This window comes from Mustela nigripes, chromosome 6 (genome assembly GCF_022355385.1).
Source record: "Mustela nigripes isolate SB6536 chromosome 6, MUSNIG.SB6536, whole genome shotgun sequence".
Lineage (NCBI taxonomy): Eukaryota > Metazoa > Chordata > Mammalia > Carnivora > Mustelidae > Mustela > Mustela nigripes.
The window spans coordinates 141,917,108-142,061,286 of NC_081562.1; the positions used below are offsets into that span (position 1 = coordinate 141,917,108).

The 144,179-nt window shown below is 38.6% G+C and overlaps 2 protein-coding genes and 1 long non-coding RNA gene across 19 annotated transcripts in view; 1 reads left to right on the top strand and 2 right to left on the bottom strand.

Annotated features, from left to right (window-relative positions):
* Positions 1–13,409: 13,409 nt before the first annotated feature.
* LOC132020920 (uncharacterized) lies at positions 13,410–35,230 on the bottom strand. The gene is made up of 3 exons (XR_009405149.1): positions 35,116–35,230; positions 14,885–14,925; positions 13,410–13,782 (listed from the first exon to the last, which is right to left on the bottom strand). It is a non-coding gene; the product is annotated as an uncharacterized LOC132020920 (long non-coding RNA).
* Positions 35,231–35,413: 183 nt separating this feature from the next.
* On the top strand, positions 35,414–106,518 carry CREM (cAMP responsive element modulator). 17 transcript variants are annotated; one of them, XM_059404397.1, is made up of 10 exons: positions 35,414–35,738; positions 45,037–45,133; positions 53,222–53,345; positions 72,883–73,029; positions 76,132–76,229; positions 76,389–76,531; positions 84,980–85,168; positions 96,372–96,407; positions 100,307–100,463; positions 105,681–106,518. In XM_059404397.1, exons 2-10 carry the CDS (start codon positions 45,090–45,092, stop codon positions 105,823–105,825), a joined length of 1,083 nt encoding a protein of 360 aa, XP_059260380.1. In that variant the 5' UTR covers positions 35,414–35,738; positions 45,037–45,089; the 3' UTR covers positions 105,826–106,518. The 17 variants fall into 17 exon arrangements, with proteins under 17 accessions (XP_059260380.1, XP_059260383.1, XP_059260379.1 ...); XM_059404396.1 differs by having other exon boundaries at positions 35,425–35,738; positions 105,260–105,770; XM_059404400.1 differs by lacking the exon at positions 96,372–96,407 and having other exon boundaries at positions 35,416–35,738.
* A 3,000-nt stretch (positions 106,519–109,518) lies between these two features.
* Positions 109,519–144,179, bottom strand: part of LOC132020207 (sterile alpha motif domain-containing protein 1-like) — a 112,820-nt gene continuing 78,159 nt past the window's right edge. Inside the window, exon 3 of the mRNA XM_059404415.1 lies at positions 109,519–110,178. The gene's annotated coding sequence lies outside the window, so the exon portion shown is untranslated. The remainder of the gene's footprint in view (positions 110,179–144,179) is intronic.

Sequence of the window (144,179 nt, forward strand, 5' to 3'; positions counted from 1 at the left end):
CATTTTTGGATGACTAATTAATTGGGCATGTACTGTGACCTTTCTTTTTTCCCAGTAAAGATGAGAGGTATGGTGTGCCTGGGTGGCTCAGTGGGTTAAGTCTCTGCCTTCGGCTCAGGTCATGATCTCAAGGTCCTGGGATAGATAGAGCTCCGCATCGGACTCTGTGAGCAGGGAGCCTGCTTCTTCCTTTCTCTGCCTGCCTCTCTGCCTACTTGTGATCTCTGTCCGTCAAATAAAAATAAAATCTTAAAAAAAAAAAAAAAAGATCAGAGGTATCAAGCCATCAACAGATATTCCTTCATCTCATCTCTCTTGGCAATGGTGGCTTAAAATTGTGGGAAAGACAGCCCAGTGCTCTAGAACCAGTTGCTCACAGCATGGAGCTAACTGGTGTAAACAAAGATCAAATTTTGACCTCCTTAGTACCATGTCTAGCCATACGTGAGAAATTGGTGTGGTTTTTTTGTTTTTTTTTTTAAGATTTTATTTATTTATTTGACAGACAGAGATCACAGGCAGAGAGAGAAGAAGGGAAGCAGGCTCCCTGCCAAGCAGAGAGCTTGACGTGGGGCTTGATCCTAGGACCCTGGGATCATGACCTGAGCTGAAGGCAGAGGCTTTAACCCACTGAGCCACCCAGGTGCCCCAAGAAATTGTTTTAAATATTATTAGATTAACTCAGTCAAAGTCACTGATTTGATTTTTAGGGCCGGTAATGATTGCTGCTATTCTGCAGGTTAGAATGAAGAGTTAAGTGATGGAAACATCAACAATAGATTCGTGCCAACTAATTCCCAGTGTAGAAACTCTGAGACCAAGATTTCAGCCCCTCAGGTAAAAGCATGCAGGATCTTCTTACAGCCCAGTCATCACTACTCTCAGAAACACTCCTGTTTCCTCTGAATCAACTCCTACTTACCCTATAATACCTCGACTCCAAACCAATCTTTTGCGTAACTCAGTTCTACTCTGGTGACAGAAGCATGATTGGAAGATGTTGTAAGTCCAGACATAGAGCAGCTGCTTTTGACATTGGTAGTAGCATGGCTTGTGCTCAGCTCACTGCGCTAATTCTGGCACAGCAGAGGGGAATGGTGTCTAATTAGAGGGAGTAGTAATAACAGACCACGAGAAACAGGAGATCTATGTTGTAGCTCTGACATCACACAAGTCATTTAAAGGTCTGTGCCTTGGTAATAAGAAACTTGAACTAGTATTTTCAGTGTTAGTTCCAACCCAAACTGTTGAAATTCTATAAAATCTAAGTTTAATAACACTATCTATTATGGGGAAAATATAGCTATAAAATCAGTATGAAAAGCTCTCTAATATATTTTTTTTCATTTGGTGTCTAAGCTGCTGGCTCTTTGTACATAACCTAAGCCAGAAACCAAGATTTCCAGGTATTCAACCCCAACTCTACTTGCCCCAAAATATATGTATCAGTGCATGGTTTTCTCCAGCCTGTTTATACTAATATTCTCATATTCTGCCCCTTATTCACCATTCCCTGACTGTGTTTAAAGTTTCACAATGAAATGAAATTCCACCAAATCCAGGACTTGAAAATTCCTCTTTAAGAAAAAGAATACAAAATCACAGATAATAACATTAGGGCAAGAAGGAGGGTCTTAGAAGGAAATTTAGGCTTCATTAGCTTCATAGTAAACCACTTCTGTCCCTAACATTTAGAAGAGCTTAAGTACAGTCCATTAGCTGTGAGAAAACAATGTTTCTATGAGACCCACACACTCCCATGGATATACAAATCCAGAAGATGGCGCCAGATATTTCTTTACTTTTTTTTTTTTTTTTTTTTTTTTTTTTTTTTTTTTTGGGTAAACTATTCGGAGTGTAGGACACAAACTCAAAATCTTAAGATTAAGAATCATATACTCTACCGAATGAGCCAGCCGGCAACCCCCACCCCTACTCTGATTTCTTTACTTTTCCCACCAAGTTTTACCACTTGATTTTCTGGTCTCCTTCTCTTTTCTCTCCTCCCTCTTCACCAAATCAGGCTTTTCTTCTCTTTATTGTGCTTCCTAGAAACTAGATGTGGTGGGAGGGAAGAGATTGCTGGCTCTCTTTTCTGGTTCTTGTGTTAAAGATAGGTGAAATTTTAGGAAAGGCAAACACTAGGCACTCAATAAATCAACGTCAAATTAATTCAATTTATAGGTCAACACAGAATCAAGATTCTTAAAGATATACTCAGGCTCCAGAAATGGGTTGAAACAAACAGTATGACATTTAGGAAAGATTAAAAGTAATTAAAAGATTAAAGATTAAAAAGTTCAAAAAAATTAAATAATTGCACACAACAGAGAGAATACAATTAATGTTAGTCACAAGCTTTATTTTTATTTATTTATTTATTTATTTATTTGACAGAGAGAGCGAGAACAAGTTGGCATAGAGGCAGGCAGAGAGAGAGAGGGGTAGGCTCCCTGCTGAGCAGAGAGACTGATGTGGGGCTCAATGCCAGGACCCTGAGACCATGACCTGAGCTGAAGGCAGAGCCTTAACCCACTGAGCCACCAAGGCGCCCCAAGCTTTTTTTTTTTTTTTTAATATTTTATTTATTATACATGGAGAGAGGGAGGGAGGGATCACAAGCAGACAGGGCTGCAGGCAGAGGGGAGAACCAGACTCCCTACTGAGCAGAGAGCCTGGTGCCGGATTCAATCATGGCCCAAGCCAAAAGGAGATGCCCAGCCAACTGAGCCACCCAGCCATCCCTAGTCACAAGCTTTTTTTTTGCCCCCCCCCTTTTTTAAAGATTATTTATTTATTTATTTGACAGAGAGAGAGATTACAAGTAGGCAGAGAGGAGGCAGAGAGAGAAAGGGAAGCAGGCTCCTTGCTGAGCAGAGAGCTCGAGGGTCTTGATCTCAGGACCCTGAGACCATGACCTAAGCCAAAGGCAGAGGCTTCACCCACTGAGCCACCCAGGCATCCCCCTAGCCACAAGCTTTAATAAAAACCACAAACCTCCATCCAGAAAGAGGCAGCCTCCTTAAAAAAAAAAAAAATCTGCGAAAAGGTCAACAAATGTCAATAAACACTGTAAGAAAAAAACTTCACCTACAAAAAATGAGCTATTGGCACAGGACAATGTATTGTGCATGTAGATAGCTATGAAAGATGACACTTCCTGAAACAAAGGATTAATGGGTTAGAGAGTTGGAGGCTAAATCAAAATGTGTAGATCTTGTGTTATCATTAAAACTCCTTTGGCAGCAACAACAACAAAAAAGATAAATTGTGTCTGCATCGACCTTATCTGGTTTTGAAAGCAGAATGGTTAAAAGGGGATTATAGGCAGTATGTCTGAAAGCAGGGTGGAGGCCAAGATTTTAGAGACAAGGGTAGATTTAACTTTAAGCACTTCCCATAATTGCCAATAAACCAGTATGTATAGAGTCTATTTAGAAAAGCTGCCTAAGTGCTGCCTTTGGAGAGACCTAGGCACACAGAAATAGGAGAGAGTTATATCTTCACTGTGTACTCTTTCGTGGGATCTGAATTTTGTCCCAAAGTTATGTGTTATCTAGTAAAAAAAAATTTTTTTTAAAGATTTTTATTTATTTATTTGATAGAGAGAGACACAGCAAGAGAGGGAACATAAGCAAGGAGGAGTGGGAGAGGGAGAAGCAAAGTTCCTGATGAGAAGGGAGCCCTGTGTGGGGCTCGATCCTATGACCCTGGGATCAAGACCTGAGCCGAAGGCAGACGCTTAATGATTGAGCCCCCCAGGTGCCCCATCTACTAAAAACTGTTCATAAAACAGGTAGAAGAATTTGTTCCTACTCTTAATAAGTTTGTTGCTCCTTTTCTGTTGACTTATAGTCTCTGAGATTATCTCTACCTTAGAATTTTTCATAGTTCATTGTAATTTATTTAGAGGAAATGAGGAATTCTTGAGATTTATGTGTTTGGCAAAGAACATGTTAGCCTCAGAGTGGAGAACAGATTAAAGGGAAGCCAAAATGGATGCAGGCTGACCAGGTAAGAGATTATTGCATTTGCCTAATGAAGAACTGACAGCAGGTTTGGAATGGGAGAGTGGTGGGAAAGACAGGGAGAAATGGAAGATTTGGGAGGTACTGAGATGGCTTCAATATTGGAATTGAGGGAGAAGAAAGCTGTCAAGGATGAATCCTAGTTTCCAGATCTGTGAGCATATTAGTTAGCTATTGCTGGGCAACAAATTATCCCCAAGCCCAAATTATCCCCATTTATTTTCTACAGATTCTGTGGGTTGGGAATTTCAGAATGGCTTAGCTAAATTGTTCTTCATCAGGGTTTCTCACCAGGTTTCAGTCAAGATATTGGCCTGCAGGAGTTATCTAACGGACTAACCGTAGCTGAAGGATGTGCTTCCAAGCTCACTTGCATTGGTGCTGGCAGAGCACAACAATTTCTCAGAGACTGTTGGGAGGAGGCCTCAGTTCCATGTGGTCCATGCAGTACTCTCCAAAGGACTGCCTGAGTCTTCTCATAACATGTCTGCTGTCATACAGGTATTCAGTGTTTACTGAACTAACATTAAAAAATAACCAAACATTTCAAGCAGGTAAAATTATAAATCTATGTACCCATTTTTTTCATTCATTGGTTCACTGAATCATTATAGTATGTCTATTATGTGCCATGCAATGTTCTAGGTGTTGAGCACAGCATTCACAGGGTCCTGGCCTCAATTACTGTACATTCTAATGGGAAGAGACATAAAAACTCGGTAAACAGATGAAAAAGATAATTCAATCTAGTAATTCATACTCTAAAGAAAATATTAAACATAGTAATAGAATATGGTGAGAAAGAGGTGATAGCTTAGCTAAGGCAATTAGTAAAGGCCACTTTGAGGTGGTGACATTTGAACTTCAATGGCAAGAAGTGGCCACACAATGATGTGCAGAACATGACTGCAGAGGGAGCAGCAAGTGAAAAAAGCCGGAAGAATAGATAAGTTTGGTACATTTGTGGAATAGAAAGATGCCCAGTATGACCAGAACATAGCAAAGAGGAGAGTATTGCAGCATGAAACTGAAAAGTGAGACAAATATCAGATCTTCTAGGAATTTATAAACCATAGTAAAAGGTTAAATTTCATTTTAACCACTTGGGAAGTCACTGGAAGTTTTTAAGTATGGGCAATCAGGTGATCTGGTTTACCATATTTAAAAAATTCCCTAGAGCTAAGGGGCATGTCTTCTAGGGCTGCCACAACAAAAATACAATAGGTTGAGTTGGCTTAAATAAGAGAAACTTATTTCCCCCCAGTTCTGGAGACTGGAATTCAGGATGGATGTGCTAGCAGGATTGGTTTCCTCTGAGGGCCATAAGAGAAGAATCTTTCCCAGGCTTCTCTCCTTGGCTTGCAGATAGCTTGCTGTCTCTTCAAATGATCTTTCCTCTATGCACACACCCCTGGTATCTCTCCCTCTACTTATAAGAACATAAGTTTATTGGATTAGGGCCTCACCTTAATAGCCTCACTTTAATTCAAAGCCCCTATCTCCAAATATGATTACAGACTGGGGGTTGGGACTTCAACCTATGAATTTGAGAGGAACACAATTCTGTCCGTAATGGGGAGCAAGAATGGAAACAGACTGGTTGTGATACTATTGCGATGTTTTAGTTAAAGATGCTAGTGGCTTGGATTAGGGTTTTTAGCATAGGAAATAGTGAGGAGGTGTTGGATTGGGAAATTATTTTAGAAGTAGCATAAATGAGTTTGCTACCTCTAAGTAAGAGAAAGAAATTATCCAAAATTATTACCAGGTTTTTGGCCTAAGGAGCCAGGTTGCCATTTGCTGAGATAAAGAAGACTGAGGAAGGAACAAATCTGCTGGGAAAACAAGAATCAAGAATTCTATTTCGAACATGTTACATGGCAATCTCTATTAGGCATTTGAATAGAGATGTTAAATAGAAAGCTATACAGGTGTGCCTGAAGCCCAGGAACTAAAGCTATATATTGATTCATTTGGGAATCATCAGTGTTTCAGATACTATACTGTTCCCCCCAATTTTTTTAAATTTTCAGATTCACTTTCAGCAGAGTACAAACTTCATCTCCTATCTAGAAGTTGAACTTACAGTAAGAGGGGATCCATTCACTCAAATGCATAAGGATGTCTGTGTGAAGAGGAATCCAAAGGCATACTTCATCCTACAAATTCTCAACTGAATCCTACTTTCAGATCCCATCTTCTGAAGTACCTGGTACCTAGTTATTCTGAGACTCTTTGAAATTCCTCAAATTGTTTCTTATTAGTATTCCTCCCTGCAGCCTCTAGCTACTTTTAGCCATCATTGTTCCATACTTTCTTTTTAAGGTTTTATTTAAATTGTAGTTAGTTAACAGATAATGTAGTATTGGTTTCAGGAGTAGAATTTAGTGATTCATCACTTATATATAACACCCAGTGCTCATCACAAGTGCCCTCCATAACACTCTCCATAACATCACCCATTTAGCCCATCCCCTGCCCACCTCTCTCCGTCAACACTCTATTTGCTCTCCATGGTTAAGAGTCTCTTATGGTTTGCCTCCTTCTATTTTTTTCCTTTCCCCTGTGTTCATCTGTTTTGTTTCTTCAATTCCACATATGAGTAAAATCATATGGTATTTGTCTTTCTCTGGCTGATTTATTTTGCTTAGCATAATACATTTTAGTTCCATCCACACTGTTGCAAATGGCAAGATTTCATTCTTTTTGGTGGCTATCCATTGTAGATATAGAGAAAATCTTAAAGAGACTCCATGCCCAGCACATAGCCCAAAATGGTGCTCAATCTCACAACCCTGAGATCATGACCTGAGCCAAAATCAAGAGTTGGACACTTAACTGACTGAGCCACCCAGGCACCCCTATCCCACATCTTTTTTACCCATTCATCAGTCAATGGACATTTGGACTCTCTCCACAGCTTGCTGGGCTACTGTTGATAGTGCTGCTATAAACATCAGTGTGCATGTATCCCTTCGAATCTGTATTTTTGTATCCTTTGGAAAATACCTAGTAGTATAACTGCTGGGTCCTAGGGTAGTTCTATTTTTAACTTTTTCAGGAACCTCCATGCTGTTTTCCAGAATGGCCGCACCAGTCTGCACTTCCACCAACAGTGTAAAAGTGTTCCCCTTTCTCCTCATCATCACCATCTGTTGTTTCTTTTGTTGTTACTTTTAGCCATTCTGATAGGTGTGAGGTGGTATCTCATCATAGTTTTGATTTGTATTTCCCTAATGATGAGTGATGTTAAGGATCTTTTCACTTGTCTGTTAGCCATTTGGATGTCTTCTTTAGAAAAATGTCTTCATATCTTCTGCCCATTTCTTAACTGGATTATTTAGTTTCGGGGTGTTGAGAACGTATCAAAATAAGTTCTTTATAGATTTTGGGTACTAACCCTTTATCAGATATGTCATTTGTAAATATCTGCTCCCATCCCATACGTTGCCTTTTAGTTTTGTTGATCGTTTCCTTTGTTGTGCGGAAGCTTTTTATCTTGATGAGGTCCCAATAGTTCTTTCTGCTTTTGTTTCCCTCACCTCCAGAGACATATCTAGTAAGAAGTGTCTGTGGCCAAGGTCAAAAAGGTTGCTGCCTGTGTTCTCCCCTAGGATTTTGATGGATTCCTGTCTCACACTGAGGTCTTTCATCCATTTTGAATTTATTTTTGAGTGTGGTATAAGAAAGTGGTCCAGTTTCACTCTTCTGCATGTTGCTGTCCAGTTTTCCCAACACCATTTGTTGAAGAGACTATTTTCCATTGGATATTCTCTCCAGTGGATAGCTTTGTCGAAGATTAGTTGACCATAGAGTTGAGTGTACATTTCTGAGTTCTCTATTCTGTTCCAGTGATTTATGTATTTGTTTTTGTGCCAATACCATACTGTCTTAATGACTAAGGTTTTGTAATATAGCTTGAAGTCTGGAATTGTGATGCCTTCAGCTTTGCTTTTCTTTTTCAGTGCTACTTTGGTTATTCAGGGTCTTGTGGTTCTACACAAATTTTAGAATTGTTGTTTTAGCTCTGTGAAAATGCTAGTGACATTTTGATAGGGATTGCATTATATGTATAGATTGTTTTGGATAGTATAGACATTTTAACAATATTTGATCTTCCAATCCATGAACATGGAATATTTTCCCATTTGTTTTTGTACTCTTAAATTTGTTTCATAATTGTTCTATAATTCTCAGAGTATAAATCTTTTACCACCTTGGTTAGGTTTATTCCTAGGAATATCTTATGGTTTTTGAGCAATCATAAATGGGACTGATTCCTTGATTTCTCTTTCTGCTACTTTATTATTGGTGTATAGAAATACAACAGATTTCTCTACATTGACTTCATATCCTGCAACTTTGCTGAATTGATGTATCAGTTCCAGCAATTTTTTTGGTGGAGTCTTTTGGGTTTTCTACATAGATTATCATGTCATCTGCGAGTAGTGAAAATTTGACCCCTTCCTTACCATTTTAGATGCTTTTTATTTGTTCATGTTGTCTGATTGTTGTGTCTAAGACTTTCAGTACTATATTAAGTAACAATGGTGAGAGTGGACATCTCTGTCTTGTTCCTGACCTTACAGGAACAATTCCCAATTTTTTTCCATTGATGATGGTATGAGTTGTGGGTCGCTCATGTCTGGCCTTTACCATGCAGAGGTATGTTCTCTCTATCCTTAACTTGTTGCGGGTTTTTATCAAGGATGGATATTGTACTTTGTCGAATGCTTTTGTCAAATGCTTTTTCTGCACCTATTGAAAGGATCATATGGTTCTTACCCTTTCTTTTATTAACGTGGTATATCACATTGGTTGATTTGTGAATATTGAACCACCCCTGTGGCCCAGGAATAAATCCAACTTGATTGTGGTGAATAATTCTTTTAATAAGGATACTGTTGTATCCTTTTAATTTTTTATTGAGGTTTTTGTCTGGTTTTGGAATCAAGGTAATGCTGGCTTCACAAAATGAGTTTGGAAGTTTTCTTTCCATTTCTATTTTTTGGAACAGTTTGGGAACAATAGGTACTAACTCTTCTTTAAATGTTTGGTAGATTTCTGCTGGGAAGCCATCTGGCCCTGGGCTTTTGTTTGTTGAGAGATTTTTTTTTTTTTTAAAGATTTTATTTATTTATTTGACAGAGAAATCACAAGTAGATGGAGAGGCAGGCAGAGAGAGAGAGAGAGGGAAGCAGGCTCTCCGCTCAGCAGAGAGCCCGATGCGGGACTCGATCCCAGGACTCTGAGATCATGACCTGAGCCGAAGGCAGCGGCTTAACCCACTGAGCCACCCAGGCGCCCCTGTTGAGAGATTTTTGATTACTGATTCAGTTTCTTTGCTGGTTAGTTATGGGTCTATTAAAATTTCCTGTATCTTCCTCTTTCAGTTTGGTAGTTTTTATGTTTCTAAGAATTTATTCGTTTCTTCTAGATTTCCCGATTTGCTGGCATACAGTTTTTTATAATATTCTCTTATAATTCTTTGTATTTCTCTGGTGTTGGTTGTGACCTCTCCTCTTTCATTAATGAATTAACTTTCCTTAATTGCATCCTTTCTCTTTCTTTTTGATAAGTGTACCTAGGGGTTTATCAATTCTATTAATTCTTTCAAAGAACCAGCTCCTAGTTTCATTGATCTGTCCTACTGGTTTTTCATTATTGTTGTTTCTACATAATTCCTTTTTTTCTTTTCTTTTCTTTTTTTTTTTTAAAGATTTCATTTATTAATTTGAGATAGAGAGAGTGAAAGAGAGAGAGTGAGCACAAGTGGGGGGCAGTAACAGAGGGAGAGGGAGAAGTAGGCTCTCCATTGAGCAGGAAACCAGATGTGGGGCTTGATCCCAGCACCCTGGGATCATAACATGAGCTAAAATCAAGAGTTGGACTTGACTGAGCCGCCCAGTCATCCCTCTCTTGGGAGGTTACTGAAGAGATAGAAATTGTTTATTCACTTTAATTTTAGCATATCTTTTCTATAAAATAAATCTAATATCTGATTTTTCCATTTCTTATGTTTTGTAGGAAGTGCAGAGAAAGCCTGGTAAAGCCAGTATTCAAAGTGTGACTTTAATTATTAACCACTCAGGGATAAATTTAAGGGGTGGGGAGCATATTCTTGCTTTGCAAGCCATTTGCTTCAGTGGAAGATGGCTTTTTCTGCCAGGCCATGTATCTGAAGCGCCGTGCAAGCTCTGCGAGCACACTTGGCTGTGTGTAGAGCTCTCTTCTGCAGTAGGAGGGTTACTTGGTAATTCATGTTATGAAGCTGTTGGCAGCCCCTGGGCGTTTGGAAGTGAAGTACATGAAGAGAGGAGGTGAGGAGGAGCTGTGATAGCATTGTTAAGGTGGGACAAGTCAGGGGGCACCCAGATACAAGACAACATGGCATGCACTGCAACAGCCCAGCAAGGCCCTGAGTGGTAAAGAATAGGCCTCTGTAGTGGATTGGTTGCTTTTATATTGGGTGATGTCTGGGCACCTCTGCATCCCTGAGAACGATTTGGGGTGGATAGCAAGCATGGCAGTGACTTTCAGAGTTGATGGAGATGTTCTGCTGGGAGAGGTCCTGTGGAATTCTGACATGAAACCAGGAGACTGGCTATCCAGACAATATTTTCTTCTCTCATTTAAGTAGTGAGTATTCTGGGACGCCTGGGTGGCTCAGTCGGTGAAACTGTTGCCTTCGGCTTAGGTCATGATCCCAGGATCCTAGAATCCAGTCCCTCATCGGGCTCCTTGCTCGGCAGGGAGCCTGCTTCTCTCTCCGCCTCTGCCTGCCACTCTGCCTGCTTGTGCCTGCACTCGCTCGCTCTCTCTCTCTCTCTGACAAACAAATAAATAAATAAATAAATAAAATCTTTAAGTAGTAAATATTCTGAGGACCATTTGTGGGGTTTTTTGACAATAAAATTTATTCTTGTGCCTGGATATTTCTAAGACAACACTGTGACAGGACTAGAAGGAAGGAATGAAGGGGATTGTGGGAAGGAGTGTTGGGCCGAAGTGAAAGTTTGAGAGCAAAGGGCTCATGTGGGTGAGTGTGGACATTAGTCTGCTAGATGGCAGCCAGCTACCTCCTCTTAGGCATGGCTTAGTGCAGCCTTGTCCTTGCTGCCCTAGTCTTCTGTGTCCTCAGACTAGATCTGTGCATTCACTTTGGACATGGGAGGTTGAAGTTCAAGGCATCAAATGAGTGTTTTCCCCTTGCTCTCTGTATCTGACTTTAACACGGTTTGAAATGTGATATCAAACCACAATACTGAAGTCCTGTCAAGAAGAATAGTCTGTAAATTGCCTGTATAGTTTTTAGTTTTTTATTCCTCAAAGTAGCATTCATAAATGGGTTTTTGTCTTGTTTAGCCACATTCACGTGTGAAAGTATATTCACTTGAGCCTAACTTCTTAGCATAAAATTCTGGAACCTTTTCAGTAAAGCAGAGTTCTGAAGCTGTGCCAGGGTTTCACAACCTTGGCATTATTGATACTTTGGGTGGGATAATTCTTTGTTGATGGTGGGGGCTGCACTGTCCAAGCAGGATGATTAGCAGTGTCCCTGACTCTGCCCAGTAGGTGCAGGTAGCGTCTTCCCACCCCCAGTCATGACACCACAAATGTAATTGCCAAGTATAATTTCCCCAAGGGGGCAACTCTCCTCCTACTCCTCTTCAGAACCACTGAGTGCAGGTTCCAGGATTCAGGGTGAAAAAGAAACAGTAGAGCAACTTCCTAATGGTCCTACTCTCTCTGTCACTTTGACACATTCAAGGCCTGGGTGTGGAACTTCATAGACTCTAGGCTGCACAGCTCCAGGGGCTGCCATTAACTTCAGACTTGATGTCAATGTCCTGCCCCTCCTCCACCAGTTTTGGTGCATTTTTATTTGAACTCATTAAAACTAGCATCATGTTCTAAGAAGTGCCTAATGGTATTTTTGATGGAAAAGACATTGCTTGCCATTCTGGCAACGGGTGGTAGGATAGCTCTCCGTGTGTACCAGGAAGGTGTGTAATTTCTTTACTTAAATTCAAAAATCACTTGATTTTCTTTCCTTAGAGCTACTCCTTTTCTGTTTTCGTTCTTCCTTCCTTTTTGGATGTAATATACTGAAAGTTGTGGTAAGTTTTTCTTCTTTTAGCCAAGCATTTTAATTTTATTTTTTACTCAGTTTTAAAAATCAGCTAGTCCTGGAGCGCCTGGGTGGCCCAGTGGGTTAAAGCCTCTGCCTTCGGCTCAGGTCATGATCCCAGGGTCCTGGGATGGAGCCCCACATCGGGCTCTCTGCTCAGTAGGGAGCCTGCTTCCTCCTCTCTCTGACTGTCTCTCTGCCTACTTGTAATCTCTGTCAAATAAATAAATAAAATCTTTAAAAAAAATCAGCTAGTCCTGTGTGTGGGTTTTTCATATTTTATAGTACTGACAGTGGACGCTCCTTTTGAGAGTCCATTTTGATGAGGAATATGAAAATGGAATGCCTATTAGAATCTGTAAATCTCTGATCTGTGTTTCCTGCAGTAGCTTTGGCTTGGTTTGACAAGTGTTCAGTGCAATTTAGTATTTTTGTGCATTTTTTTTTTAAAAAGATTTTTTTTATTTATTTATTTATTTGACAGGGAGAGAGAGAGCGTGAGCCCACAAGCAGGGGGAGTGGCAGAGGGAGAGAGAGAAGCAGACTCCACACTGAGTAGGGAGCCCAATGTGTGGCTGGATCCCAGGACTCTGGGATCATGACCTGAGCCCACGGCAAATGCTTAACCAACTGAGCCACTCAGGTGCCCCTTTTGTGGACCTTTTGAAATCTCATCAGCCACAGCTTGACAACCTGGCGTCCTGAAGCAGGCAGTGAACAGAATGGGTGTTTGATTCAGCCATCTGATACTCAAGAACATCTTAGTAGAAACCTTCAGGGAAAAAAAGTCTCTCAGTTGCATCTGTGTTGCACTGTTATATTCTTCAGGAAAAAACATTTAAGGAGGTACTTATTTAAATTATTTGATTGCAAGAGTCAGTTTCTTTACCTGAGAACACTTCTGCTGGAATAAGGAAATGGTGGTGTTGGTTTCTTGAAATAGAGGTTAGAAATTCAAGTCTTGAATTGTAGCTTGTCTAGGTGAAGAATGCTCCAAAAAATGTGGTGATGTTGTATTCCTGACAAACATTTCCTCTAAAAATATTTGAACCAAAAATGTCAGTCCCTTAGTGTAAAGATACAAGTAGAAGTGATTCTTTATTTTTTAAATTTTTAAGAAAGATTTTATTTATTCATTTGAGAGAGAGACTACAGAAGCTTGACGGGGGAGGGGAGAGAAGGAAGCAGACTCCCCAGCACAAGGCTCTATCCCAGGACCCTGGGATCAGGACCTGAGGTGAAGGCAAACGTTTAACCAACAGAGCCACCCAAACACCCTAGAAGTGATTCTTGAAGTTGAAGGTATTTTCCCAAAGCCTGAGGTTTGAAAATGTAGAGTCAACCCCTTCTATGCCATGTAGCACGTATTATTTGCAGGAAACATTATTATAAAAGTATAGCTATTCATTAGAGAGGTAGTTTTCAGCACCCTTTTTACAAGACACAGAGAAAAACGGAGTTGTTGGAGCCATTACTCAGAGTTGAAAAGGCTCCTGGTAGAGAGATGGGAAGACCAAGTCAGTGGTGCTGTGACTATTCCTGGGGCTGTCAGTGTCTGCAGAACCATGTCGTAGCATTATTTGGAGTCATAAGAAGGAGTCACTCCTTTTTCTTGTGGCCCATCTGGAAGGGACATGGAAGTTAAACTCATCAGAGCAAGTCAAGTCATGCAGAAACAGCTAGACCTTGGTTTTTTTCTCCCTCTTCTTTTTGTATTCTCCAAAGTTAAATTAAGTATTGTTTTGTTTGTTTGTTTAAAGATTTTATTTGTGGGCGCCTGGGTGGCTCAGTGGGTTAAGCTGCTGCCTTCGGCTCAGGTCATGATCTCAGGGTCCTGGGATCGAGGCCCGCATCGGGCTCTCTGCTCAGCGGGGAGCCTGCTTCCTCCTCTCTCTCTGCCTGCCTCTCTGCCTACTTGTGATCTCTCTCTGTCAAATAAATAAATAAAAAAATCTTTAAAAAAAAAAAAAAAAATGTTCTTTAAAAAAAAAAAAAAAAAAAAAAAAAAAGATTTTATTTGTTTGAGAGAGAAAGTGAGCACAGAAGGACAGTGAGAGGGGGATGTGGACTCTCTGCTGAGAAGAGAGCCTATTGTGGGGCTTGATCCCAGGACCCGGACATCATGACCTGTCATGACCTGAGTCGAAGGGAGACACTTAACCAACTGAGCCATCCAGGTGCCCCCATTAAGTACTGTTTTAAGGGTGAATCTAAGGTTTGTTTGTCTGTTTAAGATTTTATTTATTGGGGCGCCTGGGTGGCTCAGTGGATTAAGCCCCTGCCTTCGGCTCAGGTCATGATCTCAGTGTCCTGGGATCAAGCCCCGCATCGGGCTCTCTGCTCAGCAGGGAGCCTGCTTCCCCCTCTGCCTCTGCCTGCCTCTCTGCCTACTTGTGATCTCTCCCTCTGTCAAATAAAATAAATAAAAATCTTTATTAAAAAAAAAGATTTTATTTATTAATTTGACAGAGAGAAGGAGAGAGCACAAGTAGGGGGAACAGTAAAGAGAGAGGGAAAAGCAGACTCCCTGACAAACAGGAAGCCAAAGGTAAATCTAAAGTTCAGCCAACCCCAGTATATGCCTGTTTCCTTAAAATAAGGTCTCTCAGGGAAGGACTAGCCTTACCAACTCAAAGAACTTTGAGTTGTTTTTCAAATACGAATGATATAAAAATTCTGTTTGCTCAAAATAAAAATATGACAAAAGATATTTTGTACTACTTACATAACAGTTCTTAGTGGTTTGTGGCGACCAGGGACATAATTCTGAAACAGAAAATTATGATCATAGAATATTTAAGATATTTTCATTTTAAGCATACAAAAGCATTGAAACAAGATGAACAAAAGTGCTTCTTATGAGGTGTCCTTACAGGACCTCTTTTGGGGAGCAGGTAACTAGCTCATTATTAGGGTATTGTATACAAAGGGCTATTTATAATGAATGGAAATCATATGCTCTTAATAAAGACCAATGTTGCTTCTGAGGGTCATTAGCCTAACAGTCTGTGGAGCCATTTCTCGTTGAACAGCTTGGTGGTTCAGTTCAGCCAGCCTGTGATGGGAGTGATCACCGGGATCGAAGTTAGCTGTGTTGTTAGTTTCTGATGGTGTAGATAATTCATCTGATTTTCCGGTGTTATGCTTGGTGTATGTTTTGGCCTTCATTTCACTTTTTTAATTCCACTGAGATTTATCTAAAATAAACGTGTCTTCTTATTGTTTTTTATTTGAAAATAACCGTTAAAGCTGATGGTGGGATCAGTGTGGAAGGTGGCTGAAAACGGATCACAAAATTATTTTTTTTTCCCAGAGTTCAAAAGTAGTGACAGGTTTCCAGTTTGGAATTCTCACTATAGATGAAGAGACTATATTAAGCAGAATGCTAATACTGTAAGGAATTAGACAAGCAAGGAAGTTTTGGAGTGCCTTTCTTTTAAACTAACATTTTAGCAAGCGGTAAATCCCCCACATGGATGTGATTCTTGAATGTGTTCTCTTCAACTGCAGAGAAAAAGTTGGAGAGAAAATGGAATTCAATAGGCAAATTTTGGCTGAGAGATGCTTATTCTCCAACACTTTGGGGGGAATTTGGTACCTGCACTGACGAGGCTCAGGTCATGAATACTGTAGTCTGTCCATAGATATGCTGGCCCTAAGGAAGGGACATTTTTCTCTTTTTTAAAAAAAAAGATTGTATTTAGTTATTTGAGAGAGAGAGAGAGTATGAGCAGAGAGAGAGGGAGAAGCAGACTCCCCACAGAGCAGGGAGCCCAATGCAGGTCTCGATCCTGGGACTCCAGGATCATGACCTGAGCCAAGGCAGAAGCTTAACCAACTAAGCCACCCAGGCTTTCCCATAATTTTATCTTGTATGTCACTTATTCATTCCTCTGCTTCTTCCATCCTTGTGGTCAGTTTTGGCTTTTTTTTCATCCAGTCAGTTTTGCATCTCTGTTATAGCATTTTTCCCCCCCTAAATGTTAGGTCTTTTATCTCTGTGGGAAGTGACTCCCTGGTGTCTTGTATAATTTTCTCAAACCCTGTGAATATCCTTACGATTGTTGTTTTAAATTCTGGTTCAGAATAATAAATAAATATTATTTATTACATGTATTATTGATTAGATCCCTGGCCGTGACCTCTTCATGTTCTTTCCTTTCGGGTGAATTGCTCCATCTTGGCATTTTGTCTAGGTCTCTGTCTTTTGTGTGTTAAAAAAGCCTGTTATGTTTCCAGATCCCAAGAGTAATGGCTATATTAAGAAGAGGTTATATACTGTCCAGGGCCTGGCACTTCAGGAAGTGTTTCTGGTCTGTGCTGTGTATACTGTGCTGCTTTGGCTCTCTTTCCCTCAGATCAGTCCTCTGCAAAGTTTCTCCTTGCCTGCAAGTGAGATGGTGAGTGTTTGGACCTTGTTCAGTGTGTGGTGAGGTTTTTTTGTTTGTTTTCTAAGATTTTATTTATTTAGGGGGGGGGGGGGGCAAGTGAGCACACCCTTGAGCAGGAAGAGTGGCAGAGTGACAAGCTGACTCCTGCTGAGCAGGGCACTCTGTAGAGTTCCCAATCCCAGGACCCTGAGATCATGACCTTAGCTGAAGTCAGGCACTTAACTGACTGAGCCACCCAGGTACCTCCTGCGTGGTGAGTTTTAACTAGGTGTGTTTTGGTTAGTTTGTTAAAAGAAGGTAGAGCCTATTTCCCCTAGAGCTTAAGCTCTGTAGCACCCAGTGGTCAGTAGGCTGGGTGTGTGTTGGGGGGCCGTGGATGTTGTGCAGTTCTTCCAGGGGAGGAGCCCACTGCTGCTCTGACTCTCAGACACACTTGTCCTACCTAGTTCAGAAGCATCAGCAAAATACAGGATGGGGGCGCCTGGTGTATACTGCTCAAGTCTCGACTGCGGGGCACTGTGCTGCTCACTGACTGATCTGTCCTGATCAATGTGGGAGGGTGGCAGGAAATGTGTCAGCCAGCTATCTTGTCCTTGGAGAGGGGAGTTCACTCTGCTGCTACGCAGGAAGACCTCACAGAAGAGCAAACAATCTTACCTCATTTGTCCCACGTATCCCTCAGATTCCTGTGTTCACCCTGTCTGTATCCCAGTCCTCTGCCCACTGGCAGCCCAATGCTACTGTGTTTTATCTCAGGTGCAATGGCTAGGTTTCAAAACTCCAGTTTTAGTGATCTGTCATGGCACAGACCCACACTGATCCTTTAGAGGAGGGTCTTGCCATGCTGGGACTGGTATTGGTTTGTTCCAGAGGAGCAATCACACAAACATGCAGGTCTTGGGAGTTTATGGTAAAGCACAGTGAAAAGCCTTTGCAGGCAGTTCTGTTGGTATGTTAACGAATGGCAGCCGTTGTCTATTTTGTCCCCAGAAGGGCAGTGCTGCCTCTCCCAAATGTACTCCAAGAAGGGAAACTGTCTCTTCCAGTGTGACCCAGGGGATCCTCAGACCATGCTGTCCACTCCCAGGCCTCTGCTCTCTTTCTCTACAGGAGCACATCTACATCTGCCAGACTACACCCAGTAATGGCTCAGACTTCTAGAACTTTAGTCTTTGAGCTCCACTGCTTGTAAACATGCAATAATCAGCCCCTCTTGTTTCCCCCATCAGTGGTTTTGGAGAAGTGTTTTTCTTGTGCAATGTACTGCACTCTGTTTTTTCTCTTTCTTTCTCTCCTCTCTGCCTCATCAGAGCTCCCTCCCCTCCATAGCACTGGTTATTTTTTCTCTCCCCTAAATCACATCTCTGTATCTCCTATCTCCTCGATGTGGCCTCTTTTCTTCCTCTAGTTGTGCAGTTTGTTCTCTCAGTCCTCATATTGATTTCCCTGAGTGTTCAGAATAATGTGATACTGATCGAGCTGTGTTTGAGGCAAGCATAGGATCCTTCTATTACTCCATCATCTTAACTCCAACCCATATTTTCAATATTACAAAAATTTGCAGAAAACTCCTGTTTTTAGCCAAGATGGAAAGACTAGAATTGTATTTATCCTTCTGTCTAAAACAAGAAAACCAGGCAAAATACATAAAACAACAGTTTTCAGACACTAGATAACAGGGAGTGCAAGACTGTAATCCCTGAGGGAAGGGAAAACACAAGGTGAACCCTAAATTGAACTAGTTCATCAATTCACCAGCTTCCAGGCTGCAGCACAGGGGAACGTAGACAGAGTCTAGATCTTTGACTGAACTGAAGAGATAGATAGGGAGGCCAAAGCCCTAGAATTTGCAGGACAGAGTAGTACAGAAGATAGAACTCTCTAGAGATAGGTTGAGACCTGGAGGAGTCTTTGGCTGAGTTTTGGGTTGTGCATGCAGTAAGAGAGTATAACTGGGTCCAAGAAATGACCTATAGAGTGTAATAGACAAAGTAATTCCTAGACCTTACACAGGATAGGGAATAAATAATTTACAATCCCATAAGCCATAGTGGGAAGATCTTATATTATACAGGGCAATCAGATAGCATTCTCAGAAAATTACTGCCTAATTATGGGATTAAAATCATCCAAAACTAAAGGCTGTTCATCTATCTTAGTAATCTTAAAATCTCAAAAGGATCTAATTTCAAGTACTTACCTATACAGTATTTAAAGAAATTCAACAAAATCCGGTCACCAACAATGTAAAATTCACAATATCTGTCATGTGATTAAAAATTATGAACTAGGGGTGCCTGGATGGCTCAGTGGGTTAAAGCCTCTGCCTTCGGCTCGGGTCATGGTCGCAGGGTTCTGGGATCGAGCCCCACATCGGGCTCTCTGTTCGGCGGGGAGCCTGCTTCCTCCTCTCTCTCTCTCTCTCTCTCTGCCTGCCTCTCTGCCTACTTGTGATCTCTGTCTGTCAAATAAATAAATAAAATATTTTAAAAAATTATGAACTATGCTGGGTGTGCCTGGGTGGCTCGGTCATTAAGCCTTTGGCTTAGGTCATGGTCTCAGGGTCCTGGGATCAAGCCCTGCCTCAGGTTCCCTGATCAGGGGTAAGTCTGCTTCTCTCTCCCACTCCCCCTTCTAGTGCTTCCTCTCTCACTGTGTCTCTCTTTGTCAAATAAATAAATAAAATCTTTAAAAAATTATGAAATATGCAAAGAAACAAGAGAATATGATCCATAATCAGGAGAAAAATAGAGAAATCAATCAATAGAAACAAATCTAGAAATAATAGGTTGAATCTGGGAAGAATAGTATTTAAAACAGACCTTTATCACAAAGATAAAGGAAAACATGGATATGATGAAAAGAGAAAGGAAAACTACATTAAAGGCCCAAATAGAACTTCTTAAAATGAAAATACACCTGAAATTTAAAAATGCACTGTGCAGGATTAAAAGCAGACCAGACACTGCAGAAGAAAATATCAGTGAATTTGAAGAACCAGCAATAGAATCTATAATAGAAGAACAAAGAGAAAACAAAATGAATAGAGTATCAGTTACCTGTGGGATAATGTAAAATGGTCTACGTATGTGTAGATGGGATCTAGAAACAGGCAGGCAGCAAAGAAGTTTTAAAGAAATAATAGCCAAAATATTTTCCAAATTTAATGAAAACTTATCAGATCCTAGAAGCTCAAAGAACCACAAGCAGAATATATACAAAGAAAAACATTACAAGGCACATCATCATCAAATTGCTAAACACCAATGATAGAACATCTTAAAAGCAGCCAGAGAAGGTGCCTGGGTGATGCAATCAGTTAAGTGCCAGATTCTTGGTTTCAGCTTGGGTCATGATCTCAGGGTTGTGGGGTTGAGCCTTGCATCAGGCTCTGTGCTCAGCACAGAGTGTGCTTAAGTTTCTCTCTCTGTTTGCCCCTCCCCCCCAAAATAAAAAATAAATAAGTCTTTAAAAAAACAACAGCCAGAGAAAAAGAACATCATTATATGGAAAGAAAGAATTAAAACATATTTCTCATCAGAAACTATGAAAGTGAGAAAAATATGAAGGGTATCTTTAAAGCACTGGGAAAAAATTGTCAATCCAGAACTACTTAGCCAGCAAAAACATCTTTCAAAACTGAAGTCAAAATAAAGACTTTTTCAGAAAAACAAAGGCTAAGAGAATTTATCATCAGCACAAAGAAGACATTTTTTATATAGCCCATGAGGCAAAGAAGAAAACAAAAGGGAAATTAGAAAATATTTTGAAATGAATGAAAATGAAAATGTATACAATGATGTGGATGGAACTAGAGGGTTATGCTAGCTGAAATAAGTCAGTTAGAGAAAGACAACTGTCATATGATCTCGCTCATATGTGGAACTTAAGAAACAAAAGAAATGAACATAGGGGAAGGGAAAGAGAGATAGAGTAAGATAAAAACACAGAGGAAGGCAAACTATAAAAGACTCTTAATTATAGGACACTAACTGAGGGTTGCTGGAGGGGAGGTGAGGGTGAGGTAACTGGGTGATGAGCATTAAGGAGGTCACTTGATATAACGAGCACTGGGTATTATATGCAACTGATGAATCACTAAATTCTATCCCTGAAACTAACATACTCCACGTTAACTAAATTGAATTTAAATTAAAAAAATTTTTTTAAATGAAAGTATAACATGTAATACTTTGTAGATGCTATTGAAGCATTACTTAGGGGGAAATTTATGACATTAATGCTTTCACTACAAAACAATAAACATCTCAGATGAATTATTTAAGCTTCGACCTAAAGAATAGAAAAAGAGGGCAAATTAAACCCAAAGAAAGCAGAAGAAAAAAATAATAGTGGTACCTGGGTGGCTCAGTGGGTTAAGTCTTTGCCTTTGGCTCAGGTCATGGTCTCAGGGTCCAGGGATCAAGCCTGCATCATCCCTGCTAAGCAGGGAGCCTCATCTGGAACTTGAAGAGGTATTTGTGCATTTTTTTTTTTTTTTTTTTTTTTAGATTTTATTTGTCTGTTTGACACACAGAGAAATCACAAGTAGGCAGAGAGGCAGGCAGAGAGAGAGGGGGAAGCAGGCTCCCTGCTGAGCAGAGAGCCTGATCCCAGGACGCTGAGATCATGACCTAAGATGAAGGCAGACGCTTAACCCACTGAGCCACCCAGGCACCCTGCATCACATGTTTATAGCAACATTATTCACAATGGTTAAAATGTGGAAGCAACCCAAGTGGTGATTAATGAATGGATAAATAAAATGTGGTATGAACAAAACAAACAAACAAACAAAAAGTTGTTATTTCCCAAAGCTCTTGCACATTCCTGTTTTCCCTAACCCTGGACAGGATCTCCCTTACATTTTTATTGCCCATATACAATGCCTTCACAAAGTAACACTCAATGTTTATTAAATAATATTCTAACTGAGAAATCCAGAGGACATTTCCAACCACATCCTCCTTCTTGGAGGACTTAAGGGTTCAGTCTCAGCTTCAAAGAGAGTAGTTGTACAGTTCATTTATTTATCTTAAAAAGGAGTTAATAAAACTTCAATGCAGAAGAATTCTAGACTTTATTATTATTATTTTTTTATTTGACAGAGAGAGAGAGATCACAAGTAGGCAGAGGGGCAGGCAGAGAGAGAGAGAGGAGGAAGCAGGCTCCCCACTGAGCAGAAAGCCCTATATGGGGCTCGATCCCAGGACCCTGGGATCACGACCTGAGCCGAAGGCAGAGGCTCTAACCCACTGAGCCACCCAGGTGCCCCAAGAATTCTAAAGTGCCTTCCAACTCTACGTTCTGTGGGTCCACATTTGCACTGTAGATTGCTTGAACTTTTATCATGTTGTAGTCTCTGGCAGATGTCAGTTTAACATTGAGGGGATTCACGGCTCATTTTTAAGATCTCTGTGAAAGTCACTGCAACTAGCCTTCTATACAAATATTTTTGTTATTTACATTAAGGATTTGTTATTTACATTAAGAATTGTATATTTTATTTTTATACAAATATTTTTATATTTACATACAAGTATTTTTGTTATTTACATCTAGATTTGCTAGAATTTTCAGGGAACATTTTTGTTTTGGAACTATTTTCCTTAGACGATACCACTCTCCTCTCCTGAGCCATTCCAAAGTGGTTCTGTTGATTCCTTATATTAACATCTATTTTCTACTATTACTTTTTCAGAACATGGCAAAAAAGACTTTGGCTTCTGATTTCTTATTCAGAGTCTAGCTAACCAGAAATAAAGAAAATAAAGAAATAAAAATGGGGTGCCTGGGTGGCTCAGTGGTTGGGCATCTGCCCTTGGCTTGAGTCATGGACCCAGGGTCCTGGGATTGAGCCTCACATAGGGCTTTCTGCTCAGCGGGAAGCCTGCTTCTTCCTTTCCCACTCCCCCTGCTTGTGTTCCCTCTCTCTCTGTCAAATAAATAAATAAATCTTAAAAAAAAGAAAATGGACAGTAAAATCTGAAATTATCCTTCTTGAAGAAAACATATGAAAAAATCTTTGCTCTTGAGGCAAAGATTTCCTTTTTTTTTTTTTAAAGATTTTATTTATTTATCAGAGAGAGAGGGGAGAGAGCGAGCACAGGCAGACAGAATAGTAGGCAGAGGCAGAGGGAGAAGCAGGCTCCCTGCCAAGCAAGGAGCCCAATGTGGGACTCGATCCCAGGACGCCGGGATCATGACCTGAGCCAAAGGCAGCTGCTCAACCAACTGAGCCACCCAGGCGTCCTGAGGCAAAGATTTCTTATGTATGATACCAAAGGCTTGATTCACAAAATAACAAAGTGATAGACTGGATTTCATCAGAGTTAAAAACTTTTCTTCAAAAGGCATTAGTAGGGATGCCTGGGTGGCTCAGTGGGTTGAGCCTCTGCCTTCAGCTCAGGTCATGATCTCAGGGCCCTGGGATCGAGCCCTGCATCAGGCTCTCTGCTCAGAAGGGAACCTGCTTCTCTCTCTGCCTACTTGTGATCTCCATCAAATAAATAAATAAAATCTTTTTTTAAAAAAGGGCATTAGTAGGGTAATAAAGAAACAAACTCTCTTAATTTTAGGAAACAAACTGAGGATTGCTAGAGGGTAGGGAGTAGGGAGATGGGGTGACTGGGTGATGGACATTGTAGGGGTATGTGTTGTGGTGAGCTCTGGGTGTTGGGTAAGACTGGTGAATCACAGACCTATACCCCTGAAACAAATAATACATAATATATTAATATATAATGTTAATTTAAAAAATTGAAAAAAGAAACAAACTGAGAAAGGGAAAAAATACTTGTAGAAAACATATATGATAAGGACTTTTATCAGAATGTGTAAGTAATTCTCAAAAGTCAATAGTAAGAAAGTAAAAAATAATTTTTTTTAATGGGCAAAGATATTTCACCAAAGAAGATACAAATAGGTAAAATAAGCACATAAAAAGATGCTCAACACAACATCCTTAGACATTTGGGAAATCTATAAATAAAAATAACAATGAGATACCTCTGTACACCCATAGAATGGCTAATTGTTGTATACTTAGAAATATAAATTTGATCTTTGCCCCTGGTTCCTGACACAGAGCTCCTAAAACTCTTGTAATCTGTCGAGTGATAGGGATGCTAGGAACATCTGTTGCTCTAATATTTGGTCTTTGGTCTTGGTTTCTCACATAGGGCTCCTACCTCCCCTATAATATTCTGAGCGACAGGAACACCTTTTGTTTTAATATGGCACCTCTTGGGACACCTGAGTGGCTCTGTCGGTTAAGCATCTGCCTGTGGCTCAGGTTATGATCCCAGAGATCAAGCCCTGGCATCAGGCTCCCTGCTCAGCAGGAAACCCGCTTCTCCCTCTCCCACTCTCCCTACTTGTATTCCCTCTCTCACTATGTCTCTCTCTCTCTCTCTCTCTCTCGTTTTCTGTCAAATAAATAAATATATTCTTTAAGAAAAAAAAAAAAAGGCACCTCTCTGTGGTCTCCTGGATAGCTTCAGGATGGGGGCTGGTCATCAGGAAGACCAGGCCATGATTAAAAGCTTAGAAATTTTAGGGGCACCTGGAAGGCTGCCTTCAGCTCAGGTCGTGATCCCAGGACCTGGGATCAAGCTCAGTATCAAGGTCCCTGCTCAGTGGAGAGTCTGCCCCCCTCAACTTGTGTACTCTCTCTGTCAAATGAATACACTTAAATATTTAGGGGCCTCTGGGTGGTTCAGTTGGTTAAGTGTATGCCTTTGGCTCAGGTCATGATCTCAGGGGCCTGGGATCAATCCCCGCAAGGTGTTCCCTGCTCAGTTGAGAGTCTGCTTCTTCCTCTTCCTCTGCCCCTCCCTCTCTCTCATGCTCTCTCTCTCTCTCTTTTTCTCTCTCTCTCAAATATATAAATAAAATCTTTAAAAATTAAAAAGAAAGGAAGCTTGGAACTATTAGCCCAACTCCTGGTCCTCTGGGGGCTGGAGATTGCCTACATGATGCAGACTATAAAAATCTCTAAACTATGGGATTCAGAGTTTCCAGGTTGGTGAATATATCCCTGTGCTAGGACGGTGGCACACCCCAACCCCAACAGACAGAAGCTCCTGTGCTTGGGATCTTTCTAGACCTATGCATCTTTTCATCTGATTGTTCATTTGTATTCTCTATGATAAACATGAGTTTAAAAAAAAAAAACCCTGACCATCCGTAGAGACTGCATGAACCTCCAAGCTATTAATTATATTCAGAAAGTCTCTTTTTATCATCTAAATGAATGTTTCCAAATTCTGCATGCTAACAACTCAGATTCAGAAATTTCCAGTGAAATACACAGCCAGTCTTAGAAATCAGTACTAAATTATAAGCTGTCATGCCTGTGTGTGGGTGACTGGGTTTACCAATCATAAAAAATAATCTCTATTACCAAAATGTTACGTTTCATTTAGGAAAATGACAACCACATGATGGCACTATAACCTACAAAATAAGAGGTGGTCAATTTATGAAGCCTAAGAACTTGGTAAATTCTAGTTAAAATACTTGTTATTGATGAAGCATGCTTACAAATAAGGCATTTTATACACAGATAATATGGATATCATTTACCTCATGTTTTACAGAGACATACTGGTGAATCCTTCACTTCAGGTACATTTTTCACATGACTCAATAATAGCATCTTAGTTTTCGTCTTACTAGAAAACAGTTATTAAACATTTCTAGCACATAGCACTGAACTAGATAAGTCAAACAAAAGCAAACAAACAGATATTTAGAAGTCTGGTGTGAGCATTCACCTGTTTTGGAAGCTATTTAATGCATTCTCCATAACATCATGTCCTCTTAAAGGTTATTTTAAGGGATAATTGAGAAGAGGGAAACAGTGCCATCACAAAGTTAAATGTTGGTAGGGAGGGGTGCCTGGGTGGCTCAGTGGGTTAAACCTCTGCCTTCAGCCCAGTTCATGATCCCAGGGTCCTGGGATCGAGCCCCGCATCGGGCTCTCTGCTCAGCAGGGAGCCTACTTACCAACAACACCCCCCTGCCTGCTTCTCTGCCTACTTGTGATCTCTGTCGGTCAAATGAATAAATAAAATCTTAAAAAAAATTTTTTGGCAGAGAAATAGGCTTTATACACATTGACGGGGATGCCTGGGTGGCTCAGTGGGTTAAAGCCTTTGCCTTCGGCTCAGGTCTTGATTCCAGGGTTCTAGGATCGAGCCCTGCATCAGGTTCTTCACTCAGGGAGGAGCTACTTCTCCTCTTTCTCTCTGCCTGCCTCTGTGTCTACTTGTGATCTATGCCTGTCAAATAAATAAATAATCTCTTAAAAAAATACATGTTGACATTATTACTTAATTACAATTATGGTAAATACAAAAGAGATGCCTAAATAAAATGAAAACATAAATGGTTAAAGGGTCTTAATCCAGTCTCCAAATAAAAGGAAGCTTCAGTGAAGGGATAGTGAATGAGTCAAGCTCTGAAGGATGGATTGAAATTAAACAGGTGAAAGAAGGGGAAAAGCATTATAATCACAGGGAACAGCATGTGCAAAAGTCCTGAAATAGCATAGTTCCGTAATAGAGAACATTAAAAAATCCATCCCATGTTGATTGATCTATACAAGTCAAGATTTAGTTCAGAATGTTTTATTATCAATTCATAGGTGAACTACATTTTAAATTTGATAAAAAATTAATGTTTAGAAGGAAAAATATTTTCCATGACAAAAATAGTATAAATAATTGTACCATGAAGCCTATATAAGCCATACTGTAATTACAATGGACTGTTCTCCTTGAATGATGCATGTCCTCCGTGAATAATTCTCAGTGCCTTTGCATTATAAATAATTAACAAATAGAAGAAAGATAAAGTAGTAATTTAAGAGTTAATTAAAAAGAAGTAACTTAAAACCTATTTTGTATGCTGCAAATTAAAAAAGAAACTTCAGGTGATCAAATGAGGACTTCTGGAAATTCTAAATAGAACTATGCATATTAAAGAGGTTTTTTAGAGATCAAGAGCATTGGCTCTTTTTTAGCCTAACTTTATTTTAAAACTTGAAACTTTTTTTTCCCTTGGTACAGTTTGTGTTATTTACTCACTCGTTTGCCCAAGAAGCATGATTAGACGTGTGTTATGGCTTCCTATATTAAATAGAATCAGAGAAAGAAAGAAGACGGGTTTATTCGCCCTCCTTTAGCAACTAAGCAGGAGTTCAAAAGAGGAAAGGAGAAACTAAGGGTGAGCACAGGGGTGTGTCACAGGTGTGGCTGTTTAAGAAGGCACAGAATCCCAATTACAGAGAGAGAGCACTGCAGCCTATAGGGGACCTGAGTGTGAAATATGAGCTCTCAAAGGCACAGGAAAGGGAGTGTGGTAGGTATTTGAAAAACCTCTCCGGGGCGCCTGGGTGGCTCAGTGGGTTAAAGCCTCTGCCTTCGGCTCAGGTCATGATCTCAGGGTCCTGGAGTCTCAGGGTCCTGGCTCTCTGTTCAGCAGGGAGCCTGCTTCTCTTCCTCTCTCTCTGCTTCCCTGTCTACTTGTGATCTCTGTCGAATGAATAAACAAAATCTTAAAAAAAAAAAAAAAATCTCTCCAATGAATAAAGTAATAGAAGAAAAGGAAGGTATAACAGAAGCCCTTTCCCCTGGTTATAGGTGGTGAGATCAGTCAGGGATATTTAATAGCATCCTGTGGCTTGACTCAACTTGGGTTTGTAGAGAAGTAATCAGGTGTTTTAAAGGGAAAATGAGGGAATAAGGAGGGGTGTGAATGGAGCTTCACAAAGTCAGAGAAGTGATCAGTTACAAAAAGGGACAAGGCAGCGTGGATCATTTGGATTTGTTAACTGGTGTCCTTCTACAGAGATTAGGAAACAGGGGCCAATGTGGGGCTCGATCCCAGGATCCTGGGATCATGACCTGAGCTGAAGGCAGCCACTTAACTGACTGAGCCACCCAGGCACCCCTACTAGACGATTTCTAAACATTTCTACCACTTCTTCTACTATATTATAAATGTGATATAAATTGACTATATAAATAAGGATAGCTAATAGTTCTGAGCATTGTACTATATTAAGCCTTAAATTATTTATTAATTCTTCACAAACACATTATGGAGCCAAAAAGAAAAGGAGGCTGAGAGGGGTTAAGGACATAGAAGAACAATTGTGACACAGAGGTCTTTTCCAATGTGTTGGTAGTGATAATCTCTTTTTTTAAAAATGCTTGGCCTCTCCCTTGTTCTAGTTCTTAAAGACTTGAATGGTATATAAATATATACATATATGTATGTGTATGTATACACACACACACACACACACACACACACACACACACATATACCCATTCTTCTACCATTTTACTTTTCCTCTCTTATTTTCTCCTTCTCTCCCCTCTAAACTTTTTGCTAATAATCTGATTTAGGATTCCAGAACATCAACTCTAAGTTATACCCCTGACAACTCCTCTCCTGTGTTGGCCTAGTCTCTTTTTCCTTCTTTTTGGTCTGATCTGTTGCCCATTTCAGCATCTGAATCAACTCAACCTAATGCTTTTTATCCAGCTCTTGCTAGCTCTTGATATCTGTTTTTAGTTTGGCTTACCTTGAGTTCTCCTTATTCTGACAACCATCTATCTGAGTCTTGATAGCTGCCATTTCAGTGTAATGGAAATTAGTCTTTAGAATCTTGTCCTGACCAAACAGTTGTTGAAATGAGCTCTCTTGGTCATGGGAGATGTTGTCATATTTCAATCCAGTAACTTTCTAATCTTCTCTTAACATGGTGCTCAATTCTTTTAAAGTGTCTTAAATAATAGTCATTGGATTTAATTCTGGGGCTAGTTTCAAATTTCTTTTTTAATAATTAATAAAGTAATTAGAAAGCAGTTCATATGCTCAATGAATTATCATTCATATATTTGCCATGCTGGTATTCCTCTAGCATCTCATTTACATAGTTAAAAGTACAAAAATAAAAGAAACACTAATTACCATCATTCTTATATCAAAAATATTTGGAGAACAGAATGAAGTTGCTACATGAATTCTAAAAAATCCTGCAATTTCCAAGGCTGAACAGTGGTCAACTTTAGCCAAGCTTCTTAGTTTTCCAGGACTTACGGTTCTGACAATAGCTACAATGTGATTTTATGTGGAAAAAAACAAATCTTGGCAGGCAACTGAATCTGTTGTCAATAAAAACATGTAGGAAACATTGGAAAGTATGTTTTCATTATATTTTTATGATTTAAAAAATTACAATAGTTTAAAGACTGCAAACAATCTCCCAGTTTTAAAGAATTCAGTGGTGTGAGGTTGTATAAATAAATACTTTAGATATTCTGGTGAGTTCAGAGCCATTAGATTTGGATGTTTAAGTTTATAAAGCTCAAAAAACAAAGAACACATACCCATATGAAAGGATATTTTCCATGTTGGAACCTAGGACTGTTAACTTTCTGGTAGAATGAAAGATTTCTTCCCAAAGAGCAAATTGGAGACATCATAAATCAAGTATATATTATGTTGACTTGTTTTACTTTTCTCAGATATTTAAACTAAGCACAATATATTTGTTTGTTTTAAATCCTGAAGCTTGAATAGAAAGGGCCTGTGTAAACTACTTTCAAATGAATCCATTTTCTCTCTCACCTGTGGTAAATTGGTAAATAAAGTAGGTCGGTAGTCATTTAAACAATGCAAAATTCTGAAAACTTGTGGTATAATAGAAGTAGTATAGAATTAAAAGTCACAAAGCCTGGGGGCACCTGGGTGGCTCAGTGGGTTGAACATCTGCCTTAGGCTCAGGTCATGGTCTCAGGGTCCTGGGATCAAGCCCCGCTTTGGGCTTTCTGCTCAGCAGGGAGCCTGCTTCCCAGCCCCCCAATAGCCGTGCCTGCCTCTCTGCCTACCTGTGATCTCTCTCTCTTTGTCAAATAACTAAATAAAATCTTAAAAAAAAAAAAAAAAGTCACAAAGCCTGGATCCTAGTCCTGCTATTACTACTCATTAGCCAAAGTAAACATTATAATTACTCAGCCTCTACTTTCTTTTCTTTTTTCAAAAAAATTTTATCTTTTTGAGAGAGAGCATGTGTAGGGGAGAGAGGGGCAAAGGGAGAGGGGGAGAGAGAATCCTTAAGCAGCCTCCCCGCTAAGCACAGAGCCTGAATGTGGGGCTTCATCCTAAAACCCTGAGATCATGACCTGAGTGGAAATCAAAAGAGTCACACTTGGCCGACTGGGCCACCCAGACATCCCTCCACTTTCTAATTTATAAAATAAAGGAGTCAAATGATATTTTTAAGACTTTCTAGAGCTTAGAGCCCACAAAAGTCAATGAAGGAACTTGTACAAGTCATAAAGTATTAATTATAGCTAACATTTATTCAGTGCTTACTTCGGGCCAAGCACAAAATTCTACACACTTACACATGAATTTTCATAATAACCTATGAGGCAGGTAATAATTTCACCCCCATTTAACAGGTGAAGAAACTGAGGCATAGAGAGGTTTAGAAACTTGCCTAACATTTCCACAGCTAGTAAAGTAACAAAATTGGAATTTTAACTTAGAATTCTGGCTCTAGATCCTGACAACAATCACTAATTGCAGGCAAAGAGGAGATAGATTATTTCTAAAGAGGATGAGTAAAGGAGATAGTATCTTTTTGGGGGGGGGCGCTGTATCTTTAACAGGCAGATAGAGAACTTGTGAGAAAATCGGAGTGAATAAAAGCAAAAAAGATTGGAAAATGTAAGGTAATTATCTGGAACAGTAAGTAGTAAGGTTTGGCTAAAGTGCTGCCTAGTTATAATCTTGCAGCTCACTAGACTGATCTGGGGATCTTAAAAGAGGTAGATTTCCAGGCCCTTTCTTTGGGGATTCTGACTTAGTAAGTGGGCCTACCACCTGGGTACAACCATTTGACAAGCTCTTCACATGACTCTGATGTGCCACAAGGTATGAGGACCAGTGTGGTACAAAACACAAGGGACTAACATGGAATAGTGCTGTAAACTTAAGTTGGACCCACATAATGAAAGGCTTTATGCTAAACTTAGCCAATAAAATCTCACTGAAGTTTTTTGTTTGTTTTAACTAATTTTTTTTTTTGTTTTTAGAATATGTAATGCATACATGTAGTAGAAAATTCAAGAGGTCACCAAAGGGAATTCAATCTCCTTTCCACCTTTGACTCCTTAAGTCCCAGTCCCTCTAATCATTCAAGATTATTTATTTTTATTAATATATTGTATTATTTGCCCCAGGGGTATAGGTCTCTGAATCATCAGGCTTACACATTTCACAGCACTCACCATATCATTTACCCTCCCCAGTGTCCATAACCCAATCACCCTCTCCAATTATTCAAGATTTTTAAAAAGAAAAATCAAATCACAAGAGCGATGTATTGGAAAAATGAAACAGAAATACTTAGGTGAACTATATTGGCGGCAAGCATGACCCCAGTCACTGGTAATAGTGGGAATGAGAAGGAAAGGACGGATACAAATTGAGGTGTTAGCATATAGCCTAGAACATGGCATACACTTCAAATTATCACCTAAATGGATCCTCAATGATAAGAGTACAGAATGACCAAAATGACTCCAAGGTTTAGAGGCAGGATGACTGAGAACTGAAAAGTGTCAGTATCATTGTTGAAACCCCAAAAACCATGATTCAAGAATGGAGAGGAAAGATGATATGGGTAGTTCTGAATATGTTGAGTTTAAAATGATCATAGGCAGGACGCCTGGGTGGCTCAGTGGGTTAAAGCCTCTGCCTTCAGCTCAGGTCATGATCCCAGGGTCCTGGGATCGAGCCCCGCATCAGGTTCTCTGCTCTGTGGGGAGCCTGCTTCCTCCTCTCTCTGCCTGCCTCTCTGCTTACTTGTGGTTTCTCTGTCAAATAAATAAATAAAATCTTTAAAAAAAATAAAATAAAATAAAATGATCATAGGCTATGCAAGTGGAAACTTCTATCAGGGGGTCGGAAATATGATTTGGGGCGAGGAAAGGAAGTTGGGATGTTGGGATATAACTTTAAGAATTTTCTTTTCAATAGAAATGAGAATAATGGGGCTCCTGGGTGGCTCAGTGGGTTGGGCCTCTGCCTTCGGCTCTGGTGATGGTCTCAGGATCCTGGGATCGAGCCCCGCATCGGGCTCTCTGCTCAGCAGGGAGTCTGCTTCCCCATCTTTCTCTGCCTGCCTCTCTCCCTACTTGTGATTTCTCTGTCAAATAAATAAATAAAGCTTAAAAAAAAAAAAAGAAATGAGAATGATGAAATAACTAAGGAGGACAATGTAGAAGATGATTAAGAGCAGAAAATTCAGATCTACATTAGGGAAGCAAAGATGAGTGAAACCAGGGGAATCAAATGTCATGGAAACTCAGGGAGAAGACATTAAGAAGGTAGGATTAATTAGGAAAAAAGGTCAAGGAAGCTGAAGAATGAAAAAAAAAAAACGTTTTGGATTCTGTAATCAGAAATCTGTCTGGCTGGTGGGGTGGTGGGAGGTTAGTGGGTGGAGAGGGCAAAAGTCAGATAGCCAGGAAATAAGAAATGAGTAGGTGGTGAGGAAATGAATATAGCAAGTGCCTTCTTTCTTGAGAAGTTTGATAATGAGAGATGGCAAGAGATGGTACGGTAGGCATATGGGCAAACAATGTAATATGAATGTATACCGTAGAGCTGGCAAGTCTGTAGCCTTTCTAGTGGGAGCAGCAGTATCAACAGTTTTCAAGTAGAGACCAGATGTGAATACATTTGCAGGCAGAGGAGAAGGAGCCAAGAGGAAGAAAGAATAAAGGTACAAGACAGCAGATAATTGAGCTAGATCTGATATGGGAAAGAAATGACATCTATCTTATAAACTGGTTTTAGAAAGGAGAGGAGGAAGGTGTTCCTCCTGATGCATAAAGGGAGGGATGATTTAAGATATTTTGATGTGAAGGGAGAGTATATGGGTGTGACTGACAGCCTGTATTTTCTCAGGAAAGTAGGTGTTCTAGATGTCCCTCCTCAACAGAGAACTATTGCTTAGGTGAGGAACCCAAATATCTGGACACTGGCCAAGTCCAATAGCTAGCTTTACTATCCGTTTCAAGTTTTTATTTAAATTCTAGTTAGTTAACATATATGATAAAATTGGTTGCAGGTGTAGAATTTAGTGATTTAGCACTTACATATAACACCCAGAGCTCATCACTAGTGTTCTCCTTAATGCCCATCACCCATTTTGGCCAGCTTATTTATTAAGCACATATATTATGGTAGATACTTTAATCTCTTTTGCTAAGATTTTATTTATTTATTTGACAGACAGAGATCACAAGTAGGCAGAGAGGCCGGCAGAGAGAGAGGGGGAAGCAGGCTCTCAGCTGAGCAGAGAACCTGATGCAGGGCTCAATCCCAGGACCCTGGAATCATGACCTGAGCCGAAGGCAGAGGCTTAACCCTCTGAGCCACCCAGGCACCCCACTTTATTTAATCTTTATAACAATGCTAAGGAGTAGGTACTATTATTCTTCCCATTTAAAAAATTTATGCCTTCCTAACCCACTCTTCTTTATCCCATTTTAAAATTTTCTATCTTTATTATAGGTAATGAGAAAGTGAAAAATCACTTATTTGCATTTCTAATGAAATGTTTGAATTATTTGCAAGGGATACCCCTGAGAGGTAGGTGATTTGTCCTCAGAGCTCAAGTTTATTTTAGAGTCCTTTACTATGGGGAGGAAGCATGATGCCCACCCGCTCAGGGATATCTATATCCTAATCCCTGTATCCTGTGTACAAATCAGTTCACATGGCAAAGGGAAATAAGGATACAGATAGAATTAAGGTTGCTAATCAGCTGATTTTGATATGGGAAGATTATCCTGGTTACCAGGGTGGGCCCAATGTAATCACAAGGTTTTAATAAGTAAAAGAGGGAAGTGAGAGACAGAATCATGGAGATGGCAGCAGGAGAAAGACTCAACCAGCTGTTGCTGGCTTTGAAGTTGGAGGAAAAGGGCTATCAAGCAAGGAATGTGGGTGGTCTCTAGAAGGAAATGGATGCTTCCCTGGAGCGGACAACCCCTTGATTTTAGCCCACTGAGACGTGTATTGAGCTTTTGGTCTATAGGACTGCCAGATAATAAATATGTGTTGTTTTAAATAACTAAGTTTGTGGTAATTTGTCATAGCAGCAATAGGACCCTGCACGTATCTTTCCTGCGGCTATGTCATGCCCTTTTCTCCTTAGACCCCAGGCACTACTCTTCCCCTACTCTCAAGGAGTTGACATTTATATCTTCGTGAATGTTGATTTATCACTTACATCTTTAACTATCTATGTAAAGAACCCAACAAACAAGTAGGTGGAGAACAACGTTTTGGGGAAGGCGAATGATCACAATTTCCACTCAATTCTTGTAGCTGAAAATCTATTCATCCTGCACTGGTCAACCTTGACCACAGTGAATGGTAAGATTTTGAGGGTTTGATAATCCTGTTTTATTCTCTTTCCTTCTAATGACCCCTTTTTTCCTGAGCTAAAATGAGATGTATTATCTACATATAATTATTCTGTGCCCACCTTGTCTAACCATATACACGAAAAGGACTTGGTCATTTAAAAAATTTATTTCTGTTAATGTGCTAAAGTTCCTCATTAATATTTGCAAGCGGTGGAGATGAGCACCGTCTACTTTATTGCAAGAGGAACTTTTATGTCAAAGGGGGAAGTGAACTTACCAGATTTTTATTCTTTTATCTCTGCTAGTATGCATTACAGCTGGAAGTAGTTCAGGTTGGCCAAAATCAGGGACTGAAGAGAGTTCAGAATTTTCTCCAACACTACAGAGATTCTGTTGTTTCACAAAGCTTCCCTTCTCTATCTGCACTGTTGATGTGTTTCTATTCTTTCTCAGCAGTTTTTCAAGTGGTGTCCTTCACACTGGTCTCCCGCACGACACATTCCTGGCTACTATAAAGTTGGGTGGCAATCATTGTTTGAATTCCTTTTTCCTGATCCTAAAGAGACTTGTCTTTAGGCTACGAAGCCTCCCTCTCGGAGGGCTTACTCAGCCTTACAATTTAGTACGTTCTGAGTATTTATAAATGGGTTCCTAGAGTACAGCGGGTCAGAAACGTTCCTCTTACTGGAAAGCCCTCAGTTTAGGGGATAAAAACGAAACTCTCCTCATTTAGAGGCAGGGATTTCTGCGTGTCACCAAATGCCCTCCTTTCCTCTGTCACATCTCCAAGTGGGAACTCGCTGTTTCTCCACGGCCCTGACGCACAAAGTCACTGGGGAGGCGGCAGCAGGCTGGGGAACAAGGACAGCCAGTTGGACTTCCCTGAAGGCTCGAGTCCAGAGGGATACCCGGGACTTAGAAGCGTTTTTCTAAATGGCAGACGCTGCAGGAGCGCGGGAGTGGGTATGCTCCAGGGGGCCGCTCCACAGACCTGGGGGAGGGATCAGCAGGACGCGCCCTTGGCCGGAAGGACCCACAAAGCTCGGGACCTCAGCTTGGGTTGAGGATGGAGCCGCCCTAAGCGACCTCGAGATACAAACCCCAGCGACCGCCGTTAGCTTTGTTTGCAGCCAACTAGCCCTCGGACGCGCGCGCGGCGAAGCAACTTCCGGTTTCCAGGCCTCCCCACAAGCCCAGCCCCGGACTCGGTCTTCCTCCCCGCGCAGCCCAGTTCCTCCTCCCGGCCCCGCCCACCTCCCTGGTCCGCCTCTTCGCGCTAGGGCCACGCCTTGGCACTCCTCCCCACCACTTAGGCCCCGCCCTCTGGCCTCTCATTTTCCCCCTCCTCCCCTCCCCCCGTTCCATTTAATTGTTGGATTGTCAGCGCTGCACTCCCGCTGGTGGCCGGCAGGGGGCAGAGTTCGAGTTTGGATTTTTTTCCGCCGGGCGTCCCCGGGGAGGCAGTCGCGGAGTGGGGGAGGGGAGGGCGGGGCGCGAGGACGCGGTTCTGTCGGCTGCTGCGCTACTTTTGGTCTCGGCTCGGCGGGCAGGCCGCGGCTGCCGCATCAGAGCTGACGTGGGGGCGACGTGGGGCCGCCGCCGGCGCCGGCGCCGGGTTGCTGGGCGGCGGCGCCGCTCCTGAGCGGCGGTCGGGCTCGCCGTCTCCACCTCCTCCCGTCCGTAATCAGTGACGAGGTCCGCTACGTAAATCCCATCGCGGCGGGTAAGTGGCGCGCCGGCCCGGGACCTAGAGACCTCGGAGCCGGCGACGCGGCGCAGGAGGCGGAGGCAGGAGGCGGAGCGGAGCCGGGTCGACGGGTCGGGGGCCTCGGGGCCCCGGAGCGGGGGCGCTGGGGGCTCCGAGCCCGAGGGGGAGGGCGGGGAGAGCGGGAGCAGTGCGGCCTCCCGGTGGCGGCGGCCGCTCTCTTGTCCCGCTCCGCCCGCGGGGTGCCTTCGGGTTAGTGCAGAGCTCTGCCGAGCGGGAAGCGGGCTGCTCTGCTCTCGCAGCCCTCCCTGACTCCTTTTGAACTTGGTACAAGTTGGGCAAGTCCTTGGGGAAAAGCCTCACTGCTCTGATGAGTGGGGTTCTCCCTCTCTGAGAAGAAAAGGAAACGAGAAGTAAGGACGTTGGTTTTATCTACCACAGCCGACGATTAGTAGCACCTTTGTCTCAATTATGTGGACTTCGTTTAGATAGAAATCAGCGTTAACCCATTTCTTCTCCGAAACATGAGTCGGGGACACCGGTGTGGAGTCACTTAGTCCCCAGACACGACAGAGCTGATGAAATAGTGCGGAGACTTATATAATAGCCGCGAAGAAGGAACAGAACCCTGACAGCTGATAGAAATTGCAGTTTCTCTTGTTCTTTACCTTTGATTTGTGCCTTTTTAGAAGGCACCTAGCAAGGTTCCCAGAGCATGCTGGACAGGGAGTAGACACATTATTCAACATAGTTCTTTATCCTGCTGCACGCATACCAGGTCCCCCTAACTTGAAAATCGCTGAGACCTTCCGTGTACAGCGCTCAGGAAAGCAGCTGTCAGCTTACGATCAAATTTTCAGCAGTTTTGACTTACAGGATCAGCCTGAAGGTCTGACTGAAACTTAGAGAGCCCCTTTTAACAGAACCTCTTAGCTCTGTAACTTCCTAAAATTTCTTCCTTTCAAACCTGATTTGGCGGGCTGATGAGACTGTAGCCACCTTCCCTTTAAATAAATAGAAACCTCGGTGCACGATAGAGGTCCGGTATGAAAACTAATAGATTACATTAATAATTCATGCTCTCTCTCTCTCTCTTTTTTTTTTTTTTCCCCTTTGGGTACCATGTTTTTCTCCTAGTCTTGGTCCTATGTTAGGATAGTAAGCTGCTTTCCCTTTATATTTTTAAAATTTGAACTTTTTTCTTTTCTTTGAACTTTTTCCTCCCAAGGATGTTAAATTGCAAATAATGTTTTGGCTAATAAGAGCTAAGTACTAAAAAAATAATGTATAAACAACTGCTTACTAATCCGGATACAGCTTTTAGAAAGATATTTAAGTGGGTTTGATCCTGAATGAGTAGAACACTTAAAGCATTGTCATATTAAGTGTTGATAATTATAGAAACATTTTTGGTATAAATCTGTAAATAGATCACTGTAAGCAGATGCTTTCCCAGTGACTTGCTGGAGTCATTTTGGTGAGTGTGAAGTTGTAATTACACTGATTTTTTGTGTACATATCTTGTAAGAATATATGAATAAATTTTTATTGAATGTGTAAACACAGAGGAGCTCTTCAGTCTTTGTTTTTGCTTTGTCCTGGAAGGTTAATGAAATTTGCTTCTACAGATGAGTTCAAGAAACTCCAGATTCCATAGACCACTTTAGTTTGCTACTGAGGCAGGTTATTGCAGGATTAAAATGTAAAATCCTTTTTAGAATTCCGTGAATAGTAGGGAAGAGTTTCAGGTTATTAACACACATAAGAAATCCTGATTGAAACTTGACCAGTACGTACATATATTTATGATCTGTTTTCCCTAACTTGATATTCTCTGTAAGTTAATATTGGGCCAGAAAATTGAGCCAGGTTTATTGTTGACGTAGTAGTCCATTGGAAAGCACTCAAATGTCCCGTTCCATTTAGATAGACTTTTAAAAGTAAAACTGAACAATGTAAACACTTCGCAGCTGAACCACTGATATTTTGACATGTGGTCAACATTGGTCATTAGGAAAATAAGCCCGAAATGTCTTTGAATTCTGTTAAGTATTTCAACTTTATTGAACTAGTGGATTCTGTATATAAAAATCAACTTTGAGAAGAGTTATTGTACATTGAATGCAATTTTAATGTTATCAATGCAGATCATAAAAATAAAAATTTCAGGGGAAATGTTTTTTATCCATTACATACAGGTAGAAATAAACATTTTAAATCATTTTGTTCATTTCTTTTCAAAGAATATTTCAGGTTTTTAAAATACCATGTACCATGAGAACTGTATAATTAAGAATACAGTATAAGAGTAAATACTTTCACTCCTGGGTTTTCTTTTTCTGATGCTTTAGGATATCCAGTAGAGAATAGGGGGAATGAAGAGGAAAACTTAAGGATAACACTAGTGGGATTTTATCTTTATACTACTCATGAAGACAACTTGAGTCTTATTGATATAATTCCATTTACAGCAAAGTTTAGAAAGTACAATATCTATCTTGCACTTTTTTTTTTTTTTTTAAATCTTGCACATCTTTTGATTGGCTTTCTCAGGAGTGTTAGAGGAAATTATTGCCAAGGGGTATATAAGACAGTTTTGAGGAAGAACATAGGCTAGAAAGTTATGTGGGAGTTTTGCTTAAAGCCTCTTAGAATAACTCTCTCACTGGTAAGGGAGGATACTTGCCTCATAGAAAACCTTACTAGCAACCCTTTTGTGAGGCTCTTTTGAAGTACCCAGTTGTCCCCAAGTGGGAAGCATCTTTGGTCGTGTTTTCTAAACAGTGATTCAGCCAGACCTGTCAAATGTCAAAGTCATGTGAAATCCTAATGGAGCTGTGTGATTCTGATAATTTGAGAATTTCCCAAAAACAGTTTTTTCGAAGTTATCTTCTTGAATTTTTTTTTAACACAGTGGACTTAAAATTTGACCGTCCTAACTCATGTCATTCAGTTTTGTTCATTTTCATTGATAGAGCAAAAATGATTTTTTTGCTTCAAAATGTTTTAAAGTGGAGTTTATATTCTAGCATTGATATTATAAAAGCCTCTAGCTCAGGTATTAGAGAAACTGAATCATGCATAAAGACCTATGATACTGTATATGGACAATTGGGATGCTTTCACTCCTTTTAAAATTGATGGAGGTGTTAAAATTAACCTTTTTAAGCATGTTTCTGGACTTAGAACTAAGAAGCAGCTTTGTTCATAAACACAAAAGAGGACCAATCTAGGTAAGTATCATAACATTGAAATTCATTTCTCTGAATATTACTTAATTCAAGTGTCTTATCTACTCTTTTCCAGATTACTGGTTAATAGTCACTAGAGTTGTACTTTGTGTAGATAAGTACTTTGAAATGTACTTAAAGTGCAGTAGTGAAATACAATATTGAACAGGAGAACCCAGCAATGACTCTAGTCAAGCAAATAACTCACAGAAGGTTTTAAATTTTGTTTCCTTCCATGAAGTGGTGGTGGTAAAGACGGTGGTATTTGGAGAGGTGGAGATAGGCCATGATTGTTTGAATTTTAGTTTTCATTTCCTCCTTACCAGCCAATTTTGTTGTTCATTGACTGTGAAATAGCCAAAAACAGGTGCCGGGTGGGGAATTAATTGAGAAAGGGATGCTGAAATAGTTAATCCTTTAGTGACTTTATAAAAACTTAAGATTTCTTAAGTAATAGGTATCTGCAGCAATTAAGTTGGAGTGGCCTCGAATCTGTATTAGAAAGCCACCTGATTTTCTCTATGATTCATGTTTAAAATTTTAAAGACATTATTTGCAAGTGTCTCAATTATTTATAAGTATTGCTCCTGGCTACTTCTGTTTTTACACAAAAGTGTAAATAAAGAATGTTATTTGAAAGTTATTCTAACCTTGTTTCACAATGATTACAAAACTTGAAAAGTGGTGTAATTTCCTGTCACTGCTCTCCCACTTTGTTTCTCCTGTATTCATCTCCTTAATCTGAATGCATGTAGTAAGATAGGTTTATCCCTGCCAACTTGAGGTGTTTGGCTCTTTGTAATTACTTCTCTCTTCTACCCAGCCCTGCCTTCTCCCAAGTTTTTAATCCATGTGATTGAAATGAACCAGCTGTATATGCACTTCATGTTCTTCTTCCCTTAGCTTTCAAACCTTACTCGCCATTGCTATTTAAATCATGATTAACCTATGAAGATCTCCTAGTTTCCGAAGGAACTAAAACCTTGCTTCATCCTGGAACCAGAGAAATAATATACTTTTCTTTGGTCTCTCTCTCTCTTCCTGCTTCCATGAGAGGTGTATCCCCTTTTATTCCACATTCTTTCCTTTTTATTTTGACTATTCTAATTGCAACGTGGGATTTTTTTTTTTTTGGTTGTGTTTTTTGGTTTTTGTTTTTTGTTTCTCCCCCTTCCTGCAAAAACTATCTCAATTTCCATTTTTCAGATCTTGAAAGTAGAGCAAGAACTTAGTTGTTTTGCAAGTGTCTTTGTAAAGAACTCTACATATTTGTCATATTTCCCCAATTTTATAGGTCTTTCCAACTGTAATATCTAGCCCCAAAGCCAGAATTTTTTAAAAAGCAGCCTTTTATTGTCTTTCCAAAGCAGTCTACTTAGTTTTCACAGAAGCAGCTCTTTTTTTAGTCTTTTAAATCTATTTAATAATTTAACATGCTATTTAATAGAATTCCAAAATTACAACAGTAAGTATAGCTGGCATAATCAAGTTAGGTGATAAATATGGCTAACTCTTGCTAAGCATCCATCACAGCTGTTAGAAACAGAAGTGCTTGGGTATGCTAGAGAGTGACTCTGGCCTTAGGTGTGCTATAGGTTTTACAGAAGAAATGGTTCATACAGAGAGTTGGTTAGGGAGAAGGAAGTTGGCTAGGTAAGCTTTTATATTCTGGTAATGTTTCCCAAGAAGTTCGATCCTTTTTTTTTTTTTTTAAAGATGTTATTTACTTATTTGTCAGAGAGAGAACAAGCAGGGGAGTGGCAGGGAGAGGGAGAAGCAGGCTCTTTGCTCATCATGACCTGAGCCAAAGGAAGACACTTAACCAACTGAGCCACCCAGGCACCCCTAATCAGTGTATTTTAAATACCTGTTATAGAGAGCTTTATATTAAGGGATACTTGATAGCAATGAAATTAATTGAATCTGTATGCCAGAGGGTAACACAGAGGGCAACACACAGATGAAGAATGAGGTGAATGCCAGATGTGATTTTGGCAATCAAACCTAATATATGATAGAAAATTTTTACCAGTAGGATAATGGCTTTTCTCCATATACAACACAGAAATTCACAACAGGCAAAAGAATTTTGAACTCCTTTTTCTCTCTTAGTATAAGCTCTTATTTGCCTATAATAAACTAAGATATGCCTTTCTACTCTAAAAGGTTTCCTTAGCAGATAGGACGTAAAAATATATTTTTATAGAAAATTAGTAGTATCCAAGACCTTACATCAGTAACCTTTGTGATTTTAGACATAAGGAGGTCAGCTTAAAAATTCTAACCTCAGGCTGTGTTGTGAAATGATGAATTCAAGGGGTATGTTTTAGGCTAATTAGAATATATCATCTCCGTATGAGAACACATTAGGACATTTGAGCTCTTAAGCATTCAGGTGTTTGTGTATGTGGAAGTGGAGGACCCTAAGTCAATCCTTGTCTACCAAAGAGTAGCATGTTCTAGAATAGTAAAATCAGATTTGAGATGAGATCAATAGTATAAAAAGCAGCCAAGTTTTTCAAAGTATGCACAGTTTATACTTTAGTAAAATTGGGTCTCCTGCTTTACAAATCCACACAAGGTAATTTTGAACCTGGAAAATTAATGGAAAGGATTGGTATATCTTAAAATTGAAGGCTTTTACAACAAACTTTATTAAGCCTCTACAAAGTACCTCAAACTATAATGCTCATAACTTTGACTGTTTATTAAAGCAGGGGGTCTACTGGAGGATTTTGAATAAGGAAATAAATTAACGTGTTTGGATTTGCATTTTTGAATAGAGTGTTGTGGTCTAGTGGAGTAGATTAAGAGGGTTTGAGAGGTTTGAGTGAGGTGAAGTTATTACAGGGAGAGACAAATTGCTTTATGGAGAGGTAGTTATTGTTTTAATCATGTCAAATAATCAGTTTCAGAACTAAGGCAGTGTCAGAAATGAGGGAGAGAATGGAGCAGAGTGGAGAGATACGAGATAAAATTATTGAGGCTGAGTTAGGTAGTGGTCCTTGCTTATATTCCAAACACAGTTAGACATTTTATGTTTATTATTACATTTTATCCTCACAAAAAGATCTCCATTTGACAGGAAAGAATGCTTGGAAAATTTTATAATTATCTGAGGTCATATAGCCAATAAACCATAGAACTCAGAGCAGGGTGACACCGAGATCAGCTTCCAGTGCCAGTGTTTTTATACTACACACTATTGCTACCAATAAACCAGTCCGCCTCCTCAGAAATTGAGGACATGGGAAGTAGGTAATGAAAGGAGAGGAGAACTCCCAGATGGGGTGGCTGAGTCAGTGTTGATGTCACTCACTGGGAGAAGAGTACAGCAAGAGGAGAGATGCAGAGTGAGGGCATTGAGATTAGATTGGAACATTTGGGGCTTGAGGGTCTGTGAGCAAACCAGTGGGCAGATGCATGTGGGCGGGAGCTCAGGAGAGAGTAGTCTAGACTGCAGAAGAGATCTGAGACTGAGAGAGGATCAAGTAGTCTAGGGAGCCTGTGTTGGGGGAGACTTTTGTGACAGACAGCCTGGGAATACCAGCCTTTAAAGAGCAGGCAGAGGGGCGCCTGGGTGGCTCAGTGGGTTGGGCTGCTGCCTTCGGCTCAGGTCATGATCTCGGGGTCCTGCGATCGGGTCCCACTTCGGGCTCTCTGCTCAGCGGGGAGCCTGCTTCCCTCTCTCTCTCTCTGCCTGCTTGTCTGTCTACTTGTGATTTCTCTCTGTCAAATAAATAAATAAAATCTTTAAAAAAAAAAAAAATAAAGAGCAGGCAGAGGGGGCACCTGGGTGGCTCAGTGGGTTAAGCCTCTGCCTTCAGCTTAGGTCATGATCTCAGGGTCCTGGGATCGAGCCCCACATTGAGCCCCACATCGGGCCCTCTGCTCGGCGGGGAGCCTGCTTCCTCCTTTCTCTGCCTGCCTCTCTGCCCTCCTTGTGATCTCTGTCAAATAAATTAAAAAAATAAAAAATAAAGATCTTTAAAGAGCAGGCGAAGAAGACTGAAGACAAAGGACTGGGTAATTTGGAAGAGAAGTGAACACGGTGTTCCAAAGAGCAGCAGAAAATTTGGAAATTGGGAAATGCTGTAGGGATATAAGGAAGATTGGACTAGAAAGCATTCTTTTAGATTTGGCAAGCAGGCAATCAGTTATGATGACTTCTTAGAGAGTAGTTGGGATGAAATCATGCTTTGATAAGCCTGAGTCAGAGTCAGTTTTGTCTGATGGTCATCATTCTGGCATGAGACTAGTCATTTTTCCCTTTTGACATCTTGTGGCTGTGGTGGCTGGAAGCTGGTACTTTCTTCAATGCTGATTGCCTCTGGGAAGACCAAGTAGGTAGCTGTTCCTGCACTTCAGTGAATACCTTTTCCTGCTTTTTGAATTCTGCACCATAAGAATGTATTACTCATTCAAAAAATAAACCAAAAAAAGGTATTTCCAAGAGAAATATAGAAATTAGCAGTTAACTTCTCTTTATGTGGTGCCATGATCACTATTATTCAAATAATATAGTCAATGTTCTTTGTTTAAATATCTGTCTCTCTCATTAAATTGCAATCTCCTGCAGAGCGGGGACATTTTGTTATCTGTCTCGTCTATGCTGGTCCCTGCCCTCTAGGCTATGCAATGTTTATGGAAGATAAGATGTCCCAATGTAAAACACCAAAAGAATATAACAGAATAAGGTTTAATCCAAATGAGTGGCACCATCCTTTTTGTTCATATAGTAGGTAGCCTGGTTCAAATGTCCTATCATCTCCTGTTATTCCCATGCTGGAGGATGGGGGGTACAGACAGTAGCTATAATCATTGTCCTAGTGTCCTTAGGCAAACCTGCTGGCTCAGTTTTAAAATGACTAGGATGGTATGACACCGTTTTAGAGGGGCCACTTTGGAGGGAACCCTGAAAGCAGTATGTCTGTGGCTAAGCACCAGCATTGCTGGCAGATACCATAGAAGACACTTAGGGCTGCACACATTTGTCCTTTCCACGTCTACAGTAAATTAAGGGCTTCAGTTTCTTTTTCTTTGCCAGTTTTACTTGATTCAGCTTGTCAAATAAGTACTTTTAAAAGATCTTAGTGAAAAATGGGGTTTAATTACTAGAGTGTCTAAAACAGCTTTTTAAGTGTACTATAGACTGTTGGTGGAGATTTTAAAGAAACTTATTATTTTGTTTGGAGTTAAAATTCTCTGACAAAAGCCAGTTTTGAATTTAAGGTAAATAAAAAATGGTTGATAAATTTTTTGTAGTGGAATGAAGTTTAAGAAAATGGTAAAAGAAATGATAAATTCACTCATTTATTAAGTGATTGTTATTTTTAAAATGGAGCTGATATTGTGAGCTATATGTAGTGTGTATTAAATGATTCAGACAGCACTGCTTTCTCTTCAGTAGGAAATAACCTGATAAATAGCACATGATTTACGTTTTTTTGAATTTTTTTCTTAGATGATAAGAAAATTGAAAAGAAATAATTTTGAAAAAAATAGAGTTTCCAGCTTAATTTTTGTTTAATTTTTTTAATTGTTTTAATTTTTTAAATTTTTTTAATTTAATTGTTTTAATTTTTTTTTAAGATTTTATTTATTTATTTGACAGACAGAGATTACAAGTAGGCAGAGAGGCAGGCAGAGAGAGAGGACGAAACAGGCTCCCCGCTGAGCAGAGAGCCTGATGTGGGGCTCGATCCCAGGACTCCGAGATCATGACCTGAGCCAAAGGCAGAGGCTTTTTCTTTTTTTTTTTAAGATTTTATTTATTTATTTGACAGACAGAGATCACAAGTAGGCAGAGAGAGAGAGAGGGAAGCAGGCTCCCTGCTGAGCAGAGAGCCCGATGTGGGACTCGGTCCCAGGACCCAGAGATCATGACCTGAGCCGAAGGCAGCGGCTTAACCCACTGAGCCACCCAGGCGCCCCTCTAGTCTGTTTTTTCAGTTTTATAGAAATTAGGGTATTCTGGGGGGTATGCTTCTGATGTAGTTTTTATTTTATTTATTTATTTATTTATTTTGAAGTTTTTTTTTTTTTTAATGAAATTTATGATCTCCCAAATCAATTTTTTACTGCAGGATAAAGAAGAAAACAGAGAAGGAACAAAGCATTGATTACAGATGTCTTAATAATGAGCAAATGTGGCAGGAAAAAATATATTAAGACAAATCTAAGGTAGGTGGGTATATCTTCTGTTTTTTTTGAAAGTTCTGCTCAGAGAGTTAAACTCTAAGTGGAGATACATGGATAAGTGAATGATGTATATATATGTAAACATGTATCCATGAATGTATATAAATGTGTGTATGTATATATATATGATACTAAGAAAATACGATATAATGTACCCTGTATGATATAATGTACCACCCAGAGTGGTCAGCCATTCAGCTGAAGTGTTCATTTTCTACCCTGTACTTGTGGGGCAATGGAGGGGAGAAGTGGGCATTTACATTTAGCTTGTGTTGCCTGCTGGTCTTTTCATTTAGAAAGGAGACCATACATAAGGATATGGACAGAGTTTTAGTTCTCTTCCTTCCTTGCCTTTAAGCTATGCTTGTTCCTAATATAAAACAGTACAGTTTTATCAATTTTTTGATAAAATCCAGATAGAACTTTTCAGGTTTTCTTGTGGCTACTTTCAGAGACATTCTGGTTTATCAGTTGGACCTAGCTTTAAAAAGAAAATAAATTTTCTATGACTTTTTTGATAAAACTATTTATAAATAAAGAATAGAAACAACTAATATTTTTTCCTTTTTTAGCTGGATTCTATTTTTAAAGTTTTACAAGGGCAAATACAGTTGCTTTGCAGTGTAGTTTGTCTTTGCAAATAGGATACAACTAAGATTTTAGAAGTTTGTTAGTTAAATGAACATTTTAATTATAATTAGGAAACAGCCTTTGTTTTTTGTTTAGATAGATTTGGTCTGTATTTCCTTTCCTATTTGTTTTCTCTTGCCTTTTAAGAACACTTTCCTAGGTACCAGTAGTAGCAATCCTTTAAAATGTTTTTCTGTTTTCTTCTAATTTTTCTTCTAGTTCTGTATCTTATTTGATCTTGACACACAGGATGCCTAAATAACTCTGGTCATTAGTTGTCTCAGTATTTCTATAATTGTGAATATAATTTTATGAATATACCTTTGTATTTATTTCTTGAAGGTATATAATAGATTGTCTACCTGTTGTGTTGTACTGCATAAACAGTATGGTACTGTTGTACAAGTGTTTGGAGGAGTTATTGCAGTATTATGTAGACATTCTATTAAAGTTCTAGAAAATAGCAGAGTAAGCAAACAAACACAGTTCTACCCTTCTAAAAGTAGTTTAACTTAGTCTTTGAAAATTGTGCTAATGGATGGATCCTGTTATTTTAAAACATAGCTATCTCAACATTTATTAAACTGAATCCTAATATATTTAGAACGTATTGGGATAATATTTATTTTTCTATCAAAGAAGATGGTTTGCTAAATATATATATATATAAAGAAGATTTCAGAAGAAATATTTAACCTTCATAAGAAAAGAATATTGCTACTACTATTAATCATTTATAAGTTTAAATATGCCCATTTTAGCAGTCTATCTGTTTTTCAGAATTGTGGAACCAAGTATTTGCCAGTACTTTGCTTGCTGTTAGTTTATAGTACTTAATGGACTTTTTGTTTTTGTTTTTCTTTTATTGCTTCATCTTGTATGTATTTTTAAATATTTTATAACTTGTGATTACTGACTGGTCTTTCTAATAAGGGTTATTGTTTAAGATTAAAATATTGTTCAATTTATCAATAACTAACTTCAGTACATCTGGTTTAACATTTGATTTAGAAAGTGAGATTTGGGGGGAACATATTCTTGAATACATCTCTTCAATTTTAACTATAAGATATATAGTGAACAATGAAGGATTATAATGGATTTTACTCTTATACTTTATACATGAATTCTGTCTGGTCTAACTGAGGCTGATTTACAGGTGTTAGTGTTATATGTATATCATTTACCCTGAGTTCTGGGTAGTATATGTCCTGTTGAAATACTGTTTGAAAATACCTACTATAGTGATTGACCCATGTTGAACATGTAATTCTTAGTTGAATCTTCTTCTCTGAGTCGTGCCCTAGGGCTGCTTTTTAGTGGATTTAGGAGGTTGTACTAGAGAGCAGTTGGATATTGATCAGTAGAATAAACAGGCTTGAAAATGATAGGGGATATATTTTAAACAGATAGCACTGGCTTTACTTTTCTGTAGATGATTTTTACCTTCAAATGATTTTATTTTATTTGTTATTTTTATTTTTATTTTATTTATTTTTAAAAGATTTTATATATTTTTTTTTTGACAGAGATCACAAGTAGGCAGAGAGGTAGGCAGAGAGAGAGGAGGAATCAGGCTCCCTGCTGAGCAGAGCGCCCGATGCAGGACTCCATCCCAGGACCCTGGGATCATAACCTGAGCCGAAGGCAGAGGCTTTAACCCACTGAGCCACCCAGGCGCCCTTATTTGTTATTTAAAAAAAATGTTCTTCTTCTTTTTTTTTAAGTAATCTTTGCACCCAACATGGGGCTCACACTCAAGAGCTTGAGATCAAGAGCTTGTGTGCTTCACCGCCCCTCAAATAAATTGATTTTAGTATCAAACTTTTACCAAGAGATATGTATTGGTCACTATACTAGGCATGCTAAAAGAATAGAAATTGTATAAAATTAGAATCCCTACATCCTAGTGTGAAAGATAAAGTATATCTGGATGAAGATTGTAACAATAGTTACAGCATACTCAAAAACGCATCTTTATTGTAAAATGCTGTCTAAATTGGAATACTTGGGACACTGGCTGTGGAAGGAACCCTGGAGTTCACAAGACCTCTTATTCACTGTCTGCTATCTATTATGTGCCTTTTAGAAAATCAATCTCTCTAAACCTTATTTTTTATCATTTTTAGTAACATCTGACAGTTGCATAGTCTTCCCGAAAAGTTGATCAGTTGGTTTATTTAACAATTATAGTAGATTCTGTACTAGGCACTGGGAATACATTGAAATATAAGGTGTACTCTCTCTCCTGGAATTGCTTATACTAGTGTTGGTACTTTGTGAATAAATGTATTATATGCTAGACAAGCGTTATAATGGAAGTATTGCATAAAATGCTTTGGGAACTCAGAACAGAATAACTAATTCTGCCCAAGGCTGTTAGAATAGGCTTTTGAAAGATGGTGTCCTTCAGCCAGGCCTTGAAAAACTGGTAGGAATTTGCCTGTTGGACAAAGAAGGGGTGAAGGGCAGTTCAGGAAGAGAGAAGAACAGATATTAAAGATTAGAACTAGGGAAATAGGATGTGTATTTGAAAGAAATGGCTATGAGGAGGCCAGAATGCAGAATGTGGGAAGAATGGAGTGACTGGAAATGAGGCCATAAAAGTAAAATGGGGTCACGTTGTGAAAGAGATTGAATGGCAGTTTGGTTTGGTAATTGAGAATATGGACTTTGGAAAAAGACCTTAGTTCAAAACCTGGCTATGCCACTCTGAACAGATCAGATTGGTGGTAAGATTAAGTTCTTAACCTCTTACGTTTCTTTGTCATTATCTATTTTATTATCCCTAAAAGAAGAACTAACTATCCTGATCTTATAAAAATGTTAAGGATTAAAGCCAGTAGGCTTTTACCACATGGTAAGCACCAACAAATGGTTGTTGTGGTTATTATTATTGTAAGAAGTTTGAATTTTATCCTGTGGTCAATATAGGGCTACTGAAGAGTTTTAAGCAGAGAAATGTTTTAAGCAGATGTGTAAACTTGAGAAAGAGAGCTGTTAGTATGGATTGGAATAGGGAGATTGAGTAGTGGTAAAGAAGGGGACTAACTTGTTCTTTAGTAGGAAGGGTCTTTCCACTTGGTAATGAGGCTGTAGGGAATGAATGGGAGAGGGTGTTAGAGGTAACACCCAGGTTGTCACTTGATGGACGCCAGAGCTGCATTTCCTGAGGTTAAGAAACACATTTGTGGAGGAGGAAGAGATTAGTTTTGGACTCATTGAGTTTGAGGTACCTGTAGGATACCTATTTGGAGATAATATATAGGCATTTGAATATATGGTTTTGGAATTCAAGAGAAACCTCTGGGCTAGAGATCTAGATTTGAGAGTGTAAGCCTGAAGCTGGTGAAATGATGACAGTACACAAAGGGAAATTTGAGAGTGAGGTGAGAAAACTAAACAGATCCCTGAAGACATGCAATATGAAGGTTGACATTGAGTAAGAGAAGGAATTAGCAAAGGAGCTTGTGGAGGAGTTGTCGGAGAATGGGATGAGAGCAGAAACTGCAATATGATGACATCAAAAAGGAAGATGCCAACAGTTTTGAATACTGCTGAGGGATTAAGCCAGATAGGACTTAAAATGAACTTAGATTTAGTGACAGATTGGTTACCTTTACTAGAGAAGTTTAGTGAAGCAGAAGCCAGTTTAGGGTTGTCTAGGAATAGATGGGAGTAAAGAAATGGATATAATGTTGGTAATTCTTTAATGTAGTTTAGCAGTGAAAGGAAGAAGAGAGGTTCAAGACAGTAGCTAGAAAAAGATTTCTGGTTCAACAAGTGTGTGGGGTGTGTGTGTGGGGGTGTGTGTGTGTGTGTGTGTTTGAGATCGAGGAGACTTAAACCTGTTTAAATCTTGATAAGAGGAACCATTGGAAAGGGGTGAAGGTAATTGATAATAGTTCCCTTGAAGAGGGTCCAAAGCACAGATTAAAGAACTTAAGAGTTGGGAGGCAGGAGGCAAGGTAAAATGGTGAGTATAGGTGTGAATAGGTTTGACGATTTTGTGGCAGGAAATTGAGGGAGTTCTCATCTAAGCAGGAGGCAAGTCTTCACACTGTGTGTAGGGTAGTTAGGTAAGCTTGGAGATTTGAGAAGAGGGAGGAAACTTTGAAAGAGTCATAGAGAATGGAAGAGTAAATTCACTAGGGAAGATTGCTGCCCGCTTGAGGAGAGAAACAGGGAGAGAATCTCAAGTAGACTCCCTGCTGAGGGTGGAGCCCAATGCAGGCTCAATCTCACAACCCTGAGATCATGACCTAAGCCAAAATCAAGAGTCATGTGCTTAACTGACTGAGCCACTCAGGTGCTCCAGAGAGGAAATCTTTTAACTCAAGTGCCAAAGTCTTCAGTTTACATCCTGGATGTAAGTGGAAAATGATTGTCATGTGAGTGAATATAGGATGGTACACCTTTCTGCAAAGGCACAGAGGAGGAACAGCTGACAAATACTAGTGGGAATTCTAATTAGGTATGGGAAGACAAGCTGCTGTCTGTTAAGAGGCTGGGGTGAGGGGTGGGAGTTCCAGATAGCACATTGCAAGGGCTTGGAAGGAGAATAGGAGTTAGGAGTAAGCAACTGAATTACGGGGGGAAAGGAAGCACTAGTTATGAGAGGGATAGTGAAGTACAGGAGGAGCTTACATCTTTGACAGTGACTGGGGAGGTAGAAATGTGAGGTGTTAATGGATGTGATTGAGGCATGGGTCAGGGGGCATCACAGTTTGGTCATGGCTTACAGGAAGGCCAAGTGTTTAGAATGGACAGCAGCAATCATGAGGAGTAGCAGCTCGGCAGCTTAGTCCAGTGTTGGGATAGGAGTTTATAGTAGATGATGCCACATGTGACAGGAAGGATGAATAAGGGTGGCCACGGATCTTCCATATCTGCCTTTCTTCCCATTTCCAGGCCTCATCTCATCCTGATTTGGCTGATACTTAGCTCTGTGGGTTTTTGTCATTAATCTGGTACCAACTCACATACACGCTTGTAGCCTGTCACTGCGGTACTTAAGTGGGTAGTGATGCTCTCGAATAGAAGAAGAAATGGAGGGGAAGGGACAGGCATCTGAAAACTAGATTGAGATGCTTCATAGGAGGGGAGTGTAGACAAGTACAGACTTGGGAGCATCTACATATAGGGTTGGAGAAGCTGGCGTATGTAAATTGAAGATGTAGGGCTTGATCTCAGGACCCTGAGATCATGACCAGAGCTAAAACCAAGAGTCAGATGCCCAACCAACTGAACCACCCAGGTGCCCTCTCTCTAGAGTTTTAAAAAGTATTCTCTCTCTGGTTCCATCTGACCTCTCTAGCCCTACTTCTACCAGTCCTATTTTTGCCTCCTCCTCACTGAATTTAGGTTCCCTGGCACCTAGATTATCTACTACAATCTGTTATTCCATTTCCCAACCATACTCTGTACTTTCCTTCCTCTCATAGTTCTCTTTTTCCTCTTCTACCTGGTGAAATTCTTCTCATTGTTCAGTATATGCTTATATGGCCCCATTCTCAGGCAGATATAATCATTGCTTCCTATGCTTCCCAAAGTATTTTGTGCATAACATCCTTTACACAATTTAAAAAGTGACTTATGAGTCTACCTGATAGAATTTACCAATAAGCTAAATTTTTCCTAAATTTTAATATGCATCAGAATCTCTTAGATATAAAAAAATTAGATGCCCCAGGAAGTTTGATTCTGTAGATTTGGGGTTGAGCCTAGGAATCTGCTCCTCTACTTACCCAATAAGTATGTTAGTTACTTCTGATAGAGGTTGTCCAAGGACCAATTAATCAATAAATTCCTTCAGGGCAAGGGGTGCAGTTTACCCATTTTTGTGTTTTCGGAGCCAGTCATGTAGATGGTGCTAAGTAAATGTTTCTAAAATGAATGGTTCAGTGAGGAAGGTCTTCTAGCATATAGTGTTTGAGTTGAGATTCAAGTTCTTTAAAAGGTGTAAGACATAGCATAAGACATTTCTCAAGTTGTTTTCAGAACACTACCTTTAGGACATGCCTTGTGGAAAAGAGTTTTTGGTGGTCAGATGCTTTTGGAAAATGCGGCCTATTGGATCTGCACCTTCCACTTTCTGAAGGCACACTAGCATATTCAGCTTCTGAGAAGTTCTGCGGCAAAGAAAACCTTTAACCCCAGACATATAGAACTTTTTCACTAAGTGTTTCCCCCACCCTCATTTTCAGATAATACCTTTTCATATCCTGTAGAACTAAATGTTCTGAGGTATTCTCTTTGGGAACTATTCACATAAGCAAACATAGAGCCAGAATTGGCAGGTTATGCAGGTGATCTGTACTTGCCTAGGCTGTTCTAGAAAATAAGAGATAAAGGAACTGGGGAATAGTAAGGGAAAGACATTTTTTCATAGTAGTCCGGATTTTTGTCTTTTATAGTTGCTCTAAATTGTCATGTTTAGTTAGAAGTTTTGATGCTTTTCAGGAGTAAGAAGTAACTTAAAAGCAGTAAAGATGGGTTTGAGAATGGAAGGCTTGGATTCAGGTAATGACTATTGAAATGCAAAAGAAGATAGTAAAGTGCAAGATGGATCAAAGAGTGCAGAATCTGGTCACTAAATCTGGAAAAAGGATTTGGATATTTTAATTCAAAGTTCTAAGTAGCTTGCATACTTTTTGGCTATATAATTAGACTACTAAAGAGAGAAACACATTGTATCATTGACAGTTGAAAAGATGTGTAACAGAGAATAGTTCCTGTAAGTTTTCAATATTTGATTTTGTTTATTTTGTTTGTGGTTTGTATTTCTTCTAGTAGGATAAAATTTATCACAGTGGTTTATCGTCTATATGGAAATAAAAATTATTAAATTGATTATCATAGACAAAATTATGTTGAAAGTTTTTCTGGAAAAATTAGATTCTTCTCTTTAATGAAATGGGAAGCTGTAGGACATGTGGTCAGCTCTGCATGATTCCATTTGAGAGGCTTGTTTATCAGAAACTGGTTAGTGCTGTCAAAGCTAGGCACATCTTTATATTATAATGCATTTAATTTAGACTGTGGGGAAATTCTCTGATACTATATATTATGAAGCATGTACCTTAGGCTTTGAGAGTCATAGAATATTTATACTTAAGGTAAAATAGAAAGTCTGCTTTTTTCACTCATTTATACTGGAGGGCTTAAAATAATTATCAAGGAGACTTTTTATTATAAGATTAACATTTTTTGTAATAAGTTAACTCCCATAAAACATTTTACAGTGCTTCCTGCAATGGTAATGTTCATATCCCGTGAGCAGAGTTAGTTTGGAGACTTAGACCTCTACCACTGAACCCATTTCTTGAAAAATAAGGTGGTACAATTGATGACAGAAATGAATATCAGAAAGCTAAGTAAAAGCAGAGAAATCTTTCTGATAGGGCCTTAATACTTTTTCCTTTTTTATTGCTTTTTCAGACAAATGACCATGGAAACAATTGAATCTCAGCAGGATGGAAGTGTAACAGATTCTGTGGCTGAGAGCGAATCTGCTCATATGCAGACCCAGACTGGTCAAAATTCCATCCCTACTTTAGCTCAGGTAAATTTAATGTAGGCAATAGGCAGGCACTGATGAAAGGGAAACTCTGTGGAAATAAGCATGTGCAGATTCTGTTTTCTTGAAGTTGATCTTAAGTTTACACTGTTCCCTGGTTATCAGCCATTCTTACTGATTTGATTTCAGAGAGACGATATGTATTTGAGTTACTTTGCCTCGTAACGGACACTTTGCAGTGCTCCCTCCACTACCACTGCTATGCAAAAGGAAAAACAAAAACCTGCCCACATATGTAACCCTCAAATTACTGTTTCAGAGGTTGGTAATTCCAAGTTGGTATAGTCTTAACTTCTCAGCAGGAAATACTACAGAAATCTTACATTTGCCTAGTATATATTTGGTTTGAGCTTTGCTTCCTTTTTAGTTAGGTCTTTTTGAATTGGTTTCATTTAGAGACCACCAGTATGAGTTAGTGCCTGATTTTCAGCTCTTAAAACCCATTTCTGAGATATATATAAAAATATGTAGTAAAAGCAAACACATTCGTTTTTTTTTTTTAAAGATTTTATTTATTTATTTGACAGAGAGAAATCACAAGTAGATGGAGAGGCAGGCAGAGAGAGAGAGAGAGAGGGAAGCAGGCTCCCCGCCGAGCAGAGAGCCCGATGCGGGACTTGATCCCAGGACCCTGAGATCATGACCCGAGCCGAAGGCAGCGGCTTAACCCACTGAGCCACCCAGGCGCCCCAAACACATTCTTTTATTTAGTTTGTCACATATTTTTTGAGTACCTACTGGCTCTCAGCACTATTTAGATACATGGAGAAATGTAGTTTTTGGTCTTAAATATCTCATGGTTTAGTAGGGAAGGTAGGTACTTGGATGATAGCTCCAACAGTATAAGAAGTGCTATAAAACGTTAGGAGGGAGCAGCCAGGTGCCCAGGAGTACTTTATGGAGGAGTTGCTTTTGAACTAGATATAAAAGATCAATAGGAGTTTACCACGTGGACAAGGATAGGGAAGCATATTCTAGGCCAGGGAAAAGAGTGTGCAGAGGCACAAAGCCAGACTGTCCAGAAACTATGGGTAGAGGGGCTAACTGGAGCCTAACATCTGGGCTGGGAAGTCGTGCTGGTTAATGTAAGCAGAGATTGTATACATTTGAGACTGTAGAGTGTCCTGGATACTAAATATTCTTGAAGCACAGTGTTCCCTGTGTTTAGAACACTAATATTTGTGTGGACTATATAGGGGGTTGGATTGGAAGTCAACCAGCCAGTTGTGGAGAAACCTTTTGTATGGAGTCACAGTAGTGTGGGATACAGTGCAGTCATGAGATTTTCACAGCATCTTGAAGGGAGGAGAGAGAGGACTCATATGGCTGACTGGAGGTCCAGGGGAAATACCAGGTTCTTCCTGGGTTGTCTTAAGCCAGACAGGTTCCTGTGAGGTCTCTTCTTTCCCAAGACTGGCCCCAAACACCCAGCCTGCTTTTCTTTCCTCATAAGAGCTCCCTGAGGGTTTTCTCACAAGTATTCTGTGGAGCTGCATCTCCCTGGCAACACCCTTCTTTGTTACCCTAGAATGCAGGCATGTAGATCTTTTGCTATTTAAAGGGGTGAGGAGAGCAGCCTTTTTCTTATTAAAAGAATGTATGCTCATTGTAGAAAATTACAAAATATATATTATTATAAAGAAAATAAAAACTACCCATAATCTTAACATCCAGAGATTTTGGGTATATGTCTTTTAGTCTTAGGGTCTTATGAAAAGAATACAATACACATATCTTTTTTCATAAATTTGCCATCTTCTAGAGTTTTTATCACTCTGATTCCTGATCTTTAATTCTGCCCTTCTTTGCTGAAGTGGTAGTTGAAAGCAAATCTTCCTTTTGCCTCCATTCCCCTCCTTTTAGGTCCTGGCTCACTGACCCTCACATAGCCTTCTCTCCCTCTTCTGGGCCTGCACAGTCAAAACAATATATCTCCATTGTTTAAAAATGATAATTTGCAATCCTGAGGACTTTAGCCTGGGTGACAACCAGCTCTGTGAGCGTCAGTCAGAAGTTACTAAAGAGTTCCAGTAATATGAAGTTTGAAAAAAACCTCTGATTTATGAGCGTTTGGAATTGAATAGGAGTCCAGTGAATAGAAACTAGGTTTTCATAGCTAGGAGAAGTAAGAGGGAGAGGAGGTAGAAATTGGAAGGATAGATTCTTCAAGAAATTTTTCTGTGAAATAATAGAGAAAGATGAGTCTGTGAAACAAAGGGGTGAGGACAGGAGTGTGGCAAAGAGAAGTGTTTTGAGGAAAGTGGAAGGAGAGAGAGACATGAGAAGGCTGAATCATCAGATCTAGGAAAAAACCTGTGGTTTGCATTTATAAAGCTTTCTTCTTTAAAAATCTCAAGTTCAACGTTGGTATTTACTAAATCTGGAGAGCAAGCTCATGGACTTGCTATGGTATTTATTTTCTATATATCTTAAGGATCTGATCAAAGGATAAACAGTGGTTTTTGTCTTTCACATATTAGGAATGTTGAGAGATTAAGAAGTAATCTGTGTGCTGATACATTGATTACTTTGGTTAACTAAGAGTTATCCTCTGTGCCATGCATGGATCATGATTTTTTGAAAAATTAGGACAAATTCTTAGCAGTCAAAATTTTCTAAACTTAATTAGATTCTAAACGGTTAGGTTCTTATGATGCCTGAAGCTTTAAATTGTGAGTATTCGTTATGATGTGATATTATGTGATAAAAGCATTAGGAAATCAGATTGAAATCTTTATTAAACCTATAATGTAGCTGGTGGTGGGTATTACAGAGGGCATGTATTGCATGGAGCACTGGGTGTGGTGCATGAACAATGAATTCTGTTACACTGAAAAGAAATTTTTAAAAAACCTATAATTTATGCTAAAAGTGACTCTTCTGAATAATTCCTAATGTCCTTGTATACTTGATACTTGTTTCATTTTTTTCAGAAAGGATGGTTTGGTATAGGTAGGACTTTATAACACTTAATTTCCTTTTTACATGGTCAAATTATGATTAACTAGTGTGGGCACAAAAGGTGTGACAAAAAGATTCAGTCAGTTTCATCCTTTGCATCTGGTCATTTGAGAGTAGTAGTTTTGAGCACCATGGACTTTCTAAAGCTTCCACCTATCAGGGTTACTCTGAAAATCCATCACATTCAGGAAAATCTGACAACTCAAGGCTGCTCTTGGCCCTCAGGCCTCCGTGTGCACCAAGAGAGGCTAGAGTTTTAAGTTTCCAGTTTTTCTGTTTTATAACTTCCCAGATATAAATGGAATCTTTCCCTTCTACCTGCAGTCAAAAGTAAATAGAAGTCACAGTGGTGATAATGTCAAAGAGCTGAAAGCAGGATTTGCCTTAAACAGATCCTGAAGGTGGCAGATAGTTGAGGTTAAATCGTGACTTGGCTTTCTTCTTGCTTGAGATATTTTTTATGTTGATTTATTTTTAATTGAAGCTGCTTTCTTGTTTGTTAAGTATATATATTGCTATGTAAGACTAGTTTCTATTCCCCTGTGCCCCTGGAAAAACAATTGGTAATAAGTTGGAGAGTTTATTTTAAATAACCAAGCCAGGAGGAAACCTTGTCCAAAAGCCAAAATGGTGAAAGCAAAAAAAAAAAAATAATAATAATATATAGAGAGAGAGACACACACACATACACACACACACACATATATGTGAGTTATATGCAAGTAGTTTTAAATAGCCACATATCCTCTGGAAATAATATAATTCTTAAATGGGTAATTAAACTTTCTTTTCTTTCTTTTTTTTTTTTAAGATTTTATTTATTTGACAGAGATCACAATTTAGGCAGAGAGGCAGGCAGAGGGAGAAGCAGACTCCCTGTTGAGCAGAGAGCCTGATGTGGGGCTGGATCCCAGGACCCTGGGATCATGACCTGAGCCAAAGGCAGTGGCTTTAACTCATTGAGCCACCCAGGCACCCTAAAATTTCTTTTATAATGTAAGATTTCAAACATGTACAAGGTAGGATAATGCTATGGATATAAATTTATGTATACATAAACTTGATAATTACTAAGATTTTGTAGCCTCATCTATCTTCTTTTTTTTCTGTTTGTTAAAGTATTTTAAGCAACTCTGCAGATCTCAGACCTGTCATTTTACTCCTACTTACTTCTGGGTATGCAACTTGTAAAAGATTATGGACATTTTTTTATGTAACCAAATGTCACTGTCATATCTAATAAAATGAAGCATAATTCCTTACAATGATATGCACTTCTTGTTCACATTTCCCCATTTATTTCACAAATGTGTAATCTACTCTGAAAGTAAGAGTAAGGACACCCTGAATTTTTCTTGTTGGAAGTCCCTTGGGAGTTGTCAATGTCTCCAGAAGATCTGGATAGGCAAAGTAATCCTCATGGAGCCACTGGAAAGGATGTGCTTTAAAACCAGCTTTCCAGGGGCACCTGGGTGGCTCAGTGGGTTACAGCCTCTGCCTTCAGCTCAGGTCATGATCCCAGGGTCCTGGGATCAAGCCCCACATCGGGCTCTCTGCTCGGCAGGGAGCCTGCTTCCCCCCCCTCTCTCTGCCTGTCTCTCTGCCTGTGATCTCTGTCTGTCAAATAAATAAATAAAATCTTAAAAAAAAAAAAAAAAACAGCTTTCCAAAGCTTCATGCCAAGTAGCTGCTGCTGAAGCCTGTGGGCACCTCACCTCTCAAAGCTAAATAACTCTTTTTTATAAATGACCAGTTCTCTAGGTGTCAGCAAAGGTGAAAGAAGCAAAAGCAGGGAGTCCTAGAGCTTGAAGGAAGCTCTGGAGATTATCAGGGTCAGCACAGTGCCTCAAGAGAATTTGTTCTAATATAAACGTTAATCTTCCCACAGACCTGTGTGTTTTTGGAAATGAGATTATAGGGAGCAGAGAAAACTACATGGGAATGTTCTTCAAGGATTATACTCTGCTAATCTCCTTTTTTATGCGTCTGTTCTAAATGCAAATAGTATGTAAAGGAGCGCCTCAGAATAAAGCCGGCCTTGGCATGCAGTGAGGGATTGAAGTAGGAATGATTTAACAAAGGATACATTTTAATGTATGAGTTGTAGGTTTTCTGTTTCAATCTGGTGGGAAATTAGAATGACGTTTCTCATTACTTTGGCTGCCTGTGCCAAAAATCCATCTTCTTGGGCCTAAGTAGGACCAGGAAGGATGTGGATGGCTATCAGAAAACAAAACAAAAATGCAACATTTGCTATTGATAATGGGTCCAGCAACATCATATTTGTATATTAAAAATGGTCTGCATTGTGTTATGTTGATCTGGTATATCTACTGCCAGCTAAGTAGATATAATTTAAGCTTAGTGTTCAATTGAATCTTGTTTTTTATTTCAACATACTAATTCCCTTACTTGAGTGACTTTTGCAGAAAGAGAAAAATGTTCTTAAAATTTTGAGGTAAAAATTTTTCATTTCAGTATTGACTTTCTATTGCTCCTTATTTTTTTGTATTCCTTCCTCTGGCTCTTTTTCATTGCTTTAATTTTTTTATATAATGTTTTAGTTCACCTAGAATTCTCTCTAAAAATGAGCAAAAGTTGGAAGAAAAAGTAAAACTGAATTTTTTTCAGTAAATGCTAACTCTGTGTTGTATGATGTTCTTTAATCAACTAATTCAAGGAAATATACTGTTTTAAAATGTAACTCATTTTCTTGAAGGTGATTCAGGGTATGAGGGACATAAAAGTAGTTGGTGAACTGCTAATAGCAGAGATTATTTTGTTCAGTTTGAACAAGAATTTGTTATATATCTGTACTTGTATTTTGTAATTTTGTATGTGATAACACATTTCTTTAAAGGTTATATTTTAGCTTTAGAATGCCCCCTGTTTTCATCTTAGTGATAATACTTTGAATAAAATTTGATATTTCAAAGATAATTTAAGCAGATATAAAGGAATCAGCCAATTTTCAGAAAAAGATTTTGTTTTTATACTTAAAATCAGAAAAATACATATAAATTAGTTTTAGTGTTGGAGAGATTGTTAAAGATTTTCTGTCATTTATAATAATTTTCAATGGGGTTGGATACTTTTTTTTTTTTTAAGATTTTATTTATTTGACAGAGAGAGATCACAAGTAGACAGAGGCAGGCAGAGAGAGAGAGAGGGAAGCAGGCTCCCCGCTGAGCAGAGAGCCCGATGCGGGCCTTGATCCCAGGACCCTGAGATCATGACCTGAGCTGAAGGCAGCGGCTTAACCCACTGAGCCACCCAGGCGCCCGGGTTTGGATACTTTTTGTTTGATGTTCCAAGTTCTTCATAGAGAGAGGTGATTTGTCACAAGCAATAATGGGAGAACAACTGAGTATAAACATAGTTACTCTTTTTACCCTTTTCTTTATGATTTCTTTTTTGTAGTAAAATAGGGAAAGGTTTATAGGGAAGCTGTTGTTTAAGGGGTATAGAATTTCATATTTGCAAGATGAAAATGTTCTGAATAATCTGTTTCACAACTGTGAATATACTTACTACGGAACTATATAAATTAAAGATGGTTAAGATGGTAAATTTTATTCCACATTATTTACCACAATAATGAAAAAAGAATGACGAAGGGAGTAGACATTGAAGTTTGAAGAAAAAGTGTGAATTTTTGTAGGTTCTACTTTGAATAGTATTCAGAGGTTATTTTACTTTGCCTGATTTTAATATTTAAAGTTACTGCAAGCTTGGTAAACCCCAGACTGTTAAAAGAATTACATTTATTAAAGGAATTACAAAACACAGAGGCTTTTAGAAATTTTCACTCTATTGATTAATTACGATGACATCTTAATAGTGTTCTTCAGAAATGAGAGTTTTTGAGTCCTGGGAGAGAAAAATCTCTAGTGGTTCTCCAAAAAGACATGGGAGAGAAAAGCCTGTTTATGGTAGTGAATGTATTAGGTAGACACACTATCAGATAAAGATGATGCAAGCAGAAATAGTTCAGGAAAAAAATATGTTCTATATAGCAGTATACTTCTATTTTGGCAGATAATAAATACCTTTATGTATTTGGTATCTGATATGTTAATACACCGTGATAGGTATTGGTAGTGTAAGTTGGTCTCCTTGGGTCCTTAGAACTTTCTAGTTTTCCCTTTTTTAAGGGCTTATTTACTGCTTTTACTTGGTGTAAGGAAAAAGAGTCAATGTATACATACATATACACAGTTTGAATTAAATGTAGTTTGTTTACGTAAAATTTTAAGTATTTTTTGTACTATATTTTAACACTAAAGACACAAAATTATTTTTTTTTAAAGGTTTATTTATTTTAGAGAGAGAGAAAGAGAGCGTGAGTAGGGGGGCAGAGGGAGAGGGAGAGAGAGAACCCCAAGCAGATTCCTAGCTAATCATGGAGCCTGACATGGGGCCCGATCCCACCACACTGAAATCACAACTGGAGCTAAAACCAAGAATCAGCTGGCCAACTGACTGAGCCCCCCAGTTTCCCTCAAAATTATTTTCCTAATGTTTATATATTGTTTTAAGTTAATACTTAATTGCCTGAATTCTTTGATTTTCATTGATTAAGATGAAGGAGATGAAGTATGAAGTGCAAGTACAGTGCTTGGAATGTGCAATAATTGTTTGCTTTTATCATTCTACTAACTTGCCTCAAATGATTAAAATGGTAGCAGTTAGGCCAGTGGTTGCAATTAGGCTTCAAGAGGAAGTGGCTTATGTTGTTTTAAAAGTATGTTGTATTAGGAATTCATTTGAAAGTAATATAACTCTACTTACTATGCTTAAATAGACCTTCAGAGGGTGTTGAAAAGGAAAGATACTGGGCTGGGCACCTGGGTAACTCAGTCAGTTGAGCACAAAGCAGAGAGCCCCATCCCAGGATCCTGAGACCATGACCTGAGCAGAAGGCAGAGAGGCTTAACCCACTGAGCCACCCAGGCCCCCATACCTCTCATCTTTACTGGGAAAAAAGAAAGGTCGCAGTACATGTTCAATTAATTAGTCATCCTATATGCCATGGGGCATCCTGCTCTGCAGGGAACCTGCTTCTCCCTCTACCTCCCTCCCTCTGTTATGAATAAATTAAAAAAAATAAAATCTTTAAAAAATTTGTAGTTGTTTTATAGGCAACATTCTGATATGATGCCACGAACTTACTTTAAATGGCATATTTTATGCTCCTAAATTTTTATACTTTGGATTTCTTTTATTTATTTATTTATTTTTTAAAAGATTTTATTTATTTATTTGACAGATAGAGATCACAAGTAGGCAGACAGGCAGGCAGAGAGAGAGGAGGAAGCAGGCTCCCTGCTGAGCAGAAAGCCGGACACCTATGCCGGGGCTCCATCCCAGGACGCTGGGATCATGACCTGAGCTGAAGGCAGAGGCTTTAAGCCACTGAGCCACCCAGGCACCCCTGGATTTCTTTTAAAGGGATTTTTAAATATTGCAGGAGTTTCTTTTAGCCATTTTATGTCTGAAAATCTAAAATATAATCTATTACTAGATTTTATATTTCATATTAAGACCAGGTTTCATTATAATGCTTTTTTAGGTGCTTAATTCTTAGACTAGCTTGTGTATGAATTCTGACCTTTGGACTGAAACTGAAAAAACTTAAGGATGCAATTTAGTCTAGCCATGTTTTGTCACTGCTTCAGATTTTGACTTTTTTTTTTTTTTAAAGATTTTATTTTATTTATTTGACAGACAGAGATCACAAGTAGGCAGAGAGGCAGGCAGAGAGAGAGAGAGGAGGAAGCAGGCTCTCCGCCAAGCAGAGAGTCCAACGCGGGGCTCGATCCCAGGACCCTGGGATCATGACCTGAGCCGAAGGCAGAGGCTTAACCCACTGAGCCACCCAGGCACCCCCTGACTTGTTCTTTTAATGTAAATCCTTGGTTCTTTCTTCTTCACCTGAATTTTGGGAAGACTTTGAAAAGTTTTTTTTTTTTAAAGATTTTATTTATTTATTTGACAGATAGAGATCACAAGTAGGCAGAGAGACAGGTAGAGAGAGCGGGGTGGTGGGGGGGAAGCAGGCTTCCTGCTGAGCAGAGAGCCTGATGCGGGGCTTGATCCCAGGACCCTGGGATCATGACCTGAGCCGAAGGCAGAGGCTTTAACCCACTGAGCCACCCAGCCACCCCTGAAAAGTATTTTATTATTATTATTTTTTTATAAAAATTTATTTATTTGACAGAGAGAGAGAGAGAGATCACAAGTAGGCAGAGAGTTCTGCATAGAGAGAGGGGGGAATCAGGCTTCCTGCTGAGCAGAGAGCTGATGCAGGACTCTATCCCAGGACACTTAGATCATGACCTGAGCCGAAGGCAGAGGCTTAACCCGCTGAGCCACCCAGGTGCTGGAAAAGTATTTTAACCTTCCAGATCATAGGATTAATACTTGTAAATTGTTTAAGTTCCAAATTCTTGACTAAATTATTTAAATGCAACAATAATAAGAATAACAAAAGTGGGTATTGAACTCAGTCTGTGCCAGGCCTTTGACTCACAACAACTTTATAGAAAGATACTGCTTTCATTCCGCTTAGCAGTGGTGGAAAATAAGGTATAGAGAGGCTGAATGAATAACTTGTCTTAGGTCACACAGCTAGTAAGAGGCAAGGCCAAAATTAGAACCCAGGCTATCTGGCTTTAGATTTAATCAAGCTCTCTACTCTTTATTGTAGAGTAATACAACCTATGTGATACATAGGGTACTCAGTGTTGAACTGGACCATATAGAGGGCATTGCCTTGGAAATTCCATAACAATTGAATTTAATAATAAAAATAGGTTATATATTGTTATTGTATATGTACACATATATATTATATATGTGTGTGTGTGTGTATATAGACACATAAGCAGAACTATGCAGTACATGTTAACATGTACTGTATATTGTTACTCCTTCATTCTTCAGTGGCAGATTAAGATAGTTCTATATTTAGATTCCAACTCCGTTTCTGATCTGGGATGTGTGAAGAGCATTAGAGAATTTAAATTTTATCCATTTTGATGTATTAGTAATTGTTTCCATGTAATTTCTGGCATCAGTAACTATTCTGTGTGTTGAACCATCACTCTGGGGCCGAGAGTATGATAGCACCCAGAGCTTTCAACTTAAGTTTTATGAGATGATGAAGAAATCAGTCCCATTGCCTTTGGTAAAATCAATTTATTGAGTCTTTTCCTGGCAAGAAGCCAGTTACTTGTTATATCCACTAGATATGGGGCCAGAGTTGTTATTTTTTATGTGTGGTAAGAAAATACATACAATCTGCAATCCTGACCAGTTTAAGTGTACAGTTTAGTGGTGTTAGTAATACAGTGTTGTGAAACAGATCTCCAGAACATTTTCATCTTGTAAATCTAAAGTTCTATATCCATTAAACAAAAACTTTCTTAATACCCCTGCCTTCGGCCCTGATAACTACCATTCTACCTTCTGTTTCTGTGAGCTTAACTACTTTTAGATACTTGATATGAGTGGATGCATCAGTATTTATCTTTTTGTGACTAGATTATTTCACTTAGCATAAGGCCCTCAAGGTTTATCTGTGTCATACTCTGTGGTGGGAATTTTTTTCTTTTGTGAGGCTGAATAATATTCCTTTGTATGTATATACCACATTTTATTTACTATTAATATTTTTAAAGAAATTTATTTATTTATTTATTTATTTATTTTAAGATTTACTTATTTGACAGAGAGAGCTCACAAGTAGGCAGAAAGAGAGAGGGGGAAAGCAGGCTCCCTGCTGAGCAGAGAGCCTGATGCAGGACTCGATTCCAGGACCCTGGGATCATGACTTGAGCCGAAGGCAGAGGCTTAACCCACTGAGCCTCCCAGGCGCCCCTCTTTATTTTTTAACTAATTTACATACCCAATGTGAACCTCAAATCCACTCCAAGATCAAGAGTCCTACAATCTTCCACATGAGCCAGCCAGATGCCTCTACTAAAATAATTCTTAAGGGTTTTTGGTATTTTTGTTTTTGCCAGTTCAGTACTTTGTAGGACTTACACAAAGTTATTGATAGAACAAATAAAATAATTCAAGTGAATTAAAATTTGCTTCATAGACATTCTTATAAAGAGTTTTTTGTTTGGAAATAAAGATTAATATGAAGTTTGGGTAATAAGTGGTTTTAGGCATTCATTTTGTGGTATCTGGCTTTTGACATATATATTTCTTATCAATTATTAGAAATGATCTACATTATTGTTAAGAATAGTTTTATTATTTACTATTTGTTCTTACAAGATGTCTACTGGGTATTGTTCTTTTGGGCGCCTATCTCACTGAAACTTCATTATGTACACTTATTACTTGCATCTGACTAGTGATTATGATCAATTTTAGTTTGTCTTACTGAAGGCAACTATAGGATTGATATTTAAAAGTTCTGGAGTTAAAAGAATTTTAACTGCTACAAAGGTAATATTCATTTTCATAATGCTTTTAAAATATGATAAATGAAACACATATTGGTTAGAATATAAAATGATACTCCTACTGCTACAGATAGAAAACTAAAGATACTCTATAGATTAGGTAGGAAAAACAAATCAGCTAGAGCATTGTTTTTCAAAAGTTAAAGGATCCCTAATTTTAATTTGTCCTCAAAAGATCATCACTGCTTATTGGAAATGTAATGAAAATAGACTGTATAATTAAGCATGATTTAATTTTGATATTCGCTTTGCTTTCAAGGGAGAATTTTTTAAAAGATTTTATTTATTTGAGCAAGCATGAGAGAGAGCGAGCCTGAGTGAGGGGAGGGGCAAAGGGAGAGGGAGAAACAGACTCCCCTATGAGCAAGGAGCCCGATGTGAGCCTTGATCCCAGTATCCCAGGATCATTACCTGAGCTGAAGGCAGACACTTAACCAACTGAGCCACCCACATGCCCCACAAGGGGAGAATTTTTTTTAAAAGACTTAATATTCAGCCATTTATATTTACAATACCAGAAACAGTGATCTACTTTCCCCTTCTCATTTTATTTGGATTATAGATTTCAGATGGCATTTGTTTATGCTCTACACATACAAAAAGCATGTGAGGCAACACCATTCCCATGTAATTCTCTTTAGAATTTTAACATGGTAGATATACAAATATGAGTCTTATGTGGTTAACTCTGTTATCAATAAATAGTTTCACCTGAAATTCTCAAGATAAATTAGGTTAAAAAAATTTTTTTATAATTTAATTTATTTATTTGAGAGAGAGCAAGAGAGTGTGAACAGGGGGAGGGTCAGAGGGAGAAAGGGAGGGAGAAGCAGACTCCCTTCTGAGCCAGGTGCCTGACATGGTTCTTGATCCCAGGACCCTGGAATCATGACATGACCTGAAGGCAGATGCTTAACCCACTGAGCCACCCAGGTGTCCATAAAATTAAGTAAAATTTAACTGTACTGAATTTTGCAATCTGTTAGCCACACTTAAAAAAAAAAAAAAAAACTGCAGTGGAAAGAAAGACACTAAAATGAGACCAACTCTACATTTTTCATTTTGTGTTCTCTTTATTTAGTGCAATTAAGCACAACTTTTAAAAAAATAAAATGAAATATTTTACATCTATATTCAAGTGTTCACTCTCATTATTTTCCTGTTTTCAACCTTAAAAATATTTGAAATATTCTGTAAATACTTTCTTTTCCTTATAGAAGAAACAGATTTTGAAGAATTGTGTCTTAATACACAGAAATCAAGATAATTTTCCAACTTCATGCTTGTAATAGTGGGTTTCAATTGTAGTCCTTTAAAATTAAAATAGACAAGGTATAGATTTTATTTCTCAGGAGCAGAATTGATAGTGAAATCTGCTATATTGTGAATTCACATTTTTTCATCCTTTATTAACTGTCTTGAATGCAGGCCCAGTAGCTCTGTGACATTTGCAGCTGTATTGTGACATCATAAACCCCATCATAAGGGAACCTGGCTACAGACTGGAGGTAGTCTACTAGGTGCTAATCAAGTGCCATGTTACAACATTGTGAGGTTTTCCCAGTTACAAGTGTCATTATAAGGATTTTTTTTTAATTGCAAAGCCAAGTAAGGCTGTCAATTGCATCATCTTAACTTCAGATTAACTACTGCCTTTAGTGGGGTTGTTGGTGGATGTGGTGGCACCAGCATAATCTATGTTTCAGGCATCCTGTGGAAGAGGATTATTCAGGGGATCTGGAAGAAAAGGTAAATCATGTCTATGATGAGTTCATTCTACGCACTTTTAGAGCCTCATAAAAAGAGGTATAAAAATTATGGAATATAAAATACACCCATTTTTATTTATGTTTTTAAGTAGCTGCCTACATGATTGTTAGAAAGTGATGAATATACTACTAGATCTTCCTCTGGTCTTCTCCCTCTCTTCATTTAGGCTTTTTATGCAAATGTTCCCTCCTCTGAGAAGCTTTCCACAACAGGTATATTTTGATTAGCCTCCTTCCACACTACCCCTGCCTTGTAACTCTGATTCCTTACCTTCATTTTTCTTTTAAGAATTTAACAGCAGGGGCGCCTGGGTGGCTCAGTGGGTTAAAGCCTCTGCCTTCAGCTCAGGTCATGATCTCGGGGTCCTGGGATCGAGCTCTCTGCTCCGCCTCTCTGCTTCCTCCTCTCTCTCCCTGCCTGCCTCTCTTGCCTACTTGTGACCTCTGTCAAATAAATAAATAAAATCTTAAAAAAAAATTTTTTTTTTAAATTTAACACCAATAAAAAATGTTGTATTTGTCTTCAGTTTTCTGTATCTTTCTGGTGGAGGAGAGCAGAAACTTTTCTTGTTCATTGCTATGTCCCTACTGTCTAGACTGGCCCACACAGCAGGCTCCTGATAAATATTTGTTGAGAGAATAAATGAATGAGTTAATTCATAAGTATGACCTGCTTTTGTGATATTTTTTGTATATTAAGTCTTAGAATGAAAATTTGATGTTTATGAGAATTTTTTTTTAAGATTTTATTTATTTGTTTACTTGAGAGAGAGACACAGATAGCAAAAGAAATAGTGAGAAAGAGAGTATGAGTGGTTAGGAGTGGGAGAAGCAGGCTCCCCGCCCATCAGGGAGCCTGACGCAGGGCTTGATCCCAGAACTCTGGGATCACGACCCAAGCCAAAGGCAGACGCCTAATTGACTGAGCCACACAGGTGCCCCAGAAATATTTCTTTATTTCTGCCTGAAGTATGCATATTTTAGTTCAGATGAACTAAAGTTTGTGTCCCTATACTAGTGTCTCTTAGGAAAAACTATTCTCTTTTTCCAGAGCTGCTTTAGACTTCTGTTTGCACATTAGGAATAAAGTAATTATAATACTCTTAATAGATTGCTCGTAGTATTTCTCAGATCTTTGTTTTCTAGCTCTAAAGCATCAGTTGCAAAATTCTCCTTGCTTATTACCATTTCCACGTAGTTACCCTACCCTTGCTTTCAATGTAGCCTACCTAAAACTGAATGTGCCACCTTTCTTTGCCTACCTTTGGCTTTGGAGCCTGCCTGCATGTCCTTGAATCACTGCCAGTGTTCCTTCTATGTCACCTGCGTAAAATACCCTACTTCAAGGATGCTGTAGATTCCGCTGTGGCTCACGTGCTCAGTATAATCATATAATAATACTGAAATGCTAAAGGTAGGGAGCCACGTGAATTTTATTTTTATTTTATTTATTATTATTTTTTAATGTGTAGCAGTGAAGTTTAGCCAGTTTACCAATACAGTGATAGGCTTAGTAGTGATCACCAGTTTTGGCAAAACCAGTGAGTATACAGTGTCTGAATATAGAATGTCTCTATATCTAAGGATTTGGGTTTTTTGGGTTGTTTTTTTTTTTAAGGATACATCTGAATTCTCTAGAGTTTGTCATATGTGCAGCTTCTCAGCCTGTATTTCCGCAGTTTAACAAAAGAGTTGTCTCATGAGCTTTTACACTGTCCAGAGTTTGGACATAGAGAAGTTTCACTGTAGTTACAGAATTCCTCTAACTTATCTCCAGAGTTCTAGGAGTACAGTTTTGTATTAGTGGCTACAGCTCCTTTTCCACAGCAGGTATTACTAACACCAAGCCATTTTGATAGAGTATTTATTTAATAATTTAAAATCTTGAAAATTATACTTGAAAGGTATTTAAAATAACTTGAAGCATGATTTATCTTTATCAAAACCTAACAGATCTTTCTTGAGTTGTTCAGTTCTTCAGAATATCTGATGTCTTGGGGCGCCTGGGTGGCTCAGAGGGTTAAGCCTCTGCCTTCGGCCCGGGTCATGATCTCAGGGTCCTGGGATCGAGTCCCGCATCGGGCTCTCTGCTCAGCAGGGAGCCTGCTTCCTCCTCTCTCTCTCTCTCTGCCTGCCTCTCTACCTGCTTGTGATCTCTGTCTGTCAAATAAATAAATAAAATCTTTAAAAAAAAAAAATATCTGATGTCTTTAAAGCTGGAGTATTTCCACACAGAAAATGCTTGTGGGTGCCATCCAGCATTTTATTTTATTATTTATTTTTTAAGATTTTATTTATTTATTTGACAGACAGAGATCACAAGTAGGCAGAGAGAGGGGAGGGAAGCAGGCTCCCTGCTGAGCAGAGAGCCTGATGCAGGGCTCAATCCCAGAACCCTGAGATCATGACCTGAGCTAAAGGCAGAGGCCTAACCCACTGAGCCACCCAGGGGCCCCCATCCAGCATTTTAATCCACAGGTCCAATCTATGATACCAGTAGTACTCTTGGGTGTAATTCTTTTTTTTTTTTTTTTTTAAGATTTTATTTATTTTATTTGACAGATAGAGATCACAAGTAGGCAGAGAGGCAGGCAGAGAGAGAGGGAAGAGGAAGCAGGCTCCCTGCTAAGCAGAGAGCCCGATGCGGGGCTCGATCCCAGGACGCTGGGATCATGACCTGAGCCGAAGGCAGAGGCTTTAACCCACTGAGCCACCCAGGCGCCCCTCTTGGGTATAATTCATATTATATTTCACTCAGTCTCTGACTCGCGAACTCTCTCTCAAGCTTTGGGTTATGGTGGTGTGGGTTGTGCTTCTGTGCTGTAGTTGAAATCACAGCCTGCTCAGTTTTTTTACACTGTGAGCGGGGTGTCGAAGAGCTGCATTGGGATAGAACAGCGGTTTCCAAAATGTGGTGTGCGGAACCCTAGGGGAGACTTTCAGGAGGTTTAGGAGTACCAGACTATTTTCATAATTCTCTGTAATGATATTTATACTGATGGTGTAAAAACAGAAGAGGGTAGGATTAAAGCTGTTGGTGCCTTAGTACGAATCAAGTCAGTGACATCAAACTATACCAGTAATCAGTGTATTCTTCACCACCATTCACTTTGCAAGTTAAAAAAAAAACACAAATCGACACATCAGTTTCATTTAAACAATTTTTTAAAGGATTTTACGGATTTATTTGAGACAAAATACCATGATGAAGCCCTAAATAGTACCAATTGTATCAAACCCTGATCCTTAGGTACATGTTGTTCTAATATTCTGTGTTATGAAATTGGCATGTTTACTGAAAGCATTTCTGCTGTGCAGTAAAGACTGATGGTGTTCTTGAAGAAAAACACTTGTGTAATTGTTTGAGTGTTGAAATGAACTAGCTGAGTTTTTCCCATAGGACGTCAGTTTTCTCTAAAGAATAGCCAATAGCCAAAGCATGGCTATTCAAACTTGAGCGTTTGGAAAACATTTTCTTTTTTCTTCTTCTTCTTCTTCTTTTTTTTTTAGATTTTATTTATTTATTTGACAGAAAGAGAGATCACAAGTAGGCAGAGAGGCAGACAGAGAGAAGGGGGAAGCAGGCTCCCTGCTGAACAGAGGGCCCGATGCGGGGCTCTATCCCAGGACCCTGAGACCATGACCTGAGCCGAAAGCAGAGGCTTAACCAGCCTCCAGGTGCCCCTGGAAAACATTTTCTTAAAAGCAAATGAAGTAAGCTTGTCACTTCAAGGAAAACAGTTAGCAGTGTTTATTGTCTATGATAAAATTCAGGCTTTTAGGGAGAAGTTCTGAATTTTGGAAATCCTGTATCTACATTGTAAGCTTGGTAGCTTTTCAATTTATAGTATTCTGATGAGATTGATGTTGGTTTTAATGAATGAGGTTTTCTGATAAAGTATCATGAAATACGTCAGCATTTGGGAGATCTGCTTAATCCAGTGAGCCAATATTTTCCAAATAACTACTGCGTGATGTTACAGAATCATGCATGAGACCCATTCAAAGTGCAGTATTGGTCAGTGGATTTTAATATAACTTGTTTCAGATTCCCCATTGCAACTGATTTTTATGAAATAACCACCTGTTCAGTTTTGGTGTAGTAACAGAGAAAATTCGGTGAGGTCCAAATCTTCACTTATCAAATAAAATCTTGTAACAGATTCAGTGCACAAGTAGGTATGAAAATTTGGCTGATTTCAAATAAACTAAACATTGAAAGAATTTGTAAAAAAGTAAAACATTGATACTCTGGTCACTGATTTTTCTGTTTTGGAAAATGTAATTATTTTTAATAAAATACTATTTGTGTTAACATGTAGTAGAATTATTTTTAAGGTATAAAAATTTTTCAGTTTTAATTTCTAATATGGTAAATATTGATACATATACATATAACCAGTGATATGCTGGAGCTGGCTTGTGAGAACTGATTGCCTGCATCTTTTTCCAGCTTTGTGTTCAGTGTCATCTGTTGGTAACCTGAAATCTGCCATAGTCGGGGTTTCACATTGCAGAAATCAGCAAACATTTGAAATCAAGGTTCTCTCTTCCCCAACACTGAGTGTTAAACATTTACAGCATCTGACTGGATATAAATCAAGCAAGAGCTCTTTAAGTCATTAATAATTTTTAAGAGAGTACAGGTGTCCTGAGAGACTAAAAAGTTTGAGAATTATCTGTGTGGCTGAAGGCATACCTTTTGGTAATTTGTCCACAAAGAGGTGGATGCCTTTTTATTGTTTATACAGATGTGTCTTGTGCTGCTTTGTCATTTCTAGAACAAATCCTTCCTTTTTTTTTTTTTTTTTAAATTTCTGGTTGTTAAATATATTTGTTCCACTATGGTATAATCTTTTTCTTTCCCCTAAAATCTGAGGTAGACAATAATGCTCTAGGAGCAGGTGGGATGAACTTGCCCATTGGGCTATATGTTGGGTGTGTCTGCCCTTTTCTGTCTATTATTCAGGCCTAGCTCAAGCTGTGGCTTCTACACAAAGCCTGTACGTATTGTTCAGACCCATTCTGTTCTGTACTCCCCTGACTTTCATGGCCCATACAGTGGAGCAATTCGTTCTACAGTGCTTGGTGTGCTATTGTTTCTTAGGTGTTAGTTTTACCAATTTTATTTCTACCCTAGTGCACCTAGTACAATGCTCATCACATAGGTTCTCTTGCATGGATGAAAGATTTTTACTTTTGGATTACCAGAGAAGTTTGCTTTCTAAATAATGAGCTTATAAATAAATCTTACAATTATTTATTATAAGCCCAGTTTTTAATAATTGTTTTTAAGTGTAAGTAGATTGGAAATCATTGGTGTTTCTTAAAGTGAGGCCCTATATAGAGGGTTCCTTCAAAGTTTTAGATCTTGTGGTTCTACTACCATTTGTAGCAGAAACTGGTAGCTTATTTCACTTATTTCATTTTCAAAGTCTTTGACTCTTAAGTAAGTCATACTGAATAGTGAGTGAAACAGTAAAATAAGATTACACTGGCCTGCCTATAGGATTGAGTTGTTGACTAATTAGAAAACTTGACAGGTTTTGAATCCAGCAGGGGTGGAAGTACTGTGTTTTGCTATAGGGATCTCTGTTGAAACTACTCAGGGGTACTGGGAGATGGTTGTACTTTCTTTGTGTAAGCTAAATGATGGTTTTGGCCCTTTCTGTACATGCTGGAGGTAGCAAGGAGGGAAACTGTAAGAGGGACATTTCAGATCTAAGGCATGCACTTTCTTTGGATCAGACACACTAAGAGCATGAGAAATCCTGGAATTCCTCTGGCCTGTGCCTTTTTTGTGATTATGGGGACATAAAAGTATGACTTTCATTAGTATAGAGACAAGGCATTAGCTTATCTCTGGAGTAGTACCAGAATATCCTATTTTGAACATTTCGTTTATTAAAAAGTAATTCACCATATTTAAGTTCTGTCTCCAATTTCTCTTAGGAAGTTGGAGAGGGTAATTTATACTTTGGCCTAAATAAGGATTCACTGTTAATAGTCGTGAGGTCGTAGTGAGGTAGTTTAACTGCTTTAGAACTTTGGGCTTGGAACATTCTTAGCCATCGAAGCATGGGAACCGAAAGTGAGGAGCATGGGTTCTTTAATATCTATCACATCAGAGAATGACTGTTCCAGGACAGTAACCACCTCCTAATGGTAAGTACCCCATGAGCTTGTCATTTATTAGAAGCAGGTGAAAGGAAGGAAGAAATGGCCAGTCATAATAGTGAGTGGTATTTCTTGAAAAACAAAACAAAACAGAAAATGTCCAGTCTTAATCCTGAATGATGATCATTTTTGCAGGTTTCTATAGCTGGATCAGGCACCGGAAGAGGCTCCCCAGCTGTAACTCTAGTACAGTTACCTTCAGGCCAAACTGTACATGTCCAGGGAGTAATTCAGACACCACAGCCATCGGTTATTCAGTCACCACAAATACAAACTGTTCAGGTTAGCTGCGTTCCTGGATGATTTGTCTTTGACTTTCTTCTATTTTTTTGTTTTGTTTATTTTTTTTCTTTTATTAATTTGTGTATCATCTTTTTTTTTGTGTAGCTTTTATGCTCAAGTCTTTTTATTAGAAATTTGGGGGAATTTCCATTTCCTATGCAAAGTGCATTGTGTCCTGCTAAATACATGATTTGACTTAAGAGTTGCAGTTTTGTTTTTTGTTCTTAATTTACAGGGTGAGTAATTGCCAGATGAGTAATTCTTTGCGTCGTTGCTCTGTGCTCAGACTCAGATTTATTTAGCAAAGCTCTCCAATGGTTCTTAAAAATGTTTTGAGGATTCTTTGAAGATGCCTGATAAAAATAGTAATATAAAGATGACTGTTTTCATAAGTACTTACATTAGTTAAGTAGGTGGAAGTTTATTTTTAGTTCAATATCTATAACTTATAAGAACGATAGGATATTATTGTTACCTTGGTATTATGCTTCTAATCATCATCCCCTCTCAGATAAAACCTTGGTTTTTGTAGACATGATTATTATGGTTATGATCCAGAGATCTGTTTTTAAGTTTGTCATCAGAGTTGATTACAAACCCTTAACATTTCTTGAAGCTAAAACATTTTTATGCATCAGTAGATGTAAATTAAGTATGAATTTTTTTGTTTTTATTTTAATTCCAGTTAGTTTACACATGGTGTGATATTAGTTTCAGGGGTACAGTGTAGTGATTCAGCACTTCCAACACAACACCCAGAGCTCATCACAGCAAGTGTGCTCCTTACGGTCCATCACCTATGTCACCCATCCCCCTACATCCCTCCCTCCTGGTGACTGTCACTTATTCCCTATAATTAAGAGTCTGTTTCTTGGGTTGTCTCTTTCTCTCTCCCTTTTTTCTCCTTTGCTTGTTTCGTTTCATAAATTCCATCTGAGTGAAATCATGTGGTTTTCGTCTTTCTCTGACTTATTTAGCTTTTCATTATTATACTCCCGATTGCTCTCCATGTTGTGGCAAATGGCCGTGTTTCATTCTTTTTATGGTTGAGTAATATTCCATTGTAGTATAGACCTCATCTTTATCCATTCATCACTTATGGGCACTTGGGCCGCTTCCACAATTTCATTATTATAAATATGCTGCTATAAACATAGAGGTGCATGTATCCCTTTGAATTAGTGTTATTATATTCTTTGGGTAAATATTCAGTAGCGTGATTGCTGGATTGTAGGGTAATTCTATTTTCCAACTTTTGAGGAACCTTCACACTGTTTTCAGAGTGACCACACCAGTTTGCATTCCACCAACAGTGTACCAGGTTCCTTTTTCTCCACATCCTTGTCCACATTTGTTGTTTCTTCTGTTGTTGATTTTAGCCATTCTGATGGGTGTAAGTATGTATGCATTTTTTAAAATATAATTTTCTTAGTTATTGAATTTACTTCTGTTTTCTTTTTAGGTCAGTTATTTTCCTTTAGATGTTGAAATTATTTGAACATAGCTGATGACAAAAAAATCGGTGAGGAAAACATAGGGGTGCATACATAATCAGTCTTGTCCCTTGCATATTTGAGTACGGTTTATAGCAGAATAAGGTTGCAACATGGTATTTGAAGTAATAAATACACATGCATTAAAAGCTTAGTTAGCTTTGCTGCACAAGTGTCTTTTCAAAAGAGTAAGAATCATTCTTAGCATTGTCTCTTTTTCTCATAATGACCCTTGGTTCCAAGAGTCTGACTCTTTCTGACCCTGATTATAGCACAAGAAAATCCTTCCACTCTCCTTTTTGAATTAGGACTTTTATTGGGACGCAGATATTTCTGCTCTAGATATTTCTGGCAGCTATTGGAAGAAAGTATTATCTTATATTCAGTAGGCTTTTTTGGGTTTTGTTAAGTAGGTGATTTAATTATCTTTGGTGTAGAGGTAAGTGCCAGTGGATATTGTCTTAGAATTCCTGCTTGTTGAACAATGGTTGTCTCTTAACCTATCCATGTGAACTTTAGCTATCACTTTTCTAAAGTGGGTAAAATAGTATCCTACCTCACATACGGGCTTTGTTACGAGTATATGAGAGATGTGTGAAAGCCTAGTGTAAAGTGATACTGTTTGGTGGGGACATATGATTGTTGATTACCATAACATTTTTTCTAAATTCTGTTCACTGGTGCCTGTGCTTATGTGTAGGGTGGCCCTGACCAGAGATGCATGGTCATATGTGCAAGTGAACATTATGTACACCAGTGTGCTTCAAGAAGTATATATTCCTGCTTGCATTGTTGACATTTAAACAAGTTCTTTTGATTTTGCCCAAATCAGATTCTCCTGTAATTGTAATATGAAGAAAAGTGAGTTTTATAAACTCAAAACTACCCTAGCCCCTGAATGATAATGGCAAGGTATATTGAGAGCCATCACGTGATTGTAGAGATTCATTATTTTAGTTTGCAGACTTCCCTTAAAATCCTGTGATTATTATGTGACTTGAAAAATGAAATCATGCTTAAAACTCTGATCTTTCTTTTAAGGAGAAGTTCCTTATTTTGACCTTCAAGATTTACCACCATCAAGCCCCATCTGACTTCTTGTCCTATAAATCCTAACTTTAATCAGGCTTGTTTACTTGTTTGCTTCTTTGAATCTATCTACTGTCTGTTTGAAGACCCAGCTCAAGTCAGCTGTGGTATTATAAAGAGGACAGTGAAGTCCAGACACTTTATTTTGCCTGTCACTAGCTCACTCAATCCCCATTGGGTTTCTAAGTGTAGGTTTAGGGTGGAGATCTTAAGTCTTAGGTATCTTATATGTAGTCCTTTCCTGTGAAACTTCACTGGCCATGCCAACCACCTTCATTTGCATTTCTCTAGTATTTATTATCTGAGCCATTCCTGTCCACACATACCTGCTCTACAACTGAAATATGTGTGTGTCTTTGCTCCCTTTCCTAAGCCAGGTGTGCGCTGCAGTAGTGCAGGTTCAATGTGTTCTGTTGCTGGACACTTTCCCAGCACCTGGCATCTAGACCCTTAAGCACCGTTTTTTGAATGAAGGAGATCATATATTTTATGATGCATTTCAGAAACTCTTGTATTATAGGTAGCAACAATTGCAGAGACAGATGAGTCTGCAGAATCAGAAGGTGTAATTGATTCTCATAAACGTAGAGAAATCCTTTCACGAAGACCCTCTTATAGGTAAGTTATTTAAGTTTCCTACTCTAAAGATACCTTTTCCAAAAAGGGAGAATAATTATGTATCAAATAATTATGTATCAAACCAAGTCCATAATAGTTTCTCTGTTTTAAATTTCATTCATGTAACTTGATTATTTCTGTTGTCAAATTATGTTTTAGAAAAATACTGAATGAACTTTCCTCTGATGTGCCTGGTGTTCCCAAGATTGAAGAAGAAAAATCAGAGGAAGAAGGAACGCCACCTAACATCGCTACCATGGCAGTACCGACTAGCATATATCAGACTAGCACGGGGCAATACAGTATGTATGCTGCAATTCGCTATGTTACAGTGCTAGCTTTAAGTCTTCTCTAGTTACATTGAAGCAACTTGGGTTTGGCATTCAATTGTTTCATTTAAAAATGCATCGTAATATCTAAACTGTGTGTATCATAGAATGAAAAGTACATGTTAAAGAAGTGAGAGATTTGTACTGAGACCTGTCATATACTTTTGAAAAGTTAAAGTATTTTTACTGAATATAGAAGAAAAATTTGGGGTAAAAATAAAGGGAGGGTGTGCCTATTTATATGTTTATATTCATGTCTGATAAAAATTTAAAACTTACTGTTTTTGTTATCTTTATAAGATGCCTGCAAACATAAGATATAAATGTCTGTATTTCATTCTTGTTGGCTTTTGTTACCAACAATTACATATTATGCTTACTAATCTAAAAGAGGTACATAATGTTTCCTAAATTGTTTTAAATGTAATTATGTTTTCACTAGTCTTTGTTAATTTGTGCTGCAGCTTTTTCTAGAAGAGAATGGAAAAATGATTTATTTTTTTAAAAGTACAGCAATTGGACAGATCATTTTATTTGAAATTTTAAACATCAAAAGCTGTAAATAAACAGATACGTTCACATTTAGTCTTGTGCATTTTAATGGGCTGTTAATCCTGTGCTTTTTGCTCTAATTAAAGCACTGATTTTTTTTCTCAAATCAAGCACATTTGATATACATAAAAATGCTTTAGTAAAAAAACAAGAGCTAGGAAGAAAAACAAAAAGGAGAAAGAAAAGCTAGGAAAAAGAAAAAATATTTTAAAATAAAAGCTACTTAGGTAATGGAATGTATGTGGTATTAAATACTGTGTTGGTTTAAATATGAAGGTAAGATTTTTAGATATGTTTTCTGTTTTCCCTTTATAAAAACAGTAATACCTAGAAAACTCTCAAGTCTTTAAGTTGTGGCTATTAAAACAAATGATACTCTTTAATATATGGGAAGACCTTATATAGTCATTAGTTTTTTAGAGTTTTTTATTTTGATGGTGGTAGATTTGCAGTATTAAACAAATTCTCATTTGGCAATTCTGGTTCTTCAGGTTCTTCTACCATGACACCTAGCAGAATTGGGGTATAATTTGTCCACAACCTCTATGGGGTGCTGAATGAACAGGTCCAAAGTCAATGTTAGGAAAAGGAAACTCGCCACTGCCTGTGTCAAGAGTTAGACCTTGAGGTTTCACTGTAATTTTTTTTTTATTATTTCTCTGATTTGTATACCTTTCTGTCTGACCCCACAGAATAGGTGGTGGGAGTTTTAGAAGTGTGAATCAGAGTTTGCCAGCTGGCAGGCTTCTGTAGGGCAACACAAAGGTACACAAGTGTGAGTGCCTCATGCTCTCAGTCCCTGGAGTGGCTGGGCAGGGCTTGGAGCTGCTGGAAACTCCTCATTGTTCAGGTCTGGTCTTGAGCAGTGGGTTGTACACATACTATCATTTTCTATTTGTGGTGTGATAGGGAAAAGGTTGGAAATTACTGATGAAATAATGCTAAGACATCTTAAAGTTTGGGGGTGATCTAAGATGTTTTCATCTTAAACATTTCTTTGACATATCCCGACGCTGTGATCTCTTTACAAATGATATGGAAAGGGATGCTGTAGGTTATTTTGCCTAGGTTATTAGTTGAAAATTTGAAATTGTGAAAGCATTGGGTTGCAAGAATATCGAAGCTATGGATGGTCTGGGGAAGGCTCCGAGTCCTGCCATTCACCAACTGGATCAGATAGAGAAGCTTTATTTTCCCATCTCGGGGTCTTTCAAGTAGGAATAATACTAAAATTTGCCACACTCTGGGGTTAGCATGAGGACAAAAGGAAATAAGAGGGAAAAGTGGCATAAAACAGACATGCTACTTTTGACACAAAACAGAAATGTAAGCCAGCGTCTCATACGTGAACTTTCCCTCCAGGTAGCAACAAAGCCTGTATTTCCTGTGCTCTGAGTGCACCCACTTGCAGCCGGGGCCTGACAGGAGACTGACGTCACTGTGGGTGCAGGGTGGTGGGAGTAGAGTCAGGAGTTATGGTTGAGAACAGCAAATCGAAAGTTTAGAAGTTAGATGTTTATCTGTTTGCCTCATTAGAGGTCACAGACTGTCTCTTATTGAGGTTTCTTAATTTAGACCCATACAATATGATCCTGGCAGGTCTTAAAAGATGTGATTATTTTGTAAGTGCTCTCTGCAGGTAGAAATTGCCATTTTTATTGCTTCATGAAGAGTGGTAACTGCCTTTGCAGTTAAAATGCATCTCTTAGATGTTTAGTGACACTTGGTTATGTTGATATTTCTTTCTTCTGAAAGGTGAATACTAACATTTAAAGTATTTAAAAAAGACATTTACTTTCATTGGAGGGTAAATATATATTTACACATAAACAAGATCCATTTTCATTAATCAGATTTCTTAGTAGGAATCTTAACAGGTATTAATGCTTTAATGTTGCTCCCTGGATATCTAAAAAAAAATGAAATAATTACTGGTGTCCTTTGGGGTTTAGACTACAGAAGTTTACTAGAATTTCTGGAGAATTATTCTGGGTTATTTACATGTACCTGTTTTTGAGACCCTCTCATAACCTTTTACTGTAAAATGTATTTTTTGTAGGTTTAATTCTTTCTTCAGTTTTTATTTATGAATGACTTTCCCCCAGGCTTTGCTTTTTTTTTTTTCCAAAGATTATTATTTTAGATTACTTATTTTTAATTTACTATAATGAGCTAGTTGGAGTTAAAAACAAAAACTAAAGGACTTTGTGTGTCAAAGTTGAAGAAATAAAATAAAAATGAGCGTATTCAGGCTTTCTCATATGTTTTAATAGTTGGAAGTTTTTGACAGAAGTTCACCTTATTTTTTCAAGTTATTTTTTTAATCACAGAAACTAAGAAGTGAAAGTTAGAATAGTCTACTCCCTGGGATTAGTAAAAATACTTTTAAATGGACAGGGATTCATTATTGCAACACCAAGAAAGTCAGCTACACTTGCAAAATCTTTTCTGGAAGTACAGATCTTAGGGATAGGATTGCTGTAGGCCAATTAAGTCATTCTGGCCAAAGAAAATTTGTTTTGTCTCAAGAGATATTTCTGAAAGAGAGCAGTTCTAATAATCTCAGAATTAGCAAAGAATGTTACTTGTTGCATAAGCCATTTAAGATCTACATTAAATGGGAATGAATTTCATAAACATAGTAAAAGTAACTAAAGGAATTTAAATGTTTGCAGTTTCTTAATTCATTAAATTTTCTCTAAAAACAAAGTTTTTTTTGTTGTTGTTGTTCCTCACTCTGCTCTACCTGACCTCTTCCCTTACCAGTTAAGGACTATTGCCCAAGATTATTTTTTTTCTAAATGTCCCTTGTCTCTTTGCTTGTCCCTACTTTATTTTACTAGGAACCTTGTTAGAATGAGTCTCTGTTAACCCATCTTTACTGGAATTCTTATACACTAAAGGTAAGTGGGTCAATCCAAAATCCACCATTATAAAAAGAGATCTGTGTGAACTTTGTGGGCTACTTAAAGAATTCGGAATTCTCAGGAGATTCCTATGAATAAACACCATAAAAGGAATTTGCATGATAGGTATAGCATTCTAAAATAAATGCAGTTGCATTTGTAGTTCTTAGTAATGACTTTGCTTACATTCTTCCAAGGTAGCTTTCCAAGCAAACATAGAAGGTATCTGGTTAATGTAAATCTGGCTTTTTAATCTTGGTGTTGCTATTCTTGTTACAGCATAAGGCTATTTTAGTCTCCCTTCAGCTCTATGAACCTCTTGGTTTTTAAGGCACAGGTACTCACAGGTTCTGTTCCATGCTCCCTTTTTTAAATTTAAACTTGAGAATTCACTGGCATAAGGTCTGCTGTTCTTTATTAAGTTAATTAAGTGGATTTTATTTATGAATTTCTTTTGGAATTTGGAATAAAGAGGATTTTAAATTATCATTAAACATTTAATGTTTATGTATTTGAATTAGCTCATATATTCAGGTTTAGGATTACAAAGATATTAGTATCAAACGAAAAGTCAGATGAAATCTTAATCTAAATAAATTCTACTCCTTCCTCATTTGGTCATGAACTCTTATCTTTCTTTTCTTCTTTCTTTATTGATCATACAAAACTTTAAAATATTGCTTTTTTATTTAAAAAAAGTTTTTTGCCAAAATTCTCAAATTTTCATCCCACACAAAATGTTTTCTTACTTCCGTGATATTAATAGCTCTGGGAAAGGAGTGCTCAATGGCAGTGAGTAGAGAAGTAGCAGATTTTTTAAATACAGTTTTGTAAACTAGGAATTTTTAAAGAATTTATTGCCTACACTGGTTGATAGGAGGTCATCCTGGTTACTGTGGTGTATGGTAAGTTGGGAGTGGAGAAACTGTACTTGGGTTAATACTGATTCGAAACTCAGTAACTTGACTATATAAGGATGTATATAGAGACATTTTTGCAACCACTAAAACCAACTTAATAGAAAAATGCTTAGTAAATTAGTGATTTATACTCTGTCTAAACAAACTTTTTTTTTTTTAAGATTTTATTTATTTATTTGACAGAGAGATTACAAGTAGGCAAAGAGGCAGGCAGAGAGAGAGAGGAGGAAGCAGGCTCCCTGCTGAGCAGAGAGCCCGATTCGGGACTCAATCCCAGGACCCTGAGATCATGCCCTGAGCCAAGGCAGCAGCTTAACCCACTGAGCCACCCAGGCGCCCCTAAACAAACTCTTTTTTTTTTTTTTTTTTTTTTAAGATTTTATTTATTTGACAGAGAGAGATCACAAGTAGGCAGAGAGGCAGGCAGAGAGAGAGGAGGAAGCAGGCACCCTGCTGAGCAGAGAGCCCGATGCGGGACTCGATCCCAGGACCCTGAGATCATGACCTGAGCCGAAGGCAGCGGCTTAACCCACTGAGCCACCCAGGCGCCCGAAACTCTTAATGTAGGTAGGGTCAGTGTGTCCAACGTTCAAACTGTGGATATAGAGTGACCTATTTAGTTATGGGGAATAGCTTACCTGAGACTTAAGAGGGAAAAAAAGTTAGCTAACTCCCAGAACAACTAGGACAACAGAGCCTAACCTCTACCCACCATTATGATGAGCAGTAATACACTAGCTTGAATCTTTTAATATGGACGTTGAAGTAGAATTTAATTGATTATATAATCTAGTTCAATTTTAATTCAATTTAGATTATCAAACTAATGTTATTAAGGATTGCTTAAAAGAGGAAAATCGGTATGTATATAAGCTAAAATAAAGACACTTTTACTTATGTTTGCATCCCAGTCTTCATAGACCAGTATGGACTCTTCATTGTGATCAGCAGTGAGGCCATAGGTAGAAGCTTTTATACCTCAGTTGCATGTGTCAGTCTAAGAAATCATTAAAAAAGCCTAGGTCTGCAAAGTAAAATTGGTCGGAAATACCATGGTATCTTATCTTCATTGGTTACTAATGGCCTCCATATGGGCCAATTATTTTAATTAAAAGTGGTTAGCCAGATACGATGTCTGGGATTTGTTTTAGAATACTCCAGACCCCCCCCCCAAAAAAAAAGTTTGAGAATGTGTGGGCAAGGAAGGAAAATAGATGACACACAATTTTTTCTACTTTTATGTTTACTAGTAAATTTCCATAAGTTTAAAAAAGTAATTAGGTAAAACAAAAGATGTGACTAAAGTCATTCAGTTAATTTCATCTTAATTTTTCCCACTATTTATCTTGATATGTGTTTACTGAAAACACATATTTTGCTATCCTTGAGTATTTTGTAACCTGAATAGTTTCCTCTTCAAATTTTGAATACACACACAGAGAGACCTAATTCTAGTATCCTGAAGCATTGGGAAATCTTGTTTATTGTCAAATGAGAGGTAACATTTTGAATGGTAAGGTCCTCTGTCATTTGATAATGCCAAAATCAAAAGTACCTTTGGTATAAAAAATAAGAGCTAGGTTAAAGTACAAGACTTATCAGTAGAAATGTTTTCCCCTAGTGCTAGCGTGTGTGTGTGCGTGTGTGTGTGTGTGTGTGTGTGTGTGTGTGTGTAGCTTTTGTTTTCCACTAATTATATAATGACTTGACCAGAAAATAAAATGATGAGAGGAACAGATTCTTTTTTTTTTTTTAAGATTTTATTTATTTAACAGAGATCACAAGTAGGCAGAGAGGCAGGCAGAGAGAGAGAGAAAGAGGAGGAAGCAGGCTTCCTGTTAAGCAGAGAGCCTGATGCAGGGTTCGATCCCAGGACCCTGAGATGACCTGAGCTGAAGGCAGCTTTAACCCACTGAGCCATCCAGGTACCCTGAGAGGAACAGATTCTTTATGTATTTACATTTCACAGCGTGAAAGCAAAGAAGTGTATTTGGAACTATGAGGAAACATTATTGAAAAAAATAAAAGGTGGAAAAAAAGAAAATATGAAAAGAGAAAAAGTAAGGGTCTTTGTTATCTAGCTATTTCATGTTCTTGTCCTTGGCAGCAACTACCTTGGATTTCTTACCAGTCCCAAATCTTGTTAATTGTATTGGCACTGAAAATTAAGTTCTGTATTTAGAATTTGAAACCTTACCTTATTTAACTCTTCTAGATTCACAAGTAGCTCAAGTTGTTTATGATGTAGTCTGTCCTGAAGAAATGATAGCCATTCATTCATCATTTATTGAGTGCCTATTATATGCTGCGCTTTGTGTTTCTTCCACATCGTGATTACACTGCCTGTGCCTGCTCCTTCTAAAGCACGATTTCTGTAACACCAAACTAATTATCAACTGAAAGCACACATTCAGATAAATGATAACATATGAAGTAAATTCATGTCCAGTCATGAAGATCTGCGGAAGCAATATCTCTTCTCTTTCATACTTCTAAGAAAGTTAGGTTTCTTCCAAACCCTTTTGTTACAAAGGGTGAATCCTGAGACCCTTGAAATCTTGTTTTTAAAATGTGTACAGAATATGATGCTCTACATGAGCCAGATAAAGAAATACATAAATTACATAAATTTCTCAACCTCAGCATCCTTGATATTATGCTTGATCTTAGCCAAAAGGCCGAGAAGCGATCCTTGATATTATGAACTGATTCTTCAGTTTCTGTCAACCCTATCCTAATGGTGGCGGCCTGTCAAAGAGCAAAAAAACAGAGAATGAATCTTGCAGAAATGTTTTTAAAAATGTTAACCATCTTTCTATGTTAGGCCTCAGGTTGAGGAACTAAAGATTTGTTGTTACTCTTCCCAAGTAGTTTGTAAGTTTATGCAAGTTTTGCTCTGATACTGTTGAAAACGTTAAGGAATAAGTCAGAAATATTTAACATATATTTTGACACTACTGTAACATTCCTTTAAGGCATTTATGTTGATTTATATGTGTTGCGTTATTCTGATGTGTCATTGTCTTCATTGTAAATCTAATGAGCTAGTTTATATGTGATTTTTTTTTTTTTTTTGGAGAGCATAGCCTTTGGTTCCACTTAAACCATAGAGTCATAATATTTACGTTAAAGTATACCGAACTCTCAGATATTTTAAACAGTGGTTATTTGTCTATTAGAGTGAAATTTAAAAACAAAACATTTGATCAGTTGTTCTTTGGGAACTTTTGGTTAATATGTTAACTTTTAAACATGACTGGCAAGTCTCAGTGTTTAGAGGAATTCTGCCTCCTATTTGTTGCCATGAGCTGCAGTTATTCAAGACACTTGATAGAGGTAAATATTGTAGCACAGATTCTTTCAGTATTTTTATATTAAAAATTTGTGTATGTGTGTGTGTGTGTATAAAAACAAATATATATTTATATATTTTAAGATCCCTTGCAACTTAATGCTTTATATTTCAGGATTCTCCTGACATAGTCAAAATGGTAAAGGTTACAGTTTTGTAGACTTAAGCTTTAAAACCAAAATATATAGTAATATATTCCATTAAGAGCTACTTTCTTCTGATGATAAATTAGAGAAGTAGTTGGCTGAATGAAGGTATAAATTCATTGTAATTGTGATGCTCAAGGAATTTTACTGACTACTTTTAAATATCAGAAGAATGCTATTTATCTATAACTAAAAACATCTGAGAGAGAAGGAGAAAACACAAGAAGCCGGTCTTCCTCCCTGTCCTCATCTCCACTCTTCCTCTTAAGTAATTTAGCTGGATGGATACCAGGGAGGAGACAAACTCCTGGGTTCTATGTATGTCAAATAATTCTGAATATAAGATATTTTCCAGTGTCTATGAGCTTTTTCAGAGTGTTGTCCCATGAAGAAGGATCTCCTTATCAATTCAGCATAGAGAAATAAGGGTAAACTGACAATGAGAAGCATTGGTAATTAACAGAGCCACAGTGTATTCTTCCAATATGGAATTATTACAAGTGAATCTTGAAATTCTCTAATATTTCTTTTCTTTTTCTGTTAAGTTGCTATAGCCCAAGGTGGAACAATCCAGATTTCTAACCCAGGATCTGATGGTGTTCAGGGACTGCAGGCATTAACAATGACAAATTCAGGAGCTCCTCCGCCAGGTGCTACAATTGTACAGTATGCAGCACAGTCAGCTGATGGCACACAGCAGTTCTTTGTCCCAGGCAGCCAGGTTGTTGTTCAAGGTATAGTTTATTAATCTCGTACATTTAGAATACCTATGCCTCACTATATCACACCAGTTAGTGGGAATTTTATAGTTTCCTGAAATATACAGGAGGCAGATTTGGGGGGAGGCACTTATTTTAGTACATTCAACAACACATTAAATTACATGATTTTCACTTTTTAGCAGGTTTTATTGGCTGTAAAGAAAGGTTCTCTTCTGAATAGCATGATGGGAAAAAGACTTGGGACACGTGAATGAACTTTTTAATTAAGTAAATAATCTTCATTTGGGGGTTATAAATGTTGTACCTAATACATATTTTTATTACCTGGTCTATGAAGATTTAAATATCCAGTGTGTGGTGCACTGAATTGGGGGTTTTTCCTTCAAATCTAATTTCTAGACATTTCATTTCAAAACAAATGCTTTTTTGTTTTTTTTCCTCTTTAGACCATTCTAGTATATTTAAATGTCAGGTGGAAGTAGTAAAATGAAAAATTTGGGATGTAACCCTAAACTTTTAGGGTAACCTAGGATTTCAATTAAATTCAAGTTATACGTTATTTTAATTTCATTCAGTTTTGCTCATAGTAACTATAATGTGTTTAATACAACTTGTAAAAATCCTGTTTTCATTTAACTCTATTCCTCTTAGCATTTGCTTAGGATGTTTGATGTAGCACTAATTTTAAAGAGAATAATATTTGTTCTTTTGGTTTGAAAGTCTTGCAAGTTTGGAAAAAAGCAGATTCTGAATGATGAATCTCTTGATACTAGCTTTACTCTTAGGTATTTTGGGGGTTAATGTGGACTATAATAAAAATGTATGAAGAACTGAGTGGTAGTTGCACTCCATTTATGGAGTAAAACAAATTCATAGTACATACCTAATACTTTGTTTTCTTTTAATTGTAAAATCAAAGCCACCTGCTTTATTTCCCCTGATTATCATGAACCCTCTATGTTTAAATAAATAACCATAAAGAATCCTTATTTCTTCTAATTTATCTTTTTTTATATGGAAATCCACTGTAAACCTAATACTTTCACCAGAAGAGCTTTAAAATTTTTTTTTCTATTTTGTGTAGATAATAGACTAATTAGAGTTCTGTGCTTGTGGGATTTTATTTAGGAACTCTTTTTTCTTCTGTAAGTCACAAAGATATTTTCCTATAATAATTATATTAGCTTTATAGTTTTACCTTTCACATTTTGTCCTTAGTCCACCAGAGTTTTACCTTGGTATATAGTACTAGGTGGATTTCATTTTTGAATTCCATAGGGAGCCAGTTTTCCCCTACTCATTGTTTGTCTTTTCCCCATTAATTTATGGGGCTAAAAATCTTAATTATACAGTGGGTTCTCGTGTATACTTGGATCTGTCTCAAAACTCTCTATTCTGTACTATTGGTCTACTTTTTTTGTCTTTTTTAAAGATTTATTTATTTTAGAGAGAAAAAGAGAGCAGGAAGGAAGGGCAGAGGGAGAGTTAGTTTTAAGTAGACTCTGTGCTGAGCACAGAGGCCCTCGCAGAGTTCATTCCCATGACCCTGAGATCATGATCTGAGCTGAAACCAAGAGAGGGACACTTAACTGACTGTACCATCCCAGTGCTCCCATACTGGTCTCCTTTTCTATATGCCAGTAGTACCATACAGGTTTGTTATCGCACAGGACAAGTTTCCCTTTTTTATTAAAAAAAAAAAAATTCTTTCAGTGCTGATATAGCTTAGTGAACCATTATTCGTCAGTATGCATTTAGAATAAATTTGAGTTTCTAAATAATAACAATATAATAATAAAACCAATAATGAGGTTGCTTTTAATGTATAGATTAATTTAGGGGGAAACTGAAGTCCTTTTTTAAATTGAGCTATAACTGGCATATGGCAATTATGTTAGTTTCAAGTGTACAACATAATGATTTGATATTCATTTACACACACTAAGTAATTACCACAATAAATCAATAAATCTCGTTAACATCCACCACCACATTATTATGATTGGTTTTTTCTTATGAGAGATCTTTTAAGACTTACTCTCTTAGCAACTTTCAAACAGAGAGCACAGTATTAACTACAGGCACTGTGCTGTATGTCATTACATTCCCAGGACTTAGTTTGTAACTGGAAGTTTGTTCCTTTTGATAACCACCCATTTTGTACATTCCCTCCCTGCCAGCACAGCCCTCCCATCTCGCAGCCACTCCTCTGTTCTCTGTATCACACTCAGGTCCCGGGGTGGTGGTGGTTGAAGATTCCACTTGTAAGTACAATCATATGGTATTTGTCTTTTCTCGGACTCACTTCACTTAGCATAATGCCCTCAAGTTCCACCCATGTTGTCACAAATGGCATGATTTCCTTCTTTTTTATGGTCTAATAATAATTTTGTGTGTTTGTGTGTTTGTGTGTGTGTACACACTGCATTTTCTTTACCTATTCACCTATCAGTGGACACTCCAGTTGCTTCCATATTTTGGCTGTTGTAGATAATGCTGCTGTGAATATGGGGATGCATTTGTCTTTTCAGTTAGTATTTGTTTTTGTTTGTTTGTTTTATAAATACCCAGTAGTGTGGTTGCTGAATCATAGGGTAGTTCTATTTTTTTTTTTAAGATTTTATTTATTTATTTGACAGAGAGGTCACAAGTAGTCAGAGAGGCAGGCTCGTCGCTGAGCAGAGAGCCCGATGCGGGGCTGGATCCCAGGACCCTGAGATCATGACCTGAGCCGAAGGCAGAGGCTTAACCCCCTGAGCCACCTGGCACCCAGGGTAGCTCTATTTTTAATTTATTGAGGAACCTCCATGTTGATTGCCATTGTGGCTGCACCAATTTACATTCCTACGAACTGTGTATAAGGGTGAGGAAGAACTGAGGTCTTTATAATGTTAAATTGACCTGTTCCAAACTGTAGAATGTCTCATTTATTTGGATCTTATTTTAGCTTTTTAGTAGTTTAAAATTTTTCCTGTACTTTATATTCTTTGTTAAGTTCCTAAATGCTTGAAGGTTTCTGTTGCTATTATGAGCGATACATTTTCTAGTTGTTGCTGATGTAGAGAAATATTACTGACTTGTTAAAACGTAATTTATTTATTAATCTTGCCAAACGGAATTTACTTCTAATAATGTGCTTATTCTTTGTAAATCTATCTGTGTTGGTATGTGAATGTTTTATCAAACACAAGTAAGGTGTTTGTTTCTTCCCTTCCAATCTTGATTCCCTGTGTTTTCTTTGAACTTTTCTTTCCTTGCCTTTTCTTTTCCTTTCCTTTTCTCCTCTTAAAATAATGGTGGGTAGGAGTTCTCCTATGTTAAATACAGGGTCAGTGGGCACCTTCCCTCCTGTCATTCCATTCACAGGCCACGGGATTTCTTTGCCAGTTCTCAGTCCTTCTCTTGATTGATCCCTCAGCAGTATTTAAACACTATTGACTTCTGCTTCCTTCACTTTCCATCATGATGCTGTGTTCTTAATAGTTTTTTCTTTTCTCTCTCCTACATGTCTTTCAGTCTCATTGTTTGGTCTAATCTTCGTCTGCTCATCTCTTTACTGTTAGTCGGTGTTTGTCAAGATTGTGTCCTGGGTCCTCTTCCATCGGACTGGCGCACTGTCCCTGGCTGACTTCATCCCGCCCATTGGTTGTCAGTGCACTCTGACCATGCCCCTGACTCCCATCTAGCTGCTTAGAAGTCCCACATACATCTCTTTGACTCTTTCAGTCCAAAGTCACATCCATTTTCCCCACTCTAGTTCTCTCTTTGTTAACCCTATTTCGGTAATGGACTCCTGTCCAACCTGTTGCTTCAGGCTAAGAACCTGCGTGTCATCTGTCCTTCCTCCCAGCTAAACCACTCATCTTCCACTTCTCTCCACCCCTGCTGTTCAATCCTACTTACTGTCATCCCTTCTGCTGGGTGGCTGCCCTGGAGCTGGTAGTGGTGGAGAAGTTCCCTGATCTTCCTAATCATGCCCCCGGTGGCAGATCTCCTCTTGATCTGGTTTTTCGAGAATTGTTCCTGAAAGCTCAGGCTCCCTTTTTTCATCCCTCCCAGTAATCCTGGGAGCTACTAATACTTTTTAAAAACAAATGTCTCTACCTCCAACATTTTCTTTTTTTCTGTTATACTCAGTTCGTCAGCTCAGAGTGGTATCTCTAAAATTCACATCTAACCGTGTCCGCCTCTTCTTATTCAGTGAAGTCTTGTTACTTGTTATTCAAAATCCAAAAAAAAAATTTTTTTTAAGATTTTACTTATTCATTTTTCAGAGAGAGCAGTGAGAGAGAGCACAAGTAAAGGGAGCTGCAGGCAGAGGTCATGACCTGAGCTGAAAGCAGACACTTAACCAACTGAGCCACCCACATGTCCCTTAGTCCAAAATCTTTAACATGGCCCAAATCTTTGCTTGATCTAGGCCTTGCCACCTTTACTAAATGTTTCCTTCTCAACTTCTCCCTCTTTTGTAATGCAGCTCTGTGCAAGATTTCTTCATTTCCTGTGCTATGCCGCACCCTCTTTTCCTTTCTAGGGCCTCACACTTAGCCATTTGCCCTGACAAGAACACTTATGTCAGTCATTTACATTATTCAGGCTTCATCTTAGTACTTCCTCCAGGAAGCCTTCCGTGGTCCTGCAGATCTGGCTTAGATAACCTCCTGTCAGTTCTTATTGTACCTCCTTAGGGTATATTTGACATGCCTAGATAACTTCTGTTTGGGTAGAGGTCCTTAGTATCTGGCACAGTCCCTGGCGCATGATAAATGTTTAATAAAACCATTTTATTAAATGAAACCCTTAGGTATGGCTGAGATGGAAGAGAGTCTGTCATGGAGTCTGTTTGGGACTGATGTCTAGGTTACTCTCCACACTTTCTTACATAGCCAGATGTCTTCAATTCATGTGCTCTGGAGAAGCACATCAATTAATATTATGGTTAGGTGGAATTCTAATCATATAAGGGAATGGGCTTTATTCAGCCCACTGTTAATAATAAAAGGTCTCAGTGCCATGTGACTTATTATTGTACACTCGATAGATGTGCAAATCATTTCTTTTTCCAGACTGTTCTTTTATACTGTTGAACATGAACTAATTTTTATTTATTTATTTATTTAAAAGATTTTATTTATTTATTTGACAGACAGAGATCACAAGTAGGCAGAGAGGCAGATAGAGAGAGAGGGAAGCAGGCTCCCTGCTGAGCAGAGAGCCCGATGCAGGGCTCGATCTCAGGACCCTGGGACCATGACCAGAGCTGAAAGCAGAGGTTTTAACCCACTGAGCCACCCAGGTGCCCCGAAATTGCTGTTTTTTATGAGCCAAAATGATCAAATAGCCAATTCCTATGATTCAAGCTAATATTTATGGAAGAATGCTATGTAGTTCTTGCTACATGTGGCACAGTGAATTTTTTTAATGTATTTATTCAAGTGAAATTAGCAAATTCTGTTTCACCTAGGGAACTGCTGGATTTTATGGTGCTGTAGCAAATAGTTAAGCAAATAAAACTGTTAAGTGTAAGAAGGTGGCTGGTTATTTCTTCCTTGACGAATTTAGAAGTGTTTAAGAAATACATTTCTGTGTATTACTCAATGTTTTTCTGGGCTGATTGTCAAGGGTTTTGTCTGATTTACTTATTTTAAAATATTTTATTTATTTGACAGAGACAGAGAGACAGCAAAAAAGGGAACACAAGCAGAGGGAGTGGGAAAGGGAAATCAGGCTTCCCAAGAGCAGAGAGCCTAATGCAAGGGCTCCATCCCAAGGGCTCTGGGATCATGACTTGAGCAGAAGGCAGAAACTTAATGACTGAGCCACCTAGGGGTCCCTTTGTTATCGCTTTAATCTCCATGTGTTTTGTTTTGTTTTCCTCCTAGGAGTTATAAAGATACAGTGTTTATGCCCCCTTTGTTTATGTAGAAACCTTGGACAGAACCAATAATAAAAGAAGTTAGTTACTCCGTAAGAAACAATCTTGTAACTTAATGCTAATGAGACTTTTTTTTTTTTTTTTTTTTTTTTTGCCAGAGCCCATCTCAACAGATTTCTGTGTACAATGAGAAACAACATTAATATGGTTTATTACAGGAAGGGTTTTTATAGGGCTTTGGTTTCATTGAGCTCCTCTGTGACAAAGCAAATTGATGGTAGTGATAGGCTAGTGATGTCATTGTGATGTAAGTTACTCCTACTTATCCTGCACATGCTTGCTAGTTTGGAACACTGTATGTCAACCTGTGATAGGGGAGACAAGACAGTTCTGTATGCAGAAGCCCATCATGGCTGTAACTGGAGATGAAACAGGTAAGAATTTTAAAGAGAGATTTAAATTAATTCTGAAAATTTTATTTTGAAGTTTAGAAAAATTCAGGGACCTCTTGAGTGTTTCAAAAAGTATTAATTTTCTAGTGGCTGAGGAGTAAGAAGTTTCTTTTAATATATATCTGTATGTATGAGCACACTCTGTGAAGGCATCTTAGTGTAAATGCTTTTTTGCTCAGCGGATTGCTTTTTTGACCAAGGCAGTAATCCTTTCTCTCTCCGTTGTGCTTTACTAAAATAAGCTGTTACTTCGTTGCAACCTGTTGCAAATTCAGTGCAGCTACAAGTTAAACATACCGTTAAACATGCCGTTCAACTTGTAAAAAATTAAGCTTCCGATTTCGTTGTTGTGTACAAATGTTGCTCCAAAACAGACTAGGAAAACGCAGCGTGTCGGCGGGGTTTGCGTGCCTACTTGTTTCTTTCCTCCTGTGTTTAAAATGGTCTGTACCTCAGCTAATCGAGTTCAAAGGGCTGACGTCACTCCATTTCCTGGAATCGTGTTCGGCAGGGAAGTGGAAAAGTTAAACTCCAAGCGAGCTGCACATTGACGTCAGCTCCGAGTCATGCTGTGATTTAGTCAGTTCCTTTCTGCTTTGTCAAGGGCTGCTGACAGATTTAGGGTTGTTAACTAGCTCGCCACTGCCTCTATCTCCACGATCGCTCTTAACACTGAATAGCTTTTCTCGTAAGCCTTACTTTAGCGTTTCTCTTGAGGTAAGTATCTGCTTGACGAGGGGGAACGCTTTGTGAAACCTGTAATGCTTGGGTGAGCAGAACTCCGAGGCCGTCCGTCCCGCCTCCGCCTACGTGGGCAGGTTGAGCCTCCCGCTGAGGCCGCCGCGCACGTGCTGGGGGGAGAGGTGGGCTCTGGAGCTGGAGGGTTTCCGCACCCTTGCTCGCTCTCGGCCACTGGCGCCTCGGAGTGCCCTCTAGCGCTCAGTCAGGGAAGTGCTTGTCTGAAAGTTGTCCCACCTCACCCCCACCCCTCCACCTCCCAGTCTCAGTTCTTGAAATTTGTGATCAGTAATCCTGTTGTTTGGTTTTCTTAATTACAGAATGATCCTGACCTGGTTGCTTATGTTCTGTATTAGGATCGCATTGTTGTTTTTTTCGGTGGTGTCTCATTTCTAACCAAGTTCTGAATTTGCAGTTGAAATCACGAAGATGATTGTCAACAGCTTCACCACAGTTTAGCTTTTCAGAGTTTTAGTGGGTCTAAACCCTCTTCCTAGATGGAAACACTCCACTGATCTGAGCAACTAAAACCTGTATTAAAGCGTTTTGAAAATTATCTTGATGCACTATTATTTTTCTCAAATGACAAGTTTATTGTAAGATACAGATGGCCTTAAAATCATCTTAAATACTGCAATGGGATTCTAGAAGCAAAAGGCATTTAGTGCATGTATTTATTTGCTGGGCTTATATCTTTCTTTACTAAGACTTTAATTACAATTCTTAGGTCTAACCGTGAGAGAAAATTAAAAATAAAAAAAAAATAAAAGATTTGAAAATTCATAATATATTTAAAGACGAAAGTTTAAAATAAAACTTTGCATATATTTTTAGTCATTGCTTGTAAGTAAACATTCTTATACATTTATGTGTATGGAATGAACATACACTGTCCTTGAAGAGCTTTGTTTCACAGTTTTACCCATACATGAGTTACTTCCAATTTAAAATTTTCAAAATGCTAACATTTAAAAATATCAAACTTTTTTCACAAGACCTCATTGTGCTTTGGAAATCATTATTTTTAGAAATCTGATCAGTTTTCACATAACCAATTCTATTTTGAAATGCTGTTTAAAAATGAAAAACTTTTGTTTGTTTTGAGGAGCACAGTGTTTAAGAGACTTTTTAAAGTAATAGTAGAGGACCTACTGTATGGATTGGTGAACCACATGGGCTGATATAGATCTTTGGCTTACACATATTTTTGATCATGACCCATGTTTCACATCATGATGTTGTATACATCTGTGTGTGTGTGTGTGTGTGTGTGTGTGTACATAAAACAAGTTTTCTTTTCTAATTTTTATTTAAATTCAATTAACATATAAAATAACATCTTATTATTGGTTTCAGAGGGAGAGGTCCTTGATTCATCAGTCTTACGTAATACTCAGTGCTCATTACATCACGTACCCTCCTTAATGTCCAGCACCCTGCTACCTCTTCCCCTCACTCCCCTCCCCTTCAGCAACCCTCATTTTGTTTCCTATGATTAGGAGTCTCTTCTGGTTTGTCTCTAATGCTTACCTTCGGGTGCCTGGGTAGCTCAGTCAGTTAATTCTGACTCTTGATCACAGCTCAGGTCTTGATCTAAGTGTGATGAGTTTAAGTCCTGCAGTGTTTTTGGTTGCTTTGTTTGCTTTTTAAAAAGTGCTTATCTTTAAATATAGTAGAGATATAATGTGCTTTTCTATTTTTTCTGTTGCTAATGAAATTGATTTTATGACCCACTAAAGGTCTAAAACTTACAGTTTGAAAAACTTGCCTAGACCAAAATCAGGCTAACAATGACTGGTATGGGAAAAGTTTTTAGGTATTTATTTATAGGATCATGGAATAAAATGTGGAAAGTGAATAGCTATAGTTTATAAAATTGTATTATTGAGACTTGTGGGTACAGTTTAAATTTTCGTTAGAAGTAGTTTTTGGCTTTCTTTATTCATAAGCTGATTATATTAAGAGCCTCACTCCATATCTTTTAGTCTCTGAGTCTTAAAAACTCTAATATATTGTATTTAGCCTGAATTTCTGAATTATTAAAAATAAATATTCCAACTCACTCAAATTTGGAAAATAGTGTCTTAGTTAATATTTGATGTATGAGAATAAGGATACATTTCACCTTGTAAAAGAAGGACACTTGAAAAGCTTATTTTGGGGGAATTTTCACATAAAAGATAGGTTTGGATCAGGTATAACAGTTTCTTAAACTTGCCAGCAAAGCAAGTTATAATCATGGTGGAAGTGAAAAAAGTCGTTTATCTACCTTAAGTTTTAATAAAACTCCGAATCTGTATGGAAGTTTTACTGAAATTTCCATTGTCCTACATTCCCAATATTTTTGAAAAAATTTCAAAGAAATATTTTTTGGGATGATTATTTTACTTTGCGCAGTTTTATTTGCCTATATGAATATATTGCCTAATAAAATAATTATGATACTTTGAATTTATGTAAGCTTTTAAAAATTTGCAGTGTTACAATATAAATACAAATACAAACATGTTCAGTGCTATCAAACAATCAAATGGTGAGAGACCTACAGGAAACAGGTAATATAGGTTAAAGGATCTGGGTAGGTCTCCCTGAGGAAGCTATTTAAATACCCATGAGGAGAAGCAGTGATGTGCTCAGAGCAGATATTATATTTTCATATAATAACATGGATCAGAGTGGTAAATAACTCTTCCAAGCTCACAAAGCTAACAAGTGGTGAACCAGTTTGGACCTTCAGACTTTAAGACCAGACCTTGTCTGGTTCTGTTCACACCATATTACATTGCTCCTCAAAATTCACCTGATAAATTCATGCTAATTTTAGATGAGTTACCACAGCATCCTACACACTACTCAGAAAACCTACAAAATAAAGCTAGCATCATTTTAAATAGTCAAAATGGATTTTTTTTCTACAATATTATTACTCTCACAGGGCAATAGCGTGTATATTTGATAATATACAGAACTTTTCATGTCAATACTTATAATTTATTATCTTTTACATAGTTTTTTTTTTTTTTTGACTCTTAAGATTTTCACTAAACAACTCAGGAAGTTCCCTTATATGTAACTTAAAGTAAAAATAGTAAATGATTTAATTCTTTGCAGTCTGAGTATTATAATTATTGTAACAAATTTGAAACTGTTCAGTGCTTAAATAGTTAATTAGGATTTAGTTTTCCTGGAAAAAATAGAGCAGTGGAGAAGGAAAAGGTTTTGATAGTGTGAGACACCAGGCAAGGACAAGGCTGATTTGGGCATCGTGTGCCCTGGCGCGGTGGATGGGAGGGAGAGAAGGAAAAAAGAAAGGTAAAGATGGTCGTAGCTTCTTGGAGCTAGGGAAAAGAAGTCCCCTGCTTATCAGTCCAACTTCAAAGTTAGCTCTGTTGCTTGTTACTTAGGTAGATTTGGGATAAGGGACACCTAGCGAAATGACATATGAAGGTTAGGAGCTCCATTTATAAAAATGTTTTTATTCAGTGAATGTGCTCAGTACTACAGGGATATCAATCAGTAGATGAATAAACAAACAAAATCACCATTATTTGGGATGTGGATAAGTTGTTCCTCTTTGAAAACTATCAAGATAGGCTTTTGGCTGAGTTTCTTATTTCTTTCTTTGTTAGGAAGAAACAAATAACTCTGACTTGAGAGGCTTTTCAGTTAGTTTTCTTATTAGCAGTCTGATGAGACTATAAGACTATAATATGGTTACTTGTGATTCTCCACCTTTGAGGTTCTATTCTAAATGATTATAAACATTGAAAAGGACTTTTACTATCTTCTAATAATTTATTCTCTAAAGGAATATAACAAAATATTGTATAAATTTTAGACATTTTTAATAGGCATATTTTTAAACAAAATAAGGAATAAGAGACATATATTTCAATCATTCTCTTACCCAGGTTTGTTAGAAGGGAAACTCCAGGGGAAAATATTTTTATGGATGTTATATACCTTTTAACTAATATACAGTATAAGCATAATTTGGAACATTGTCTTTCAGAACTTAAGGAAGGGAAGAGGAAGGGAACTAACATTTGCTGAATGCCTACCATGTGCCAGGCACTGTGCTAGACACTTTGACATACATTACAGGGTTTATTGTGAGTATTAAATGAGATAATGTATCCCCATTTTACAGATGAGGAAACTGAACTTGCCCCAAGTCACATGGCTGGTAAGTGGCAGAGCTGGACTAGAATCCAGACTCCAGATCCCATGCTTTTTCTACTGTACCGTGTTTAAAGCTTGCGAAGAGAGGTATGAAGCCTAATGACCAGAATTGAGAGTTCTAGGAATTTTCTTTTTCCATGAAATATTTGATGCTAAACCGAAAAAAAATTTTCCTCTCAGGAGATAGATAGTGGGAAACACTAATTAGAACTCGTCTGCTTCTCAAATGCCAGGTGAAATGACTCCTATGTAAAGGAAGATTAGGAAATAATGCCAGTTTGAATAGATACATAGCATCTTATAAGGGCTTCTCACACCTTAGTATTAAATACTTAAAGACTTAGCTATAATAATAGCTAACAATAGTCTTACAATAATAATAATACTGCTTATTTTAAACATTCAAATGACAAAACTCTGGGAAGTTCAAAATTTCCTTTGTGGTGTGCATGTAAATCCACTGAGCACCCATGATATGCCAGACACTGTGCTAGATTATAGAGAGTACCAGCTTAAAAAGACATGCCTGGCTTGTCTTTAAAGTTTTTGCTGCCTTAGAATAAAATTAGTATAGAAGTATCTTTTATGTATTATCTTTATTCAGTCACAAAATGATAGCCCCACTGGTGACTCATTTATCATCAGAAATAATGTATACGGTGAAATTCTAGAATAAATAATGTGGACACACATTTAGTAGTTAGAATAGGAACTGGCGTTTATAGATGTACAGGGATAAGAATAGGTCATCAAAGACTGTAAGGTGGTTCTTTGAACTGTGATTCTAGATATTGAATCTGCTTTTAATTGCCACTGAATTGGTAACATTGGAAACTGAAGCTAACCAAGATAAAAACTTTTTTTTTTTTAATCACTTCTTTCGGCAATAAAACTTTTTGACATTTGGATTTTCTCAAAACAAGAAATTCTCTTTGCCCATATCTTTTTAGTGTATTTACTGATAAGATCATATTTGAGTATATGGAATTTATCCATTGACATTTACTCTGTGACCATTTAAAGTGTACCATCATATAGATCCCTTAGGATATTACAGAAATGTGTATTAACTCCTACTAATTAATGCCAAATCATATTTCTGTCTTGAACTAATGACCAACCTCATTTTTGTTGAAGGAGATAAATATGTAGTATATCTGAAACATTGCAATAAAACCCAATTTATTAGCAACATCCCAGAACTAATATATCCAAATATATCATTCCCTTCTAAGTTATCATTTTAAAGTGAGATCTTTTTCCTGAGCTGTTACTCAGAATGTTTTAAGAATGCTTCTTTTGAATTGCTTCTATTGAATTGCCAAATTTGGTCCTTTGAGGGTGGTTTCAGCTTTTGGAAACAGGCAAAAGTTTAGAACCATTTCTGCTTGTAAGGCCAATGAATAAACTTTAGTTTTCATCTATGAAGTATACCTACCCCCCCTTTTTTTTCTTCTTTACAAAAAGAATGAATACTCTTAAACTAACTTTTATGTATCATATGAGAATTCTGTTCTAACTTTATAGGACAGAAAATAGTGGATGCATACAAAAGGAGAGGGAGAGAGAAAGTATAATGAAACCCTCTATTGATTTTATTGCACTTCTCTGTAACCAGAGTTTGCAAAAGAACGGCCCTAGACCAAGGTCTGTACCCATGCCCCCTGCGAATGTCAACGCGATGACACATAAACATCTCATAAACTTCTCATTCGTCAGTGGCTATTGTTCCAGTTTTAGAAAGCCTGTGTAGCCTCTAGCTGTTCCATTGTGTCAACCTTTATTGTCCCATAACCTTCTTCCCTGGATGTGGGTAAAGAGAAGAGAGGAGAGATCTATGTTATTCTGTGTTCCAGTCTACCTCCTCTGACAATACGATTAAAATAGAAAAATCTTGAGTCAGTTAACAGTTAAAACTATTTTTAAAATTATCTTCTTAAATATTTCAAAGCTGAGATACTCTATGATATACAATGAGATAACTGTGTATACAGAATTTTATTTTTTTTTTTTTAAGATTTTATTTATTTATTTGACAGACAGAGATCACAGTAGGCAGAGAGGCAGGCAGAGAGAGAGGAGGAAGCAGGCTCCCTGCTGAGAAGAGAGCCCAACATGGGGCTCGATCCCAGGACCCCGGGATCATGACCCGAGCCGAAGGCAGAGGCTCCAACCTCTGAGCCACCCAGGTGCCCCTGTGTATACAGAATTTTAAATAGTCACAAAAATTTAGGATTTTCCCCAATTTTATTATTGATAGAGATTTTGCTGGTGATCTTTGTACTTATCAATTACTATTTGTCACCATTGTTTTTAAGATTATATGTAGAAGGAAGGAGAAGTGCATCCTTATAAGTGGTATTTTTGTTAATGTTATGAAGACCTTTAAGTGATCTTCCCCCAAAACTCTTATTTGAAAGTCTAAAAAATATTTTCACCTAATTCTTAAGCTCTAGGGGGAAAAAAGGCATTTACCCAAAAAGGAGCACCTAGATCTGTTTTTGATTGATCTTTTAAACTGTGTAGGCATTTTCATTTGTAAAAAAAAGTCTTCGTGTGCCTTTTGGGTAATATTTCAGTTCTTACTCAATGGTTATAATGCATTTTAATGAAATATGGAAGTGATGTGTTTTCTATTTTGATTGGCATTGGTTCAGACCAATTTTTGTAGGATTTGGTAACTTTTTTAAAACCTTTATCTTGTAGTTAGCTTTGAGACAACATGAATTTTATAATCTCTTAGAGTGTCAGATTAACTCTGGACCATACATTCTCAAAGTTGAAACAGTGGTGGTAGAAACATATTTCATCACTTAAATCCATCTGTCTCTTCTAAGAAGCTATGTTCATTAGAGTAGAAAGGCAAATGTTGAGTATAAATTAGGAAACTTGGAGGACTTTTAGTATTCAGTATGAATACTAAGTGAATATTAAGTCTGTCGTTGAACTATGATTGCACTATAATTAGAAAAGTTTTTTAAATGAATACTTAGAAATGTATTATTATCTCAAGAAACCTACTTAAGACAAAAATGATCATCACCCAGAGAAATTAGATTTAAGTAGAGCTTTGCTGTTTTGTTCTTTATTTTGTTTTGGTTTTTAATTGGAAAAGACAGCAAGCCTCAGTCATCTTATGGTAGTAGGACTTATATTTAAATACATCCAGTAACTGTCTCAGGCACGGTATAGGGGACAGGAAAATCTCTTATCTGGAATATTCAGAGAATGGAGATGTTCTGTTTAGTTAACATTTTTGCAGTGGTATGCTAGAGCCAGCTCCCACTGGTATGCTAGAGTGATTATTAAATTTTCAGGGTTTTGTGAGCTGGTTGTAAAAAGAGCCATTGTTAAAAATTAAATATATAAAAAAATACATATATATATTTAACAAATAGCTTATGTTAAAACCTATAAATACTCAAAACTCATCACTTCTCATAATTTTATCTATGCTCTTGATGTTATTTACATCTCTTTTATCTGTATGGTGTCCTACTTACTGTGTATGTCTTCTCATCTCCACCTTCCAAGAGGTCACACTGGTAGCTTGAGATTGGCCATAGTGAAAGTATTTATATCATGTGAATTGATAAACACATCAGGGCTTTTTTCCCCAGAGAGCAGTTGAAAAGCCTCTCTAATTTAGCCTTTGGTAAAAACCTTTCTAAAATGCATGGGGGCTGTTTTCTACCTTAACTGTATAGAGCATGCTGAATATTATTGTTCCAAATGCTGAAAATCTTTGATACCTAAGACTTTAATGCTCAAAAGAATCATCTTAAATATTAGCAAGGTCACTTCTTATGACATATAGAAGTATGTTATTTCCAGGTCAGTTTTATATAAAAGATCAAGTTGTAAATTGTTTATATAAACTTGTCATATTTTGTTTCATTGCAGCCGCCACTGGTGACATGCCGACTTACCAGATCCGAGCTCCTACTACTGCTTTGCCACAGGGAGTAGTGATGGCTGCCTCACCAGGAAGCTTGCACAGTCCCCAGCAACTAGCTGAAGAAGCAACACGCAAAAGAGAGCTGAGGCTAATGAAAAACAGGTAGGATGTTTCATCGGAAACCAGTAACCACCTATTGGACACACAACTTATTGCTGTGGGGCTTTTAAAAAAATTGCTTTTCCTGCGTCATTTCTCCCAAGTTACATGTTCTGTGCATTTTGGGGTTTGTGCTCTGCATGTGACCATAATTAGATTGTCTTGTCATCAGAGTGCCATTTCATCAGCAAGAGGCACATCCCTACATGTGGTAACGGTAATGTCTAAAAGATACATTAATTTTCTTAATGATGATGCAAGGGCTTTATTACAAATAAAGATTTAATTTTTACTTGGTATTTACTTTGTGAAATAGGTGATAAGTGTAATTTTTTTGCTTCTTTATGAGCAAAATAAATTTAAGTGTGAGTAAAGAATTGCTAAGCCTCTTAGGGGCACCTGGTTCTACTTAGTCAGTAGAACATGCAACTCTTGATCTTGGGGTTATGGGTTCAATCCCCTGTTTTGGGGGTAGAGTTTACATAAATAAATAAATAGAATTTTCTAAGCCTTTTGTATGTAGTTTCCTTTTATCTATTTTGTAACTTTGTTTTTTTCTATTATACTGAAATACATATTAAGTCTGGTAAACTTTGGTCAAGTGCAAATACAAAGCAAAGAAAGAAACTAAATTACTCAGAGCCCTGTCACTTAGAGATCCCTACTAATATTATAGCATATGTACTTTCAGTTCACGCTCTCATTTTCTCACTTACTCTTGTACCATGTTGCTGTAATTTTATTTTTTAAATAAGAGTATGTCATAAAAATGCTGTTTTCCAAAATTCTTTAATTTGACTTGTATATTATTTCTTGGGTTAGTTTTTATGATGGAAAATGGTACAAATTAATCTGATTTTCAAAATGAACAGAATAGTCTAAGAGTTCACCAAGTCATTTGGTCAACCTTATTCCTAAGTGTTAAATCATACCCTCATTGTAAGAAAACAATACATTTCAGTTGACATCATGTGCTCATCTCTGACCAGGACCATGTGGTGGTGGTTTGTTAGTAGGCATTAGCAAGCTAGTTAGTCTAGAAATTGTGACTTTTGAGCCACTACAATTCAGAAATAAGTACTGACTTTGTAACAGTCCTTTGTAACTGAATGTGAATCAGTAGCAGCTATATTCAGCTTACTAACCTCCGTTTAAATGTCATATTTTGAGGGCACCCAGGTGGCTCAGACAGTTAAGCATCTGCCTTCCACTCAGGTCATGATCCCAGGATCCAGAGATCGGGTCCTGATCGGGCTCTCTGCTCAGCGGGGAGCCTGCTTTTCCTTCTGAGCCTCCCCCTGTTTGTTTGTTCTCTCTATCAAATAAATAAATAAAATATTAAATAAACAAAGGTCACATTTTTATACAATACAGGACTCCTTAAGTTGGATTTAGTTCCCAGACATTGTAGTTATCACAGATCACTAGATGGAGTTTTGTACCCTGGAAAATACAACAGATTACCCAAACTAAGATCATTAAGACACGCACATCTTTATCAGTGATCGTTCCAGGTTGACTAAGTCATGCTGGGTTCCTATTTTTCATTGTCAGCATTTTATTCAGAAATCCTGAAGGGGCTGAATGGGTGAGGCTCACAGAGTATCACACATAGTTGTTCTGTGGAAGTCTTACTATCAAAGATCTCTAACTTAGATCTGGTGGAGGAATATGGATATTTTAAAACTGTCCTTTCTGAGATCTTAGGGAGTTATGAAAACATTTGCTTCTATGGTCACAGAATTCAGTTTAGAAATATAAAGTATAGTAATAAAGCAAACTGTAAGATTGTTCATTGATGTCTTATTTTCCTAAAGAAAATAAAAAGATCTAGAAAGTAGCATTCTTATTTCCCTTTTGTTTTTTAGATTAAAAAAAAATGTCAGTAGAACTCTCAATGAAATAGTGAAATACTGGGCAAGTGGGTTCCTCTAAAAGTGCCCCACAGCTACCTACACATAAATAATAAATTTCCCTGAGGAAAACAGTCATAAAATTTTACGTTTTAAAAAAATAATTCGCTAATAACAGCTATTGGGTAGTGTTTGTGTTTGAGCTGTAAATAACCCAGGGAAATGGAGCCTTCACCTCACAGGTGTTATTTTGATCTTATGTGACTGGCCCAGAGGTATGTGCAGCCAGAACAAAGGCTCAGCAGTGTCGTCAAGGATCCAGGCTTTTCCTCCCTGCCTTGTCAGCTTTAGCAGGTAACATTTGTTCTTAGGATCACAACAAGCAGGAAGAAGGAAGAAGATCCAGAAGCTCTGGACCTTCCAAAAACTTCTGGCAGGTCCTCACAGCATCTTTCACCTGCGTTTTCTTGGCTAGAAATAGCTAATAGAATTCCTAGCTGCAAGGAATTCTGAGAAGGGTCTATCTTAGCTTTCCAGATCTCAGTCTAAGAGCAGGACAAGGGAAGAGCCGATGATAAATGGCTAACAGGAGGCTCAGCAGAGCAAGTACCATATGCAGGTTGTAAGTGCTTTGTTTCTACCATTTCTTTAACTCTCACATAACTTGCACATGAAACCAGGTCTGCTTATTATCCTTACTTTCCAGATGAGGGACTGAGGCTCAGAGTGGCTAAATAGTGAGTTGGCTAAGATCATGCAGTCCACACTGGACAGAACCTGGATGTGCAATCAGGCAGTCATTCTTCCAGAGCCTGCCCGCTGCACTATTCCAGATTCACCTCAAAGAGACCTCAGAGTAAGCTGCAGATTTCACTTCATGGAGAGTATGTAGATTTTACTTATTAACGTGAAAGACCTCTCATGCATTCTCTCTTTATTCTTTGGCTGGCATTTATGACAGATCTGATAGATATTTCTCCCAGTCCAGCCACAGTTTATATTTCTTTACAGCCTTGTCAGCATTTCCTCTTTGCCATGTACTTCCTCTCCATGCTGAGGATATATCCAGACAAACGCAAGGCCTAAAAACTGAGCTAGCTATTAATAGAAGAAACAGGTGTTTTTCATAGCTGGGAAGTACTTGGGGATGTACCATCTACTGGTGCGATCATTTAAAGCTTGATGCTTGGAACATTTTGACTGGTAACCTGCACCGTTCCCACATGAGATATAAATTATATTTACAACAGAGAGTACACCTTGGTAAAGAAATTAAAAAATAAATATCAAGCACTGGTATTACATATGTAAAATTTCATTTAATGATAACATGTTTTGTAGAGTGATTATCTTCCTTCCAGATCTAGAATTTAATATAATGATTCAATCATGAAAACATTGGTATTCATAAATGTATTTTAGTTCCTTTGTAGAAAGAAGAGTTGCAAATTCTATGTGTGGTTGGATTTGTTCTCAGTTTTTCCCTATGCATCATTGAGATTAAATGAATCTGTATTTGTCAGATTCAGTTTACTTCTTACATTTTTTTAATTTTCTCGTTAACTAGTTGAGAAGCCTGAGAACTTGGTGAGTTCACAGGGTGAGTGCATTGTTCTTGGCTAGGAAGTCGGGGTTGGTTTTTTCCTGCAGTTCACTGGGATTTCAAGGTCTTTTTTCTGCTGACATTTGGCCCCATGGAGGAAAAAAACAGATAACCAGTTGTTAGTGAGTCAACTATCCTAAAAATAAAACAGAATTGGCCAAATCTGTTGTACACATCACTCCTGGTTCAGACTTGCAGCAGTGCTAGCTAGCATTATAGTAACTGGTGTTTAGACATCCAACACAACTCCTGTTAATATATGTTTGAGTTATCTCTTTCAACATAGGCTTTTTTGATCTGAAGTGTACCCCAAAGCAGTTATTTTCAGTTGACTCCTCCAAAGGAACACTATTATCAGAGAGTATATTCTACAGAGGAGAATATACTCCACCCTGACAAAAAGGAAAAAGAGAAAAATGTTGGCTCTATTTATTGTTTTTTGGTGGGGCTATGCATGAGAATGACTAACTCATCTGTGTATTTGTGTTTGTTGCTTTGGCTGGTCTGTCCCTTCTTTTGGGCATGCCTACAGCGCTTTAAAGATTCCTAGATTGGGTAGTAAAGGCACGTGATTGGAAAACAGTCTTGACATAGAGTTTTGGGTTATAGTAGCTTCCTTTCCGAGGTTTTAATATTGGTGCTCTCACTTTGTGGGTTTAAAGTGTCTGAATTATTGAGTGCTGGATTCTGTGCTATCCCTTCTTCCTTTCCTTAATTTTCAGAAGCGGAGTCCATTTCATTATGGTTTATGAAAATGTGTGTGACTTGCTTACCATTGTCTTTATCCATGTTGTTTTCTAGCTAATAAACTGCTTCTTGTAGTCATGGTCGAGCTTATTTGTTTTACCGATGAGATTCAGTCTTGAAGAAACAAAATCTCCAATATTGACATTTCAAATTTCTGAGGATTAATTTTTCCAATATTTCTGACCAAAATAAAGTTAACTCATTGTGATGGAATATGTGGCTTTTGGTGGACAAAAATACTCAAGAGAATTGAAAAGATCTGTAAATGTTTTTGTAGAAATTCCACTTGGGGATGTGGTCCTATTGTTTTAGGTTACTGAAAATCATTCTGGTCACTGTTATCATGGAATGTGTGCCCTAAGAAAACAGCATTTACAATGAATGATGGACACATTGATCGAGCTCTCAACTTGTTCCTGTTGTTTGAAAGTATTCTTACAAAAGGCATGTGCTTGGTTACATTCGTTGTGTGGCTTTGTATAAACCTTGCCTAGGATTGATTGGTCTTTGAGTCTGGGGGGCAGAAGTTCATTTGAAGCAGTCTGGATCATGCTGGGAGGTTGTTCCTGTAGTCATTTGCTTTGTGTTGGTTCCAGGGAAGCTGCCCGGGAGTGTCGCAGGAAGAAGAAAGAATATGTCAAATGTCTTGAAAATCGTGTGGCTGTGCTTGAAAACCAAAACAAGACTCTCATTGAGGAACTCAAGGCCCTCAAAGATCTTTATTGCCATAAAGCAGAGTAACTGTCTTTGACTTGGACCTTGTTTATTATGAACTCTAATCAAGGCAGGAAATGCAGCAATTCTACTAATTGCCATGTGGACTTGTGGAAGGGACACTTGTGACCCTTAAAAATCCAGTTTGGCTTAGTGTTTGACATTGAATTGGGAACGCTATTCCAAGATTTGGAATGCAGCCATGATCACATTTACCAAGCTTACTTCAGTCTGCTTGTCCATAGCATGCAAAAAAAAAAAAAAAAATGTTTTGTTTGCCCTTTTGCTTCTACTTTTTTTCAGGGAAGCTGCTAAAGAATGTCGACGTCGAAAGAAAGAATATGTAAAATGTCTGGAGAGTCGAGTTGCAGTGCTGGAAGTTCAGAACAAGAAGCTCATAGAGGAACTTGAAACTTTGAAAGACATTTGCTCTCCTAAACCAGATTAGTAGAAATATTTAACTATGAACTGATTACAACATGTACAGTTACTTTTGAAGGCAATACAATATATAGCCAGCAAGAATTATGGCTTTTTTCCTTTGTATATCATTCATCGTATTCTCTAACCTCTGACATTCCTAAAATGCTTCACTGTACGTAGTTAACTCTTAGCTGTAACTTCAATTTTTTTTTTAAAGAGACAAGCTGTAAAAAAAAAAAAAAGAAAATGTATGTAACAGATTCTTAAAATGCAATATTTGTAAGACTTATTCCAATGCCACATATTTGCAGTTCCCAACCTCTGTCATGAATAGTGTCCTATGCAATAAAATTTTTTGCAGGTCTTTAAAAATCATTTTAGGAAAGGATGATCAAAGATAATGCATCCAGCAGTACAATAAAAGCAAACCACAAAAAAATACCTCAGGAAAGAATTGAAGGAAAGAAAGAATCAAAAGAATCTAATGACATGCCTATATGAAAATAAGAGCCTATAAATGAATTTATGGCATTTACAGATTTTTATATTAGTTGCTTTGTAAAGAAAGTATTGTATTGCTGTCCTTGAATGGCATAGTTGAAGAGCGTTTTTAATAGAACCATGCTGGTTACACTTTGTAGTGTTTGGTGCTCATTTAACTATCTGAACTTTTACTACAGTTTTTACTCTATTGTGTAATATAAAAGATCTTGCGTAAGTTCTTAGTGTCTGTTTGAATGAATGAACCTCATGAAAGTTACAACAAATTTTTAATATATCTGGAATGTGTTAAAAGTAAAAGTTAATATTGTATTTGCAAACCTTCAAGGATACACGAGGCAATTTCTACACCAGGTTTTGCGCTCTGCAGATGCTCTTTCTGCCATCTTGTAGGAAGGATGGCCCCAGAGCTGTTTCATAGAAGAGCAGCTACAGAGATTCAGGTCATGTGATGATGGACAAAGCCTTTCTGCAGATAGGCCCTTACTTTGAGTTTTAGCTAATGGCCATAGTAGTTTTAAAGTAAAAACAAAAACAACCCAAGATTTTATTTTCCATTTCAAAACAGCTTGAAGTCTGTATCACATTAAAGACTTTTATGACAACACATTCAGATGAAGTCCATTACATTGAGATGGCAGTGTTCTTAGTGGTATTTACATTTCATTCTGTTTTTATAATAAAAAGCTTTAAGGTATAAGCCCGAAACTCTAGTCATAAGATGATCTGTCCTCTCTCATGCACTCCTGAGACCTTTGTTGAATGCCTACCATGAGCTGGACTCTGCTGTATCTTCTCTTGTACCTTCTGATTTGTTAAGGATGCCCCCTCCCCTACTTTCAGTAGTGAGACCTGTTCAGAGTGTTAGGGAGGTACAAAAACAGAAGGTCATTGGTGTGGTGTCTAACTGCTGTTCCTCCATGTCATAATTCTTTCCCTTATCTGTAACTCCCAGAAGGTAGGCCATGCCATTTCAGCTTTCTTTAGAAAGACTTACCTTCCTTCAGGGTCTGAGCTCTGAATTTCTTTTTCCTAAATTTTTGTCTTTTCTTCTACAGAGAAGTAAGATGAGGAAAGAGGACAAGGAAGAAAAGAGGAAAGGAAAATCCCATGTTTCAGGTGAAGGAAGATGGTGCTTTATACTCCGTCACTGTAAATCAAATGTGTGCGCAGTGTGGTAGACATTGAGAGGGAAACACAAGGATCAGCAGGAAAGCTGTAAAAAAGTTAGAGACAGTAAATGCCATATGTTGGAATTAGAGACAGATGTAGGCAGGGATTAAATAAGAAACTGTTCATGGAGGAGGCAGATTTTGAACCGGGCCTTGAAGTAACCGGTAGTGTTGGGGAGGAGGGTATTCTGGAGAGGGAATAAGAGCAATTGCTCTTCTCGGAGGAGCTTGACTTTAGGAGATGAATTTAGGAGAATGTTAGTACTGACACCAGAGTTTAGTTTATAAGAGGGAGTGTGCATCCGTTCATGTGTGTGCACTGCTCTAGAAAATAGGTTATTTCGGAGGAACAGGATTGCATCTCATTACTTGGGGTCACAAAAAGCAGATGTCTCCCCACTCCCTAGAGGTTTAAACAGTAAGGAGATTTCGTTCCCTCACAAAGCAAGAAGCCCAGACATAGGGCATCCCAGGGTGGCTTCATTTCGTGACTTCACAGTGGCATGACGACCAGGTTCTGGCTGTGCCTTTTGCTCGGGGTTCCTAGTGAAGATTCTGCCCCACCCCCCACCCGGGGCTGAGAGGGGTTCAGGCTTGTGTGAAACATATGGCATCAGTGTGGATCAGACGGGTTCTGGAAGAAGGGTGGGGACGGGATGGCTGATGCGCTCCTGGGCTGTGCAGGGGGTGAGGGAGAGCTTGGGGTGGGGTGGGGTGGGCGGGCTCACGCGCTCCGCTCCCCGAGGCGCGTGGGAACTCTGGTTTCTTGCTCCTTCACTGTGTCCCCGAAACCCAAACTTTCGCTGCTAAAAGTAGCACGGTTCGCCAGCTCTCCACTCAGCCTTACACTGGGCGGCTGCCAGCGGTGCGAGCGGGCCGCTGCGCGCCCGTGGTCCGTCCTGCAGGACAGGGTCGTGCAGAGTCCCGGGCCGTGCCTGCGTGCGCGCTCGTTTCTCCTAATATCTCCAGAATCTGGACTTACCGGATGTAGAAACCACCGGCCCTGAATCGTGGGATTACAGCCCCTTGTCAGATGTGACTAGGGCTTCCCGTTGCTCAGTCACCTGATAGGGAAAATGAAGCAGAGCGACTCCTACCGTGCGTTCAACCGTGCGTGAGCGCCGGGCCTGCCGGCAGCACAGCCTCTCGCGTCAGCAGCTACACTTCTCTTCAGAGTTTTCCAGTGCCTTCTGATGGGCTGTTTCCCAAGTGCCTAAACTACACTTTTTTCTTCTTTTTAATGAGGACTTGTGAAACCAACACACTGTTTTTCTAGTCTAGAACCAAAAATAATGAAGCAATTCAGCCCTGTGTGGGACAAGCCAAGCTGCTGCCAATTGGCTTCGCCGTGATGCGCTACTTTGTTCTGTTCTATCGCAGGTGCCACGGGCTTCAGGAACTGAAATATGGCTTATCTCTTCTGGGGTCATCCTAAAGTCACAGGCCTGATTCTGACCTACTCGAGCATGGCATATTTCAGTATTTCTGCCTTGTGTACAGCTTATTTCTATATACATCCATCTTATAGCTACACTTCACATTTATGCATTTTAGAATTCCAAATATATTTTTAGCGCAAAGCGTTTTTAACACAGTATTGTTTTTCAAAGATGCATTTTGTTATGTGCTACTGTGTGATACCTTACTTTTAAATGAACTTTAAGATATTTCTTTTCAGGGGGGCGCCTGGGTGTCTTCAGCTCAGGTCATGATCTCGGAGTCCAAGGATCAGTCAGCCCCCACCCCACCAGCAGGCTTCCTGCTCAGACGGCAGTCTGCTACTCCCTCTCCCTCCGCCCCTTCCGCTGTTCATGCTCTAGCTCTGTCTCACGTAGATAAATAAAATCTTAAAAAAAAAAATTCTTTTCAGGTCCATCCTCTTCACACATTCACACATAATTCCATCAGGGATGGGAAATGATGAGTAAAAGGGAAAATTAACCTTACTATACGTTTGTTATACTTGTACTTGCTCAAATAAAATGCAACCCTTAGTTATTTCCAAGCCAGTCTTAATTTTCGAAAGTATGCTAAGTTTTTTAGATTTATTTATTAGAAAAATATTTGGGAAAACAATGTGGAAAAGCTGAGCCAGCATGGGTTATTTGGAACACACACACCACACACACTCTCTGTTCTTTCTTTTAATTCTGGTCTTTGCCTTCCTGGGGCAGGAGAATAGAATCACAGCAAAAGACCTGCTCTAAATCTACAGTAGAAATTCCTTCGGTTCCTTTGTGCAGAAACCAGTCAAAACGTGAAATAATGCTGAACCTTCCCTCTCTTCCAGCTCCCATGGCTTCAACACATACCCCTCCAGTTCGGGGCGTGCGTGGGTGAGACAGCAGCGACCCGCACTCAGATGTCCTGAAGGGCGAGTGAGGCTGGGCTTTCAGAGCTCCCCAGCTCTCATGAGGGGAAGATGTCAATGATTTTAAGTTACAAGGTGTCTTCTTACTTTTCAAAAATTGACATGTTAAAAATATTTTTTAATATAGGTAACATATTTGAGGTTCGAAATTCAGAAGATACAAAGGCATTTAGTGAAAAGTCAGCTTCCTCTCCCTGACTCAAAGCTACCTCCTGGGAGGGCAGCCACGACTACAAGTTTCTTTTTCATGCAGAAGATCCCTTTAATGCATTGATCATGTCACATGCTTCCTTTCGTTACTGTCCCATCTTCAGAGCTGTGTGATCTGGACTTTCTGTAAAGAGATATAGGGAGTCAGCATGTTCATTCATTCCTTCAAGTCAATAAGTGAGAATAAGTAAGAATAAGTAAGAATAAGTAAGAATAAGTCTGGAAGAGGAGAGGACTGGCAGCTGTGGCAGCATCGTGACTTCATGGACTTTCTCCAGGTTCATTCTATAGCTGCTACAACCATGCATCTGTAATCCAAACTCATTGCTCCATATACCGAGTGCTTAGTCTGCGAGTACCAATATGCCTTATAGGCTTATCACATTTAACTCTTATACCCCAACAAGTCTTGGTGCTTTTATCATCATCCCCAGTTGGCAGATGAAACTGGCTTAAAGACAAGGTTAAGTAACTTGCCTAAGGTCACATAGCTGGTAGAGCTCAAGACCAAGAACAGAACCCAGCAAGTGGCACGATGCCTCTGTCCTGGGGCTCTGACCTAAACTCCACCAAAGGCCCAAAAGGGACCAAGAGAAGCACATGCTGACCAAGCAGGTGGTGGCCTGCTGAAAGAGAGTTCTGTGGCTCCAAGTTGTTAGATCTACAAATATCCAAACCTGTCCTTTTCTCTTGAGCAGAAGCATGTATTAGTTTCTCTCTGGTTTTTAAAATCCCTGGTGCTGTTCAAGAGAAAATGACCCTGGTTTAATGACTAGCTGTTGGCATATCAAAGCTGCAGTTGTACACATTGAAGTAGAATCTTCAAGGTAAAAGAAGTCCTGAAAGTATATAGTTGACCCTTGAACAAACACAGGTTTGAACTGCATGGGTGCCCTTAAACACGGATTTTTTATGGTTTGAAACTTTAAGTGTGTACTCTTTTATGATTTTCTTAACATTTTCTTTTCTCTAGCTTAGTTTATTATAAGAATACAGTATACACTATATAAAATATGTATTAATTGACTTTATTATCATTAAGGCTTTTGGTCAACAGTAAGCTATTAAAGTTTTGGGGGGAGTTATATGTGGATTTAGTTATATGTGGATTTTTGACCATGGGGAGGGGGTTGTCAGCACCCCAGCCCTTGTGCTGTTGAAGGATCAACTATAAGTTTTCCTTTAATTTTAGAGACAAGGAAACCAAATTTCAAGTTGACTTAAGTATTGGCTGTTGGCAGTGAAGAGACTAGGATTGGGACATCTGGGTAGCTCTGTCATTAAGCAGCTGCCTTTGGCTCAGGCCATGATCCCAGGGTCCAGAGCTTGAGCCCCCCTTCGGGCTCCTTGCTCAGCAGGGAGTCCGCTTCTCCCTCTCCTACTCCCCCTGCTTGTGTTCCCTCCCTTGCCATCTCTTTCTCTGTCAAATAAATAAATAAAATCTTAAAAAAAAAAAAAGACTAGAAATAACTCAGACCTCTCAATTAGTATAGTAGTCTGTTACCATGAGGCTTCCATTTTGCTTTAGACTGGGTTTTTAGTCCGCTCTGGTGTAAACACAGTTTCCTGAGAAAGCATTTGCCCTTGAGGTCTGAATAGATGAAACACCACAGCTCACCAGAGGAAACTCCAGCTGGTCTCCTTGAAACAGTGGGAGGACATAGGGACCCTGCCAGATCTGTCGTGGACTACTACTGTGAGGATATTTGACATGTGGTGTAATAGTCTCTAGAACAAATACACAAGCCTTGCTCTTAGTGTTTGGTGACTGACTCATGGCAGGCCAGTGTCAAGCTTGCCTTAGACTTTTAAATTCTTACCTTTTAAAACCTAGTGATTATTGGTAAACTCTTGAGGAAGTAATTAGCCTAAATAAGGAAGTGTTTCATGAAAATGGGCTTTTTAGATAGAGGATAATGTGACTGTACCATATGATGATTCTGTTTGGCTTTCCATGTATCTGGCATTTTGATTTAGTAGGTCAAAGTATTTCTATTTTTAACCCATTCCATTCCTTTTTCTGAAACATGCTGATGCTGGAGAACACTGTCTGGGGTCAGGCCTTGTCCAGTGTTCCCCAAAGTCATGGATGACTGCACCCATCCAATATTTACTGAGCCTGCAAGACTTTTTGGTGTCAAGCCACGGACTGACATGATGTATGGGCCATTTCTGTAACTCCTTCTTTTAAACATTCTTGGTCTATGAAAATTTCAAAACTGATGGGTAATATTTTCTGCCATGAACTCTCCCAAGTATATGTCAAAGCCCCCTGAGGGTAGAGGGTAAAAGTTTTCTCCCATCTAGTTTAGTGAATTATGTTCATAGCACTCTGGGTAGTCTTGGGTAAATTATTATGGAAGGAGGAACAATAATTTGACAAGAAGTCATATGACTATCTATATATTTGCCCCTGACTATATAGGTACACAGTTACTTGCAAAAGGAATGAACTATTGGATATGGGAATCTTATAAATTGCTTTCAGGTCATATTTTTAGTAAACAAGTAATTTTAAAATGAATCACTTTATAGTAAAATTGCTGATTTTGCTTTAATTGTTTATAATTAATTACTCTAAGTGGTTAGAACACAATGGAAAATGAGACCAATGTCAAAGGGTTTTGCCTCCCCATACTACCTGGGGTGTCATTCAGTCATGGCCATGGATAGCATTTTAACTCATATCTTAACACGTTATCAGACTGTGGGGCTCAGAAGGATCAGAGAGACACGATCATATAACTAGAAGTTATTGACAATACTGAGAAAAGTGTGTCTTTCATTCACTGTGGGAGAACAGTGATATTTCTAAGCTTAAATATATATATATATATATATATATATATATATATATAGCATATCCTGTTGCTTAGTAGATGCCAAGATCAGCATTTGTTTTGTTATCTTAGTTTGAAAGATCAAAAAATGTAACTGAAGATTAAGGCAGTGGTGATGTTTGGCAATTACTTAGAGGTTAGATTAGTGACAGTAATGGTATGCCTTTGAACAATTTAAATTCAGGGACTTTTGGTGTGATACATGAACTTATGAAAAATAACAGAATGTTAGAAATTCCAAATCTTAGAACATTAATCCATTTCAATATGAATTTGTTTAAAAATAGATATACATAAAAAAGTTTTTAAAAATACACATGCATATCTGCTACTTTGGTTAGAATTCTTACTATCTTTTAAATTACCTAACCACCCAGTGTTAAAATGAAAATACATCTGATGCCACAAAGGTTGCAGCTTTTAGGCAGCGTAGTTTTGTATTTGCAGGCATGTGTATACAGATCTCTGTATTACTTGCATTTATCCTTTTTTCAGATGTCTGAATTAATACTACCCAGCTGGATTTGGTTGGAGCTTAGACCCTGAAGGGCAGAACACAAATCTCTTTTATCAAGGGTACATAACATGCCTGACTCCTTAATCTTTCTCGTCAAGAGACATGACTTACGTCATTAAATGCCTGGTTGCTTTTGCTCCAGAAATACTTATAGGATCATGCAGTTTGGCAGAGGGCGGGGGGAACTGGCAGAACAGTGCTTAGTAAACAGGAGCTCCCAGTGTAGTGGCAGAGAGTAAAGAAGACTGGGTTGCCATGGGGGCTTTGCCGAATAGCTAGGGGAGCCCTTCCACAGATGGCATAGACTTCATTCTCCAAAGCATAGTAGGATTCCACATGTCGTTCTCAGTCCTAAGACATTTTCACCATAACTAATTACTTGACTATTTCTTCTAAAGCATTTAGCAACCCAAACATCACTGTCTCATGATGTATTTTATAGCTCTTGAATAAGCAATCGTTATCTGTCTTTTTCAAATCCATACTAGGTAAAAAGAACTACAGAAACAACAGAAAACCCCCGATGTTACAGATAATATAAAGCATAGAATGAATAATGGATGCGTGTTTTAAACAAGGACTTAGGCGGTGAGCCACAGGACTTGGTCCTAGACCTCACTCTTTCATTCACTACCTGTGTCACTTTGGCCACATCACTTAACCTCGGTTTTGTCTACTTTGACCTTGACATTTGATGATACTGTAAAGAACACAGCTGACCCTCAAATTTCTTAGAAAAATTAATGTAAGTAATATTTCATCAAGTCCTATTTTTTTTTTTTATTCCTGTGAGCAGTTTCTGGATTCCTGGTACTCAGATCATTAGTCTAAGAAATTGTCATTCTGGCCATTTCAAATATTAACCAGAATTCAAAAGCAAAAAGCTCTTAGCCTAAAACTGACCTCATAATGAAGACATGGCATCTATTTTGATTTGGGAAACCTAGGTTAAGATTTTGACACATGAAGACTTTATTTGGACAAATATTATTTCACTTAATTGTAAGTATGCTCCAAATGCGACTGAGAAAATTTCCAGCTCGCAAGTTTCCTCCACCCTTCTTAATTCTAACAGGGCTGCACTGCGTAAGAGGAAGTATCACCAGCCCAGAAATGTTTGTGGTTTTCAGTGTGTATTAGAGGGTTTGCCTTCCTATAATCCAGTGCATTTTATGTTCTTAAAAGAACTAAAGAGGTAATAAGAGAGACTGTCTTCCTTTTAAAAGGTTTTCTTTCATGTTACCTAGTTACTTGAAAAAAATGAAATTAACCAGTGAAAACCAGAAATTAACCAGTGAAAGTTTCACTGGTTAATTTGTCTAACTTAAGGGGACTTAGATAAAAAAGATTTTTTTAGATTTATTTATTTGAGAGAGCTTGTGCAAGCGGCGAGAAGGACAAAAGGAGAGGGAGGGAGAAGCTCAAGCAGACCCTCTGCTGAGTTCAGAGCCTAACGAGGGACTCGACCTCATGACCCTGAGATCATGACCTGAGCAAGAGTCAGACGCTCAACCCACTGAGCCACCCAGGTGTCCCATAGATCAAAAATTTAAAAATCATACTTGAAGGGGCTCCTGGGTGGCTCAGTGGGTTGAGCCTCTGCCTTCGGCTCATGATCTCGGGGTCCTGGGACAGAGCTCTGCATTGGGTTCTCTGCTCAGTGGGGAGCCTCAGAGTTCTTCCCCCCTCTCCCCCCCACCACCTATCTCTCTGCCTGCTTGTGAGCTGTCTGTCAAATAAATAAAATCTTTATAAAAAAAAATCATACTTTAAAATGTACGTTTAAAAAAATAAAAAAATATAAAATAAAATTTTCATAAAGTTTACATACTATGTTTACTAGAATGCATAAGTAGTTTTAAATGATTTTAATATTTTCAGTAAGAATTAATTTCTAGTTGCTTTTTGAAAACGACTGTAGCATGAGATTAGTTTTATTTATTGTATATACCATGGATAAGATGATTTGATTGCTTGAATCATTGTAGGTCTGCATAAACCAATATTTGAAAATGTTTCCCTATTCCTGATGCCTGACTCTGGTGCGTGATAACTTCAGGCACTTGAGAGCCAGAACAAAGGCATTTCTGTAGTGAAAGACAGCTACATCTAGTGGTTGCTGGCATTCTCCTTGGAAAATTAGGTTTATAGAAAAATCCTTCATAGCTGACTTTGCTGACATTCTGTGGTCATAGGAAGCATTGCAACTAATTTGTTGTAACTTTATTGAGGTATAATTTACATATCATAAAACTCACCTGTTTTAAGTATACAATTCAATGATTTTTAGCAAATTTGCCTAGTTGTGTAGTCATCACCATGATCCAGTTTTAGAACATTTTCACACTCAAGATTGTTAAGTTTGTTTATGCCTGTTTATAATCAACTAATTTGATTTTATTTTGTTTGCTCTGAAAACAAAAATGGTTAAGCATGTTTTGTACCTCAAAGTGCTTGGAAATTTCATAATAACTAGAAAAGAATTCTATTCTTGAAGTTTTGATTTTTATATTTCTTTAGAAAGTATCTGGGCTTTGTGAGACACACGTCAGAAAGGATAAATACCCACCATTTGCATCAACATGGATGGGACTGGAGGGGATTGTGTTAAGTGAAATAAGTCAATCAGAGAAAGATAATTATCATATGGTTTCACTTATATGTGGAACATAAGGAATAGCGTGGAGGACCACAGGGGAAGGGAGGGAAAACTGAATGGGAAGAAATCAGGGAGACAAACCATGAGTGACTCTGGACTCTGGGAAACAAACTGAGGGTTACAGAGGTGAGGAGGGTAGAGGGATGTGGTAACCAGATGATGGGTATTAAGGAGAGCATGTGTGGTGATGAGCACTGGATGTTATATGCAACTAATCATTGAATTTTGCATCAAAAACTAATGATGTAGTGTATGTGGGTAATTGAATATAATAAAAAAGATATAAAAAATTTTAAAAAGAAACGGAATAGATATAGGTACTTAGGGCAAAACCTTAACTACTGAAATTATATAAATATTTTTTATGGAGATGTTTTGCCCCTGTTTGAATAGTTGCTAATCCTGGCACTTAATTCTTGTTTTTGATGATGACAGTTTAGAATAAATTGGGAGACTATGACAGCATATTGTTGTCCTGGGTTTCATAATAAAGACTGTAGTTGTTGATGGTCCACATCAAACTCTTTATTTTATTCTATACATTCCATTCTACACTAGAAATTATGTGTGTTAAGAGCAGTAAAATGATGTAAATCTGAGACTCTCAGTACTGGCAGTTACTCCTCTCGATATAGGACAAGTGCCTAGAGAGGTACCTACATTACTTATGCCTAGCTGAGTTTGAAGAAACCTTCAAACTCACCTGGCAGGGCAGTAACTGAGACACACTGTGTGTTCACCACCAAGGATTTGTCATTGGGCTTTGTGTTTTACCAGTGGATACAAGAACCCCCCCCCCCCCACATTCCAGTTACAACACTTGATGGGCAGTCATATATATAGGAGGCCTGATTATGTATCTGTGGATTCTCTGCTTATGCACTTCTGATGTCCTCTGAAATGGTATAGAATGGACAACCTAGATCTTTGTGCACCCAGAAATCCCTCTGAGTTTCCAGGGTGGTTTCTGAGCAGAGAGAGGCATCCATCTCTAGTGGCTCTGCCCTATTCGGGAAAAGGATCGTCCAAAAGAAAAAAGGAAAACCGTGTGTGTCTGTGTGTCTGTGTGTGCGCGTGCACTCCTAATTCACATACAATTAACCTGAATTTAAAGGGTCCCCTTAAGTCATCCTTTGACGACTGCAGCCTGAGAAGCTGATGTGAAATATTTGGAACAGGAGAAAAAGCAGATGTGCCACCCTTCCCTAGCCCCCCTAGACATTTGCTAACATGCCTCAAATGACACAGCGGTCACTTCCAGTGACAGTATACTTACATCTGATTGTTAAAACATGGGACAATTATTTTTCTCATTTTCTGTTTCTAAATTGAAAATCATACCCTGCCTATTTCTCCTAGAGACTTTTAAAATGCTGCAGGCCCGCCGGTCTTTGGACATAGTACACAAATGGTTAAATAATGCATGGCACAATCAAGACTATTAAATACTATTACAATATTAAAATTACATATGAATGTTACATATCGACAAGGAATGCTTTCCAAGACATCAGAAAAGTGAAGATTACAGCACAAAACAAAAGTATGATCTCAGTTGTTTTACAAAAATTACACATACACACACTGTATGTAAATTTTAGAGATTGGTCTGGACTTGACTTATTTAAGGTTCTCTGAAAGCCCTCCACTGCATTTCAGCTAGGTTCTGTAAATATCTACCCCACACTCTCCAAGCGTCACCCCCTGGAAAAAAATGCAAGTTGGATTGGAGCAGGTGGCATCCTGAAGAGGTGGGCTTGCCTTGGGTTGGTGGAGGTGTACAGCAGTATTGCTTCTGGGACATTTTGTGTGGGCTGGGGTAGGGTGGGGAAGCTGGCCTTGGGTTCTGGAGCCAGACAGGCATTATAAGGAAGCAAACCATCTCTAGAGGAAAGCTTTCCTAATTTAGACCTGGAGGGTTCAAGGATCAGTGATCCCACAAAGCTGACCAAAACATAGAAAAAGACAAGCCACTGCAAGGGCAGCAGCAGCAACATTCACATCTCTGGGGCTGCAGGGATGGGTTATTGATCAGCAAGGAAAGGAGACACACTTCACAAATGGTGCTGGGTAGTTGGTTATTCACATGGGGAAAAACAACATCTACCTCACAGCATATCTGCAGGTCAATTCCTGGTGTACCAAGACTTGAATGTGAGAAGTGGAACTATCGGAAGGACATAGCTCCTTGACCTTGGAGTAGTGAATGTTTCCTTAAGCAAGACACAGACTAATCAGAGAAAAGTGACTTATTTGACATTAAAATTAAGAATTTTTTTTTTTTAAAGTAGGATCCACGTGGGGGTTGAACTCCTGTCTCAGAGATCAAGACCTGAGCTGAGAACAGGACTCACTGAGTTATGCAGGCACCCCAAGAATTTCTATTTTAAGGAAATCAAAAACACAAATGGGGTGCTAATTTTTGTAATATATGTACTTAAGCGTAATATCCAAAATATATAAATAACTCCTCTATTTCTAAGTAACTAACTTTACAAGATTAATCTAACATTGGCATTAAAGTGAGGAAAGTCCAGTACAGTGAAGAAAATGTATAGGCTAATCTAGTGGATAAACTATTATAAAAAGACCTAAATAAAATATTGGTAAACTAAATCAGTAATATATTAAAAAGATGATAGTTTGACCAAGTAAGGTTTATCCTAGGAACACATACTAATAGATTCCATTAACAGATTAAACAAGAAAAACATATTTCACTGGATGAAGAAAATCATCAGATAAGATCAATGCCTTTTCTTTTTAAGAAAAGGCTTAGCTCAGCATGCAAATCTTGATCTTGAAGTTCTGAGTTCAAGGTCCACATTAGGTAAAGAATACTTAAGAAAATAAATAAAAAGCTTCTGAAAAAAAAAAAATCTCTGGGCAAACCAGGAATAGAGAGGAACTCCTGAAACTTGACAAAGTACTAAGAGCAACCAGCATATAAGTAAAAAGTTAGAAGGATTATTCAGCTTTGCAGTGAAGTACCTAGCTAATGCAATAAGACAAGAAAAAAATAGTATAAGAAAAAAAACAGGAAAAAATTATTTACAGAAAAAAATGTCTATGTACAAAATTCAAGAGAATCTTCAGATAAGTTTTAGAAATGAAAGAAAATTCAGTAAGTACTTGCTAAGTACAAGGTAAATAAATTAAAATTCAATAGTATTCATACATACCTACAAAACAAGTAGAAACTGTGATAATAAAGAATCCTTTTTACAATAGCACAAATGTATATATAGTACCTAAAAATAAATACAACTAAAAGTTGTACAATTTTGCAGAAAAAATTATATATCTTAACTAAAGAGTACAAAAGAACACCTAAATAAAGAGATAAACCATGTTTATTAATGGAAAAGCTCAGTATTCTAAAAGATACCATTCTCACATTAATCTATAAATGTAATGCTATGCAGTCAACATCCTAACAGAGTGTCTTCTTCCATAGAAACTGGCAATTGAAAAATTAAATTTTCAAAGCGGTTGATGAATAATCACTTTTCCCAAAATGTCCAGGTATTAATGCATGAAGCCTGTGAATATGTTACCTTACACAGCAAAAAACTTTGCAGATGTGATTAAGTTAGGGATTTTTTTTAAGCTGGGATCTTGAGATGGAGAAATTATTGGATCATCTGGGTAGGCCCCAACACAAGCATCCTTATAAGAAGGAAGTGGGAAAGTCAGAGTGAAAAAAAGCCATGTGATCACAGAGAGAGAGATGGAAAGGCTCCAGAGAAGGAACATAGCCTGTTGACACTTTGATTTTATACTTCTGATTTCCAGAACTGTAAGAAAATCAATTTGTGTTGTTTTTCAGCCACTAAATTTGTGGTAATTTGTTATAAGAGCAACAGGAAACTGATACAGTAAAAAACAGTCCAAACAATTTTGAAGAAGATGAAGGAGGGAGAATTGTCTTTTAGGTATCAAGACTTTATATAAAACTATCAGGATTAAAACCATGTGGAACTGATACAGAGATGGACTAAGATAGCAATGAAACAGAAAAGAGCTGTAAACCATCCTTGAGTACTTGGTACATTTGGTGTACTTGGTGGTATTACAAACCAGTGAGGAAAAGAATAGACTCTTTGGTAAGTGTTGCTAGATTATGCATGAATTATATCTACATGTCCTGAAAGGATCAATACTGACAACATGTCTCCCAAAAAGGAAAACTAGAAATGATTTGAAGCATTATGACAACATTTGTATAAATTTTACACACACAAAATCACTATATAGTTAAGAGTGCATATATAAGCTGACAAAGACAACACAGGCATGGGGAGGATATGCCTGAGCATGAACACCGTGGTGACATCTGGAGAACAGTGAGCCTAGGGTGTGCCTACAATGATCTATGTCTCATACATTTTTGAAACAAATGTTTTTTTCTGAGTGTTAGGTACACAGATATGATATTTTCTATTTGAAATATTTCATAATTTAGAACTTTGTTTTTACATACTTTGTTTTTACATCAACTATAATTGAATTATTGTAGCAGAAATGGCCATCCATTTACCAAATGCCAGCCCCTTTGTTCTTAGTAATAGATGCCTCTTAGAAAGAAGACCACATTAATAGGTCTCAGAGACATGGCTGGGTGACTAAGTTCTGGGTAAGGAAATGTGTATGGAAGTATGTGTGGGACTCGATGGAAGCTCTGTAACAGAAGCCAGTTAAATAGAGAAGAACCTCCTTTTAGGCCTCCTGCTGCTCCCTGAATTGCAGACACCCTGCTGGGATCCAGACTTGGACCATGAGGTGACCTTATTGATGGGTCATATTCTGAAGATGGAGAGACAGGAACATAGTCAAGGACTTGAGACTGGCTCCTTCTATGTGCAGCCGCCATGCCGGCCCTGGGATTTTATATGAGCAAATAAGCTCTTGTGCTTAGGCCACTGTCTTGAGATTTCTGTTACCTCCAGGGAAGGAATGCAATTCCTACCTGATAGAGACATCATGTTCTTTGCTGTGGCCTAAGCAGAACATTACAGTGATTTTAGTGATTCAATTTACTTCTGATTCCATTCATTTTAATTGTATGTAAGTACTTTTTAAGTAAAGTCTATGGCCAAGGTGGGGTTTGAATTCATGGCCCCAAGATCAAGAGTCTCATGCTGACTAAGCTGGCCAGGCACTCTGTCATTAATTTGAATTTTAGTTGGTGATGTTTATTCACAAGCCTACAGATTGCAGACTCCACTCAGCACCACGCAATAATAAAGTATGCATTTCGTATTTTATCTATAATTTTTAATTGTTAGGTAAAAAATTAAGTAAAAAAATATGGAATATAATAACTTCTGTAGACAAAATATCCCCAAATAAGGTCTCCTGCTCAAAAGATTGTTAAAAACACATCTATTTTGTAGCCTCTGTTTTAAGGTAGAAAATTTGTTTTATCTTTACAGCTGGCACCATAATTCTTTTGAGAGAAAAAACTATTTCTCTTGGGAAAATACATTTATGTTCTTTGGTAGAAGCTGAATCAAGTCTCTTGATTTCAACAAGAGCCAGCTCCAGGTTTGAAAAAGGTGCAAATTACTGTGCATTACAGAAGGGAGAATTTTGCAGGTCCAGGGTTCAGTTTTGCAGGGCTTGGGGGTTAGAGGATGGGAAACATTCATGTGTGATAAAGGCTTCCCCAGGATCCCATATCTTCCTAACTCATAAACATTGCTCACCTTTATGTGTGTATGTGCGCGTGTATAACTCTATGACTCTATGGTAGTATACATTTGAGGCAAATAGAGACAGCATGAACAGTTACAGAAACAAGGGAATGCAGCTGATGTCTTGCTCACATTTTGGTTATCCTGTTATCCTCTGACAGTGGCTGTGGCTGGAAACAAACTACTCTAAAATGTAGTCAGAAGTTCCTCATCGTGGTGGTTGTCAAACCAACCTGCCTTGGTGCCAGAGACTGGGAAAGAATTGTAAACCAATCTAGGCTTTTAATATGGAAGCCAAGATCTTGAATAAATTATTTGCAAATATAATTTAACAGTACTTTTTTTTTTTTTAAGATTTTACTTATTTGACAGACAGAGATCACAAATGGGCAGAAAGGCAGGCCGAGAGAGAGAGGGGGAAGCAGGCTCCCTGCTTGAGCAGAGAGCCTGATGCAGGGCTCGATCCCAGGACCCTGGGATCATGACCTGAGTCAAAGGCATAGGCTTTAACCCACTGAGCCACCCAGGCACCCCTTAACAGTACTTTTAAAAGAGATCAGTTTATTTATTTGAGAGAGAGACAGAGAAAGAGCAAGCAAGAAAGCAGGGGGAGGGGCTGAAGGAAAAGGAGAGAGAGAATCCCAAGCAGGCTCCCTGCTGAGTGCAGAGCCATGATTGGGCTCCATCCCACACTCCTGATATCATGACCTGAGCTGAAATCAAGAGTCAGTCATTTAACTGACTGAGCTACCCAGGTACCCCTAATTTAACAGTACTTTTAAAGAATAATATAGATCAGCAAAGCATGTCAGCAATGCAAAAAAATTCAATAATAAGAAATCTAAGGATATAATTCATATATGTATTAAACGGAAAATAAATCATATTATCTCCCTTGATGCGAAAAAATTTTTCTACTTTCAGCACCCATTTCAGATTTTAGAACTGTATTAGAAGCATTAAAAATTTCCCCCTTTACATATGATTGCAAATATGTGTATGTCAAAGTACCAGTTAACATCATATTTGATGCTGAAGACAATGGATCAATAAAGGAAAACAACAGATGAAACCGACCAGGCACTCACGCTGGCTCTTCCTTTTCCCTCATAAAATCATTTATTATTTTCACTTTGTCTTCTATTTTCCCCAATCCCTGTTTATTGCTGGGATTTCCATTGCTCAGCAAACAAGATGGTGAGTAGAAGAAGCGTAGAAAACGTATACCTGGGTTCCTCCTATGTATCTTTTTCACCTGCCTCTTTTTTGTTGGGTGTATTATGGTGATTTTTACTGATTTTTCTCCCATTCATCTTCCTTCTTCTTATACTGTTTATGGTGGTTGGAACTGGGATGAATTAGAAGCATCTAGGACCCTGCTCAATCAAGAGGATAGTGGGAATCTTCTGGCTCGCAATCTCTCTCTCTCTCTCTCTCTGATGGGATTTGGATTTTTTCTCATTAAACTTTTATTGTAGGGGCACCTGGGTAGTTCAGTCATTAAGCGTCTGCCTTCAGCTCAGATCATGATCTTGGAGTCCTAGGATCGAGCTCAAGGTCTCTGGCGGGAAGCCTGCTTCTTTCTCTCCCACTCCCCCTGCTTGTGTTCCCTGTCTTGCTGCATCTCTGTCAAATAAATAAATAAATAAAACATTTGAAGAAAAAAAAAAAACCTTTTGTTTTAATAGGTCTCAAAATTCTGTGACAGATTTTTGGTCATTAAAAAGTACTGATTTTAAAAACTAATTAAAAAATACTGATTTTAAAAACTAATTACTTAAATCCGCCACACATACACACACACAAAACAAATGGTCCACAAAACATTCCTCTTTCCCTCTGAAGGTTTTACAATGGATCTATCATTAACCAGTCGCAGACTGTTAAACTTAAATGGCCAAATTGACAAAACAGTTCTGAGATGTTCCTCTACCACTGTTGAAGACTGGGGAGGCAGGTATTGGGTATAATACTCATTTAGCCTCCTGAGCTTTCTGGGCAGACTTGGTGACCTGGCCAGCTCCAGCTGCCTTCTTGTCCACTGCTTTGACACCCCCAACAGCCATCTGTCTCATGTCACCAACAGCAAAACAGTCCAGAGAAGGATAGTCAAAGAAGCTTTCAACATACATAGACTTGCCAGGAACCATACCAATGATGGAAGCATCATCAGATTTCAACAACTTGGAACCATCTTTTGGCTTTTGTTCTAGAACAACAATCAATCTTCTCTTTCAGCACAGCAGAATTACAAACAATGTGAACTGTGTGACAATCCAGCCCACGTGCCTATCCAGCACTGATCTGGCCTGGGTGGTTCAGGGTAATCACCTGAGCCAGATGCTTTGGTTGGTGGGTCGAATTTGCTGTGATGTGACCCACAATGCCACAACAATCTTTGACAGATACGTTCTGGACACCGAAGCCCGTATTGTCCCCAGAAAGAACTTCACTCAAAGTTTCATGGTGCATCTCAATAAACTTTACTTCAATTGTAACATTGACTGGAGCAAAGATAACCACCATGACAGGTTTAACAACACCAGACTCCACTCAGCCCACAGGGACAGTACTAATGCCACCAACTTTGTAGATGTCCCAGAGAGGCAGACACAGGAGCTTGTCAGTTGGATAAATTGGTGGCAGAACGCAACCCAGAACGTCAAGCACTGTGGTTCCACTGGCATTCCCATCTTTACAGGTGAATTTCCATCCCTAGAACCAAGGCATGATAGTGTTTGGTTCCAGCATGTTGTCACCATTCCAACCAGAAACTGGCATAAATGCTACTGCTGGGGTTGTAGCCAATTTTTTAATGTAAGTGCCAACTTCTTTAATGATTTCTTCATATCTTTTCTGGCTGTAGGGTGGCTCAGTGGCATCCATTTTGTTAACACTGATAATTAATTGTTTTACACCTAGTGTGTAAGCCAGAAGTCATGCTCACAAATCTGCCAGTTCTTGGAGACACCGGTTTCAAATTCACCAACACCAGTGGCAGCAATCAGGACAGCACAGAAAGCCCAAGATGTGCTTGTAATTATATTTTTCACAAAGGCTCTGCGTCTTGGGACATCATTGATGGTCACATAATACTTTGTTCATCTCATATTTCCACAGGGAGATATCAATGGTGATACCACATTCATGTTCAGCTTTAAGTTTATCCAAGACCCAGGCATACTTGAAGGAGCCCTTTCCCTTCTCAGCAGCCTTCTTCTCAAATTTTTGAATAGTTCTTTTGTCAATTCCACCACATTTATAGATCAGACAACCAGTAATGTTAGTCTTCCAGAATCATCCAATGATGACAATGTTGATATGAGTCTTTTCCTTTTGCATTTTGGTTTAGGCTTAGTGGTGGTTTTCACAACACCCATGTCCTGGTGGCAAACCCGTTGCAGAAAAGTTGATGTGAGTTTTTAAAGATTATAATGTGAATGAAACAACTCCCCCCGACTCCTGTACACATGCACCTTTTTAAAATTGCTACTGCATCATTAATCCTTCCATTTTTGTGGTCATTAATTTTTTTAAAGATTTTACTTACATATTTGAGGGACAGAGAGAGATAATGAGAAGGGAAGGGTCAGAGGGAGAAGCAGACTCCCTGCTGAGCAGGGAGCCCGATGTGGGACTTGATCTGGGGACTCCAGGATCATGACCCAAGCCAAAGGCAGTTGCTTAACTGACTGAGCCACCCAGGGGCCCCTGTGGTCATTAATTTTGAGGAGAGATGATCTTTCTTTTTTTCTTTTTTAAATCCTGCTTTGGGGGTATTTTTTTTTTTTAAGATTTTTTTTATTTATTTGACAGATAGAGATCACAAGTAGATGGAGAGGCAGACAGAGAGAGAGAGGAAGCAGGCTCCCTGCTGAGCAGAGAGCCCAATGCAGGGCTCAATCCCAGGACTCTGGGATCACAACCTGAGCCAAAGACAGAGGCTTAACCCACTGAGCCACACAGGTGCCCTGAGAGATAAACTTTCTGAACTCTCTGACCATTTTACACCCAACGTCTAGAATAGACACATAATTTAAAAAGAGAAACTGGCAACCTTCATAGGAGAGTGAAGGATCTGTAGCAGTCGTATTTAGATGAAGACCCACTTCTATTTTATCTATAAAATGGGAACCCCTGGGCCCTGCAGTATCGGGTTGACTATAAGCCTGGCTGCCAGTAAGTTCAGAAGCTCTTATCCAGGTGAGAAAATTTCAGAAACCAGGTATGTTCCTGGGGAATGCAGGATAGGAACTAGAGAGGGATCTTTTTGTCCATCTTCAGAACTTGCCACAAAATGTTGCAACAACAGGAGCCTCAGAGAAGCCACAGAGATTCAAGAAGAAATTTATGAAGTCAACACCTTCAGTGGTGGATTGAGTAGATTTAGAGCTGTCAACCCACTGGTGCCTGTGGCAGAATGCCTGGAAACATTCAGATGGCAGCTCGGCAGTAAAGAGTGTTGTCAGGAATCATATGTCAGATCTCTAAACACACACTGACAGAAGGAGGAAAGACCTCTGCATATGTGTGAAACCAGAGAGACTTGTGCCACAAGTACAGGGCAGACGGGGAGCTACTGGAAGCAGTCTGTGAAATTGGGCTCTGTTGGAACAAGTTACCAGGAAAACAGAGCACTACTGAGGAAACCGAGAGATGCCTTGATTCTGTTAAGGAAGCTAAATTCAAGAGAAGGACAGGAAAGAAACAGGATTGAGAGCCTTCTAGAACCAAGACCTGATAGCAGAGTGCTCAGATGTGGGCAGTGGAGTAGAAGCAGGCATAACCCAGGATGCTAAATTCTTGACTACAAACTTCTAGAGAGTGAGGATAGGCACATCTCATTGCTGAGCAGGAAGGCCCTTGGAGCAAGTCCAAGGCCATGATCAAGACTATGCCCCACTTCTTCTCTAGTGTGGGGCTTTACGTCATGGTTAGGGTGTGATGACCAACAGGCCTTGGTAGGAAAAGATTCAAGGGGTGCCTGGGTGGCTCAGTGGATTAAAGCCTCTGCCTTCAGCTCAGGTCATGATCTCAGAGTCCTGGGATTGAGCCCCGCATCGGGCTTTCTGGCAGGGAGACTGCTTCCCCCCACCCCCCCACCACCCCTCTCTCTACCTACTTGTTATCTCTGTCTGTCAAATAAATAAATAAAATCTTTAAAAAAAAAAAAGGGAAAACATTCAAGTTTGTGGCTTTGGGGGCTCACTGAGTATGAAATGTATATCTCTGCATTGGCTGCAAAGAGGATGGGCTTGTAGATATATATAGATCTACCTGTTTATCTATCAACGTATAAGATACTGTCCTTGTGGTAAAGTCCCTACTTTTGTCACACAGATATCAAGAAGGGCAAAGGTGTTTGAGCCAAAGATGATTTTTTTGGCACCCTAGTCCTCTCTCTTTCTGTCTTGTCTCTCTTTGCTCCTCTGCTCTTGCAAAAGAAAATCCTTGGACAGACTAGTTGAATAGTGGAGTAATTAGTGATGTCTGCAGGTGGCAGAGTGCTGGAGATGGAGTTGTATTGTTTGCCTTGTTTCAGGCTCTGGATTAGTCAGAATAAAGGCTCCCAAAGATGTTCACACCCTAACCCCTGGAATTGAGTATGTCACCTTGCGTGGGATTTTGCAGATGTGATTAAGGACTTTGAGATGAGGAGTTTATTCTGGATCATCTGGGTGGATCCAAAGTAATTGCAAGGTCTTTATAAAAGGGAGGCCTGAGGGTCAATGTCAGAGAGAGAGAGGTTCTACAGCACTGGCTTTGAAGATGGAGGAATGACCTTGAATGAAATGACCTTCAGAAGCTGGAAATGTTAAGGAAAGACATTCTCCCCTAAGAGGCTCCAGAAGGAATGCAGCCCTGCCATTTCATTTCAGACTTAGGACCTCCACCATTGAGATAATAAATCTGTGTTGTTTTCAGCCACCCAGTCTGTGGTGATTTATTCCAGTGGCCAGAGGGAACTCATATAGATTTCTACTCAGCCCCGCAAGAAGGAGTGTTCTTAATTATGGAGCCTCAGCCCAGGCCTACTGAATCTAACACTCTAAGGAAACTGTGTTTTAAAATCTCTCCAGAGGGGCGCCTGGGTGGCTCAGTGGGTAAAGCCGCTGCCTTCGGCTCAGGTCATGATCTCAGGGTCCTGGGATCGAGTCCCGCGTCGGGCTCTCTGCTCAGCGGGGAGCCTGCTTCCTCCTCTCTCTCTCTCTCTGCCTGCCTCTCCATCTACTTGTGATTTCTCTCTGTCAAATAAGTGGAATCTTTAAAAAAAAAAAAAAAAAAAAAAAAATCTCTCCAGATAATTTTGATACCCAGCCAGGGGTGACAACTGCATCTATAGAGGCTCTTTTCTTCCTTGCCTGACATGACTGGAGACTCAGGCCTCAGGGCATGTGTTTGAAGAGGGATTTATGTTGAACCAGGAACACAATCCCTTTGTGAAGCAGAGAACATAATTTCAAGATATTGTAGAGGAACAAAAATTCTTTTTCCTATACTCTCTTTGGTTCTCTGGCTGGGACCCTATAAACCGGGCTGACAAAACACAAGTCAACATAAGAAAACCAAACAGAAGTTCATTAGCATATGCACCACCCTTACACCTGGACCACTCAGAGAGGAGTAACTCAAAGGGGTGGTAAGAACCTAGGCTCATGAAGCATCTCAGCAAAGGAACACTAAAGTGTTAGAGAAGCAGCAAGACAAAGGAAAAGAACTTTGAGTCTCTGGGGGCTCCCAATTGTGGGAAGGCACATTATGGAAAACTAACGGTAAATAAAAGCTTGTTGGTAAAGATTGTTATATAGACTCCTCTGGTGCTGTCTCCAGGCTGATTAAAGTCTAACATTGTCTCTAGTGATTAATTTTGGTCCTTACCAGTAATGAGGAGATGAGGACAACTTTGTAAATGTATGTACTGCTTTTAGGCAAATTGGTGTGGCGGGGGGGTGGACAGATAGCTTTTCTTGTATCTTTGTCTTCTCAGTTGCCTTTAGCTCAAAATAATCATTTTGTGCAAGTAGCATATTTTGGGGTGGTATGTTCTGACACTCTACAATACCTAATACCTTAACTATTTCCCATAATCTAGTATGATTCATCCAGTTTTTTTTAAAAGATTTTACTTATTTGTCAGTGAGAGAGTGAGAGAGAGCACAAGCAGGGGGAACAGCAGGCAGAGAGAGAGGCAAGCTCCCCATTGAGCAAGGAGCCTCATGTGGGACTTGATCCCAGGGCCCTGAGATCATGACCCAAGTGGAAGATAGATGCTTAACTGACAGAGTCACCCAGGTGTCCCAATTCATCCATTTCTTTTGAACACTAAGAAGGCACAATAAAAATAATTAAAAATCTAAATTTTAAATCTTGGAACACTACATCAAAAACTAATAATGTTTTGTAGGTGATGAACATAACACATTAAAATTTTTTTTAAAAAATCTAAATTTTAACAATTTTAAATTCATCTTTTGTGGCATTTTAGGGTGGTGGCTTAAGATTTAATCTATTTTTAGGAGAAAAAAATGTTACTACTTGAAAGGAAAATATATAATATGTGACTAATAAGTATTAGGAAAAAAAAAAACCCAAATCCTAAGAAAATGTCTTCATTTTTCCTTCACACACTTTCTTCTGGGAACAGCACAGGTGAGAATACTCAGTGAGATGCCACCAGGATCTTAATGTCTATCAGTTATTTGCTCTTCCACAAAGGATGAACACAAATGTAATTCCAAAAAGAAATTCAAGTGTTTTCTTGATGAATTGTTAAAAAAGGTAAGTGCATTTCTTTCTATAGTTGTTGTGCCTAGATTAGTGCCCAACTAAGAAGAGAATGCCTAATGGACTATCTGATTAAAGTACAATTTCATTAAAATAATCACTAGTTTTATGCCAATTCATAGTTACCATGTAATACTACCAATTTGTTTTTAAAAAGAGCTCCAGAAGACTGTAAGACAATTACTTAAGTAAAAGCCCTACATTGCACCACAGAATGATAGAACATTGGACTTGATTAATCACAACACCTGTTGCACAAATTAATCTACCATGAAGAATTAATGGGAACCCCCTTCAAGAAGAACACCAAGGAGAGAAAAGATGAAAAACCTGATTTACAAAAACAGGCAGTGGGCAGGGCTTGACCTACGGGCTCACTTTGCCAGTCCCTATTCTAGAGCTCAGAGTGTGGTTTACATTTTTAAACAATTCAGAGAAGTCAAAGGAATAATAAGTCAGGATATGGGAAAATTCTAGGAAATTCAAATTTCCATGTCCATAAACAAAGTTTACTGGAGCTTGGTCATGCCTGTCCATCTGTGTGCTGCCCAGAGTTGCTTTTGCTGGATGACGGCAGTGTAGAGTGGTCGTGACAAAGACTGCACGGCCCGTGAATCTGGAGCATCTACTATCTGGTCTGACTATGTGAGTTAAAACTCAGCTCCCTACTTTGTAGTCATGTCACCTTGGACAAGTCTCTCTAAGCCTTAATTCCTTCTCTGTAAATATGCAGGTCAATGCTAGGGTCCAAGTGGGGAGGATTCAGTAAGAGGTAAAGGTCTCCTGGGGACTTGCACACAGAAGGATCCTTATTGGATCATTTCCACTGGTCATGTTTAAATAAAGATATCTCAGGATGCTTACAGCTAAAATCATGTGTCCTCCGATCAGACCTCTGAGATGATTTTTGGAGGCAACTTAGGAAGACTAAGAATGAAAAAGCAAGAATAAGCTATGTGAAAATGGGAAAAATAGAGTTTGGAGTAGGAAGTTTTGATCCTCAGAATTCTCATTTGTCAAATAAGATGTAAGACATAAAATACACAGAGTTGCCAAAGTAATATACTTAGAACTTACTTATACTAAAAAATTATTTGTTTTTCAATCTCAAATCTATATTTTACTAGGTACACTATATTTTTATTTGCTAAGTCTGTCAACCCTATATACAAACCTTAGTAATTTTTCAAAAAATATCTACATATGATCTTTGTTAAGAAATACATTCTAGGGGCACCTGGGTGGCTCAGTGGGTTAAGGCCTCTGCCTTTGGCTCAGGTCATGATCTCAGGGTGCTGAGATTGAGCCCCACATCGAGGCTCTTTGCTCCGCAGGGAGCCTGCTTCCTCCTCTCTCTCTGCCTGCCTCTCTGCCTACTTGTGATCTCTGTCAAATAAATAAATAAAATCTTAAAAAAAAAAAAAAAGAAATACATTCTATCAGTCTCTCATTTCCTCCCAAACCTTCTTCTTTTTTAAATTAACATGTAATGTTTTATTCACCCCAGGAGTACAGGTCTGTGAATCATCAGTCTTACATAATTCACAGCACTCACCATAGCCCATACCCTCTCCAGTGTCCATAATCCTCAACCCTCTCCTTACCCCCCCTGTTTGTTTCGTGAGATTAAGAGTCTCTTATGGTTTGTCTCCCTCCCAATGCCATCTTGTTTCGTTTTTTGTGACTCCCCACCCTACCTCTCAAATTCTCCATATCAGATATGATAATTCTTTCTCTGATTTACTCATTTCACTTAGCATAATACCCTCTAGTAATGGCAAGATTTCGTATTTTGTTTTGTTTTGTTTTTTTAATGGCTGCATCCCTAGATGTCCATCAACAGATGAATGGATAAAGAAGATGTGGTATATATATATATATATATATATATATATATATATATAAAATGGAATACTGTCCTTCCAAACAATCCTATGAAAAAATCACTCTGTGTTATGAAAGGGGACCAAGAATGTGTAATTTTAGAACCTACTAAAATTTCAAACTGACAGCTAGAGGGAGCCAAACTGATAAAGAAATAGAAATGACACCCTATATCCTGGACTGACTAGTCTTCCTGCACAGATTCAAAAGGAGCCCTATGTGAGAATTAATCATTCTTCTGAAAAGTATGCATATTTTGTTTTCTTAAACTAACATAATTAACACATTCAATGTATGTATTTATTTATTTATTTTAAAGATTTTACTTATTTACTTGACAGATCACAAGTAGGCAGAGAGAGGAGGAAGCAGGCTCCCTGCTGATCAGAGAGCCCGATGCGGAGCTCGATCCCAGGATCCTCCATCCCAGGACCCTGGGATCATGACCTGAGCCAAAAGCAGAGGCTTTAACCCACTGAGCCACCCAGGCATCCCAGCACATTCAATGTTTTTAAAAGGTAACAAACACAAATGGGTTTCAACAAAAGTATCCTTTGTGTTATACCTTTTCCATTTACCCCCAGGGGAAAGACGTGGGTGAACCAGGTAGTAGAGCACAGACTCCCATGAAATACATGAATTCCAAATTCTAAGATTGATTACGTAATGCATTTAACTTAACATTTTATATAAGAATCTAATCTGAGGGATGATTTAGTGAGTCTGAAACAGCACAGGAATTCTTCCAAATCTCTCCTCTCAGCCCAGGAGATGTCATCCTCCCCATTAGTTCTCTCATTAGAGGGGAAATCTTAGCACACATCTGTCTTGCTGTTCCTCCCCACACCTAAAAGAGGAGGGATTTTTCTATTTTCCCTTTCCTTTTTAAGGGATTCCCTTACACTCTGGTTTAAAGTAAAATTGTCCTACTTTCAAATCCATTCTTCAATCCATTGATCATCCATTGTTCAAAATTATGTGGTTGTAATAATCTCTGAGCCAGCCAGATTTGCCTTTTGAAACATAAAGAGAGAGTATTTGGAATACTTTCTCTTTCTCTTTGAAAACATGTTTTGCAAGCCTGGATCTTCAAAACTCTCAAAAACAAGACCTAGACTGCAAAAAACATGTAATATTTTCTCTTTGCCTTTCTGCCCTCAGAACAATAATCCAACCTGAGGCAAATGGTTGCTGCCAACAACGGACGAGAGGGAGGTCATACTTGGAGGCAGAAGAAGAAAAGCACACCATGTGTTTGAAAGGTAATATCCATTACAGTGATTATTCAGCACCAAAGTCAACCCAGCTTTATTTTATCAAATATTTCTTTTTTTAAAAAAATATTTTATTTATTTGACAGAGAGAAATCTCAACTAGGCAGAGAGGCAGGAGGAAGCAGGCTCCCTGGAGAGCAGAGAGCCCGATGCAGGGCTCAATCCCAGGACTCTGGGATCATGACCCGAGCTGAAGGCAGAGGCCCTAACCCACTGAGCCACCCAGGCGTCCCTTTTATCAAATATTTCTTACACCTCATGTTCACCCAGTAGTTATTCAGATACAAGCAAGCAGAAATAGTTCCTACGTTCTTGCACATGTAATCTAAGGTAGGATGTACAAATGCCCCCATTATTTGGAGGTCATCCAACCCTCCACGAACATTGGAACAAACAAATGGAAACTATTTTTCCATGCCTGAAGTAAGTATAGTAGAAGATTAACTAGGAATCTAAATGGAAAAATAATTTTTCTAGAATTTTTCAAATGATCATTCATTGTTAAAAATTATGGCACTGAGGGGTGCCTGGGTGGCTCAGTTGGTTGGGCAGCTGCCTTTGGCTCAGGTCAATGTCCCAGGGTTCTGGGATCCAGCTCCACATCAGGCTCCCTGCTACATGGGGAGCCTGGTCCTCCCTCTCCCTCTGCCTGATGCTCTGCCTGCTTGTGCTCTGTCAAATAAATAAATAAAATCTTTAAGAAAAACCCAAAACCTCTCTCTGCCCCTCCCACTCATGTTCTCTCTCTCTCTCAAACAAAATAAATAAAATAAACGTAAAAAAATTATGCCACTGAAATAATGAAAGAACTCTTGATCGGGGGCAGGAGCGTGGTGATCATGCCATCTGCTTGATGACTGGTTAATGTCGGGCGACCCCTTGCTGAGAGCTGGGCACCAGGAGACGGGCAGGATTAGCCAACCTTCTTGCTAGTAACCTAGGAGCTGGAACAATGATGTCTTGGGAGTTAGTAACTGTTTTAAAAGATTGACTCGCCATTTGCAAGTATATAGCAAACATCTGTGGATATAAACAAAAACCAACAAAATGAGAAAAGCAAAAGCTGTTTATTGTACGCTTGCTATAGTAAGGGAGACAGCCACAGTCCCTTGTGTTTTGGCGGGGACTCAAAGGCAAGCAGAGGAGTGGGAAAGCTTTATAAAGCGCACAAAGGGGAGGCTTCAGGAATGCCCGATGGGGGGCTGTTGGCATGGGAGGCAGGAGGAAGGCTGCCTGTGAGCAGGGCATCCTAGGTGACTGGTAAGGGGGGTCTACTTGGCTTTCTCTGGTTGGTCCTAAATTGGAAGCAGGGACAAAACTTAGAGAAGTTGTCAGTCATTAATCAAGTCCTGGCCATTTTAGGCTGATTGTTACAGAAGTTTTTGTTTAGGTTCCTGCATTGTCACTAGAGATAGCGATCTTGTTCCCTGTAAGTCGGATTTAAAGCGGGCTGGCTTCCTGGGTTGTTTATTATAGATAAGAGGTTGGTTTCCTGGGCACGTTGCTGCAGGTTGTGGGTCAACGTTTTATTTTCATATGTAGTCTGACCGTTGCTCATTTGTCTATTCAGTCTCTCATATCCCATTCCTTACTCTATATAATGGAAAGAAAAACTAAACAAACACCCAAAAGGTGTTGGTGATAGGTCAGTCTTTACATTTTAATCATCATGTTCTTTAGGAATTAAGATATTTTAACTTTAGGTATATTCTTCATTCAAATATGTCAGGGTGCAGATCTCAGAGAGAAATCATTTATGTTCTAAAACGAGTGTCCTAAAATCATACGCTTTATTAGGTAGACTGCAAAAGTATATATACTATTATATACCACACATTAGAATGTGAGCTCCATGAAGGACAAAACCAGCACTTTTCCCCTGGCACGAAGAGCAGGGTCTGATACACAGTAGACACAAAAAAAATACTTATTAAATGAATTAATGCGTGTTTCTAACTCTTTTTATAAATTTTATTTTTAATTGTGGTAAAATACACATAACATAAAATTCACCATTTTAACAATTTTCAAGTATAGAGTTGAATAGTGTGGAGTATGTTCACATCGCTGTGCAACCAATTTCTAGAACTCTTTTCATCTTGCAAAACTCAAACTCTGATTCATTGAACATCTCCTTGTTTTCCCTTCTCCCCAAGGCCCCAACCTGTCTCTACAGTGTTTGTCTTTGTGACTGGCTTATTTCACTTAACATGGTGTCCTCAAGGTTCATCCAGGCTATGCATGTGAAAGGATTGCCTTCCTTTTTTTTTTTTTTTTTTTTTTTTTAAACTCTTTCTCAACACCTCCTCAAGTAGGAAGGATATAATCTGAAAATAATGAACTCATAACTCATAATGTCCTTGTTTCTCTTACTTCACTCACTTTCAGAATTTGGAAGGGAACCTCACCATAAGCCCCATTTTTCTCAACTGTAATATGGAATAATAACAGACACACTTGCATGTGCAATGATCTAGCCCTCATGCTTGATGCGAAGCAGGAAGTGAGGGGCTACCGCGTCCTCTCCCCTGATCCTTCTCTTGAGCTGGTTTTTCCCCTCACTCCGTCTCCCCTTACTCAGTTCCTTTCTCTCCTTTTACGACCCTTTTGTGACCTAAAAGAGGGAGGCAACAGAAAAGAGCCACTACATGGGATTTCAAAGAACTTTACTGGGGGGGGCAGAGTAGAAGAGTGGTGAGTTCCTGGGTGGGAACGATCATTGTGCCCAGGACAATGTAGGACTCTGGGAAGGGGGAGATCCTTATAATACTATTCTATCAAATGGATACATTTCATTTTGTTTATCCTTTCATTTGTGCTTTTTGTTTGTTTGTTTTGAAGGTTTCATTTCTTTGAGAGAGAGAGAGAGTGCACAGGAGGAGGAGGGAGGGGCAAAAGGAGAGGGAGAAGCAGGCTCCCTGCTAAGCAAGCAGCTCTGTGTGAGACTCGATCCCAGGATCCTGCGGTCATGACCTGAGCCCAAGGCAGGTGCTTAACTAACTGAGCCACCCAGGCATCCCATCCATTCATTTGTCAATGGACCTTAGGTTGCTTCCACCTTTTGGCTTTCCTGAATAGTTCTGTTGTGACTGTGGGTGTACAAATATCTCTTTGAAGGCCTCCTTTCAATTCTTTTGGGTATATATTGAGAAATGGAATTGCTGAATTATATGGTAATTCTATTTCTATTGGGCAGGGGAGTGATAGTATTTTCTTTCTTTCTTTTTTTTTTTTTTAAGATTTTATTTATTTATTTGACAAAGATCACAAGTAGGCAGAGAGGCAAGGCAGAGAGAGAGAGAGAGGAAGAAGCAGGCTCCCCGTCAAGCAGAGAGCCCGATGCGGCGCTCAATCCCAGGACCCTGAGATCACGACCTGAGCCGAAGGCAGAAGCTTAACCCACTGAGCCACCCAGGCACCCTGAAATAGTATTTTCTAGAGCAACTGCACCATTATACATTTCCACCTATGGTGCACAAGCGTGTTTCTAACTCAAATTTGGTTACCTTGTTTGTTGCCCTGGAGTAGATTAGAAGCAGTGAATTAGAAGAAGTCATCAAGTAAAAAAATAGCAGGAAGTATCATCGGGCAGTCTAATATTGAGTGACAAAAAGTCTAAAAAACAAAATTAGTACTGGATTATTACAACATTTAATAATGAACACTCTTACCAATGCTCCGGAGCTGGAACCGAAAAGCAAATTATGTTTGATTTCCATCGCATAAGGAGGCAGGCATCTACATATATTTTAGAAATAGATCCATTGATAATCTAATTATGTAGATATTGAAGAGTTTAACTTTACTATTATTTCAAAAACTAAAGAGTTCCATCAAAAATTGTGAAATTAAAAAAAAAAAGATTTTATTTATTCATTTGACAGAGGAAGAGAGCACAAGCAGGCAGAGCAGCAGGCAGAGGGAGAGGGAGAAGCAGGCTCCCCACCCCAGGATCATGACCTAAGCCGGATGCAGATGCTTAACTGAATGAGCCACCCAGATGCCCCCTTTTTGGTTCCTCACTTTTTTTCTTTTTTAAAGACTGAAAAAATGGTGAAATGTTTTGGAAGATTGGTCTTTAATGAGGAAATTTCTATTTATCCAGAAATTTCTCTTACATGGAATGGAGCCCTTCCCTATAATGCCATCTTAGTGGGATGTTACTATTTCCGTCTATAAGGATCATACAGAATGCCTTTTCAAATATAAATTGTGACATACTAAGTACAAATAGCACACTAAAACATTTTCAGCTAATGGTGTCTGTGGGATTGCAAAAATGTTTATTGATTAAGGAAAAAGGGAATCCATTTAGCCGGGAACAATCTTGGGGAGTCGAATATTAGGATATTTGAGCTCATATGAGGGCTCATGTTAGAGCTCTCGGGATACTGGGGGATTCCTCAGGTGGCGTCCTTTCTCTTCTCATCTCATCTTTCTCCAGCCCAAGTGTATAAACCAGACCGTTGAAGAATGACAAGTCGAACAGTTCATTCCCACCTTGGGTGCATGCATTGACCTGCCCCCTGTACAGAAAGCCAGGAATCTGACAGAAGCCAGGAGGTAACGCACGCCCGCAGGGGAGTCGTGACATAGTTATGACACATAAGGGGCATTATTACAGTGTGGTGAGGGGCAGCGCGTGGGAGGAAGGGCTAAGAGTCAGGGAGAGATGTGCGCTCCAGCCCCCGCAAGAGCCGCTGCCGCCTCCCCGGGGACAGCTGGCTGGCTGACAGGCTTGTCCAGAAGCAGCGGGGCAGAGGCATGGCAGTGAGCACTGTGTGTGGAGACACCTGAGAGGATCCCGGCCGCAGGTCACTGGGAAGGATAGATGATGTGGGAGTCAAACGTAATGTAATGTTCGTCAGGAATGTCGGTGAGGGTTCACCAACAGAGACCCAAGCCAGGGAGATAAGCAAGGTTAAGGAGCCCAAAGGGCTCTAAATAGAAGGTATTGAAATGGAGACTAAGCGAGGAATTCATAGTTAAAAGGTCAGGAGTCGTTGGAGTATGTGTGGGGAATATCACAAACAATGAGGCTACACCTTGGTCTCTTGAACAGGGAGAAAGCGTCTGTCACTTTGCTACACAGCATGGTTCCTTTGTAAAGGAGGGTGCATTGTTATTCCAGGTTCATGGGTGAGGAAACTGGGCAGCGAACCCAAACCCCTTCAGTCATATCAACATCAGAAGCTGAGCGGGGACTGGAACTCACTGCCCTGGAGCTTTTTGCTACCAGGTGAGCCCTGATCCTGTAATTTTCCAGTGCTAAAAATCTCTTCTTTCCTAGGACAAGCTTTTGTGTCTAATGAATGTATTATGTTTTAACGAGCAGCGGGTCGTCGGGACAGGTAACCCGTACAAACATACCCAGTAAAAGTCCCCGGCAATGTTGGCTTAGGAAGTGGCCTGAATTTAGGTTTAAAGTTTCATTTAGAGACACTGGGTTGTTGATGCCTTACACTGAGGCTTCCATTCAGTAGTACAGATTTTATATTAACCAGTAAGAATGTGTTGGACTCATGATTTTTATCTAAAATGAAGGTATTCGTCTGTTTTTTTAGGCAATGAAGCAAGGGCTCTTTCATGTATGTTTGACCTTCAGTGGAGATTGCAGAAAATCACACATGTGAAACTAGCGAGATTGTTGTTTAAAGCTTTTTTAAAAAAATAACTAGATTGATAGAAAATGAGTCTTGATCACATTTTATTTTTTATCTGTAAGTTCCTTTATTTGGTATTTGAATCTTAAAATCTGAGTTACTTCTAGCTAATTACAAACCAATAGCTTAAGTCACCTGCTGTATTCCAGAATGTTCCACAAACAAGTGTAGTTTAGGATTTGTAATAACAATCAGTGAGATACCAAGGTGGAATGGGTTAATCTCTTCTTCCTACCTCACCTCTTATGGTAGGGAGTTCAGGGAGCTTTACAAAAGATCCTCTGGATTCTAAAGTAAAGAACAGAATGAAACCATGAAGATCAGGAACCTACAGGCATGTTTCTCAAAATATGGCTGTCCGTGTGTCATCAATCAGAGAATATTCCTGGGCCTCCTCCTTGCACTACTGACTGACAATCTTTGGGAGAAAAGTCTGCTACTGTGCACGCTAAACAAGCCCATCAGGTGGTTTTGTGCCGTGTTAATGTTGAGAACCACTGCATTTGAAGAACTAAGATCAGACTCTTGTTAAGGTCATTTCTGCCCAACACAGTCTCTTCCAGATGCTCTGTCATTTCCATGATCTCTGGATGAGAAATATTTCACTCAACTTTTTTTTTTTTAAAGATTTTATTTATTTGACAATCAGCACAAGTAGGCAGAGAGGCAGGCAGAGAGAGAGGAGGAAGCAGGCTCCCTGTTGAGCAGAGAGCCCGATGTGGGGATGTGGGGATGTGGGGCTCGATCCCAGGACCCTGGGATCATGACCTGAGCCGAAGGCAGAGGCTTTAACCCACTGAGCCACCCAGGTGCCCCTTCACTCAACTTTTTAAACACTTCCTGAAGAATCAGATTTAGGTGTATTCATAGCATTCCTTTTAGTAAATGAAAACACATCTGGGAAGATGTTCACGTCTCACACCTGACAGACAGTTGCCCTGGCATTGGGCATCGGGGAAGTTTGATTTAAGACAGCGTTTCTCAAACTCAAGTATTTAAGGGGTTCTTTTGAAGGAAAAAAATGTGAGCTTCAGAATTGTGACTTAAACTTACTTTTTAAAATAATGCTACACATATGAACAAATAAAATATTAGATATAAACTACTTATGAGGATAGGTCTTACTGATATCTGAAGCTAAAGCAAGATGTACAGATGAAACACAAAACTATAAAACTAACAAAAATTCAAATTGGCATCATTAATGCAAGACAGCTGTTGTTGTTTGCTGAAACTAAATTGTACGTGGTAAGTTTAAAGCAGAAAGATGTAGCTTCAGGTCCAATTCTATTTTTCATTCAAGTAACATGACTGCAGACAAGTCTTTGTTTGCTAAATCAGAATAATTACACTTTGTACTTAACCAAACTTTCTAGCGCATGAACTTAATGAGGTCTTCCTCCATCTTTCACATACTCACTCTCCTCTAGATCAGGGGCTTTTCTTTTTTCTATAAAAGGCCAGATAGTAAATCCTTTAGGCTTTATAGGCTAAGAGGCAAAATTGAGGTAGGTACTTACAGGATAATAAAATGTCTTGTCATGCAAATAGGTGCTGCTGAATAGTGATATCAATCAGAAGCATATGATTTAATAGAGAACATTAATTACTTGAGCCATTTATAGAATTCTATTATATTATTTCCTTGATATGTGCCTTTTAGCATATTATTGTAGCTTAATCAGCTCAACTGATAGTCAAGCAGAAGCTAAAATTACACAATTAGATAGATTTTGAAATATGGGACTTTTCCTTTGCATGCGGAATGAGGTCCAAAAAATACTGCCGGAACTATAGGATGAGCTTGGAAAATATATTCTCTGCATATTTGTGTGGGATGGAGACTCTTCACTTCTTCTTTTAATTTTTGACAACATAGGAAGTAAATACCACAGCTTGATATTGTTTGTGATTCAAACAACATTAGCTGTCATCAAAATGACTTTACAGCAGTACAAGTTTTCTACATAATCACAGCTTTGCCTTCTGGCTTTAAGCTCAATTCATTAAGAAACATTAAATCTGCAGCAAAAACTAATTTCCAAAGTCAGGGGTGCCTGGATGGCTCAGTCATTAAGCATCTGCTTTTGGCATAGGTCTTGGTCCCAGCGTCCTGGGATGGAGCCCTGCATAGGGCTCCCTACTTGGCAGGAAGTCTGCTTCTCCCTCTCCCACTCCCCCTGCCTGTGTTCCCTCTCTAGTTGTGTCTCCTTCTGTCAAATAAACAAATTTTTAAAAATCTTTAGGAAAAATAATTTCCAAAGTCTTTCAAAGTTAAATCACTGTGATTGAAGAAAGTCTGCATTCAGAGAAATTTCAGTCTTGACCCTGAGCTGAAAATAACCTCAGTAAAATTTCGTCACCACTAAACATCACACTGCTGTGGGGCTGTGTTGTAGAACAAGTAGAGATTTGTTTCCATTTATGACAAAATTTGTAGAACTGAAATTTTTACATCCGTGAGAGTGGAACTTCACTGTCAACACTACCAATTCGAAAATACATGGTATCAAATATGTTCCTCAGGAGTAACTGCTGATAAATAGTACAACAAACACAAGGAAGTCTTTAAACACCTTACATTTTCAAAAACTGTAAATTCATCCAACTAAGCCCTGTTTTTCTCCACATAAATTTTTATCACCATCTGTGCTAGACATCTTAGCAGATTCCACTTCAGGTTGTACTGGATTAGTGTTTTCTTACTGTTTTTGAAAATATTCTCAGTTGTAATTGTTTCATGGAGGCCATTCATAGAGATGAAGCTCAGTGACTTCAGATCTGGCATTGACTCCTTGAATAACAACAACTGAACAGTATGTTGGCTTATCAAAAGCCAAGGAAGACCACTTGAATTCATTTGGCTTCTTTTAAAATTGACTATTGATGTTGCTTCCAATGTCCTCAACTCTTTGAGTAACTTTTTGCCCAAAAGTTAGTAGCTTTAAACCAGTTTATTTTCTCTGGACATATTTCTTTGGCTTGGAATCAAATATGACCATTGGTATATAACTTGCTTTATCTAACAAAGTTAGATAAAGATTCCAAAGTTGGAATCTTTGGTTGCAGCTTCATTTCCAAAAAACTTGTGAAGAAAAATTCTGCTATAATAAAGTATTCCTTCTTCTACTTCCTGTTTTTTCTGATGTGCTTTCCTGTGAGTTGGGAAAATTGTTATGATTGCTTCATCTATCTGGTAATGCCAATAGGGACTGTATTTTTAGCACAGCTAAATAGCACCACTTTATAATAGACACAGTTCTTGTAATCCAATATGATGACAAAATAATCCACACTGTGTCTTACAAGTATACTATTTGAAGTTTATTTTTCTCTCCATTTCTTGTCTTGACATGATGGGCATACACTATGCACATTATAAAATGTCATGTTATGGCAATAAGCATGGCTCTCAAAATGCTGTTGAATTAAAGCTGTGTCACTGTGTTTTGAGGTGGGCTGTGCAGTTTGCAAAGTAACAGAGTACTACATACAGCTTGTGACAACTACTCAGCTATCACTGAAGTACACAGTGTGTGGACACATGAGTATGGCTATGTTTCAATAAAGCTTTATTTACGGACACTGAAAATAATTTCATAATGTTTACATCATAGTATACTAGTCTTCTGATTTCTCTTCTGATCATTTAGAAATTTAAAAACCACTCTCAACCTGGGGATTACACAACAGGTGGGATTTGACCTATAGACTATAGTTTTACCCACCACTGCCCTAGATTTAAAACTCAGGCCTTTTTAAAAATTATGACTTTAACTTCTGTTAGCCCTCCCAGGGTGGAGTTGTATTTTCAGCCTAATTCTTCAAAGAAGGAAAAAAATGTGGTCTCCTAAACGTTTCAAGCGTAACCATCCAGCATAGTTTTTGAAAAGGAGACCCTAAGATATCACATGGCTCTGGAGACTCACTTGCTCCTCTCACCACCTGGACAGTCTTCCACTGATATCTCAGAAAGAAATCAAAGCCATCCAGCTCAGAGAAAGCACAACCTCTATGTCAGAAACGAGACTTTGGTGCAGTTTGTCCTTTGTCTATTTCCAATTCCAATGTCTTTTTTCTGTGTTTTTCTGAGGCCTTCAGCCCCCAAAGTTCTCTCACCCTCTAGCAGTATCATGTTACCTGGACATTCTTATCACAACCAATGCAACTGATGAACTAATTCCTGCCAACTCTTTTCAGAATCTGTTTAAGACAAGAATTTGGAGGGAAAAGAATCTTGAATCATGGGTTTCATTTTGGGTCAGAGCACAGAGAGACTCTTCTATGTAAGAGTCTACCTCCTGCAATACTGACTCTGCTCCTGCCATAGCCCCACCCCAGGGTGGACTGAAACCATCCCATCGTTCCACGGGCCCCTCCCCTTTGGAACTGTAGTAGTGTGTCAAGTCTATGACCCAGATCAGGGACTAGGTTGAGAAAGCAGCCAGTTGGCAAACCCTAAGATAGAAGTTTTTCCCAAGATAAAGTTTCTGAACATCGGCTGTGGATGTGGACCGCCTACAAAACTCTGGAAAAATATGCCTGAGCCCCACCTGAGCTGGATCAGATAGTTTTCCAGGGTTTAGAATCACTGCCTGGTTCTCATCTCCAAGGAGGGCCTGTTACCAGACATAATTTCCCTCTACTACACCCAAATCCTGACTAAGACTAACTGAAGGAATCGCTTTGGGGATCCCTGAATTATCTTAGAATGTAACAGTTACATTTAAAAATTTGGGGGTTTCCTGCAAGGCTTGGTGTGTTAAATAATGAATAGCATGAGCATCACACCAAGCATACGTCTCAAGAAAAGCTTTTTTGTTTTCTTAAAGTAGATGTTGAGAGAAGACTTATGTCTCCAATTTTAAGAATGCTGATAATATGCCTGGGATATGTCCACAGTAAAAATCTTAACAATCAAAGGACTAAGTATATAATAGAATATTAGTAGACTGGGGATATGTGGTAACGAAGATAATAGTGTGAGGAAATAATTTGGGGCATAGTATGTACCAACTTATTTGTTTTCTTGACAAAAGGGGAAAGTTAGGTAAATAGAGAAGAAAGTTGGAGATTAGGGTTTCTACTACAATACTTTTGGTTGGAGATCTCTGGGTTATTTCTATTGTCACTTATTAAACTTAGGTTTGTAGCTTTGTTTAAATTATTTATTTCTGGGTGCCTGAGTGGCTCAGTTGGTCAAGCATCTGTCTTTGGCTCAGGTCATGATCCCAGGGTCCTGGGATGGAGTCCCACGTTGGACTCTGTGCTCAGCCAGGAGTCTGCTTCTCCCTCTGCCTGCTGCTCTCCCTGCTTGTGCGCTCTCTCTCTCTCTCTGTGTGTGTTTGTGTGTGTCAAATAAATAAATAATTAAACTCTTAAGAAAAATAAAGATAAAATAAATTATTTATTTCTCTGGAGGCATTTTGCCTGTAGTGACTCCCATGTGTAGTGGATCTCCACCTTATAACAGCCAGAGTCTCAAGAACCAATGGAATAGAGCATTAAAAGGACAATGCCAAAGGACTCAAGGTATTTCTTCCACAACTGGCTTTAAATGAGGATTTCAGGTTGTACAAAGGCATCCTGTCACTAAAGTGGGGTCAAGGATTGCCTGAAGTTACCTAATTTTCCTTAGTGGTTAAGGAGAAAGTGGGGCTTTTCAGGGAACGGTACTCTGAAGCATAGAACTTAGAAGAATCAAGAGCACAGAATAAGTCTTGGTAGAGGTGGGTATGCAGCTCAATAGCATGTCGTTGGCACGTGCTCACTTCTTCCCTTCATTGTGAAGGACACACCTGCAAGCC

Coding starts and splice junctions, on each gene's coding strand:
- CREM (XM_059404397.1), top strand. CDS start 45,090: ATGAGCAAATGTGGCAGGAAAAAATATATTAAGACAAATCTAAG. Junction 53,346..72,882: donor CCATCCCTACTTTAGCTCAG/GTAAATTTAATG, acceptor TCATTTTTGCAG/GTTTCTATAGCTGGATCAGG. Junction 73,030..76,131: donor CACAAATACAAACTGTTCAG/GTTAGCTGCGTT, acceptor CTTGTATTATAG/GTAGCAACAATTGCAGAGAC.